Here is a 109,476-nt window from a genome sequence, read left to right on the forward strand (position 1 = left end):
GTCATTCATTCTAAAATCCGCCAAACGAAAAAATCGCACTTCACTTAAAACCGCGTAGCTAATACACAAATGATGATATCTGCAATCGGAAAATGGCATCGTAATCAGCTGATCTGTGCGAACCTAGCGACACCAAGCGGATTCCCCTGGAACCAACTGGAGCCGAGCAATTCAAACAGTCCGCGTATTTTTTTATCAGACCTCGTAATAACTTATTATTGAAAGAATCAGGTAGGATCGAGCATGTTATGAAGAGTTAAAAACTTGTTTGTTAGAATCTTTTAAAGAAGCCTATCTAATAATAGTAGAACTATACAAAGATACGATAAAAGTAAATTAGTTAGCACTTTGTACTTTCAGTACATGGTTGTATTGAAATTAACAAATGTAAAGACATTCCTCATGTCGGTCAAGAACCAATATAATGAAAATATATCAGACAAACTGTCTGTTCACTGTTTGAAGAATTCAGACTTTAGTTGTTGTTTTTTATAATTTTATTTATACAGCATACCTACAGTTTTGATAAAATCTTATTGCAAAAACATATACATAATTTCAATTATTCGTTTCAATAAATAATCTGAGCATGTGGATATAATATTTTTGAATCTCTTCCGAATAAAGTGTTTCAACAATATCCTTACCATAATTGATGTTTCGGACTACATGGAATCAGATATTACTGTTACATCATACACGTGTGTCATTATGCCTGTGATCTGCCTTTACAGGTTAAACATATAGATAAGTTATAATGGCAAATATTTTGCATAAAGAAAGCCAAATAATTCTACTTTTGAGCTTACAAACAGAAAGAGCGGTAGATAAGTTTATCTACAATGATTTATATGTAAACTAGATTACACACAGGGCCTAGCATGGCCAAGCGCGTAAGGCGTGCGACTCTTAATCCGAGGGTCGCGGGTTCGTGCCCGCGTCGCGTCAAACACGCTCGCCCTCCCAGCCTTGAGGGCGTTATAATGTGACGGTCAATCCCAGTATTCGTTGGTAAAAGAGTAGCCCAAGAGTTGGCGGTGGGTGGTGATGACTAGCTGCCTTCCCTCTAGTCTTACACTGCTAAATTAGAGACGGCTCGGTGCAGTGGGCCAACAACCTACTCACTTAAATACTTGTTGAAGAATCCGCAAGCGATTGCGGCCCTATGTTCCTAGATGGAATCTAATGGTGATAACTAACTAACTAGATTACACACATAAAATTTGAATACAATTTTGGTAATGTCGATTTTCAGCTTATCATTTACATCTATAGTGTCTATATTTTTTTGAAACAAGATGCTATTGTACGTTGATTGTGAATTAATGAAAACTTAATATTCTCATACACCGTAAATATATTTCCGATAGATACCACTTCTCATATGGTGGCTTTACCGTTCAGTTTCTGCCGCCACTAGTTCCACCTACCCAAGGTTTCAACAGGAATGTGACTACTTCTACTGTCGCAGCTGCTTCCAAGAAAAGAAATACCAGAAGTGTGAGTCGAGGTATCAGTGTAAGAAATTATTACGATATCTTACCTAAACTCACATTGACTTGGTTGAGGAAACAGTGATGAGCACCCTGAGGAAAGTGTCCAAATTCATCTCTATAGAGTGTAACATCTCAACTTAGAGGAAGACACATGTGGGAGAACCCTCATAACCAGATACAGTCTTCGCCTATCCTGACAGTATGTTTCACTAAACTGAGTGTTAAAAGAGGATGACATCCTTAATTGTAGATATGATGGTTGGTCCACCTTTCCTATGGTAATGAGTGATATCTTAGCCAACACAGTACATCTAGACTAGTCTATCTCATTTCCATACCAGACTTCCGGGAATCAACCTTTTGAAGAAGATATGAAGGAGGTTTCTTAACCAACTAATATTATTTGGTTGGTTCAGTACTTTTCTAAAACCAGTTCTACCACAAAATAACCAGCAGGAGATTGTACCCGCCAGTTATAACGTTCTGTTGTATACCACAAAGGAAAATTGATACATGGAAATGAAAAGTAAATAAGATATATGTACAGTTAGTCCAAACCCACGTCTGAAACCGGAGAGTGGTGACAGCGGGATGATAATTATATACTGAGTCTGATGAATGAGTGATATCTAGGGGGAAGTACTAAGAGGGAGGTATTTTAGTTTCGACTAAATAATTGTTATTTCAGTAATATATTTTAGTTATTTAGTTAGAAATAATGTATTATTTTTGTTTTGCTCTAAACACTGAAGATGGAATCTGTAAAATATTGAAAACTTTATATCTGTTCCCTTCTGTCCTATGAATCCATTTCTTCATCTTTAACGTAGTTATGCTATTAATTGTGAAACATCATTTTCCTTCGAGCACACTGACTGCGAATGCCCTGATTTGACCACATGTAAATGAACTGTTGTCTGTGTGCTATGCCTCTGAAAAATAGAACTTAAAAAGCCAACCTTGACATTTGCTTTCTTCAGAATGTAAGCTTTAACACGTTATTCCAAAGTTTCTCCACTTTGAAGAACCAAACCGAAATTTGTAAAATTGGTTAGCTTATCAGACTTGTCAAAAGAGACTATTGGTTTGTTTGAATTTAGCTCAAAACTACACGAGGACTATCTGCTCTAGCCGTCCGTAATATATAAGTGGAAGAATTGATTAAACGCACCTAGTGATCAGCACTCTTTCGCAAATGAATATTTGGATTGACTGCAACAATATACCTCCCAGTCACACGTCATAAAGGTTGAGCATGTTTGGTAGAATAGAGGTTAGATCAAGAACTTGGAACGAAATATCGACAGAACAGATGACTTACTGAAAAAGTTCAATGTGTACTCTACTAACCTTAGAATCGTTGTTAACAGTGTTGGTTACACCGAAGTACTAAACAAGGGGAACCAATGGAACAAAGACAAATTGCTCGACGTGAACATGTCCAAAATTTGAAGCTCAATTGACTGACTAACAGCATTCAATTCTAGTTTCATCCTGGTGATCAGATTGTTAACCTATATAATTATAACATAAATAATCAGTGTAAATTAGTCCTAGCTAAAATTGTTATTTTATCAAAAATGACTACTTGATCAAAATATTGCTTATTGTTGTAAACTCTACCACGTTATCAATGACCCTTAACTGATTTTCACCCAACGTGAGGAAACATTCCAAAGACACCTGAGAAATCTTAGAAATAAAAATGTCGTGAACATTATAGTAATGATGAGACGACACCGGGTTAACAATCATAGTATATTAACATGCTATTGTGGATTATATATTGAAGATATATATTTTTTGTAAATCGAACATAAAGAATTATTTAAGTCACATTTTCTAAATTTATTATTATAGAAAGAACACTGCGTGTATATTTGTATCTTTGTAACCGAAATAATATATACATTGTGTCACTAATTATTACATTGTACCATAGACAAAAATCTATAAGATTCCCACTTTGGTATTCTAAATTCAGACAATTACAAAAAAACAACATACTACAATACGTACAACAAACCTTTGTTTATTATAGAACAGAATTTTAAGTATTGTCCTTGTAACAAGAACACGACTTTCACTAGGACTAAACCTGAAGGTTTGATTACATCTTTATTGATGTAATTTATAAATATAATTTTAAGAATTGGAGTTTAAAACACTTATTTTTTCAATAAACTGTACCACATTTAATAGATAAAAAATTGCTGTTTATATCAGCACAATCCGAACGCTTTTCCCCTGCAGTACTTTCTGTAAATTTTTTTTTCTCAGAAAATGTTCATTTTTCTAAATTTTTCAATACGACGCTGTCTAAAACAATCCAGTGTTGGCTAACGCTAATTACTAAGCCTCTCGCAGGTTTTAGAGTAACGTAAATGTCACTTACTAATTGCCTAACTTTTGTTTCTCATTTCAAAAATATAAATTCAGATTTATAGAATGGCCTTATGTGAATATACAATTAAAATATTTATACCTACAAATTGTACTTGTCGAAGTATCCTTGGAATGCAAGGTGAGAAACCTTTTCATCCAAAATGTTGTTCTTTCTTCGTACCGTTTGGTTTTTATTTTAATATCTTGTCTCCTTACTAACTGTATGCAAATATTCACTATTATTGTGGTCCCGTTTTATTGTTGTCTTTCACAGTTTGAATTGGTTGGAGGTGTAACAATACTGGTGAATCAGTTTTGTAAAGAAACGACGTAAGCGAAACAGAATGAAAAAGACAGAAATATAAAACTGATAAGTAAGGAATAACAGAAGGAAAAGTTAGATGTTAAAAGGAGAGTTATAAAAAGGAAAATGTCTCCTTTAAACTTAGTTAAAAACTTGTACATAGAGTGTAAATAAAGGGTCTTTCTTCACGATCACGTGTATAACAGTTTGTTGGTGTAGATCTCATAGCAACAAGTTTGAGATGTGAAAAGTCATCTGAAGATTTATATATATATTTGTATTACATGAAATATAAAAATAGAAAGAACCAGAATGTGTTTTATGATTAGACTAAAGTACACAAATAGATGCTGCTAAGAAACAAACATTTAAAGTTGAAAGAATACATAATTTACTAGCAGTGATAAAATCAAACTGTACGATAGTGTAATACTCTATAGTAAGTGTGTTAAATGGGTTTTGTTTTTCTGTTTGATGTTCCACATTTGTATAGGAAGTGTTCTATTAAGAACCTCAACAATAACATACCGTTACGTCACATGTTGATATGTGTATGATAGTGTTATTAATTCCTAACGAGTTAGTGTAGAATATCCTGTTCGTTGTCAACATTATTCATACCTGTTCTACTGTTATCTAAATAGTTAATGTTCAACTTTACAATCATCCATAGCTTTTCATACTCAGCGCGAGAAAAGGCCACCATACACAGGAGACAGAGATAAATTGATGGAAAAACACCACTGTTCATGATATATATAAAATAAGTAGTACATAATGTTCTCTGTTCAATCATATTCAAATATTGTCTGCAGCTACTTTCAAAGCCGGCCTTCATTGGTTGTTGTGCAGATCCATTCTGTAATATCATACAAGAGTAAGACAAAACGATTGTCGTTAGTAAACCACTAAGAAAATTGTACAAAAAACGAGACATGAGTGATTACTATGTGAAGAAATGAAAATTAGTTAACAAACACAGTCATAGGATTTGGAATTAGGTGATAAAAAATAATAGGTAGATTGTTTACTGGAGAAACTCGTGAGAGTTTACATGTAAACAAACATGAAAGTCTGGACTGGTGTTAATTATTCTTTGTGATATGCACTGAATGAATGTTACAAAACTAAAGAGTCTAAAATATTTCTGGGTAAAACTGTTACTATACATTTAGTATTATGTTTTACTTAAAGTTTAAAATTTGATACATGGGTTGTGCACCCAACATCTGAAAGGTGCTCCCAAATCGGGGTAGGATAAAAAAAAGCAGTTAGAAAGATAGATTAAAAAAACAAAAAGCAAAGAGCAATACGGTGATAGGTAATTGCTTTTTTATAATTCATAAATTATGTTACAGTTCCAGATTAGTTTTAACACCATATCATACGCATGTGGTTTTTCCTAACAATATCCGAATTTACCTTTACTCATGGCTTGTACATATTTCACGAAGATGGTAAAGCCTGTTGTATTCAAAAAACCGAACGCCATCTAGTAGTACGAGTTAATAAAATATTGGATTGCTCATGAAAATACTCAGAAAAGTTGAGTAACTCATGGTTTTCATTTATAAAGCAAAATAGTGAAGAAATAGGACACGAACTTTAAAATATAAATATTCTTTGTAAGGCTAACACTGATCTGGAATTAGTACTTAAAGAAGCCATCTACATCAAACAACTTTAACTAACACCAAATATCATGTAGTCTTCATTAAAATAGCACATTTTAATATACTTACGGCATTTTTTATTGTCAATAATTTACTTTCTACGTATTTTAGTTTTGTTTAAATTATCGTTATTTCAGCAATATATTTTATTTAGTTAGTTATAAATTACGTTTTTTTTTACTTTGCTTTGAATATTGAAGATGAAATATGTAAAATATTGAAAATTTTATCTCTGTCCCCTTCTGTTATATGAATCCATTTCTTCATCTTTAACGTAGTTGCCTGTATGCTATGACTGAAAAATTAAAGTTAAAAAAGAAAATCTTGAAATTGCTTTCTTTCAGAATGCAAACTTCGATACATCATTCCAAAGTTTCTCCATTTTAATGAACGAATTTTTCAGTTTGGAGACTATTGGTTTGTTTGAATTTGGCTACACGAGAGCTATCTGCTATAGCCGTCGATAATTTAGCAGAGAAAGAAAAGAGGAAAGGCACCTAGTGATCACCACTCACCAACCACTGTTGGATTGATTGTAACAACATACCGCCCAGTCACGCGTCATAATGGGTGAGCATGTTTGGTAGAGCAAAAGTTGGATCAAGAATTTCGAACAAAACACCAATAGAACATAAATTTTACTGGAAAAGTTCAAAGTGTACTGTACTAACCTTAGAATCGTTGATACCAATGTTGATTACCCCAATGTACTAAACAAGTGGAACCAATGGAACGAAGACAAATTGCTCGACGTGAACATGTCCAAAATTTGAGGTTGAGTTGACTGATTAACAGCATTCAATCCTAGTTTCATCCTAGTGACCAGATTGTTAATCTATATAATTATAAGATAAATAATCAGTGTAAATTAGTCCTACCTAAAATTGTTATTTTAACTAAAATGACTACTTGATCAAAATATTGCTTATTCTTGAAAACTCTACCACATTATCAATTCCCCTTAATTGTGTGTCACTCAACGTGAGAAAGTGTTCCAGACACAGCTGAAAGAACTTAGAAATAGAAATGTCGTGAACATTTTAGTAATGATGATACGACACCAGGTGAACCACCACAGTATATTAAGTTGTTGTTAGTAATGATGATACGACACCAGGTGAACCATCACAGTATATTAAGTTCATGTTATTAATGATGATACGACACCAGGTTAACCATCACAGTATATTAAGTTGTTGTTAGTAATGATGATACGACACCAGGTGAACCATCACAGTATATTAAGTTGTTTTTAGTAATGATGATACGACACCAGGTGAACCATCACAGAAAATTAAGTTGTTGTTAGTAATGATGATACGACACCAGGTGAACCAACACAGTGTATTAAGTTGCTGTTGTGGGTTATATAATTACAATTATCAAACTTTACTAAAATCACGAACTAAAAGCAAAGTTAATTAATAATACAACAGCATAGTATAGGCTATGTATTAACAACTGTAGCATGATATATTGTGGAAAATATGTACTTTTGGTAAATCCAAAATATAGAATTACGTCATATTTTCTAATTTTACTATAATATGATGTTTATATTAATATCTATCTTCCGAAACAATAAATACATTATGTCATATCTATCAAATGGCACCACAAACAAAAATCTATTTAAAAATTCTCACTTTTGGTATTCTAGATTCAGACAATTATAAAAATAAATACGATACATATAACATTCCTTTGTTTATCATAGATAGAATGTTAAGTACTCTACTTGTGACAAGAACCCAGCTTTCACTGGGACTAAACCTAAAGATTTGATTGTGTCTTTATTGATGTAATTTATAGTTTTAAGAAATGGAGTTTAAAAGAAAAAAAACTTGTTTTTTTTTCAATAAACCGTAGCACGTTTAACAGACGGAAAATGACCGTTTTTATCAACACGGTCCGAACACTTTTCTTCTGCTGCACTTGCCGCAAAAAGAATATTTTTTTTTCTCAGAAAATGTTCACTTTTTCTAAATTTTCCAGCACGGCGTTATCTAAAACAGCCCAATATTTGCTAACCCTAATTTCTAAGACTCCCACAGGTTGTAAAGTAACATGATTGTCACTTACTAATTGTCTAACTTATGTTTCTCATTCAAGAATTTAATTCAGAGTTATGTAATGACATTATGTGAATATACATTTAAATTATTTATACAAAACTTTATACCTACAAATTGTACTGGCCGAAATACCCATGAAATGCAAGGTACGTTTAAATACAAAATTGTTCTTTATTTCGCACAGTTCGGTTTCTACTTTAATATGTTGTCACCTTAGTTACTATATGCAAATATTCAATAATATTATGGTTCCATTTTATTGTTGTCTTTCTCACTTTGTACTGGTTAGAAGCGTAGCAATACTTTTCAATCAATTGTTATGTGACGTACGCGAAAGAGAAGGAAAACGAAGACAGAAATGTAAAACAGATTAGTGTAGGACAGCAGTTGGAAAAGACAGAAGATGTTCAAAGTTTAGTTATAAAAAAGACAATTTCTCCTTTAAACGTATTTAACAAATTGTACCTGGAGTATGAATAAAGGGTCGTTATTCGCGATTACGTGTATAACTGTTTGTTGGTGTATATCTCAGAGCAAGAAGTTTTAGATCTGACAAGTCATTCATGTCGTCTGTAGATTTATATATGTGTGTATATATATATATACATGTGTGTGATTTATATATGTGTGTATATATATATATATATATGTGTGTGTGTGTGTATTATACAGACGTATTATGTGAAATATAAAAATAGAAAGAACCATAAAATGTTTTATGATTAGATTAAAGTACACAAATAGATGCTACAAAGAAACAAAAATATAAAGTTGAAAGGATACATAAGTTACTACAAGTGATAGAAACAAATTGTGAGATTTTATGATACTCTTGAGTTAGTGTATCAAAATGGTTTTAGTTTTCTATGTTTGATGTTCCATGTTTGCATAGGAAGTGTTCTGTTAAAAGCCACTCAACAATAACATACCGTGTCGTCACATTTTAAAATGTGAATGACAGTGTTATTAATTCCTAACAAGTTAGTGTAGAATATTCTGTTTGTTGTCAACATTATTCGTACCTGTTCTTTTCGTTATTTAAATAGTTAATGTTGAACTTTGACTTCGTCAATTTTTTCCAACTCAGCGGGAGAAAAGGATACCATAAAAAGGAGACAGAGATGAACGGACGGACAGACACCACTGTTCACGATGTAAATAAAGCAAGTAGTAAATAATGTTCTCTGTCCAATCACATTCAAATATTGTCTACAGCTGCTTTCCAAGCTGACCTTCACTGATTGGTGTTGATATCGAATTCTGTAATATCATAAAAGGGTATGACAAAAAGTTTGTAGAAAGTAAACCACTAAGAAAATTGTACGAAAAACGAGGCTTGAGTATTTACTATGCCAAGAAATTATAATTAGTTAACAAATACAATAATAGGATTTGGGATTAGGAGTTAAAAAACAATAGGTAAATTGTCTATTGTTAAAAACACGTCCATAGGCTCTGGGATTAAGGGTTAAAAACAATAGGTATATTGTATACTGAGGAATCTCGTCAGACTTTACATGTAAACAAACATGAAAGTCTCGATTGGTTTCTCACATCTTTGTGACTTACACTGAAAATTAGACGGAAGTATGTGTCATACGTCCCATAGCAACGTACTGAATGCACTGAAACTCATGCGCTGTATTGCCGATCCCTATGTAATACTACCATTCTATCTTGAGCATTGACGAAGATTAGACAACCACGTTTATTTCAAGTTACAACAGATCATCAGGGATTTTACTTGATAAACCAAAGGTTTCACAGGTATTCACCCATTAATTTCATTTATCTTTTATTGAAAAGTAAAATATAGCATGCATGTATAAGTGTATTGAGTATAGGTCAAAACTATGAAACATTTAGCCCGTGTTGCGTCCTCTGTGAGATTATTTTGCATTGTGTATCAGCCATCCAAACTGCCAATCACCAGAACAGGAGCATTGTTTTGAAGTAAAATTGACTATAAACACAACATGATGAAAGATAGTTAGCCTGATAATGACCATACTTTTCCTAAGAGTGTATTAACTTCACTGGGATAATTCGTTTCTTCTATGTAAACTATGTCTTTATGTTATATTTATTTTGATTTGTAGCTTTACTCTTAATGGTATACTAAATATTCAATCTAAGCTAATCTTGATTTTCTTTATCATTATGTATTACCTTGGGTGGAATTTAGGTGAGCTTCCTCTTTTACATATACACATATTTTCATAAACAGATTATTTCTAATTTGTAATAATGAATTATTAATCAGAGTATGAGTTTCCAATGAAAACTGTATTGAAAACGCAGTTCAAAATAGCACACCTTTCTGAAATGTACCTTGGTATTTACATTATTATAATTTATCATCTGTACTTCATATTGATGGCATTTTGGGAAGCCCCTCCACAGTTTACCTCAGCCCCCCCCCCAACGAAAATATCCTGGCGCTGCCACTGCATGTATGCTGTACAGATGCATGAGTAAAGTAGTCAATCAGACATGTATGTTGTTCAGACGTATCAGTAAAGTTGTAAACTGGACAAGTATGTTCGTTGTTCAGAGGTATCTGTGAAGTAGCCAACAAGGCACGTATGGTCTTCAGAGGTATCAGTAAAGTAGTGAACCAGGCATCTATGTTGTTCAGATGTATGAGTAAATTAGTCAGCCAGGTGTGTTTTTGGTACAGATGTGCCAGAAAAGTACTCAACTAAGTATGTATGCTGTTCAGACGTATCAGTAAAGTGGTAAACTGGGTATGTATGTTGAACAGAAATACCAGTAAAATAGTCAACCAGGCATATATGTTGTTCAGACGTATAGGTAAATTAGTGAACCAGGCATGTATGTTGTTGAGTGGTATCAGTGGAGTCGTCAACCAACAAGACATGTATGTTGTACAGATGCTTGAGTAAAGTAGTCAACCAAGCAAGTATGTTGTACAGACGTATCTGTAAAGCAGTCAATCAGGCATGTATGTTGTTCAGAGGTACTAATAAAGTTGTAAATCAGGCATGTATCTAATACAGAGGTATCAGTAAAGTTGTCAAACAGGCATGTATGTAGTACAGATGTACCAGTATACCTAGACGCATGGTTGAGTGTCCCAAGTGAAAATTAAGGTTTGCCCGCAAGGGCAGTTCAGGGTGTTAATTCGGCCCTTCTCCTAGCTACAGGTTAGCTAAAATTGGGGGGAAGACCTTCTCGTTGTTTATGACGCTTCCATATACGGCACTGCAGATAGTAGTTTGCCCTTGTTTTGACAGTAAAATAACCATGTTTTATTACATCAATGGTTGAATAACTTTCCCTACCTGTTTCTCCTGTATCCGTTTATACTCTCGTCCCTAAGACACGTGTCCGGCAACGGCCACTTGCAAATTCTCTCTTTCTTAACCTGCAGATGACCTATGAAGGTCGAAACGTTTTTTCTCTACTTCTCAATAAAAGTGTTAGTACCCAAACCAATTATTCTGATATACATTTTTATTTAAAGTGGGCTTCTTGTCATCAATATTTTTTTTTTATTTTGCTTTAAATACTGAAGATGGAATCTGTAAAATATTGAAAACTTTATCTCTGTTCCCTTCTGTTGTATAAATCTATTTCTTCATCCTCAATATAGTTATACCATTAATCGTCAATTTGTGTTCTTTCAGAATGCATTCTTCCACACTTGATTTCAAAGTTTCTCCACTTTAAAGAACCAAACCGAAATGTTCAAAAGTCGTTAGATTATCAGATTTGTCTAAAAAGACTATTGGTTTGTTTTAAATTTGGCTTAAAGCTATACGAGGACTATCTACGCTAGTCGTCCGTAATTTAGCAGTGAAAGAATAGAGGCACCTAGTCATCACCATCCACTAACCACTCTTTCACAAACGAATAGTGAGACTGACCCTAACAATATTCTCCCTCCCCCCACATATATCATAAAGGATGAGCATGTTTGGTGGAATAAAAGTTGGATCAAGAATTTCGAACAAAACGCCAATAGAACATAAAATTTACTGAAAAAGTTCAAAGTGTACTGTACTAACCTTAGAATCGTTGATACCAGTGTTGATTACACCAATGTACTAAACAAGTGGAACCAATGGAACGAAGATAATTTGTTCGGCGTGAAAATGTCCAAAATTTGAGGCTGAATTGACTGATTAACAGCATTTATTCCAAGTTTCATCCTGGCGACCAGATTGTTAACCTATGTAATTATAGGATAAATAATCAGTGTAAATCAGTGCTAGCTGAAGGTCTTCAGTTCTCTTTTCCACTACGTAAACTCTATGTACCTAATTTAGTTTACACTTTCAAATCACAATACAGACACCTAAAGGACCTTCTTATGAAAGATAAAATAACTCTTTATCGACTCAGTAACTTTTTCATGACGAAAATAAAGAAATCTTCCTTTTCTACTTCTTATGATTTTATCTCTTATGTTCGTCCTTACCGTTTAAGCCCTGGATATTTTAAAATAATTATCATTAAATAAAAATATTTATGTTATATCGTCCGACAATTACATTGCTATTCTTAACTAAAATAATTACTTGATCAAATTTGTGGTTATTCTTTACAACTCTACCACATTTAAAATCCTTATCAATGCCTATTAATTCATTATGGTCGAACGTGAGGAAACATTCTAAAGATACCTGAGACATTTGACTGATGACGAGACGACACCGGGTAAACCATCACAGTATATTAATTTGTTATTGTGGGTTATATATATATAATTATCCTAAATTTACTAAAATCACTAACTAAAGGCACAGTTAATTAATAATACAGCAGCATGGTATAGGCTCTCTATTAACCATTGCAGCATTATATTATATCGAAAAAATATATTTTAGTAAATCCAATATAAAGAATTAATTACGTTATATTTTCTAATCTTACTATTATCTAAAAAACATGGCATGCATATTTGTATCTTTGTGACCGAAATAATAAATACATTGTGTCACTATCTATTAAATGGCACCACACAAAAAAATCTATAAAAAATTCCCACTTCGGTATTCTAAATTCAGACAATTATGAAAATAACTACGATACGTACGACAAGCCGTTGTTTATGAAAAAACAGAATTTTAAAGTACTGTCCTCGTAACAAGAACCCGACTTTCACTAGGACTAAATATGAAGGTTTGATTATATCTTTATTGATGTAATATATAAATATAGTTTTAAGGAAAGGAGTTAAAAAACTGTTAATTTTTAAATAAACGATAACACACTTAATAGACCAAAAAAATGTTTGCTTAGCACAATGAGAACAGTTTTCCACTGCATTAATTACTGTAAAAAATAGAATTTTTGTCTTAGAAAATAACCCATTTTTCTAAATTTTTCAGTACGACGTTATCTAAAACAGCCCAGTATTTGCTAACCCTAATTGCTAAGCTTCTCACAGGTTGCAGAGTAAAGTGAATGTTACTAGTTGTCTGACTTTTGATTCTTATTTCAAGAATTTAATTGAGATTTATAGAATCAACTTATGTGAACATGCAATTAAAATATTTATACAAAACTTCACGCCAAGAAATTGCACTGGTCGAAATACTTGTGGAATGTAAGGTGGGTACTTGTTTGCTAAATATTTGTTCTTTCTTCTCAAAGTTCGGCTTTCATTTTAATGTCTCGTCTCCATAGTTACTGTAAGCTAATATTCGGTAATATTGTGGTTCTATTTTATTGTTGTCTTTCTTCACAGTTTGTATTGGTTGCAAGTGTAACGATACTCTTGAATCAATTGTTGTAACAAAATGACGGAAGCAAAAGATGAGGAAAATGACAGAAAAATAAAACTGATAAGTGAGGGGGTAGCAGTGAAAAATCTCAAAGTTGAGTGATGAAAACGAAATTTTATCCTTTAAATCTAATAAAGAAATTGTGCCTAGATTATAAATAAAGGATTTTTTTTCTCGCGATCACGCGTATGACGATTTGTCGGTGTAGATCTCAGAGCAACAAGTCTTAAATGCGACAAGTTTTTTTGTCGTCTGTAGATTTATTCTGTACATACGACTTTAACCTATTATATATATTTATTTATGCCCGGCATGGCCAAGCGCGTTAAGGCGTGCGACTCGCAATCCGAGGGTCGCGGGTTCGTGCTCGCGTCGCGCCAAACATGCTCGCCCTCCCAGTCGAGGGGGCGTTATAATGTTACGGTCAATCCCAATATTCGTTGGTAAAAGAGTAGCCCAAGAGTTGGCGGTGGGTGGTGATGACTAGCTGCCTTCCCTCTAGTCTTACACTACTAAATTAGGGATGGCTCGGTGCAATGGGCTAACAACCTACTCCCTTAAAAACCTGTTGAAGAATCCGCATGTGATTGCGGCCCTATGTTCCTTGATGGAATCGAGTGGTGATTGAATGAATATATTTATTTATATACACTATATGTATGTATTATATGAAATATAAAAATAGAGAGAACCACAAATGTTTTAAGATTAGATTAAAGTAAGCAAATAGATGCTACGAAGAAACAAATAGTGAAAGTTGAAAGGTATACACAGTGATAAAAACAAACTGTAAGATTGTGTGATACTCGTTGTTTTTTAAATTATACTTCATGGAGCCCTTGAAATCAATGTATTTCTCATTTACTTTCTATGTTTTAAGAAATATAACTAAAATGTAAATATTAATGAATAAATAGTAATATGCATGTGTATATTATACAGTAACTTACGGTAGCCGAAGTATTAGGTTGAGGAATAATTCGTGAGCGTTTTTAAATACTTTCATACAATACTTCAATGCATGAAGTATAATGCATGAACACATTACACCCAAAACATTTATTATGATACTTTATTTCATGTAATACCTAGGTATATAGTATGCATTGTTTTAAACGAAATTACAAGAAATTAAATGCGAAAAGCAGATGTCGAAAATGCTCGATTTTGTCCACTTGACATTCCATTTAATGAGCTGAAAATGAAAGCAAAAATTAAAGACATATGAAAATCAAACACACCATCTATTAGAGCAAAAAATTATCTACCAAATGACAAATATTTTGCGAAAGCGTTTCATTTATGAATATATTTTGTTAACTTGAAAAAACGCTCACGAATTATTCCTCAACCAACAGTAGTTTTGTAGGCAAATACGTAGTTAGGCCTACTGTATTTGTGTTATTGTCTAAACTAAGGTAAATTTAACACCACATTTTACCACATTCAAAACTTGACAACTTTAAAACAAGAGGACAGAAAATTTTATGAGCAAGTGCACAAATAACACGTTCATACATATATGCTACGAAATTCGACAGACATAAAATCGATGAGCAGTAGCACTGAAACATCTGCAACCTCAAATCCTACAGTGTTTACTGAACCGGCGGAACTTTGAACAATATAATAAATATTTTCACACATTTTAATTACAATTTTATTACCCTTAGAAATTTCGTTTATAAGTGTTGTAGGAAACATAAGCCGTTTAGTCCAATATTCGACTTTTCACTGGGACTGAACCTGAAAATGTGATTATATCTTTAATGGTGTAATTAATATAGTTTCAAGGAATGAAGTGTTTTTCAAAATTATTTTTTCAACAAATAATACCATATTTAACAGATAAAAAATACAGTGTATATCAGTACAATCCGAACATTTTTCGCCTGTAGTACTTGCTGTAAAATAGAATCTTTTTTCTCATAAAATATTCACTTTCACTATAGTTTTCAGTATGACGCTATCTAAACCAGCCAAATGTTTGCTAACCCTAATTACTTAGCCTCACACAGGTTATTTTGTAACGTAAATGTTACTTATTAGTTGTCTAACTTTTGTTTTTTACTTCAAAAATTTAATTCAGAATTATTCAAAGAACTTATGAGAATATACAATTAAAATATTTATACAAAACGTTACACCTACAAATTGGCCGAAGTACCCATGGAATACAAGGTGAGAAACTTTTGATTATAAAATGTAGTTCTTTCTTCACACAGTTCGATTATTATTTTAAGATTTCGTCCAACTAGTTACTGTATGCAAATATTCAATAATATTATGCTTCCATTTTATTGTTGTTTCTCTCAGTTTGTATTGGTTAGAAATCAAGCAATACTTGTCAATCATTTGTTATGAAGATATGACGTAAGCGAAAGAAAACGAAACTAAAGACATATATAAAGCAGATAAGTGAGGGATAGCAGTGGGAAAAGACAGATGTTCAAAGTTGAGTTATAAAATGACAATTTCTACTTTAAAGGTAGTTAAATTGTACCTAGGTTATATATAAAGGGTTGTTCCTCGCGATCACGTGTATAACGGCTTGTTAGTGTAGATTTCAAAACAAGTTTTACATGTGACAAGTTTTATTTGTCGTCATTAACCTTATATATATATATTGTATGTTTCAGGGGCGTAGGTTTTTTACACCCGATGGGAGTGATGATTTTTGTAACCGTTTATGTGGACTATTCAATTTGCAAATTGGTAATCTCTGATTACATAAACCTGAAAGCTGTAAACATGCAGTCACAGAGTAATCTTGTTTCCACGATACTTCAAGGTTGTATAAGTGAGGTGTTGTGAACAGTTTTTAAAATGTTAATAGAATAAAGACAAATGTGTCACAAATTAACTGCCACATGAATTTATTCCTGCACACTGTACAGTATAAAAGATGACCATTATACTTGACAAGGTTAGTAATAACTTTCACTGCATGACTTACGTTTTCCAATATTAATAAAATTAGTAATTACCCTTAATAAGTTTATATCTACTGAAAAACTGTTCATGTTGTTTGATAAGAATAATTAAAATGTCTTTGTGAACTCCTGAAAATTACACATCAATACAATGTAGCACATAATTATTCATACTTTTCATTGAAGTAAGATTCATTGAGTCCTCTAGTCTACATGTTCCCAAACGTAGACCTCCTTTGTGATGATCTGTTTATGAATTCTTTCATAACCTCTTCTATATTTATCTTGTCGACCTCATCTTTGAGAACGTGACAAACTGCCACATGGTTGAGGCGGCACTGAGACATAGTTGACCTTAACCACGTCTTCAACCGTCTTAATGCAGAAAAGCTGCGTTCACATTCGCAGCTGGATACTGGACATACAAGCAAATTTTCATGAGATGAAACACTTCACTAAACATCTGCTGGCTTGTTTCATGCATTTTACAGTAAGCATCCTTCGCACCTTTCAGAGATACTGCTTCTGTTGTTCCTTTGAACATGGGCAACTGAAACTCGAGCCGTTGTGCAGAGATTTCTGGATAAAAGTTTATAACCGAGTTGTCAATCTTGCCAGATGTGATCATGTCCTCAAGTGCCAGATATTGCCTCAAGTCATTGTTGTCTGCATTGAATCTAGTGGTCTTTTGTTCTATGACTGTGTAAACAAATACAAAATATTTGCTTCTGTAGTAATCTCTAGCTGTTGCAGACTGGTGTGCTGAGCCATCACCCGTGATCCTTCTGGGGGGTCTGAGAATGCGTGGTAGTTCAATAGGCACCAAATCTAGGGAAGTTACCTTTTTCCCAGCTTCATCACATATCTTGTTGTAATTTTCCTCTGTTCGCAATACCCGCAGTTGCTCAACTTTCACTGCAGATGTTTCAATCATGCCAGATACTGTCACTGATTTTGCTTGAAATGCATGGTTTAGTTCCTCTAATGCATCTAATGGACGCTGAGCCATCAACAATCCTAAAACTGTCTTTCCTTTGTCAAATCTGTCCAGCAGACCTCATGCTTTCACTGCTACATCTGATTTTTCATTTGCTAATTCAGACAAAAAATCAACAATGTCACTGTAGTGATCATTAATACATGTGATTGCAGATAGGCGCCATTGTAACTGTCTGACGATACAATATTTTCAATATTGCATACAAGATTGTCTTGTATTTGCCTGACACCAAGTTCATGTACCCACTGGATAGAATCTCAAACACGCTCACGAGCTTCAACTGCATGTTGCATTATTAAATTAGCCTTGTGTGCTCCGCAGTGAAAAAACAAAGCAGACAGTTGCTTCTCTTTTATTTTTGCCTGACATCCACTGTACGCACCACTCATGTTAGCGGCTCCATCATAAATTTGTGCTCTTTATCCTGACAGTGGTAAATTGAGCCTAGTCAGTACATCAAGTATAGTCAAGGATATTGTGTCACCAGTTGTATTGGAAACACTGTACAAACCAAGAAATGTCTCATGGACGTCAAGGTTCTCATCTACGTATCGTACACATATTGCTTCCTGTTCGGCACCTGTAACATCTTGAGTGCCATCAACCATTAATACAAAGATTTCACTTTGCTGCACTTCATGTGTTATGTTCCTCAGTATTTGATGGCTGAACATCTCCATTATTTCATTCTGAGCCTGGGGTGATGTGAATGTTGTTTTCTTTGACAATTAGGCCGTCAACTCAGGATCTTCCTCTTCCAGGAGCTTCATTAACTGCAGGAAGTTCCCTTCTGTATCAATATGTTCACGTAATGCTAAACCTTGACGTAGTAAGAAACGTAAACTTCTGAATATTTTGGCTAGACTTCTTTTGCATTCTTCCTGCTGCTTCTTTTTTTCCATCATGTAGCTGGACAGTCACTGGAGTTACATCAAGTGAACCTTCTGGAGATACAGCGAATCTGTGCTGAGAGGAGGTTTGATGTTCGTTGAATTTCTGTTTTTCCTTTTTCCAGTTGCAAAAACCGGTGGATATGAAGGTATACTCCACTGGCCTCTCCAATTTCCCTGTAAGTAGGCCTTTATTTTCCGCCTTGGCACAATGAAAGCATATGACTTTTTGAGTCTGTTTGTCGAAGTGCAGCCATGGGAACTCAAACCAGTTGCCCTGGAAGTTGATATTTTGAGATTTTGCTTTCTGTCGTGGTATTAGTTGTGCGTCTGGATGATATGGCTTTCCACGTTGTATCTCTGGAGTGTCAGATTTTTCATTACTGCACAAACTTGTTTCACAACTATCTTGTTGTTCATGGTGTGCAATAGTTGCACAAGCATTTTCAGACTCGTCCTCTGATGAACATGGTATTTCCTCTTTATGGCAAGTTTCTATTCCTTTTTTTGAGGTTGTTGGATTATCTGCATCTGCATTGTCTCTTGTAGTACTAGTAACTGGCTTGCAGAACTGTCTAATATCGGAAAGTTTCAGACGCTTGTTTGTCGTAATTGGAATGTGTTTCCCAGATGACTGAACAGGCTAAAATACAGTCTTTATTGAAAAACTCTAACGTACAACGAACGAAGATAGAACAGAATGGAAGTAGGGCTGAACTGTACAATGTATTTAAGTCAAACGCACAAACCTCACAGTGACTACTGAGCCGACTGATCGCCTGGACATCGCTGGGACAATAATGTGTGCTAGTCACAACACAAGTTATTGCAATTTTCTCGAAAAGTACTTAAACAATCACAAATATATTATATTCCTGCTAAAACTCATCAAAAAACAAACACGTTGTGATATAATGTCTGTAAGAACGTCTATTAAATTAAAACACCTAAACAAAAACTAGCAATACAATTCGAGTAGAGGCTTTAGGCCGTTGAAATCGCTCCTTTTGTGTTCTAATTATACAAGAAAATACAATATTTTTACTATCTACGAAAAGATAATATGTTGTTCTTTTACTATAATGCACCAGCACTTTATTAGAGGGCAGTGATAATTTGAAATTTCATGGATTAATGAGGGCCACAAACATAGGTCTAATGAGCCCTGTTGTAAAATCGAGGCTCAGACTAAAGGGAGCAGAGGGAGGTGATGTCGGGCGCGTCTGGATCCAAGCGGCCCGAACCTGTCGTTAACTGTATACTGAACGCACACTACTGTCAGCGGCTTCGGCAGCTAAGGAGAGTAAGGCGTTTGACAATAAAACCGGCTAGACACGCATAAGAACAAATGGCGTAGAAAACCACACAATATATACATAAGATTTATGCAGCTACAAGCTACAAATGGCCTGCCTGATCTAGATCACAGAAGTTTACGCTTGGGAGTAATATTTTCGAATTTTATGCTCTGTTCAATCTGCTGTGATGAAAATTTTACTTAATCTTAAGCTACGTACAAGACGCAGGTAGATTCCGTGATAGTGCTTGCAAGCCTTGCATGTATACTTAGGCCTACTGACTGATACTTACGAACTATCGCTTAGATCGAAAAGCTTAGAAGCACGCCTATATTAAAGATGTACATTTCGGCTGCTGAAAAAGCCTTTCATCTCGGCCTAATTATGTAATTCGATTGGTAAGAACATGAGAAAAAACGTGGAGGATGGCCATTGTACCACCAAGAAGTGAAATAATCATAGCATGTGTTATAAATCACTTAATGAAATTATATATTCCGGCACGTATCGAGGAACTGATGGTTGGAAGAGCTCTCGTCAACTCGAAGAATAATGGTATCAGACATGATTTTATCCAGGGAAGAACATACATCAGCTTGTGATGAAATGGAAAGTCACTATTATTTTATTGTTCATAAGACTGGACTACATCAAGGTGACATGATATGGCTGTACAATTTTCACTACAAGAAAGAATTAACTGCAAAGTTCAGTAAATGATCGTAAACGCCGTATGTTGTAATGGAAAGAACCAATGATATAGCTTACAGCATCCCAAAAGGTAGTCAATTCAAGCCAAAGGCCATTCACTGTGATCATCTTTGAAAGTAAGACAGTGAAAGAGCAATATACTGGGTAGTTCTAGAGAATAATATATTAAGAGAAATTCAACCTGCTTAAGAGTCTAGTTTCTGTCGAAATCACTTCTAGAGTATCATCAAGGATATAACCACCAATGTGTTCACTCAGTTACCTACCTGGGAAAAACCACTCACCAATAGGGTAACTAGTGTGAACAAGGGACAAAAAGCCATCCCATTCGTACACCATAAAGAAGTCCCAGAAGAGTAAAACAACAAAAAGGACTTGATGAATAGACAGTTTAATTTAGTATTTTATTTTTGCATTGACCTTGTTAAAAGAAATTTTCAATCCAGGAAGGAAGCAGTGTTATAAGCTACATTTTAAATGTTAGCTAGACAGTGCATGACTCTAAAGCTGTTCTATAATACATAAAATATTCTAGATGACGTCACAAAAATCTGATAGCTTAGATGAAGATCTAGAAGTGAGATATTATATATAAATACGAGTGGGTAAGCCAATTAGTAAACTAGTAGTGAATCAGACTGTTTTTTGTTTTGTTTTTTTCTGTGGTAGAGTGACAGTGAAATACTTTATTTCAATGATATATTTGGATAAACGTATATTTGATTACGTGATTAATTATCAAAAAAAAATTTGGACCAGTAAGCTTATTTTTACGTTACTCATAGCACAATTAGTATTTCCGTTTGAACGTTATTTTTTAACCATGCCTATAAGTTATAACATTGTACGAATGAAGGCAACTTGTAGAATCATTGAGGCAAAAATAAACTAACTTGTTATTGTTACATGGATATGACCTAGAGTTATTTTCACCAAATAATTTGAAACATCACATCCAATGAAAGAACAACATTACAATTACATCCTTAATTATATCTTTTACAATTTTATTTTTAGGAAACATAAAAGCAGGGTATAAAGAAAAGATCAATGTGTTTGACTTGCTAATGGTTTTATATTATGAAAACTGCCAATCCTACTTGTTTCTCTTACTTATTTTTAACTACCGACCAAAAAGAAGGCACTCAATCAGTAGCATCCTACCATCTGCCATCCATACTAAGAGGTTGATAAATAACATGCTCGCTGCTTAAAGTGTGGAAAATCTTTTGAAATATAATATGGTTTCTAACCTAGCTCACCAACTCCGAAATCTAGAGGGATGTTTGTAAACAGTGATTCTATATCATACCTATCACAATTAATATCATCTTGGCTGCTTTAAGCTATTCACATATTCAAAAGTAACCTTAATAGAATATTCATTCAGTACAAACTCTTTCAAAAACAGGGTCATAAATGTTGCTAAGAGTTGATTATAGTTACCTACACTAGAAAAATTGGTCGATCGAAAAGGGTTCAGAGGAGACCTATTATGAGAATTCTTGGGATGATCTTAGGATTGCCTTACAGGGATAGCGCCTAGTATGGTCTGATTGTTAGGGCATTTGAAACGCAATTTATGGTCACGGGATCGAAACTCATGCTTGCCCTTTCAGCTGTGGAGCCGTTACAATGTCAATCCCACTATTAACTGGTAAAAAGTCATCCAATGGTAAGTGGTTGAAGGTGTTAACTACCTGACTTCCCTTTAGTCTACTACTTCCAAATTAAGGACAGCTATCCTTCAAATAGCTTTGTCTGAAAATCAAATAAACAAACTTAATATTTCTCTTGAGAAATGAAAGGCAAGAAGTGTTTGTTTGTAAGAACAAAGCTACACAAAGGGCTATCTGTACTCTGCCCACCGCAGGTATCGAAACCTGGTTTTCAGCAATATAAGATTGCAGACATATCGCTGTGCTACGAGAAGGGATCTTATCGAATATTGCAATATTAGATGGTGAAGGATAAAGACCTTTTATTTATTTGTGCGATAATATTGTACGTTTTTTGCAGTTTAATTTCAATTTTTACTTCTTGTAAGTATAGATACTCAAGGTCGGCTTCGGATGACTAAATGACCTATTTTTTATGGTATGTTATATATATATAGTTATACTAAATAATGAATATTTTAAGCGTTAGCTTATTTATTGTGTTACGGATTAAATCCGTAAAGATGAGGAAAGTCAGTGTTTGGTGTATTTCAAAACAACAACTGATCACCGTGTGTCCGTTCTTAATTTTATATTGTATTAAACAACTGAATTGAGGAAATTTTTCGTAATTTATGTCATCACTGAGTTGAACAGTAATAATAATAATAATATAATAATAATGGTGCCAGTAAATTCCTTAAGGAACATAAAGCCGCAATCTCTTGCGGTTTCTGTAACAGGCTGGTTTTTAAGTGAGTAGGTTGTTAGTCTACTGCACAACCCCCAAATAGGAGGACCTTTTTTCAGCCCACCGGGGAATCGAACCCCTGATTTTAGCGTTGTAAAACCGCTGGAGTAGCGGGGGGCGAGTTGAATAGTCCTTTGTTGAAAATATTAAAGTTGAACATTGTAGGTGTAATAGATGAGGTGTAATTGTGTGACGTTATTTTAATCCACTGTTTTTACAATGGCTCAATGTTAATAGGGCTATTTGCTCTTTAGATCAAAGTATACTTATTTAATAAGCTTTTAACAATTATTATTGTTTAGTTAAATTATACAAATTGTGAATAAATTTTGGAGTTTAAATTCTATATTTTTATCTAAATTTTATTAATTTTTGCCAAACGTTTGAGTTTTTAAGCACGTCTTTTTTATCATTTTCTCATTGATCAGTTTACAAACATTTCTAGAACTTAAAGTTAAAAGTAAATATGAATTTTAGGTTAATTTATGCTGAAATTAAAATTTAAGTTTATAGTAAAGTTTGACTAGCTTTATAAATAAGCTTAACCATTAACTAGTTAAAGTTATAAAAATATTAGGAACTTAGTGCAACTATAAATGCCTTAAGGCCTACCAGATGTTGTTTCTTGTATGTATAATAATTTAATTTTAATTTAAACTGTTGTAAAGAAAATCTCTCATTTTGAGAAAAATCAAAATAAGATTAAAGATGTATTTCTAATTATTTTTAACCGAGTATTTCATATTATGAAACTTATATTTATATTATTAAGATTTTTTTTCAAAAAATGCAATATAAAACAGTGATTCTTTCTCTGTTCGTCACTGCACATTGGATATATTTAGGCTTATGTTAGCTTTATTTTCATGCCAAAACGGTAAAGTGAATATTTTAAAGTTTTGTATTTTAAATTGAAGTGCTTAATTGAAAGGGTTTACAAATAACTTTTGATGGCCATAGATTTATTCCAAAATATCTGAAAACATAAACTGTTTTTTAGCAGTATATCTGGCAGTTTATTTCCTTGCCAACACCAAATGTTCGTTAGGGGGTTAAACCTACTACTGCTATGAAACAAATTTCAAAGTGACTCACCATGATGAGATTGATTTACACCTTATGAACAACAAACAAACTATGCAAAGTTACTATTAAAAGAGCCAGCACTATTTATATAGAAGCAAAAATTTTCAGGTGTATTTTTTTTTGTCAAACCTTGTAGTAAGTTACATGTATATTAAGAAAAAAAGAAATTATTTGCTTATCTTCTTCATATGTACATAAAAGTTTACACAAAATGTGATCATAATATCAAAGTTTTTATGCATTGGTCTACATATTCCATGTAAATATAAATAACTGGTGTATTTAAAAGACAACAAGTATGAATTTTATGCCACTGGTACAAGGAAAAATACAGTGAGTACTTAGCTAGTAAAGTTTACGTATGATGTATGGATATGTACCCACATCTGACCCAAATGATTTCTTTTAAAATTTATTTCTTCACAGAATGTGGATGTATACATGGTGTGAATTCAGTTATGTGTTGAAAAATTGTGTATTATAATAATATTAAGTTATTATGAGTTAATTTTCTGAATGCAATCCAATATAAAATTCTACTACTGGCATACTTATGGAAGAAGAAATAATTTAGACTAAAGTGCTTAATTTATCTTTGTATATCAGGTTATGCTGGTTTAACCAAGTAATTCAGTTAATTGCTAGCATAATATTTTCTAGCTATTGGCCCGTTTTAATTGGAAATTATAATTAAAAAGTTGCATTATTTTTAATGTTGTTCAGAAGTTCAGTTCGTTATAGATTTTCTAATGTATAATGCTGAACATATTATTTAAATGTTTGTATAAGAATAGAAAAATGAATAATATTCAAATGCATAATCTGTATTCAAATATTGATTTATGGAACTTTTCTGATGTCAATAAAACAATTTGCTGTAGCACTTTGTTCTCATCACATCTCATGCTCTCTTTCAAAATTTTGAGAGAATCCTCATTTTCACATGCTGTGTAAGTTGGAATAGTGGTAATAACAATTAGACAAAATTTAGTTTTTTTATCTTCATTTATAACTGGAAAACAGTTTTGAGGTTAACAGATTTTTTTTGCAATTACACATATTTAAAGAAAACTTGTTTCTTGTGTGAAATTTAAATTGGTTTAAAAAACAAAGTGATTGACTTCTAATTAGGAAAAGGGTATTATAGGTAAATAGTCCAAAAATGCCTTCACTTTAATGTTAACTGTGATTTTGATTAATTAATTATATTGATTAATAGAGTTAATCACCAAACTCCAGTTATAATTAACAGTCATATGATTGATTGCTTGAATATTTAGGTTTTTTAATAGGCTGTAATTCTTTAACACAATACTCCTAGTAAATACTAAAATAAAAGTATACAATGTAGACATGATTTTCTGAGTAGGTGCATAGTGTGATGTGAAACAGTTTTACTAATGCAATATAAAAGTATTGGTTGTCAACATTTTTTTGAAATAAAAAAAACAGATAAATATTTCACTGTAATTTTATTGAGATGTTAATACAGTTATATCACAACAAAATTAACCTAAGCACATTATTCTTTAGAAAATTAAAATGTGTATATTTGAATGTGTTAGTATAGTTAATATAACATTGGTAAATGAAAAAAAGAGGTAGGCCCTACTTTCATTGATCTTTATGCAGTTTTGAATGTTTTATCTGTAACTTCTATGGATTAATTTACTCAGTAAAATAGATGTAGCAATAAATAATAATGTTTCAAGTATGTTTAAGAGTATATGTCAAAATTTTCAAAGCCATTAAAAAGCATAAATATTAATGCTGTATTTGTATACTATAGTCCTCAGTACATTTTGGAATAATTTGCAAATGCCAAGAAAGATCATTTTAGATTGTTAAAATTCCATTAAAGTATAGTCTTATAGAGAGCTCCAATAAGAAAATAACTAGTAGAGTGATTATTATAAAAGGTAACATATAACTAGATGTTTTTTGAATCTAAACTTTAGGTTATTAAGCAAAGTAGAAGTAAAAAAAGAAAACTTATTTTGTACCAAACATGTCATGTTTTATCAGGTACAAGTACTTATTTTTGTACTAAATAATTCTTTTTGTAATTATTAATTATAGTAGCAGTTATTTATAATAATTGAACATTCTGAGTATCGAGCTTTAAGTTTGATGCTTTAAGGCATGGTCTTTTAATACAGTTTTAAGATTAAAATAATAAAATGTAACTATAAAAAATCTTGCAGTTTAGCATTATTTTCCCTTGACTTGTGTATTAATTCAATATTAAAAGCCAGCTTTAGCATCTAATAGCATGTAACCATTTCTATATACCAAGTACACATAAAACAGAATTTTAAGGAAAATAAATTGATTCAAAATTAATAAATATTGCTAATATATATATATGTATGTGTATATTATAAGCAAACATTTCCTACATATACAGAGTACACTGAACTATTCATTACATGCTAAATTCCAGGAGGTACACTTAAGCTATACCGTGCTTCTTCTTTAGTATATGTATGTGTATATTATAAGCAAACATTTCCTACATATACAGAGTACACTGAACTATTCATTACATGCTAAATTCCAGGAGGTACACTTAAGCTATAAGTATATGTATGTGTATATTATAAGCAAACATTTCCTACATATACAGAGTACACTGAACTATTCATTACATGCTAAATTCTTCTTCTTCTTTAGTAATGTATGGGCATTTCCTACATATACATAGTACACTGAACTATTCATTACATGCTAAATTCCAGGAGGTACACTTAAGCTATACCGTGCTTCTTCTTTAGTAATTTGGGCATGCTGTTCTATTGTGAAGTTTGGAGTTTCAGGTTTGTCTGCCCAGTGTAGGCTGATTTCTTGGTCTGAGGGACAAGTCTTGATGAAGATATCATTGTTGTAAGCATTTTTCAAGTAACGCCATATTCCCCTTAAATCCAAAGAAATCTCGAACTGCTTTAAACACATGGAAGCTATACGTATGTGATGTAGTTTTGGCAGAACTTCACAGTCCAGATGAGAAATTTTATTGCCACAAAGAAAACTAGTTTCATTAGAAAGAAGAAACTCGTTAAGTTTTTTTAACTCTGACATAAGATGACTACTATTTTTGGATACTTCTTTTATGAAAAAGCAGAATTTTTGAAAAATATCCTTGCATGACTTTTCTGCTTCAGTATTATTGTAGTTCAGTTCATTCTCAGGAAATATATTATCAAGATACTGTAAGATGTCATCGACACTGTCAATAGAATTTTCTGCATGCACAATAGCTGGTACTCGACGTAGGCCAAACTTTTTGAATTCTTCAGGTGGCTTAGCAAGATTTACTGTAGCTACCTTGAACTTCAGTTTTTGAACTCTTGCTTTTACCATGAGAATCATAAAAATGTGTTGGCAGAAGGGACAAGCACCGTAACATTTACCATCTGCACCTGCTTTGACAAATAGAAGCACTTCTGGTAAGTGAGACATTCCTTTTTAACTGTGTTACAGGATTTACTACAGCTGTTAGAATGTTTCTTGCAGGCCAAGTAGTGAATCTCTTGAGTATTAGGAACAAGTTTTAGAGTTTACAGATTCATTAAGTGAATTACTTCTTTCACAAAGAAAAGTTTTCAATTTCTTCTTTAACACTTGTTTCTCCACACATACACACAAGTTCTTTTGTTAATTAAAAGGTCAGCTGTGTTGTCACTTTCTTTGTTAACCTGTACTCTGTCAGCACTGAATTTCTAAAAACTCTTGTCTTCAGTTTAATACTTGCAGTATGTAACAGCACCAGTAAAGACCTGTTTCAGCATTCAAACAATATGTAATGAAGATACACATGCACTTAAGACCGATTCTTATGCTGACACCACACCTCTGAAGCAGCTAGGTGGCATAAGTAGAGCCTAAAATAAAGCATCATGCAGTGCACAGAGTAAGAACAGTTTAGCCTAGATTTGGCCATGACATACAGTAATTTCTAAAGAGTTGAGTGGGATCCAGTGTAGAAAGCTATTTATAACTCCTCTTGATATATACATATATAAGGGAGAGGCTGTAGTCACAGAAGGATGGCCTCCATCTGTCTCTTCTATTATGCTAATGTCTCTTAACTTTACATATAATATGAGAAACAAATATGTTGTATAGGTTTTTAAAATTTATTTTCATTTGCAGTATACGTTATAATTATCTTTTGATCATTTATGATGTTTAGTGTACTTGTCCATGACTCATGTGACATGTGATACACTGTGTTAAGATGTTTGATATGTACAGTGTATATGTAACGTAATGAGCTGTCTTTATGTATAAATTAAGAGTCAACCAGTAATTGTTTTATAACTAAAAGACACAATTTAATGAATTTATATTTTAGTCTGAGTGAAGGGGGATTGCTCCACTTTTACTGAAATTTGCTTATTAATTAATGAAATTAAAAGATTACTGAAGATGAGTTCAAAGTATTTCACTGCAATAATTTTATTTATAATCTTGATGTTGCATAAAAAAAAATTGTCAGATTGGTTAATTCCAATCACTTGTTTGAAAATTTAGATATGCTAAAATGTGTAAAAGCTTTGCATTAAATATTGCTGAATACCAAAATACATGAAATAAGAAAACTGACTAATTATAAAACTAGGCCTAATTCATGAACAGAAGATTCCATATAAGTTCAGCATAGAAGTCACTGAATGAATACAGAATGTGTATTGCTAACAACTAATTTGATTCCTCGATAAGATTTAAGTATTATAGATTAACCACTCTTCAGGTTAGTTTATGGCTGACATAAGCTCATCAGTGCATATTTATAGTTATTTAAGCATAGTCACCATATTTTTACTAACACCATGGTTTTGACAGCTATACTATGTATGCATATTTTTAGAGTGCTGTGAAAATAAGAGATTAAATTTGTCTGTAATGAAAATTCACATGTATTATATAGTTAGATGTCATTTCACGGGCTAGCACAGAGAACTTGGCTTCCCCCAGAAATGACATCTAACCATATAATACATGTGAATTTTCATTACAGGCACAAATTTAATCTAAGTGACAATACTTGTTTGGTAAAATAATTACATCTCATCATAGATTTTCAGGTTATATTGTAATTATATTGAGACATGAATCCCTTTTGTATCAACTACTAAATACAAAGGTCAAAGCATTGGGATAATTTATTTTGAGCCAATTAACTACATTTTGCTAAAATGTTACCAGACACTGATAAAATGAAACATCAAAGAGCATTTTTTCTTTTATCGCTATTACAAATCATTCAATTTTTAGAACTGTAGAACTGTTTTTCTTATCAGTTTGATTCAAGATTGAACATTGTAAAACTTACACAATAACATGTGAAGAAAACTTTGTCAGAAATGAGAAGACAAAACCTGAGAGTAAAATAAAAAAAAAATCACTGTCAATAAAAACATAAGTTATAAAAGGTTGTATATTTAGTGTTTTGTATTTTGTTTTTGCATTTGAAAATGGCTGAAGAAAGATTTGATAAGTTTCAAAAACTACTGAAAATTATACTAAATGTACATACATATGTATACATTTAATTTAAGCAGGTGTTAAAACACAGAATATGTGTGAAAACTTGTACATGTTATATATCCATGTTTATAGCAGTCTATTTCTGTTTGTTTTTTGTTGTTGTTTTTTTGGCTTACAACTGAAAGTATATTGCTTAGCAAAACAATATTTCCCATCCTTTAAGCAGCAATATAGTAAACTTTTATAAAAGATTTTAGAGAGTGAGAATAAATGTGAGAAGTCAAAATACATTAGTATGCTATTCACATTCATGATTACATCTGATTGGTGTATGCACATGTTATACATGCACTTTTCAAAAGTTAATGAATGGTTGTAAGTTATTCAAGATATTTTGTGTTTCAGCAGCTTGTGGTATATTTTAATATGTGATTAAATTAGTTTTGTTTTTGTCTGTGGTAAAGCTTTTAAGAGGAACAATTCACAGTTCATTTAGTAATTGTAACTTGATCACTTATAGCTTTACCTCCAGCACTTAACTACTGGCACTGTTAGCCAGTGTCATCTATTCTGTGTCTACAGTAGTTCAATGGATGGAAAGACATGAATGTAGGAGAGGAACTAAGAAGTTTACTGAGCATATTCCAAAGTAATAAACATATTTTCAGTTCAAATGTAAATATGTAAAACTATGAAAGTATATTTGAACATTAAGAAATCTTATTATTGGATTGTATTAAATGATGGATGGGGAGAAAAAAAGCATTTTTCAGCTTATATTACAGAAAAACGTTTTTTTAAAGTCTGTCAAAATGTCTAAAATTATCTTTTTGATTATAATATACAGTTAAGTTCATGCTTGAGATTGTAAATGTACATGTGTAACCATCAAACATTTTTAGTTACTAGAAGATAAAGACTGATTCTGAAACATTTACTTTTTATGATAATTAAATTTGTAGATGTTTTGTCCATACTCTTATCTATGTATTACATCTATTTCTCATTCATGACATTTTGTCCTGAATAAAACATGTCTTTGTCCATTTCATTGCAAATGCCTAGAAATAATATTATCTTATATCAAATTTTTTTTGTTTTATATAAAGGTCAAACATTTATTATTTTTCGTGTTGCCTATATTTGTCCAAAACTTCCTGTAGTACATGTTTTTTACAGATTAATTCTTCCATTGCTGTTGTCTCTTCTAATAATATTCCTGTTTACCAGCATACTGTATAGGATTTCTTTTTCTTGGATTCTTCAATAGTTTAAACTAAAATGTTGCATTCAAACAAAGAAATAATTTCTATTAATGTTTAAAGCCTTCTAAGAAATGCAGGTAAATTTTGAAAGGACTGAGATTATAGAAGTTTCAGTAATCATGGAGCACCAGTACATATATAATGATGAAAATAATGGAATAGAATTATGTTCAGTCAGAGGAAAGCTATCAAGAATATTACCTTCCCTCATGTATAAATGTTTATTCATGAATTGGTATTTTTACTTAAACCATGCAATATGTTCACTTTCATTTACCATAAAGGAATATTGATGGACCATGCATTCCCAATGGGAAAGCCAACTAAAAAGATGAAATTGCTCCAGCAAAGTTAAATTCTTTGGGAAATCTTGCACAATAATTCAATCCATGACACAACTTTCTACAGCAAAGTGGTGCTCATACACACTACAAGTCATGGTAACACATGGTGTTTTTGTACACTTCAGCTTGTTTTTAATTTGTTGAGTTCATGTCTTCAACAGTTTCACATTTAGGTAAGGTTGCTATTCTTTTCTGCTTGTAAATTTCTGAGGGTTTCAAGTACCTGATATGCAGATTTTGTCTATACTTAAGAAGTTGTATGCATGTTGACTCTTATGGGATATACTTCTGTGAAGTTCAAGGGTTCTTCCTGTAATGAAGAGTTAGTTATTTCAATTTTCTATTACTGCCAGTAACTTTAAATACATCCCTATGAAACATGATTGCATTTTTATAAATTATTCTTTGGAAATATATTGTTTTTTTACTATAAAATTACCCCCTTGATAAGTGTTTTCCCATTTGAATCCACTGGTACTTATCACTCATCCAGTCAGTCAACCTTTTTCTGTGATGACTTTCTATAATTGTAAAAATAAAATTCTCATTTTGCAGGTAGTGTTGGAATTTATTGGGTTTGATTTTTGTAATATACTATTGTTTGAAGTTGATACAGGTAAACATTACCAATTTCACTGAATGTGTGATTATATAGTGTCACAAAATTCTTTATTGATAAAATGTGTTCCCTCATATTGCATTTCCATTTAAACTTACATTAACCAAAATAACCAAATATCTTGCTTTTAGTTATTCAGGAGACTAGTAAAGGTTGTTAAACAGTAAATTTAGTTTCAGTAATTTTGAAACACGTTTTTTTCCTACCCTACTAAGATGATCTGGTTGCTTCATCATCTAGGTCTACCTTCACACTTTTGCCTTACTTGTACTGAACATTTTCTCAATCTACAAATATTTATTATTTATATTTTCTATGGTGGTATGGTCGTCAATATGTTGTTTCAAATGAACCCATCGTGCAGCATATATATAACTGAATAACAAACTTATATTGTTCATCATTGCACATGTGCAAGGTTTATCAGTTTACATTAAACAAAGAAGATGAAAAAGTATATAGATATTAATAAGTCATATCTTCAAGCAGTACTGGTTATCAGTTTTAATAAAAGTTATTGTATGTAATATCTTAAACTGATTTGCATTGTATAAAATCAGAATTTACAGAACACATTAAATGTGGTGCACTCACATCCTTCTGTAACTAATGAATGAACCTTTCATTTTGAAGTGTGTAAAAATTTTATAGAATTACGATAATTAAATTACTTTACAGTTTCTTTTCTAGCATAAATAGTGCACTTAAGTATTCAGAAAGGGTTAAGTTTTCATCATTAAAGTTATAGTTTTAGAGAGAGAGGTGATTATTAGTATTATGAATACAAAAATATATATAGTACACTGTTATAAGTCTGATACTGTAGTCTTACTTGAAGTGTCATACACCATGGAATATGTTAATGGGTTGGTAAGTTCTAAAATAGTTTTGATCAGTAATGTAACATTTCCACTTTGTTCTTATAACTTGTGTTGTGATACATACTGAGTGTGTGTGTAACATACATATTCTCTGTCTGTTACATTAGTCTGTGCTTCAATATTTTGTTTGTCCTATGATGTGTAACAGTAATAATGTCTGGTGTGGATTTCATCAAAAGTGTAACATTCTTACCTCACTCCTATGATATTATCATACACACTCAACATGTGTAACATACTATTCTGGGTCTGTTTCAGTATTTTATATTGTAATATCAAAAATACAGACCAGGTGAATGGAAGTGACTTCTTATGTGGTTTTCCTCAGTTATGTAACACTCAACATACTCTTGGTATTTACATTGTTTTTATATAAACTTGTCTAGCACAATGTTTTGGTCTTACCACACATGTATGAACAACACAGTTCTGTACCAGATCAGTTCTATTGAAAATGGTTATTGACTTGATCAGAATTTACTAATAGTGCATTTTGAGCAGGTTGGTGTTGGAAATATGGCATTCTTACTCAGATACAATAACTTATTTCACTCTCTGTTGCCCCCTGCTAGTACAATGGTAAGACTAAGAATTTACAATGCTAAAAATCAGGGGGTTCGATTCCTCTCAGTGGGCTCAGCAGATAGCATGATGTGGCTTTGCTATAAGAAAAACACACACACTTTCTGTTCTAATACAGTGTGTAAATAAACTGTTTTATTCCAGATTTTATACCATCCCAAACTATTAGTGAGGTATCAGCCATAAAACTTCAAAATAATATTTGTGGTAAAAATGTGAACCTCTCATATTTTTAAAACAAGAAAGGAAATACACACATAAAGATATTTAAATTGTGAGCATTTTGGTTTCTATTTATCTGTAGAAGTTAACAAAAATTGTTTCAGTTACTTGAAACATTAGGTGAAGAAATGTGAAACTTCTGGTATTTAGAAAGTGAAGATGAAGGTAAGACTTGATTAGTACTGGAAGTGTTACAATACAAACACACACACATAGAATGACATTAAAATTGTGCATTTTCTTATTAAAGGTATGTAGAAGGTAACAAAATATTGTGCTTCAAGCATGTTTCTGACTCGGAATGTTTAATATGTGGGATCTTTGAATAGGCAATAGATACATAAAAATAATTTATACTTTTGAGAATCAATTGACTAATTAGTGTTCATTTGTCATTAATTGCATTTGAAACTCCATAAATATGTTTTTACTGTTAATAGAGTGGGACCATTATTTAAAAACCCCAAGAATGAAGTTTTGTAATATTTGAAATAGGAAAAAAAGTGACTTCCATTAGTTTTTATAGAAGTAATTATTTTAGAGATTATTTGAAAATACATAGATTGAAAATGATTGAAGATGCAGGGATTAAGTCTTTAACTCTTACACTTACCATATCATGGATGCACAGTTTGATAAACCTGAGTGTAGTTTATGTATTTCATTTCATGTGTGTGTTTTATTTTTACTTATATGATTATGCTTTGAAAAATTGCCATTGTATTTGGATAAATGAACTATCTGCCAATAAATTTGCACAACATTTATTTTACCATAGACTCATTGTTTTACACAACTCAGTATCTTCACAGTTTTCTACCTAAGCGAAGGAGCTAATCAAATCTGTATATTATATAATGTAAGCATTTTGTAAAAATGTATACAAAGGCTCACAATGTTTATTAATATTTTGTTCATGCCAAATTTGCAAGTCAGCATTAGAAAACTAGTCCTGAATAAACATTGGTTACAATGAACACCTTTTATTAATTTGTTTTTAATTACTACTTGCTAACCATAAATATCTTTGTAAAAACACAATAACAAGACTTGTTTGTTGAACCCTTGGGATATCAATAAACAAACACACCAAAAGATTCATTTGTTGTTAAAACACCCTGTACTATATTTAAACTTTCTGGATTAAAACTTATTATTTTCAGTATGCCTATGGTATAATTTAATTCCCCTAGAGCACATTATTCTAAAGATATAATTATTGTAATAAAACAATCACTGCCTCTAAATCGTGTTAATTATACACCACCCACGTTCACGTATGTTTCAGATGTATGTGATAATTAAAACTACATCATTAAAGAAACGTAAAAAGAAAAATTAATGTAGAACTTGTCTCTGCCCTTTTATAAGCTATTTGTAAAAGCATTACATATTTACACACAGAAACACGTACATATATTTTAAAGAAATGTACTTCTTCCAAGTCCTGGGCAAAATCTATTAAGTAATTACGCCTATGATAAGTTTTCCGTTGATCTGAGAGAGCATTTAAAAGTCTTAAGAATATTTACCTTTGTTATTAACAAATTTATTTCACAAAACTATGATAACATCATTACAAACTGTTGTTCAGAACAGATTGTTATACTTTGTATGTAAAACTGAATTATTATAAAGTAATTTTATTACAGGAAAGATTATTAACCAAAAAGATTTTATCATCAGCGTGACAATTGGTTTTCTTCACCGTAGCAGGTGAAACGTTACAAATGATACTTGATTACTGAAGGTGGTAAATAACGTTAAAAATATACAATTTCTATTTTCCACTTTAGGTAATTTATGCTATTCTTGATGGCTTAACAGAATGTTTCAGCAATTTTAGTGAGTGGACGTACAAAAAACGTCAAACATATTTATTTGCTTTACTGTTAAAGTTTTTATTAACCCATCTTGCGAAAAATAAGTTTTTCACTGCTGTCATACACTAATAAAACGTATGCGATAGGTTTTAGAGTACAATTATTTGTTTTTTCCTGCGTATGTTGCAAAAACATTTTTAACGAATTTCCGCATTGGTTTTCCTTAACTGTTGTAGCCAAGGATTTGGAGGTTTGTCATCTTCATTGTTGTAATTTTCCTCAGAAAAAGAAACTGCTGTCTCTTTTTCCATACTGCGATGAAGTTTTTCTGAAATCGTTTCCATAGTGTTTTTTGTAACAGAAGGAGTACTTGACACCAGGTTCGATGAAGGAAGACTAAAAGCAAGGTTAAACAGAGATTTACAGACTTATTCTTGTATTATCTAATAGTTATGAAATATTAAATATAAATACACACTTTTTTTCTAAAGTGTACAAGTCTGATACCGTTTTCGTGATGTGAAAGTGTCTCGCATCCTTTCTTTAGAGGCCCGGCATGGCCACATGGTTAAGGTACTCGACTTGTAATCCGAAGGTCGCGGGTTCGAATTCCCCTAACACTAAACATGCTCGCTCTTTCAGCCGTGAAGGCGTTATAAAGGTTCGGTCAATCCCAATATTTGTTAGTAAAATAGTAGCCCAAGAGTTGCCAGCGGGTGGTGATGACTAGCTGCCTTCCTTCTAATCTTACACTGCTAAATTAGTGACGGCTAGCCCTCATGTAGCTTTGCGCGAAGTTCAAGACAAACCTTTCTTTATAATTAATAACATATCTGTCACATTAGACTTAAATTTATTCAACAGATAGAACACGGATAAAAAAAAAAATAAACCAATATCAACTGTATTGCGCTCTTATCTGCATTAATAATAATAATACCCTTACTAATATTATTATTCAAGTCAATTCTTAGTAATATTAATTTGGATCTAATGACCAAAAACGAGAAGCATTTAGAACAGCTATACAGTTTATATTTCAATTTTCTTTCATATTAAGTTGTTTTTAGTCAAACAATAGATTAAATGTAAGTGAAAGATAAAAATGAAGAAAATTTTAAATATTTATCAAAAGATTAATAACTATATAAGAAAACTAAGGGTTATCTTAGATACATACAAAGGAGTATTTGTAAAACGATTCTCAACTTGATCAAAACGTGCTGTAATTATTTTTATACTTTATTCATTTGTGTGAATATTATCTTGCCGAATATATACTGCCCCCCAGTGGCTCAGCAGTATGTCTGCGGACTTACAATGCTACAAACCGGGTTTTGATACCCGTGGTGGGCAGAGCACAGATAGCCCATTGTGTAGCTTTGTGCTTAATTCAAAACAACAACAACCAAATATATACTATTGTATTTTTAATAAAAATGGGCTAAACACCTACGTTTGAGTGATTTCTGCAGGTGATTTCAATTGAATTCCATTTTTGAGCAGTAGATGGCGCTTCCAAGCTGGAATAGCACTGATTTTCCTCTGCTCCACCTCCTTCTAAATAACAGAATAAATCCATATTTTTCGTTGGCAGTTAATCACACTGAAACATATTTTTCTTATTATCTTTAATTACTTAATATGTGTGATTGCAATTACTTGATGCAATTAGATTTTTGATACAAGCAGTAACGTCCTTTTTTGTTGTTAGGAAAAGTAGAATATAATCCTCACTTGAAATTCTTTTAGGCAAGATTAAAGTATATGAATATCAACATCCCCCGCTAGTACAGCGGTAAGTCTATGGATTTACAACGCTAAAATCAGGTGTTCGATTCCCGATGTGGTTTGGCTATAAGAAAACATACACACGTTAACTATATTTTTGTACTCTAGCAATACCAAGCGTAGGACCCACCTATGCCCGATTCAGTTTAATTACTCATCAAAATCTCTTCCAGCCTACTATCAAATTGAAATACTTTTAGGTGAAATTAAAGTAAATGAACCTAAGAGACCTCGGATGTGATCAAGTATATCAATCGAAAGGGATTAACCCCCATGAGTCCAAAACTGTAATGAGATCTCATATCGGCCGAGAGTTGATGGAGCTACGAGCTAAACGCTTTTCAAGATAAAAAAAAGAAACTCGGAGCCATTATATGTGGCGCGGCTGAAAGTCAGGCCCAAACGTTATAATACATATATTTAATTCCAGTTGAAGAACATTTTAGCATCGTCAAAAAATTTTGTAACACCACACAGGTGTTTTAAAATTATTACACGACTATATTTTCCACTTTGAAACTATGTCTTCTGGAACCATCAGCGAATTTAGTTATGGCATACATATTAGTTAACCACTCAATCAAAAAACATGTTAGGTAGATTATATTCTACATCAAGCAATCTCATGGTAATCCAACGTAGTATCTATGTTGTATGTACAAGAAAGCTGTACGATAAATAGGGGTCTAAGAAGTTATCACTGTACTCTTGATAATTGTTTATTACCAGTGTTTGCTCTTCTGCTTCTTTCTTGGCATTTTCAGCAGCTTTCTTTGCCAACATTTGCCGCTTCCATGGTGGAATAGGGCATCCGTTAGCGTCGACCTCGGGGATTTTGGCGAGAAAATGTTCAGTTGTGTATTGCTTTGCAATATCCAATGCTTTCTTCTGTATCTAAATAAAAAAAAGTTAAAATCTTAATTTTAACCAAAAAAAATTCATATCAAACGGTGCAGGATAATGTCATGAGTGTTACATATACTGTAATTACTAAAAGACATATTTTCCAAACACGTTGAAACAAAAGAAACCATAATTGTTTACATGTAGCTTTTCAAACTCAAGAGAATTCGAAAAATTATCTTCATTTTTTTCCTCACTACAATCTGTTCATCTTGGTATTAGTAAAAATAAAACGATGTAAATATTTCTATTGAATTTTTTCATGTGTAAAAACAAAACAGCAGCAGATTATTATGAAAGCATCAAAGTCTGGTGTGTCTTCTTTGTGCATAATAAGACTATGACGTCAAACTTAATATAAGATTTTGACCAAGATGCATTTTGCCTTCTCGAGAGTTCTTTGGCATGTAGAATCGTGACCAAGAATGGGTATCGTGAGACGACTTTACAAAATGTAAGATGTTTCAAGTTTGAACAGCAAAACGAGTCATAGCATACATTAAAAAAAGGAAAATGTGAACGATAATATATAAATATACTAGAAAGATATAAATACATTTAGTAATATTATTATCATTACAGTAAATGTTAATGCGCGGTTTGGAAGTAAAACAGATATTGTTATGTGCTAAAATAATTAGGCAGAACGTGGCGAATAGACTTGAATCGAGTCAAAATAGGTAGTTATTTTAAATACAATTTACTTTTACTGAGAAAAGGGTATTAACTATTGACGATATATTATACTACTGAATTCACTATTCAGGTGTATAAAACCAAAATATGTACTTCAGTGTTAGCAAAAAGCAAATAGACTGACGTTTTGAAGATATTACACAAACAGTGTAATCACGTACATTGTTAGCTTGTGACTATTTATATAACAGTGCTTACACAACTAAGTCTGATTAAATAGACAGAATATTGTTTCAAAAATTGCTTTGTTTGTTTGGAAATTTCGCACAAAGCTACTCGAGGGCTATCTGTGCTAGCCGTCCCTAATTTAGCAGTGTAAGACTAGAGGGAAGGCAGCTAGTCATCACCACCCACCGCCAACTCTTGGGCTACTCTTTACCAACGAATAGTGGGATTGACCGTCACATTATACACCCCCACGGCTGGGAGGGCGAGCATGTTTAGCGCGACGCGGGCGCGAACCCGCGACCCTCGGATTACGAGTCGCACGCCTTACGCGCTAAGCCATGCCGGGCCTCAAAAATTGCTAATATTATAGTTACTAACTGGAATACTTGGTATCTGTATGAGTCAGATTTACTCAGTTTTGGACACAATCTCAAAGTATGCAGTCTGAGATCACCGAGATAGTTTATGATCTGGTATGAAGTATATTCAGACTGGGAGCTAACTTTTCAGTGAAGGCAACTGTCAACTGTAGCCACAAAAAGGGTGCATTTTAACTGTGCTTGTTTCAAATAAAGCTTGTTTATTGTTACTGCTTGTTGGTATTTAGTCTCACAAATTTTAATTAATTGGAAAATTAGAATTATCTCGCAATAGACATCTTAACGAATTTCCCGTTATCAGACTGGCCTGTCTTATCTCAGGGCCTGGCATGGCCTAGCGCGTTAAGGCGTGCGCTTCGTAATCCGAGGGTCGCGGGTTCGCGCCCGAGTCGCGCCAAACATGCTCGCCCTCCCAGCCGTGGGGGCGTTATAATGTTACAGTCAATCCCACTATACATTGGTAAAAGAGTAGCCCAAGAGTTGGCGGTGGGTGGTGATGACTAGCTGCGTTCCCTCTAGTCTTACACTGCTAAATTAGGGACGGCTAGCACAGATAGCCCTCGAGTAGCTTTGTGTGAAATTCCAAAAAACAAACAAACAAACCTGTCTTATCTCGCCAAGACTTTCGGGACTGGTGAAATAAACAGAGCAAATGTCTGTGGAAGCATGATTTTTAGAGTTCCCGATATTTTCTATAAACGTGTTCAAACAGGCAAATGTGACATGGCATTAAATACATCCTGCGGTGTTTGTGCCGACCAATGTTTAACTTTATAAGATTCCTGGTTTTCGGTCATACCACGCCCGAGAACAGTCGGGAGTGGGAAATGGCACGGTGAAATTTATTGGCTTGGAATCCTTCTATTGTACAATTTGTCCTTCTACCCTAACATGGCTACCGCCAGCACTGTTCTACTATATTGATGTTTTTATAATATTTCTGATTTGAGCAGTGATAGGCAAGAGTTCGTATGTAGTTAATAAACAGTTGTTTTTCTTTCCGAAAAGTCTTGCCATCTGTTGCAGAGGGAAAAGAAGATATGGTGGAGACTTATGACAGATAATGGTTTGTTTTGAATTTCGCGCAAAGTTGCACGGGGGCTGTCTGTGGTAGTCGTCCCTAATTTAGCAGTGTAAGATTAGAGGGAAGGCAGCTAGTCATTACCACCCACCGCTAACTCTTTTACCAATGAAGAGTGGGATTGACTGTACATTATAACGCCCCCACTGCCGAAAAGGCGAGCACGTTTGGTGCGACGGGGATTCGAACCCGCGACCCTTAGATTACGAGTCGAGTGTCTTAACCACCTGACGATGCCGGACCTAATAGGCACCCTCGTTATACACCAATATAAAACATAATGCTTCAACAAACAGGTACCAACATGAATCTTTTCGAGAAAGTTTTGACTTTCGAAGAGGTGCAAAACAAGTACCACTTTGAATCTTCTGTAGTAACTTTTGATTTTCGATAAAACGTAAAACAGGTACCGATTTGAATCTTTTATAGTAAATTTTGACTTTCGATTAAACGTAAAACAGGTGCCAATTTGAATTTTTTACAGTAACTTTGACTTTCGATCAATTTAAAACAGTTGGGAGTTGTCTTATATCAAAGCCACATGGGATTATCTGCTGCGTCCACCGAGAGAAATCGAACCACTGATTTTAATGTTGTGAATCCGTAGACTTACCGCTGTACTAGCGGGGGACCGTAAAACAGTTATAAGTTTGAATCTTTTATGGTAAATTTTGACTTTCGATTAAACGTGAAACAGGTACTAATTTGAATCCTTTGTAAGTCAGTTTTGACTTTCTATTAAATGTAACAGGTACCAGCCTGAATCTTTTGTATTGTAAAACAGGTTGTCACATAATACACCAACTAAATGTAAGAGCTGCTAGTTCGCATAAACTAAACTGCACCATAAAGTTAAAATATATTACACATTAGAACTAATAAAAAGGCAGCCCGGCATGGCCAGGCGGGTTAAGGCGTCCGATTAGTCATCTGAGATTCGCGGGTTCGAATCCCTGTCGCATCAAACTTGCTCGCCGTTTCAGCCGTGGGGGCGTCATTATTTGACGGTCAATTCCACTTTTCGTTGGTAAAAGAGTAGCCCAAGAAATGGCGGTGAGTGGTGATGACTTGCTGCCTTCCCTCTAATCTTACACTGCTAAAGTAAGAACAGCTAGCGCAGATAGCTGTTGAGTAGTTTTGCGCGAAATTAAAAAACAAAGAATAAAAGGGCACCAACCCTTGTTGTATATTTTTGAAATGTTTTAACGATGGTCTTCAACGTCATTCTCAGTAAATGTGGTTTCCTGACGATTTCAGTAAATATCATGTACAGGATATCCAACAGGCCTTGATGACATATTTATTAATATTTCAATGTTTTGGTGCCTTTTAGATTCTGTGAACTTGTGATACAATTGTTGTTTAACATTATTTACCTACCAGATTTCTCTTGTGTTTAATAGTGTTTTAACCACTTCATCACCTATTTCCTTTGTCAGTACCATAGAGGTAATGTCAGTCGGTACTATAGAGGTCATGTCAGTTTTTTTTTACTTTCCTATGAGCCCGTCTAGGTTAACGGTGGCTCGGCATAGCCAGGTGATTAGGGCGCTCGACTCGTAATCTGATGGTCGTGGGTTAGAATCCCCGTCATACAAAACATGGTCGCTCTTTCAGTCTTGGAAGCGTAATAATATAACGGATAATCCCACTATTCGTTGAAAAACGAGTAACCCAAGGGATGGCGGTTGGTGGTGATAACTAATTGCCTTCCCTTTTGTTTTACACTAGTAAATTACGGATGGCTAGCGCAGATAACCCTTGAGTAGCTTTGTGCGAAATTGCAAAATAAACAAACTTTAACTGTGGGTTTATTGGTACGAGTATAGCAGGGAAGTACATGAAGGATTTATATTCATGGGATAATATATGAATCATTGCTGTGAAAAGCAGTTTTGTAGTATTCAGACCATTGCTATTTCTAGAGGATCGGGGGGCATGATTCTATGAGACTGAATCCTGAGTCATTTTAACTACATATACTGCATACACACAACGTAATGTACTAATTATTGTTGTTTGTTGTTAAGCACAAAGCTACACGAAGGGGTGTCTGTGCACCAGGGATATCGAAACCCGGTTTCTAGCGGTATAAATCCGCAGGCATACCGCTGCGCCACTTGTGGTTTTACCGAAGTAAAAGAAGCAAGTTTTAATACATAAGTTGTAGATCTACATGCCATGAAAAAGTGGTCAGACCAAGGCCTGACTGGTCTTACTGCTTCCTACGGCTGTGTGGATGATCGTAATTACATTTTATAGACATGTAAATTTCTTTTAATAGATGTTCCATTTGTAAACTTTGAATTCGTGTTATAGAAAACAATTACAGTGGAACCCCTCTAAAGCAGCCACCTTCGGGACTGAGACAAACTGGCCTGATTAGAGGGGTTCCACTATACGTAATTAGGGATTATGTAAACAAAAAAAGGGACTGTGATTGAATGACTACTTTCCAGGGGTGACCGAATCTGAGGGGTGGCCCCTTAGAGGGGTTTCACTGTAAACATAATTACAAATATATACGGCCCGGAATGGCCAGTTGATTTAAGGCACTCGACTCGTAATCCGAGGGTCGCGGGTTCGAATCCCTGTCACACCAAACATGCTCACCCTTTCAGCTGTGGGGGCGTCATAATGTGACGGTCAATTCCATTATTCGTTGGTAAAAGAGTAGCCTAAGAGTCGGCGGTGGGTGGTGATGATTAGTTGCCTTCCCTCCAGTCTTACACTGCTAAATTAGGGACAACTAGCGCAGATAGCCTTTGTGTAGTTTTGTGCGAAGTTCAAAAACAAAGAAACAAATATAGAAAAGCATGACGTGTAAGTTTAAATAGATAGATACACATGTACCTCTTCTTGTTCCTGCTTTACACGTTCTTCCTTCATTTTCTTAACCCCATGAATGTCTTTCGATTTCTTAAGTTCAGCTATCAGGTCGTTCTTTTTGTCTGTAATAGACTCGTTTTTTTGTAGAAGGATAGTTCGTCCTTAAAAAAATAAAATATAAGACATATCGTAAATACTTAATTATAATAAACCACACGATACACACGAGAGGCAAAACATGAATAGCTACCATATAACATGAACCATACTACATACATGAGAAGCGACAGAACATAAATATTTACCACATAACATGAACCACACTATTTATACGAGAGGCGACAAAACATAAATATTTACTACATAACATAAACCACACTATATACACGAGAGGCGACAGAACATGAATATCTACCGCATAATATGAACCACACTATATACACAAGAGGCAAGAAAACATACACATTTACCACATAACATGAACCACACTATACACACGAAAGGCTACAGAACATGGATATTTACCATATAACATAAACCACGCGATATACACGAGAGGCGACAAGATACGGTTATACTTACTGCATAATATACACTCCACACTGTGCATGAGAAAAGGCTAAACACTGTTCTCTGCTTTATTTTGGTAAAAGTGGTAATACCCATACCAGCCATTCTGAGATTATTTAAACTAGATTACTTTCACATAACATACACCACACTGTTTGAAACATGTGTTACTGATGGACTTTTTAACTGACTTTTTATTTTGTTAATGAATTTCTACTTAGTCCAGTCAGGTGGTTTGTACATCACTAAACTGAGTACTTGTATAATAATTTATCTCACAAAAATTCCCATAGAAGTAACACAGAGAGAGACATATGACAGCGAACACTCCAGAAGAAGCGACATTTGCAAAAAAAAGTAAAATAGCGTTCTATAGAATATTGAAACATGTGTACAGCACAAAAGAAGCATAAAAGACACACATCCACGAAAGTGAAACTCCTGTTTTATGTAACAACAACATATCGAGAAATTATTTTCGATCTGTTGTTGTTGTACCTTTTGTCTACTAAGAGTCGTTTGGTTCTCTTTCAGGTTAAGCACAAATCTATATTAAGCGATCTGTGCTCTGCCCATTACGAGCATCACAACCAGGTTTCTAACGCTGTAAGACTGAAGACATACCGTTGTTCCACTAGCGGATGTCTATTAGGTCATTTGGGATTATCTTCAGTTGCGTTCCCAGAGGCTCAGCGGACTTACAACGGTTTAAACGGGTTTCAGTACCAGTGGTGGTAAGAGTACATGTATTGTGTTGTTTTGCTGTTAATTACGAACAAAGATTTATCTTAAGCTTCAAATGATTAATGGGGAGAAGATATAAACTATCTGTATTTTGCCCACCGCAGGTATAAAAACTCGATTTTAGAGGTATAAGCCATCATAAGTCTTGTTGTTGAGCCACTGAAAGGGTACAGTGATTGAGTGGACAACACATGTTTTGTTGTTTGATATTATAATTGATAAAAAAATATAAACATTTGAGACGACGACAATAAAATGTTTAGGCTTATCATCGTACGAAAACAAAATACTTTTAACTCGTATTTCCAGCAATATTAGTACAGGAAAAGAAGAAAACGGCTTGTCAGTGCGTACGTGCGGTTCTTCTGGGAAATGCCCTTGATGTCAACGTGAATGTAACGGTTTAGACCCGATGTCAAAAAGTAGGTGGGAAACAGTCACAGAGCAAATAAGAGGCATGAAGAAAGAAAAAAAAAAAGGAAGGACTGATTACACTATTCCACTGGAGATAGTAGGAAAAAATCTAGCGATATTTCTGAGGATCCCTTGTATTTCGTGACACCGAAGAAATGGCACAGGTCATCCAAGAACTCAAGTGTGAAAGCAAAGTGTTGTTGTAGTAGTCCAACAGGGCGCAAGAACGATATCTATTCATTTCAATAGTTCTTTGGTATCGAATTCGATTTCAAACTTTCCAAATGAAGAAGCTCGACTGAAGTTATCAAGTTTCAGTGCTCTTGACAAGAACAATTGATTACTTGTGTTCTGCATGACTGTATTAAGAATTCTATACACCATGTTACTTCCAGGAGATACAGGTGGTCTTATGGACGTGGTTGGAAACATCTGTAAGAAATCTGATGATACAAAACTATTGTCATCTGCCAACGATGTGCAACAAATTCTACCACAGAAAAGTTACAATTACACTGATATGTTAGTTAATTACATTCAAAGAAGTGAAAGAGAGACTGAAGATTGGAGAATAAGTCTTTAAGATGAAGTAAGGACTTTCAAGGTAGGGTTTATAGTTCTCTTTAATATATTTTTGTTAGAGTGGAGGTTTGGAGTTAATTAGCTAAAATGTTATGGTGATTTTATTTCTACTTTAAAATGTAAGGGTAACGTCCTTCCCACAACTGGCCATAGACAGTGAAAGGCACTAGAAATTGAGATGTTGTGGATGTAGGCGCACTCAGCTTCGTACCCTTACTTGGTTTTTATGCATTTATTTGATTTTCATACTCGTATTTGATTTTCCACAATGGCTGACTAGATTCACAGTAGAGTTTGAATTTTGTCCGATAGAGGAGATATCCCTAATGCATTTGGATGCTATGGCCACATAAATTATCCGCTATAACAATACGTTGATAATTTGAATAGAGAATGGTAGTGTGATATTTAATTCACTATTATTTTATAATGCTGATTCAATTGCTTATTAACAATTCATGTAATCAATAGTTTTAAAGATATATATATACATACACATATATGCTATTATGATATTTCTGAGTACAATTTTTTAAAAGAGGTAAGAATTCATTGTTCTTCTCCTATAATGTGCTTTTTTACAAATTAAAGTTAAGCCTTATATTGTACATTTGTGAGGAAATGAACACATTTTCATGTAGCTGTAAATGTTCTGTACCAATACACTTTTAACTCTTTCCTGTGCTCTTTCTATAAACTACTCCTGTTAAAGAAGCTTACCTGTATTTGTTGGTTTATCAGTTTTTTTTAAATTAACCGACTGTAGTGCTTCTTTTGTCACACTGAAATTCGGCCGAGGAAGCGGGACTGCAAGAGGTCCTTCAGGTGGCGGAGGAATTTGTGGTACAACTTCATTGCCATTTGTATTGAATTCATCACATGTAGCGTCTACATTAGCGTTGTTCTTTGTGACGTCACGAAGCTCTTCTAATTCAGACTGTGCGAGACTACTTTTTAAAACGGTTTCAGTAACCACAGACAATAAGCTGCTGCCTTCTAACTCATTTTTGAAATCATTTTTATCGGAATTTGCGAGAACCTTTTTAGGTATTTTCCCCATTTTCGGAATGGGAAAAGAGGGGGCAGTTTTGTTAGCTAATTTCTTTAGATATTCCGAAGGCTTGATATTAGTGTCTGAATTCGGGAGTGATTCAAACTGGGGTGGGATGAACCCTGCTTGTATTTTCTGAGATGATATTTTAGACGATTTTTGTTTTAAAGTATCTTTTTCGTCCAATACACTGTCCTGGGTATTGTTCATAGCTTCACTGTTGTCTTCGTCATTAATAGTTTCTTTACCAGGAGGTAACAGTTCGTATGATACGTTAATTTCATTCCCGGAAGTAACATCTGATTCTAGTTTACTAGAAATACTTGCAGAATTGTTTTGACTGTCAAGACTGTCTTTGTTTAAAGGTAATGGAATGGATGGAGGCAGTGGTGGAGGAAACACTAGAGGTGAAGATAAGGAAACTGGTACCGAAAGTGTCCTTCCTGCTAGTTCTTTATAATTTCTTCTTTCAGGCGATCCTTTTAAACTTTCTTCAATATCTATAGGTAAACTTTTCTTTTCTTCTAAGACAGGTTTTACTTTGGTTTCTACTTGAGAATTATTTATTTGTATATTTTCTTCCTCAGGTTTGGGCGAATCAGTGGCATTCGTTGAAGCTGCAAAGGAAACGTTGGCATTTGAAGAACCTTCAAGAACCTCAGTATTATTTTCCTCGTTCGAATGCTGTGGTACAATTAGAGATCCATTATCATTAACCTTCATTTTTCCAGAATTTCTATCAAAACATTTTTCTGGATCATTGTCTTTTTTCGGTTCCGTAGGATCACCGGAAAAAACAGCTTCGTCATCATCTTCTGGGCCGTCGTCTTCAACTTCTTGGTAAATTCCTTCATCTGTACTTGTGCTACAAATTTCAGACGAAGTCAATGATTGCTCTCGTGAAACAAATGGGTTCTCGGAAGAACCTTCAAGTGGCTCTTGTCTTCTATTAGAATGCGCATGTGCTACAGGGTCATCGTAATCTGGAACCGGATCACTAACGTCAGACGTATTCACGACATCATCCGAAGTTGGTTGGTGGATTTCTACAGTCACTGTTTCAACAAAAACAAAATGTGTAAGTATGTATAGAGATGTAAAACTATAGGCAAATTTTTAAACTTATGCAAATCAAGCATTTTTAAAATTAAGTATTTAGTCTTAATTGTACAAATCATTGAAATATAGAAAAATAGTCTGTTAAATTATAAGACGTTTGACAACTTCACGTATGATTAGTTTCACTATCAGTGATTAAAATTTAATTTACGATATACATTTATTAAAATTAACTATACACTAGATACGAAATAATAATCAATACACGAGTCAAAGACTTTATTTCTATTTTGTATGAAATCAACTCAAAATTGTGTCTAATATTAATGGTATGAAATTTAAAATGTTATGTGGAAATGTCGCTTTATCTCAAGGCTTATTACCTGTTTTACATAGTAAACGTAATCTATACATTTTATTTATGATTATATCAACAATTCTTCCAACAAATTATTTTCTATTTTAGTTCAACGAAATTTATGAATTATTTTAAACCAACATGTTCAGGTTCTGTACCAGATCAAAAGTGTTTGCATTACTATAGGTTTTTAACAGTAGAAACTTGGACTCCTTTAACTGTCGATTTATGTCAAACAATGTATGTTCCAAACACAGCATAACTAATATTTAAAGCAAGGATAATGATTATAAATCATGTTGATTATGACCTTAGATGCTGAGAAAAGCATCATACCGACTCTAGTAGTAACACTACACAACGATTTGGGATTTGAAACTGAAGTATCCGTACTTGATGGTTGTTTATCACCAGATTGCGCTTCGAACAGTTTTTTGACCCGATCATCAGAAGTCATGTTGGATTCATGTAGATAGAAAGGCTGTTGTTTAGTTTCATTTAGGCTTCCTGGGAATAGTTCTTTATAGCTATCCATGCGAGAGCTTCGAGAACTTTCATCGCTGGCTGTTCTCTGGTGTCTTCTCTTATTGTTCAAAGTAATGTCTGCCGTTTGTCTTTGATGTGAGCATTGGTTTCGGCGGTGGTAATGTCCATGGTGACGATGAGGCTTGTAGCAATCTTTTGCATGTGGACAACAAGCATTACAACTTCTTGAATGACTCAGAGGATGGTGGTGATCAAAGCTTTGTGGAACACTTTCTTGGACAGATTGGCTACTTCCAGTAACGTCTGATTGATAATCGTCAGACCAAGAGGTGGTTTCTTCTGATGTTGTAGATCGACATGAGCAACTGTCAGAGCTCTGTTAAGAAGACATAACGAAAAATTACCAATTAACAAGCATAGCAGCATGAATGTTTATTGGTATAAGAGTTTTTCAAATAAATAAGATCAGTATAAACAAAAATAGTCTCAAACACAGATTTTTTTCAATAAACTGTTAATTTTTGGAGATTACTCTGTAAGAAAGTAATTGCGAACTTAAAATCATGTAACATAAGTCTAGTTTAACTTTTAACATGTCTGTTTTTTGCTTAAGCGTAAAGATGGTGCACAATGATGTACCCACTCATGATTCGTTATCCAAATTTTAGCTTGTGAGCCCTCATCGCTGAGCTAAGTGTGTATGTGCGTGAAGTATTACATTTTAGAAAGTGTAATGATTTGTGTTCAGTAACTTGTAAATGTAAAATTAACAGCGAAGAAAATATGTGTCTAAAATATCTTCTCGCTAAAGTATATAACAAAATCCTCTTCTAATTGAACCCTCAAGTTACACATTACTTTTCCAGATATGCTTCATATTCTATAACTGATATTTGATTCCATATCAATGTTTAAAACACTGTTTTATTTACCTTCTCTCTCAATGTGTGTATATAAATGTATACTTAAGGATACTTACCTTTCTTACGTGTGCAGTAGAAGGACGTTTGTAATGTAACTGGACTTGACAGGATGAGCAGGAACGCTGGACAGGTACTGGTAGTAGTCCAGCAGAAGTCAGTGTTACTGTCATATCCACCTGGCGACGAGGGTCTGAAGCATGTGCCGCTAAAAGAGCAAGACACTGAAAAACAAAATGAATAGGTTGGCACGTAACTAAAATTTTATATCAACCTGTATTTTAATATTAGTTAATCTATTGAAAGTTGGTATCATAAATTATGTAATTAATTGACGAATAAGGATTATAGACCGGCAAGTATAACTGCACAGTTATAAAGTGAAATGTTAATTTCCTGTATGAAACAGTATTCATACTATCTCTTAAAACCTGTAACTAGTTAAACCGTTTGTTTACAAAGCTCTTATTGCCTGATATATATATCATTCCTGATAATGACTGCGGAAAGCTACAAAAACATGAATAATCAATTTTAATGTTTTATTGTGTAGTACATTGTTTTTACTTTTTATTTACTGTTTGTTATTCATAAGCTGATTTAATATAATTTTTAGATATTATATCATTTTATAGGTTTTTTGTTAAGCATATAGATACATACCTCTAAGTGTTCATTTTCTGCTGCATCATTCAGAGGACTTTTCCCGAATTTATCTAATAATATTCGACCACCATGTCTTAGAATCCATCGCAAAGTATCAATGTGTCCTCTACTGGCAGCAAAGTGAATTGGAGTAGCCCCATCCTTGTCTTGTAAGTTGGGATCCACACCTTGTTCTTCAACCTATGGGTAAAGGATAGTAAGCTCAGAGGAATAAAGTTTGGGCTCACAATAACATTGTATAGCTACCCATTTTAAATATACAGGATGTCTAAAGAGTGTGAACCCACAGGGAGAATAGACAGTATATTCTTAAAGTTAAACAGCCACATTTATAATGTCAGTTGTACGTATTTCAGGAGAGAAAATACTCTGATGACACAGTATACCAAAAATTGATATGCGTATGGTTGTTAGTGGTATGCAGTTTGACTAATATATAAATTATATATAAGTTGTATTTTTTCCTATAGGTCTAGACTTCTAGAACACCCTGTAAATGCTCAGTAGAACCACTGAAAAAATCAACTTACCATCCATTTCAGACACTTTAATGCTCCCATCTGGGCAGAGGCATGGATTGGTGCCATACCATCGACTGCTCGCAGCGAGAGGGAGCCACCAGCGGAGACTACTAAGTACTTAAGTACATCCAGGTGTCCTTCCTGAGCTGCTAAGTACACGGGCGTTACGTTATTCTCCATCTGAGCATTAGCACTGAAAAAAAGGCGATATTTTTATTACGTAAAGATATAAAAAAGTGCCTTTTCCGTTTTTTATCATTACGTTGAATATGACTTTATTTTTGGGTGATATAACGTTTTTTGAATAATGTGTTCCCTTTTGGAGAAAGTTAACTTAGGAGTAAAAACACAAAACTACAACACGAGTATCGCCTATATCATGAAAGTTTTTGTTAAACAGTATATTTTTCTAATAAATTTGAAAAATATGAATTATGAGGCCAGATCGTCAGAGTTCAATTGATTAATTATGTTTTATTACTTTTATGATCAATTCAAGTTATGCACATGTTAGTCAAAACAAATTATGAATTACTTTTGAATTTTCGCGCAGAACTACACGAAGGCCATCTGCGCTAGCCGTCCCTAATTTAGCAGTGTGAGATTATAAGGAAGGCAGTTAGTTATCACCACACACCGTTAACTCTTGAGCAACTCTTTTATCAACGAATAGTGGGATTAATCATAACTTTATAACGTCCACGTCGCTGAAAGGCCGAGCATGGTTGGTGTGATAGGGATTCGAAACAGCTGGTTACAAGCTGAGCGCCTCTGACCACCTGGCCATGCGAGGCCTAGTTAACAAACTCTGAAATATGAAACGTTAAAGCAACTTAACCCTTCATTCTTAAAGGAAATACTCACTTTGTATTCTTTCTAAATTGTTATTAAATTGAGTATTTTTGAGCTAAGTGATTGTTTAACGCTTTACTTAAATCTACCAACAAGTTTTGATTTGCAAATTCAGATTTATTATCTAAAAATACTTTAAGATTTGTCAAATTCATTATTCCAGACATTTTTAGCTAAAAATTGGTAAGCAATACTGAAGATAATATTTACAGTTTAAACAACCAGTACCATGTAATACCCAGCCCAACTGTTACCGCAATGTTTATTGTTAGGAACTGTATTGTATAGTGTTATCATTAAATTTTCTTCTATTTGTGATATAAAAATTTAGAACAGCTTTAGACTGTGTAAGTTTGATTATATTTAGTTCAGCTAACTGCATTAGTACACTCATGAGTTAACCGTAAATTAATGGTGTTTTTTTTTTTTTGAGAAAACAACAAAAACAATAGCGCCAGGTAAGAGATAATTAAATGTTTAACATGTGCTAGTTTTGTTAAGTGTAAAGCTGTACAATGGGCTCTCTGTAACGTATGCCCATCACAGGGCATAAAAGCTTCGAATTTCAGCTAAACCACCGGGAGACAAACTTTTAGTGTGACTTATTCAGTTAGTTTGTTAATGAATAGTTTGTTTGTTTGTTGTTAGAAACAAAAACACACAATAGACTTTTTATGCTATACCCATCACGGGTATCAAAACCTGATTTTTAGCATCATAAGTCTAGAGACTTGCCGCTAAGCCAGTGGGAAGCTACAAGAAACAATATAAGAAAATGACGATTCTATTATAATAACTTCCAGGCGAATCCAAACATCATAAAGCCGAGGAAAACAGCAAAAACGTAATTGCTTTTTCAACCGTTAGTCGTAACTAAATAATTTCAGTTGCCTTTCTAGTTCTATTTCAGACCAACTCAATATTCAGATGCATAAAAATATTATAAAGTCTAGAGCAACAATAGAAATCCAATTGTTTTTTAGCTGTTAGTCGCTGCTAAATAATTTCAGTTGTCTTCCTGATTCGGGTTTAGACCGAATAGTTAGTATTATTAGTTGTTATAAGATGAAGCAATTAAGTCTTCCCTTTAAAAGTGAACGACCTGAAGACAAGGATCAGTGACGTTACGCACTAGATCACATAATAACATATCGATACTTTTTCAAGGTAAAACATTACTTGTTGACACATAATAATATGAATTTTGAGTTTTAATTCATGATGATGTGTTTAGTGAAGCAAAACACGAATGAAGGGCGAAAAGATAATTTGGTGCTCACTGGCAATGATTGTCAGCGAGAGATAGATTATCATTGTCAATGGTAGATGATGTCTGTAGGATGGGTCGTTACTTTATCATTTGGGTCAGTATCTCTAAAATGGTGCACACAAACAGATCTGCAAATAAATAGACTCGGGCTTTAAAATAAGCATTTTCAACCGCTCATAAATAACAACAGACACCTGTAAGTTATTTCCTTGTATGCAACAGTTCGCAGTGTAGTACATTCGGTAATTTTATGACCATTTTGGATAGTTATTTTCTATCAATGTCGTGATGTTTCAGATTATTTTTCTAAATTATTCATTTATTACCATGTTAAAGGCTAAAAGTTTTATGTTAATATTTAATATTTATTTTCATAACTATGTTCTCAAACATGGTTGATAGACATCGAATGGCTGAGTGCATTACTTGTGCTTATGGAACTTTTTCTTTCATTTGTCAATAGAAACACCTTGAATTTTCTTAAATATTGAACGATCGAAATATAAACAAGCCTGTTAAGTGATTTGTGATGATAACTATTTTGGGTGTGTATACATACAAAACTGAAAATTTACTCTTTAGCCTTTTGTAATGTAGCTCGATCTAGATAGAATACTAAATTTCTTTGGAACACTTATTATTGATGTTCTAGAAGAAATGAAGTCAACTCATTATTATGTTGGGTTTGCTTTCTTTTTTGTTGCAGCTAATTGTACGCTGTTTGAGTTGCTTTTGTCCTGAAACAAACAAATAACAACAAATGTCCAGCATTCCACTTAACGACAGATTATGTTTGATATCAGTAACAAAGAATCTCTTGGATTACAAGTCATTATAACACAAAACAGACAACTGTATTTTAAAGGGGAGCGTATGATGCTGGAATAATCTTTAGGACTAAGTAGTTTATAAACTAATTCAATTAATATTTATTTTTTCTTAAGTCTGGTTTCATAGATGTAGCGCATTAGGTCAGTTACTCTGTGTCTGGTCAATGACTCACTTAATCCAACTTTACAGCTCACCAGGCTGTCAGATATCTGGCGATATCTTTGTTTAGAAGCCGTCATCTTCTGTGTTTTGGAGTGAAGACGGCTTTCCCTTTATTTAAAGCTCTTCTTTACACCTTCAGTATGATACGTAAGATACTAGAGAGCACCAACCCTTCCATTTCGATTTGTGTGTTTCGCAAAAGCTGAGTTTAAGTTAACGAGAAAAAATATTACCTGTACAATTGATTGAAAGAAATATTTCCAAAAATGTGGGCCCCAGCTGGTACAGCGGTAAGCTTACGGATTTACAACGCTAAAATCAAGGGTTCGATTCCTCTTGATGAACTCAGCAGATAGCCTGATGTGTTTATTTGTTTTGTTTTGTTTTATTTCGCACAAAGCTACTCGAGGGCTATCTGTGCTAGCCGTCCCTAATTTAGCAGCGTAAGACTAAAGGAAGGCAGCTAGTCATCACCACCCACCACCAACTCTTGAGCTACTCGTTTTCGAACGAATAGTGGAATTGACCGTCACATTATAACGCCCCCACGGCTGAAAGGGCGACCATGCTTGGTGCGACCGGGATTCGAACCCGCGACCCTCAGATTACGAGTCGAACACCTTAACCCACCTGGCCCGCCTGATGTGACTTTGCTATGAGAAAACGCACATGCAAAAATGTGAAAATTATTTTCTAGTATTGAATGTGTGACTTCATTCTATTGAATCTGAAAAAGAAATAGTTACTACTCTTGTGAAATAAATAATTATAGAATATACTCGACAACAACACATTACCTTTCATATTTGTATAGATACTATTCCTTAAATCTGCGGTTTTACTCATATTTTAATTTCTTTTTAACCATTAAAACCCAACAACAGATAAACAATTAAATACTGAAGAAAATTTACAACCAAAAAAGACTGCAATATATATAATACATTATGTAGGTGACAGTTGCTGTCTGTTCAGACCTCGTTGTTCAGAGAGATAAACGTTAAATTCGCGCGCAAAACTATTCGAAAACTATTTGCGCTAGCTGTTCCTAATTTTGAAATGATAAACTGGACGGAAGACAGATAGTCAACACCAACCACCACCGTCTATAGGGTTACTCTTTACCAACGAACAATGGGATTGACCATTAAATTGTAACACCTCAACGGCTAAATGGGCAAACATGTTTTGCGAAGAATTTCGATCTGACAACCCACAGGTCACGAGCCTAGCGCACTTAACCACCAGGACACACGCCAGGCCCTAGGAGCAATCGGACTGAATCATGCCTGTTATATATATTTCTAACATAAAAACTTCGGTGAATAAGACATCATTTTTTGAACACAGAGGAAATAAACAAGTTACAGCCAGCTACTATAGTGTGACAAAGTTCTGTTTTATACAGGATTTCCTGAATTCCAGAACACTAAATAATACACCAAATTCCTGTAGCTGAAATTACATTCCATTACTGTGTGCAATAAATATGGTAGAGAAGGAAGATTAACTTATTTTGAAATATGTTCCACCTTTGTGCAGACGCGGCATCAGTTCGCAACTGAGCCAATAATGCTTCACATATCTAGTCATGATTTAGTTATAATTTATAAACTATACTTACTTTTTCCATTAAGCAAAGCCTAGCTAATAAATAAAAACACTTGTCTATTTTTGCCACTAAATACAAATACATACAGAAAGGAGAATTCTAAGACTGATTTGTTTTGAATTTCGTGCAAAGCTACACGAGGGCTATCTGCGCTAGCCGTCCATAATTTTGCAGTGTAAGACTAGAGAGAAAGCAGCTAGTCATCACTACCCACCGCCAACTCATGGACTACTCTTTTACCTACGAATAGTGGGATTAACCATAACATTATAACGCCTCCAAGGCTGAAAGGGCGAGAATGTTTGGTGTGACGGGGATTCGAACCCGCAACCATCAGGTTACAAGTCGAGTGCCTTAACCACCTGGCTATGCCGGGCCTTCTGAGATTGATTCATCAATATAAAATGTACAGCGAAAGAAAAAAAAAAGAGAGACAATAACATCAATTTGATACTAATTTTCTAATGCGTGTAAATAAATAAGTTATTTTAAATATGAAAATACTTATATTAGGGCAATATTTAAAAGGCGCCGTTTTATTCATTGTAGAAAAAATAGAAGCAGCCAACACAACTAGTTTAATTCAAATTGTATGTCAAGTGCGCATGGTGATTGAAACATCATTTTTCACCACAAGGTCGTTGGAGTTAATATGTATTATAAACTGCATAACTTATGACGCAATGTTTAGAACATTCGACAACATTCAGCCAGAGGACCAGTGTATTGCTAGATTCAGAACAGAGATCATACGGTATTGTGCCTTGTTGTCCGCAAAACATTTTTGTTTTGAAGTGGATATGTTTTTCATCTTAAACTGCGTGATATAGGACACTAATTAAACAGGTAAAGCTATTTAAACCAGGTGACCTAGAGCACTATTAAACACGTAGTTATTTAAGTCACGGGACATACAGCACTAATTAAATGTAAAATTAATTAATTAGTAATTAGTGTTGAAGGTTTACATTTTAAAAACAAAACCAAAAAATACTGTTATGGAGATTCAGCGAAAATTGGAAAATTTATTGAGTTTTTCTACTCATTCCCAGCCAAGGCACTGGTTTTGTTTACAAATATACTAAAACAAACCATATCGAACACCCTGGATAACATCCTGTATCTGCTATTAATACTTCGTAAGGTTACTCGTTCTTCATAAAGTCGATGTTCTAAGTCTCGTGCTGCCCTTGAAACTATTTACTCTATAGATGCTCGTGCTCATTCTGACGGCCATGATTACGCTTTGTTGCTCGACATCACTGCTCAACTACCTGTACGCTATTTTTCAGGAGGGGATCTCACCCGGACTTGAGATCCCAGAAACTCATTGTGTTAATCTTCCTATTTGAATATTCTTGTCATGCATGGCTAACACGTATAAAAGAAACGTGCCCGTTAAAAATGTTATAAATTATGAACAAATTATTTTGATTGTTATTTTTATTTTTAATCAACACCAGATATAAGTGCATGAAAATATTAATGTGTTGAAATCCGTGATTCATGCTCATGGAACAAACAAAACGTGTTGGAATCCTTAAAACAGATAGAAATTTAGATATTGGATCTGCTTTCGTTGTTATTTTTATTAGCAGTTGGAACGCTTAAAAACTTTCCAGCAAATTATTTCGAAATGTAGTAAAACCTTTTCGAATGTACAAGTTACTAAACGTGGCTACTAGACCAAACCGGAAATTACACTTTAGTTTATACAGATATTATGAAAATTGAGTTTTAGATTCAGCTGCGCCGACAAGTGCAAAATTATCTTATGGATAAAATTTAATGACTCTAGATATAATCCTGATGAGAACAGTTGGTTAGCTAAATTAAGGCCAAATGATGGTAACACGTTTACGGAAACTATTTAGCTGAAAATTATATTAAATACACTTACTTATCACTGTGCTAAAAACGTCGTTTTTTGTGATTGTTACTCACAAGAAGATGTTTGAATGTCTTACTGAAAAATTCAGTTCATTAAGTATTTGTATGAACTCTTATGTGAGAAATTTAAGGATAACAGTTGAACACTTTATACCTTACATAATAACTTCTAGGGTAAAAAATTGAATAATCTATATTTTATGTGGTAGCTTTTAGGGTAAAAGTTGAATAATCTATATTTTATGTGATAATTTTCAGGGTAAAAGTTGAATAATCTATACTTTATGCAGTAACTTAGAGGGTAAAAGTTGAATTATCTATATCTTAATTAATATATTCTAGGGTAAAAGTTTAATAATATATACATTATGTGATATCTTCTAGGGTAAAAGTTGAATAACCTTATGTGATAATTTCTAATGTAAAAGATGAATAATCCATACTTTATGTGATAACTTCTAGGGTAAACGTTTATTGATCAGTATCGTTTTAATAAAACATTAATTCCTATTAAGAAATCAGTAATTACGATTTCAGTACACATAAACAGTAAATACACCCTAATGTCTTGTGTTATATAAATATAAAATTGTGTTTGTTGAATACATTTTGTAGGTCATATTATAATATAACATCGTTTTGTGCATAAAATTAAAATGGACTCGAATCACTAAAATAGGCGTTAAGTTCATGTGTTGGCTAAAAATTAAGATAATTCCTGTATTTGTATTATTCTATTATAGTCTGTGAAACTGTGGCAATCATTAGAACAAAGAAAACACAACAGTGGGATCTCATAGCTTTGGGTTATGTAACAATTATATTTTGAAGCACGACAACAAATTATGTACAAAACAGTACGTGGTCTGCCTCTCTGTTACAAAGTTTGTTTTAGTTTTTCATCAATTGATAATTTAAAATTTCGTTTCAGTTTAAAGATGCTTGTTACAGATATAAATATTACACGTTCCATACAAGTGGGCTGTAATTATATTATGCCTCCGTACTATCATATATGACATACTTAAATGAATGCGCGTGTGTTGGGATAAGCTCCTCGGGAAAATCGCTATAAAACTAGTTCTGGTTCTGCAATTATTTATCCTACTAAGCTCTTGTAAATAATACTATGGTACTTAAGAAGTAGCTTAATATACATATAACAGAGCTCTTGACTTTTAAATACCACAATCTATAACGTTTCATAATAGGTATCTTTGTGTAAGTTTACAGATAATAATTTTAACATAATGGGACGCAGCTTAATAAAAGAAAATGTGATATGTTTCTGCTTTCTTTTTCTTTAGAAACAGCATTCAGAAGAAATGGTGAAATGCAAATATACTTATATTTGTTTCTCCTGTGGCATGTATTATTTAGAAACATTATTTCTCCTGTTCTCGTAAAATGCATAAATGGTATTCATAATGATATGACAATACATGTTTAGTACTCACTGATGATACGTCTGTTATTGATAAGTTATCTGTGCTGTGATCACTTCAGGGATTGAGCTATAAATTATGACGTTATAAGCCCTCAGTCTTCTTACTTCTGAGCCACTGAGGTACTTGGCTTGCTTATTATGTTTATTTGTAATATTTCTGGAATTATCCCTATAAACTATGTATTTTTTAATTATTCCTCTAGGAAAAATTAATTTAAAAAAAATTAATATATTTCATTTAGACTTGAAGTTGTTGTAATTTTGCCTGTAATTACTAAATAAATACGTATTAATTACCAACAGATTTAAAATCAAAACATTCAGCTTTTATTAGTTTTATTACTTAATAACGTGTAGTGTAAAATAATACTCATCACAGACGCTTTGCAGTTTCTTGGATTTCTTTTTTTTTCTGTGGAGAATAATACAAATAACACGCTCGAAACACAGAAACGAAATATAGGCCTCGTCGGCACTGGATATGTTAGGTATAGTATGGTTTACCTATTATGACATATTGTTATTTGCTTTCATTCAAACGTTATTAAAATTTCATCTAAACCGCATAGTGTCAGTAAACATGAAAGAATCTAGAGGGCGCGAATATACAAGTACGAGTGTGTGTGATTCTTATAGCAAAGCCACATCCGGCTATCTGCTGTTTCCACGAAAGGGAATCGAGCCCCTGATTTTAGCGTTGCAAATCCGTAAATTTACGGCAATCCCAGAGGATCTAATTAACTGATCTGATTTTACAACAACTGACGTCATAACTGTTCTGAGGTCAGAGGGCTGAAGCACCAACTTCATAACTGGTCTAATACGACAAGAGCTTATACAAATGACTAGACCAGACGGACTATATCTATCCGCAGCTTCCACTCTTACATTTACGTAAAACACAGACCTACTGAGGTTAAACGGGTCGAGATTGCATTGTTATAGTCACATGTGTTCAGGGTACTTATACGAGAGAACCTACCTAAGTTCAGTACAAGTTTCCAGCAATAGCTTCACACAGTCTAGACATCCCTTAGCTGCTGCGTAGTGCAGAGCTAGAGCGCCAGTACTGGTCTTCTCTAATGCCGGCATCCTGGCTTCCCGCAGTAGCCACTTGATAACACTTCGACGACCGTACCTGAATAAGAAGAACTCATAAGTTGATTCCAGATTTCAACAAAGTCAAACAAAATTACCACGAATCTAAAAATACATAAAATAACCGGTTAGCCATGTTTAGAATGTTAAACAAGCTTCTGTAATGAAAATAAAGGATAGTAACTAATTAGTTAACCATGTGTGAAATGTTGGACAAGCAGTTGTCATGAAGATAAGGGACAGCACCTTTACTGGTTAATCACGTGTGGAATTACGAACAAGTCGCTATGATGAATATATTCATGACTTATCTATGTTCTGTATCAAACACAGTATCAAAATATGATTTAGCATTCACCAATAAGATTTTCAGTAAGTTTTGAATGATTATTTGGTTTCTGCTGTTTTTTAAGCACTTTTCATTGACCCAGAATGTTGTCGCAGACTACAAAACTCCAAGCATGTAAAGATATATCATGCAAGAAAACCCAGAGATTATAACTGTTTTTTTTCACGCTCAGACACTGGATGTTTGACTTTTCCTTCAGTCTGTACAGAACTGACGATTATTTACTCTTCATACATTGACCATAAAATAGGTAATAGAAGTATATCCAAAAATATTCCAGAAAACATGAAGACCTAGAGTTCGACATTGATTATCATGGATTGTCCTGCTTCGATAACAAATTCTATATCTAAGTATAGCTTATACCAGTCCGTACAATATTATATCAAACCCATATTATAACCATAAATAGTCAGTCTAAGTTTATACCAAACCCATATTATAACCATAAATAGTCAGTTTAAGTTTATACCAAACCTATATTATAACGATAAATAGTCAGTCTAAGTTTATACCAAACCCATAACATAAATAAACAATCATCCAAGATTATATCTAACCCATAACATAACTAAACAGTTCGTCGAAGATTAACCAAACCCATACTATAATACTAAACAGTCCTTCTAAACATACAACAAACTAACCCGGCTAAGATTATATATCAAACCCATTTTATAATTCTAAACAGTCCGTCTAAGGTTATACAAAACCCACAATATAACCAAACTTTTCGTAGAAGATTATACGAAACCCATAATGTAATATTAAGAAGTCCATCCAATATTATACAAAACTGATATAACTCTAAACAGTGCTCCAAGATTACATTAAACCTATAGCTTTAAACTGCCCGTTTAAAATCGTACTAAACCCAAAACATAATTCTAAACAGTCTGTCTAAAAACCTATAATACAACTCTAAACCAATTAAACCCATAATTTCATAAATCTAAAAATACAAAAAAAAACACCCAACAAAACACAAAAATACAGCTTATCTTCGAATTCAAACAATGATGGAAAACATAAAAAATTCTTTAATTTCTGACATAGTGTGGGTTTCATAGTTTCCTTACTAAAGGTTAGAAGTGTCCCATCGAAGTAACAATCCAATCATGTTGACCCTGAAAGTTGTACGCGTATATACTGAAGAACTTCCATTTTGTTTCCGTAGTGAAAACGTAACCGTTGTCTCTATTTGCGCTGAACTGAATACTCAGAAATAAACGAAAAGTTCCAGGTGAAAGTATTTAAAACAATAAATTAATGTATGTGAATAATGAATTATGAAAAGCTTACAAATCTCTATAGATGGTGAATTACTGATATTATTGCATTTAAGTGTCAACAGATTTTCAGTAAATCTACAAAAGGATTATTAACCAAGTCTACATTTGACCTGGATGTTTTCCCTTTTAAAAATCGATGTATTATATAGAATGAGAGCATACGTTTCGTGGGAGGAAACGGAAGTACTTTGCTACAAAAGGTAGAAGGATATTTACCATATGATTCATTTTGTTCATATAGCAGGAAATTACCTAATATAATACAATACTTTTCCTCTTTTATTGTTAAAATATTGCATAAAATGTTAAAACTGCCTCAAAGAGGGTACGCTGACGTAATACACCGTTGAAAAATGTTCCCTAGAAAAAGGCACAAAGTGATAAGAACAAAAATAAGCGAAACGTTTAAAACATGTAATTTCAAATTACACTGAGACTAGAAGCTGCAGAAGCCCAAACGCCCACTTATTGAAAACACTGGTCAATTTAGATTTTCTTGCTTAAGCTAATAGCGTAAGACATAAGGTAAATTACAGCTCTAGATAACGAGGTCCCCCGCTAGTACAGCGGTATGTCTCCGGATTTACAACGCTAAAATCAGGGGTTCGATTCCCCTCGGTGGGCTGAGCAGATAGTCCCCTGTGGCTTTGCTAAAAGAAAAACACTCTAGATAATGAGACAAAAACATTTATGGTAAAAAGGAAAAAATAGTTTATAATTTCCCCCGATGAAACAATACGATATGATATAAGTTCTTCAAATGCATAAGACATAAAAAAAACATTACTGAGCGATGTTTGCTTACTATTTATGTTACAACTGTGAAATTACAAAATTTTATTGTTTGTAAACTTTCCATAATCTAAATAAAAATATTTTAAAGGAGTTTATTCACTAACAACGTACTTGGGCATCGAGCTAGCGTAACTGACATTGAAATACACAAAATAACATTGGAATTACATTGGGCGACCAATCAAAACATTTTTAGCTGTAAAAAAACAACATGAGATAAAGACATCTGGTTAACTACTTGTTAAATTTCTCAACACGTGAACTGAAACGAATTAATTTCTTCCGTGTTTTCTACTGAAGTAACGTTAAGCTTATCAGGAAATTGTTTTAAAACGGGTAATTTTTACAAATTTAATAAGACGCTCAACACAGATAGGCCAAAAATACAGAAAGCTTCTGATATCTGAACTTTATCCATAAAATTCAGTATAAAAGTATTTACATATTATTTTCAGAAACGTCAGAACCACATTTAATAAAATATAACACTATTTAAATTAGATATGTCCGTTTCAATAAACTACAGTATTTAAAATTAATAAATGACCTATTGACATTTCAACTATAAAATTAAAATTTAATAAAAGAAGAACAGTCGTTTACGCCGCAAATGTAATATTTAAATAGCACTACTGTGTCAAGAATAACAAATGCCCTATATTTTAATACATAAACAACAGTCCCAGTGATGTTTAGTATTTTACACATATTTTAAATTCAGATGAGACCATTCACACAAATACCCTTCTATGTTTTCGAAATACCTAAAAATTATATCAGGTTTGAAATGTCAAGTAATTAGGTGGCCTCGTGACTCTCGCTTCTCATTGTCGAATTTTTGGTCTTATAGACCAGGGAATATCATGCTCGCTTGGACCTCTTCCTCCTTCACGATTCTTTGATCATCAAAATGTTCAAGTTTCGCGGCGGATAGAGTGCAGACAGTTGGCTTACTGTGTTGTTTTACACTAAAACAAATTCCAAAAACTAGGCAAGTGTTGTGCCTCCTAAAAAACCTGTAGAGTATAGTTCCTATAAAAGCTGGGCAGTCGGAGAACTTTAAAACATTTCGACAAATTACCATGTTAACTGTATGTATTTTCATAAGCCATTCTATTTTTCGTATCATTTTATTAACTATTTTAACACACATATAATAAAAGTAGCAGTACTTAAGTATATGTTGTTGTTGTTTTTTGTTCATAAATTTTGCATAATTTGAAATGTGTATAATCTTATTATATTGTAGCCCAAGAGTTGGCGGTGGGTGGTGATGACTAGCTGCCTTCCCTCTAGTCTTACACTGCTAAATTAGGGACGACTAGCACAGATAGCCCTCGAGTAGCTTTGTGCGAAATTCCCAAACAAACAAACAAACAAACAAACTTATTATATTTCTCTTTTTTTTTCTTCATAGAGTCTTCGTACGTCTGTTGAGATCCAAATTATTATAAATATCTTTATTGGTAAACCATTTATTAATAATACGTTTCTTTCATTGTGGATTGAAAAATTTAGACAAGGTGTCTAGATTTACTGAAAACGTGGTTCAAAACTTTCAAGCAGAGTATTTGTAATATACAGATACTACACACCTTACTACCCTATGTCATAATGTATACTTCGTATTTACCAGATTTATGATTTTTACATATTCTGATTATGGAGCTCTCTAAATCCAGTTGAATTTACGTCATGAATGTCAGATCCCCCTTCCATCGTGATATAGATTTGGAATCTAATAATCCTGGATGCTCGGTATTAATAAATGTGCCTTTGCCTTCACTCACAGTTAGAATATATTATTGTGGGGATACCTTGGGATTCCCAATTTGTCCCTGAAGAAGAATGGTCCACCTTTTAAAAGCCCTCAGGTTATAGGGTTTTAATTCATTATTGTGGTGATATACATGTATATACGAATATGATTACCTTTAACCTAGATGAAGGTAATTGTCGACAGTGTATGGCTGTCAACAGAAAGTTTGCTTTTGGTTTCTCTTGAATTTCGCGCAAAGCTACTCGAGGGCTATCTGCGCTAGCCATCCCTAATTTAGCAGTGTTAGACTAGAGGGAAGGCAGCTAGTTATCACCACCCACCGCCAACTCTTGGGCTACTCTTTTGACAACGAATAGTGGGATTGACCGTCACATTATAAAGCCACCACGCCTGAAAGGGCGAGCATGTTTGGTGCGCACGGAGATTACGAGTCGAGTACCTCAACTACCTGGCCACGCCGTGCCGTGAACAGAACGAAGGCCATGAACTAAGTAAGCAGCAGTGATGTTAAAGCATATTTTTCGACTGTATATCCTGTAGCAAAGAAATAAGCGTGAGGGAAAAACGAGAAAACCCCACTTCTGTTGGCAGGACAACGTGAAATGTACCCAACAAATATTTTAGTCGGAACCGAAAAGTGAGATCTAAAATAATTACAAGTTGTTAAACAATCAACTGATTAGTTAGACTTTAACCACAAAAACGTAATACAGATTAAAAATCTAACTTAGAACCGTTAACATTTGGATTAGATACTATATGCTAGTATTAAGCTGAATGAGGTGGTACATTTTTGCTATGGGAAAATATTATGTGGAGTTGTCACAATTTCTTGTAGAATAGGAAGGTGAAGTGTATACGTAATTCGTGGATTTGAAGTGTTTGTCATTTATGGAAATGTTGTTAGACGTGTTATAGGTGGTTTAATGAGAACGTTATAGGTCAATAGAAAAACGAAAGTTTTATACCCGTGAACTCATATACGACGGAAATTTCCTAGCTAAGGAGCTTATCTATTGTTTTATATACAGTTACAGCACGTCTTTCTTGACCTTGTATAAAGGTTATGGCCTGGTGCTTGGGACATTTAACTCGTAATCTTGGAGTCGCGGGATCGAATCCTCTAATTCTAATTTAACAGTAAGACTGGAAGGAAGACAGCGAGCCAAACCCACTTACCGCCAAACTCTTAGACTAATCTTTTACCGACGAATAGTGAGATTGACCGTAACATCATAACGTCCCACGGCTGAAAGGGCGAGTAAGTTTGGTGTGAACACTTCAAAATTAAAGGTATTTCAGATAGCTTTCGAACAGCTTTGAACAAAATTCAACAAACAAATAATCTGTATAAGGGGCTATCCTTTCGACTCTTACAAGTAACAGTGATTCTTTCGCATTTCGATGTTCACTTTCCGACTGGTCAGTTCCAGAGAGAATGAGTTTTTATGATTCCAGGTTTTGTTACTTTTAGAAGAGATTCGTTATGGCCTTTCCGAAGAAGAGACTCAGCTGTTATCTTAAAAGAGCTGAAACTTAATAGTAAAGTTTCGTCCGTGTGTTAATCTTTTATCCGTCACGTTTAGCTATCCTGCAAGTCAACTTCCCTTAATCTTCAAAAGCAGTTCATTTTACTTACTAACTTTACTTTCCAACGGAATGACTCTTCCAGCTAGACGATTATACACTTTTCGGTTTTCTTCACTAAATAAAATGTTCATGTTATTTAAATTTCCAAGTCGTGTCTTTACTCTTTCAATCCACTTGCAACATATTGTTATATTTTTCTTCCCAAATACTAAATCCATACATCCTTCACTTGTGAAGAAATCGGGTAGTTGTATGTAGGATTATCATACTGTTTATAACTGTACGTTTTAATTATCCTTTTATTTGTCCAAGACCGGAACACGGAACATGTTTTGCTAAAATGAAATGAATTTCTGAGGGAATTTCCCTCTGTAATTATCCACACACAATGAAAGTATATGCGTTGGATCAGTGTAGGAAGAACATTCATCGCTCTCTGTTCACACCTGTCTGTCTGTTCACGTGGTGACTGGAGAACGTAAGACTTGACGAAAACGTCAATAAAAAAGTTAAATAACTAACAAGTGAATTTGACACAGCGCCATATGTGGGAGTAGTAAGAACTAACTTAAAATTAAATGTCATTGGTATCATTTTTAAAATCATATACGTAACTGACGAATAACAGCAAAAACAATGATGTTTGATATAATCTATTTAAAATTATTAAAACAAATTAATAGAATAAAACGTTACTGCGTATCATGATAGAACGTTCTTTCTAAATTCAAGTGCAATGTAAGTATGTTGAATTGAAGGTAAGTTTATTTAAAGGTGGTTTTACAGCATAGTATATATTATATAATTCTACAGAACAGTGTTTAGTAACACATCAAGAAGACATTCAGTCTTTGAGGTAACATGCTAAATTTTCAAAATTTCTTCCTCCCCTTCCTAGATTCAAAGGTTCTATCTTTTTTATGTCTAACTTCACAGTTCAACAAACATTACACTCCTTACATTTTGTACTATTAAACTATAAACCTTAACCTAGTTTCAATATAATTACCTGAAATTAGACCGAAACTAACTATTCACGTGAAGTATAAGAATGAAACAGCTTTGTGTGATAGTATCGAAATCAGTGCTCACTACCTTGTCAATAAGAGAAGCATATACTTCCGGTATAAAATGTAAAAATGATAACTTAGAAAGCGAACTAAGCTCTGAATTAAGAGAACAAAGCCCCTCGGTGGAAAAATGGTAAGTCTGAAGGTCTAAAGTGTTAAAAAGCGGGTTTTGATTGGATTGGTATGTTTTGAATTTCATGCAAAGCTACACAAGGGCTATCTGCGCTAGCCGTCCCTAATCTAGTAGTGTAAGACTAGAGGGAAGGCAACTAGTCATCACCACCCACCGCCAACTCTTGGGCTACTCTTTTACCAACGAATAGTGTGATTGACCGTCACCTTATAATGCCCACACGGCTGAAAGGGCGAGCATGTTTGATGTGACGGAGATTTGAACCCCCGACCCTCGGATTACGAGTCGAGTGCCCTAACCATCTGGCCATGCCGGGTCCCGGGTTTCGATGCCCATGGTTTGCACAGCAAACTTTGTGCTAAAGAACAAACAATGATAATAAGTTTATCGGTTTAAATTATCTCGTTTAACCTCAGTGTACTGAGTATAATAAATATAAGTTAATGCAAAGGCATGCTATGTATTGGCATGGGGAGCCAGTGTCCTAATCCACTTGGCTTTAGAGATTTGAAATCAGGCAGTGAACAGAATTACATACTTCCAAAGATTCACCAACAACTTGGTGCTAAAACAAAACCCAAGTGCTCTATATAACTGCTGTGCTGGATAGCCTAAAACTGGGTTTCTCTAAAACACAGAAATATTGGTATAAAAACAGGATCTACACCAAACAATTTTTATTTCATTTCTATCACTTAAATAAAAAGTAATTAACGCATTTCGTTTTTTCTTTGACAAAAAACAAACAAATATGTAACAATTTATTACTCTGTTTAACTTCGTAACTCCACCAAACAGTAAATGAAAATCAGAAGTCAGAAGAATTTCGTCAATTTACGACTTTGTCGAGAAAAATTACACACAAACCTGAATTATGTATGGCTGTGTCTTTGAGGTCAAGCATTGTTATCTCTAATTTACCATTGTTATGTAACAGAAAACAACAAACAGCAGTACAAAACCGATAAAATAATTACGTGATGAGGGTTCTTTCTTAACAAAATGATTTTTTATGAACCCAAAATTAATGTTTTTACGGGTATAAGGATGTAATATTGGTTGTAACTGTCAAAACTTTCAACTTTCTACGACATTATGTTATTAAAAAACGAACAAAAAATAACTGAAAACCATTTCGAATATGGTGGTAATATTAGAGTTAACTGTATTGTTTTATATTATTTTTTTGTAAACTCTTACGCCAACTTAGAAGATACACAAATAATTTTGTTCTAATTAGATGACGTTTTCACGAAAGAATTATATCACAATATTACGTAGACATGAAACTACTTACACGTCAGTTACACGTAATAGATGTTGCGCCATCTAGTCCACTGGTACTTTTATTAGTTTTTAAACACAGTAGCGTTTTCTCCGGTATTAAAAGAGTGGTAGTCCTGGTATTCATACTACATATAGTTGTTATGCAGCTTAAATAAACACAACTCTCACCCTTTGTGTTGCTACTGGTTGCCACAGGTGATCATGGTAAGGAAGAGACAGCAATGGCACCCACAAACCAAACAACAATCTCAATACGGAATCGAAGTGTAAAGGTCTCATGTTGCAAAATGTTCGCTCACTCATGCGGAACTGTACATCCTTATTAACTTTTAAAAAAAAACCAATAAAAAAGTAATTAGCCTGCTTACCTTATATATGGTCAAATCCGAAAATGACCACTTGCTCTATCCTTAATTGTAAATACTTCATTGTAAAATGTTTTATTATTTTATATGAGTCAGAAATGTAATGTGTGCATTCACCAGAATGATAAAAATGATTTGATTAGTGCATGAAAATAATTGAAACAAGTATTATTTCTCCTTGAAAGAGTTCATCACAAAACAAACGTTTTCACAGAAATGAATAAAAACGTGTTTCGTAGAATATATAAGAACCTAGAAACTATTGGATGAACAGTATCAGAAGTACGTACTCTCGGTGCATTGCGCTCTTGAGCAACCTTAAAGTCACGCGTTTGAAAAATAACACTCTCTTGAATATCGAAGTGCTAATTAATAAGCACTTAAGTATTCTGTATAAACAAAATTTCGCAAAGCTACATGCGTGTTATCTGCGCTAGCTGTCCCTAATTTAACAGTAATACGTTCGAGGGAAGGCAGCCATGTAGTTAATACCATCCATTGGCAAATTCTTGGGCTACTCTTTTAGTAACGATTAGCGAGATCAGTCATCACATTATAACGCTACCACGGCTGAAAGGACGAGCATGTTTGATAGGAGAGGTTCAAACCCACGATCCTCGGATTGCAAGTCGAGTGCCTTAACCACCAGGCCATGCCAAGCTCTGTATAAACAGTATCCAAACGTATTCAAGGTAATGAATAACTAAACATTAAATTTACAACTACACTCTCTCTACCTGAAAAACTAGGTTGAAGAATAGTTACTTCCATCATGGACGTTATGCCATATTGTTATAGGATTTTCGACTAAAGATATGCACTATTTGGAAAAAACCCGCAGAGGTTTTTTTTAAAAAGCCCATACAGTACTTGGTTATGCTGCAGATACTCTTTACTTCATTCATTTAAGTAGGCACATTTGTCTATCAAGACATATCAAGTTACTGTTTCACATAAAACAGTTGTTATATTGTAACTTGATGAAATGAAACCGCATTTCGTCCAGGTGTGTAAGAAATATACCAAATGTTTATATTGATACACACTTGGTAACACGTTCAAGAGAAGTAAACAGCTTACCTTTCACTTAACACTATGTAATTAAATAGCTGACCTTTCAGTTAACATTACGCGATTAGACAGCTTACCTTTCAGTTAACAATATGTGATTAAATAGTTTACCATACAGTTAACACTATGTTATTAAACAGCTTACCCTTCAGTTAATACTATATGATTAAACAGCTTACCATTCACTTAATACTGTGTTATTAAACAGCTTACCCTTCAGTTAAGACCATGTTATTAAACAGCTTACCATTCACTTAATACTGTGTTATTAAACAACTCACTCTTCAGTTAATACTATGTTATTAAACAGCTCACCCTTCAGTTAATTCTATGTTATTAAACAGCTCACCCTTCACTTAATACTATGTTATTAAACAGCTCACCCTTCACTTAATACTATGTTATTAAACAGCTCACCCTTCAGTTAATACTATGTTATTGAACAGCTCACCCTTCACTTAATACTATGTTATTAAACAGCTCATCCTTCAGTGAATCATATGTTATTAAACAGCTCACCCTTCAGTTAATACTGTCTTTTGTTCTTCTTTCTCGTTTACCAAACGTATAAATTCCTATGAACTACAGATGTGCTGAGCGTTTAGATTCAAAGGTATATACAGAGAGCTATTACAGAAGTCCATAGCGATGGGTCAGTCGTGAAATGTTTAATACATTGTTTTGCTCTTGTAATGCAAACTGTTACTGGCGATGTGTAACGTCAGTCCTCGAGCAGTCCAAAAACTATGACTATTGTAATAGTGTTACTACAAAAACAGTATAAGTTACATTACAATATATATCTCGCACATATACGTATAAGTTTAACGCATGTCAGTCTCTTTCTCAGAGTTTCAGAGATGTTCACTTAACACGAATAACGCTTTCGTATGCTCTCTACCTTCACTGACCGCTACAAGAACACTGAACCCAAAACTGTCGATGCACAAAACCGCGCGCTATGCTACGTGAACGTGTTGTGCCTTACTGACAAAGGTACACGTAGGTGGTACGATTCGGTCTGTATTGTTTGTGACGTATAAGGCCGTCCAATACAAAGGTACGGTGCACCCTTTAGAGGAAGAAGTCTGTTCTACACATGGGCGGGTCAATCAGAGAGGCAATCAAGCGTGTGTAAACCACGTGCTTGTTCTATGCACGGCTCTATTACTTATTAGTAATGCTCACGTAGTTCATCTGCCAAGCAGAAGCCGTTGTTCTAAATCAGTGATTCCTAACCTTTTTTATGCTCCGCACCCGTAAAAAAAATTAATATGTTCTCGCACCCCTCACAGTAATTATTTATTTAAGAATAAAGGTGAAGGTGGCCAAAACAAATGTTATCTCGCACCCCTGGTTGGGAACCACTGTTCTAAATTACAGTCTCATCTGAAGTAATTCTTGATAACGAAAAACCCACTTGAAATAAAAATGTATCTCAGAACTGCTGATATAGGTATTAACACTTTTATTGATAAGGAAAGAACAACATTTCGGTCTTTCTAGGTTAACCTGAAGATGACCTAAGAAGGTCGAAACGTTATTCTCTCCTTATCAATAAAAGTGTTCATACCCGTATCAGCCGTTCTAAGATGCATAATCTCAACTGGTTGACTTGCCCTTTGCCACAGCTGGAGTAGGTAGCTTCAAGTAGTTTGGTAGTTTGGTTCTAGCGTCGTTAATTAATTGTTTTAGTCACGTAAAAAAGAGATTTTATATTTGACTAACCTTCTTTGACTAAAACATAACATTTGTCACCATTAATAGATTTAACTAACATTTTAAATACCCTATGTGCTTTGTACTTGGTAGAATGTTCTGATCTATTTTAAAACCTCGCATGAACCTACGCAAAGAGTACCAGAAAGCATTTCTGTTCTGATTTAATAGTGGGATTAGACTGCCATACTCTATTTATATCGCACCCAAGGTTCCAAAAGTGGTTTGGTTTGTTTTGAATGTCGCGCAAAGCTACACAAAGGCTATCTGCGCTAGCCGTTCCTAATTTAGTAGTGTAAGACTAGAGGGAAGGCAGCTAGTCATCACCACCCACCGTCAACTCTTGGGCTACTCTTTTACCAACGAATAGTGGGATTGACGGTCACATTATAACGCCCCCACGGCTGAAAGGGCGAGCATGTTTGGTGCGACGGGAATTCGAACCCGCGACCCACAGATTACGAGTCGAACGCCTTAACCCACCTGGCCATGCCGGGCCCTTTCAAAAGTGCAGAGCTTATATTTATAGCAACAAATCGCGAATACTGAACTTTGAGATTTACAGTCCAGGCATATTAACCCACTAGGCTACGTCTGGTGCATAATACTTCGAAAATAAAGTTATTTAAATTTATCGTTTTTATTAAAAATAACTTATATTAAACAACCACTGCCCCTGGGCGTTGGAGCGGTATTAATAGAAAATATATAAAATCTAACGAGCTATAAAACAACTGAATGACGACACCTAGTGGGAAACTTTGATTTGGTATTTCATCTTTGTTTTTTTAATCATATACAAAGCAAAATAAGTAAGACTTCATTATATTTCTCTCCTTTTTTAACATTCTGTCGCTAAAATACAAATTTCTATCACTACTACTTGTGTTTGTATTTAACAGAGTATTTCGAAACCAAATTCATTGTTGCTACGTAAATCTTAACGCAAAAAAGAGAATTAAGGTGGGGTCGGAGAGGCGTTAAATTAAAGGTCTTATTATGTGTCTATTTCACGGACTATCAAATATTTAAATAACAAGACGTTGAAAAACAAAACACGTGTTTTATTTTGTTTGTCTTGTTTACTCACTATCTGTGAATCGTATACTGTTAATATATGAACAGAGTACAAAACCGGAAATACGAATATAATGCAGTGAGAGTTGAAAGGACTAGAACTTCATGTCTTCGTGATTCTTTTGATTTCTTATGTTGCGCAATGTCACCTTGTACACATAAATAATTACCTGGATAATTCTTTCAATAACAAAAAATAAATATAAACTATATTATTGGCCCAAGAAAACTAACTGTACGCAAGAGCTATAAATTAATTTAAAAAATAACATGTTGACATATCTAAACAAGTATACACAAACAACTTAAACAACCTATTTTCTGACACTTTGTTATTAGGCATGAGTATTAGGTCTATTATATTTTTAACAGTACATTTTTTTCAGTTTCTCAGAGTTTTATCAAGAAAAAGAAGAAAGTTTAATAGTATTTAAACTACACTGTGTCCGTCACAGTTATTGCTTTTGTTTGTTTGTTTTGGAATTTCGCACAAAGCTACTCGAGGGCTATCTGTGCTAGCCGTCCCTAATTTGGCAGTGTAAGACTAGAGGGAAGGCAGCTAGTCATCACCACCCACCGCCAACTCTTGGGCTACTCTTTTACCAACGAAAAGTGGGAATGACGGTAACATTATAACGCCCCCACGGCTGGGAGGGCGAGCATGTTTAGCGCGACGCAGGCGACACAGTTATTGCAGACGACGAGTTTCACTTAATCCAGAGTGCATGAGACTAGCTGGAACACTATTTGTTACAACAATAACCGTTACGCTTTGAAAGCATTTTCTAAGGTGGCAAAACATAATTGTAATTAGTTACAACTTTTCATAAGAATTTAATGTAAGGCCTGACACTGATGACAAAGTATAGTTTATTATATCGTGATATGCTAGCTGAGAAAATGCATTCACACTGTAATAATTTATTTTATGGTTGCTTTAACAGGAAAGCCTATAGATAGGAGAATCAACATTACTAACTTAGTTTAACAACATTAAACTAATTTAGCAAGACGTTAAGTAATTCTTACATTTAATGGGCGAAATTCAAATAACTATCAGTAACTTTTGTTTTCTATTATCCACTATTCAGAATGATTTGTTTTTGAATTTCGCGCAAAACAACTCGAGGGCTATCTGCGCTTGCCGCCCCTAATTTAGCAGTGTATGACTAGAGTGATGGCAGCTAGTCATCACTACCCACCGCCAAACTCTTGGGCTACTCTTTTACCGACGAATAGTGGGATTAATCATCACATTATAACGTCCCCACAGTTGAAAGGCTGAGCATGTTTGGTGCGACGGTGATTCAAACCCGCGACCCTCAGATTGCGAGTCTAGGACCTACTAACGATAATACGTTTGAGAATGTTAGCTCTAGGGGTAGCGTTTGTTTATTTTTGAATTTCGCGCGAAGCTACACGAGGACTATCTGCGCTAGTTGTCCTTAATTTAACGATGTAAGAATAGAGGGTAGGCAACTAGTCATCACCACCCACCGCCAACTCTTGGGCTACTGTTTTACCAAAAATAGTAGGAACCATAATATTATAACGCTTCCACGGCTGAAAGGGCGAGCATGTTTGGTGCGATGGGGATTCGAACTCGCAACCCTCAGATTACGAGTCGAGTGCCTTAACCACCTGGCCATGCAGGGCCGAAGGTTAGAGACTTTGTTTCTTTCTAGTCCTAGTGGTTAGCGCGCCCACACAATGTGTGAATACCAGGATTTTGTATATTGAAGCCGTGAGTGAGCTCTAAGAGTGACAACCAAATCTTACTTTCTGATCAGACAAGAAGTCCAATTCTAAAGTGGAATTTGACTAAATGCTTTTCATTTGACTATAAAACAAGATTAGAGACGGCTATACGAATATAGCTCTATATATGCAAAAACGGCTCGTTTGGGTTGAGAAAATATTTTACGTAGAAGAGCGAACAACGTTTTGACCTTCTTCGGTCATCGTCAGGTTCACAAAGAAAGAAAGAGGTAACTGACCGGAAGCTGACCACATGTTTAGAAGGGGTTGTGTAACTGAGTGTCGGAATGTAGAGGGCGGTGTTAGATGTTTGAATATATAATTTTATTTTATTGTATTTAATATAGATATAAAGGCGTTCCTTTATATTGGTTTATTTTGGGTTTAAGTTGTTGTATAAGTAAGGCTTCTTTAATTTTGCGATTGTTTATGTTTGTTTCTTTATTTAGTATTTGAGTGTTTTTTATGGTTATGTTGTGTTTATTTGACTTGCAGTGTTCAAAAACGTGTGAAGGTACTTTTATGTTCTTTGAATCTGGTTTCCATTTTCTACTTGTTTCTCAATATAGAAGTCGTGGCAGTTATCACATTGTATTTTATAAATAATGTTGGTGTGGTGTTTGTCAGTGTAGTTTTTACATAGTATAGACCTCAGTTTTGTGCCTGGTTTTTGAATAAATTTGGTATTAACTGGAATGTCATATTTTGTTACTAGTTTTTGCCAAATGTTGGTTATTTGTCTGCTGATGTCAGGAATATGTGGTATACAGCAGTATATGGTTTCGTGATTTATTGATTCGTGAGATATATTTACTTTTGTTGGTTGATTTTGCTTTCTGTCTAGGTGTGTGCGTATAATGTTTTCTACGGTTTGTGGAGGAAACTTATTGATGTTGATGAAGTATTGTTTTATTTTGTCTAATTCATCGTTAATTTTATCTGGTGAGCATAGTTTTATGGCTGTGTTTATTTGGTTTTTTAGTATATTGAGTTTTTGTTTTGTTTCATGTGCTGAGTCCCAAGGAATGTATAGTCCAGTATGGGTGATTTTTCGGTGGATTTCTGTTTTGAATTGTGTGTCGGTTCTTGTAATTTTGAGGTTAATAAATGATATTTGATTGCTTTTTTTCTGTTCACATGTGAAGTTAATGTTGGGATGTATAGAGTTAATGTGATTGAAAAAATTAAGTGTGTGTTCTGTAGATCTGAATCCCGCAACCGTGTCATCTACATATCTGGACCAGTATAGTGGTGGATGTAATGCTGTGTTAATTGCTTGTGTTTCAACTTGTGTCATAAAAATATTGGCTAGAACTGGTGATACTGAGTTGCCCATGCTTAGGCCATTTGTTTTCTCGACATCACTGAATATAGCTCTTATGCGGCAAAACAAAACATTTAGAAACAAACAAGCTTTGCCAACAAATGTTATGAAGCACTTCTTTACAAGTTCTTATTAATTCAAGTCTTTATGATATGGTTAAGAATTAAGATCGAAGTGAATAATTAAGAAGTTGTCATTTTAGTTGAATCTTGCTATTACTGATGTGGTCCTCATCCACCACTTTTTATAAATTATTTGTGCTTCAAACTGTTTGTAAGTTCATGGCCTTGTTTGTTAGAAAAAAAAGTGTTACATTGAAAACTAATCATCATCAAACATTAATGAATTGTCACAACCACTGGAGTATATGGAGTCATAAACAGAATTAGATAAATTACACAAAAACAAAAGATTTCCCTTTACCACGGGTGGGTGAGCTTACCAGGAAAGAAGACATTTTCCGTAAGTTCTTTATCTAACATGAATTTTATTTTTGAATCCCACCTAAAGCCCGACATGGCCCGGTGGGTTAAGACGTTCTACTCGTAATCGGGGATCGCGGGTTCGAATCCCCGTCGCACCAAAACATGCTCGCATTTCAGCCATGGGGCGTTATAATGTGACGGTCAATCTCATTATTCGTTGGTTAAAGAGTAGCCCTAGAATTAGCGGTGGGGGGTGATGACTAGCTGCCTTCCCTCTAGTCTTACACGGCTAACGCAGATAGCCCTCGAGTAGCTTTGCGCGAAATTCAAAAACAAACAAACAATTATTGAATCCCACCTGCTTTTGAACGTTATATTTCCGTCTGAGTCACTTGAGTTCAAGTGAAAAATACACAGCATATAGTACATTTTGAGAACAAATCAGAAATAAGCTCAAACATTTCATAAATTCAGTGATGTGGCTTTACAAAATCACTATCATGAACACGCTTTAAAAAGTACAAAAACTCACATCAAAAGGTGGCACGTGTATATACTGTGTTATTCCTGCGTAGAACTATTTATACGCTAAGAGAAAAGGATCTTTTCAACTGATCAATTTCATCGTATATGAATTATGACTTTCATAATTATGTGTTTTATGTTCATTTAATCATCGTGTTTCACAGACTCTCAAGGAACAAACACTCTCCGATGTCTCCTTGTTGGTGGTTTGAGTTCGAGTGATTTTTGAGTTGAATAGCCATATTCGTTATTAATTTCAGGTTTTGGTTTAAAAGTCTGTGTTTTACGTTTGTACATATCTCGATCATCATAAAATATGTTTATATATAACCTCTATTCGTTCTTAAATTATATATATGTATATACATATTACTAACAAAGAAAATATTATATTTAAATATGTATTACATGTTAAAACTTTAATTAAAATACAACGATTCTTATTGCTGATAGATTTGGTCTAGAATGAATGCGAAACTTAACAGAAAATCTCCAAAACTAGTTAACACAAGTTGGCCATTATTAACAATATTACTCTGCTTATTTTGGTGAAATAATATTAAAGTGTTACTTACATGTCATCAAAAGTTAATCATACTAATCTTGTTTTGTTTGTTTTTTGGAATTTCGCACAAAGCTACTCGAGGGCTATATGTGCTAGCCGTCCCTAATTTAGTAGTGTAAGACTAGAGGGAAGACAGCTAGTCATCACCACCCACCGCCAACTCTTGAGCTACTCTTTTACCAACGGATAGTAGGATTGACCGTAACATTATAACGCCCCCACGGCTGAAAGGGCGAGCATGTTTGACGCAACCGGAATGCGAACCCGCGACCCTCAGATTACGAGTCGCACGCCTTAACACGCTTGGCCATGCCGGGCCCACTAATCTTGGATTAATATTTTGATAATGTAATTTGCACTCAACTGAATATATCGTTCAGGATACAGAAAGTTGAGTACGTTATTTAAAACAATTTTTAATAAGTAAATCAGCTAGTCACGTTACAGCCGCATGCGATATTAAGTCGCGGTGGGACAGCACGTATCAGCACCACATTTTAACATTGTTTGGCGTTCGTAGAAGTGATCACTTTTGGGAAGGTTATATAACGACCCTTTCTAGCGTAAGATAAGCATACATTCAGATGTGTTGAGATCATGAAATGAGAATTTCTGGAATGGGATATCCCTTGTAATAAATGGAAAACAAAGGTGGTGGATCAACTTGAAAACCTTTGATAATCGAGGAAAAGAGTTAAGAATAAGTTTTACTCCAGCCATTGAAAACAAAGTTCAGTGTCTTGTAACAGGTGAGAATCTATGAACACGAATGTCTGTGGCATTACCTGCTCCCGTGTCCCAGGCAACACTACTTAATATAATTATGTAGTATTTTCGTTTGGAAAACCAAAAAGTAGCTGCTTCCATGACCAATCCGTTCAACCATCGCATACTCACGCTGTTGGCAAATAAACTGGGTATTCGTGCTATTCCAAACGAAAACATACCGGTCAAATCGTCTGTCAACTTTGCAATTGGACTATTGGAAAGGATCTCCGCGTGTATTAGAAGGGTTTTGGAAGGAAGTAGGTGAATTGGTGTGTTTTGAAACATGATAGCCTTTCGATTGAGCTTTTTTACAATGGTAAATATACTGCAATACCATTGTCAAGATATACGGTAGTCAGATGAAAAATGACACGATATGAGGCAGCAAATTTGTTTTGATATAACACACTTAACCTCTGAATATCAAATAAGAATAGAGCAAGCAAAATAATTCTTTATGAATAAATAACTTTTTGTCATTCTCATGTTAACTACAATTTTTTTTATTCTTTCCTTTCCCGAAAAACTTTGGTATCAAAGTCCTAATAATGCGACAAATTTTCTTTATTTTCGTCAGATGAGACAAACAGGGACGATATATCTAAAACTAGAACACCTTATTAACTGAAGTATGACATTTACTGGAACGGTTAATGATCCTCATTGGCAGTACATAATATAACAGGATTTTTTTGTCTTAATTAAAGTTTGTAAGGCTTTGAAAACTGTGATTACATTTCAACAATACGCCAAAACAGCATCAATAAACAAAACGGTATGGAGCAATGATACGAATTTTAAACAATAGTTACAATAATACTTTGAGGAAAAAAGTGTTAAAAACTAGTAAAACACATGTTTATAACAAAAACATTATTATTAATTGCAACGTTTCGGTCAAAAGCACTTCGTCAGGCAGTTTATAATGTAGTGTTGAATAGATCAGTCTCTAGATAGACTATTGTATTGCTGAATGTTGTTTAAAATGTAATTGCATTCCGTCTAAGCCTTTTTTTTTTTTTTGTAACACGATTGAAGAAAGCCTTCTGAACGAAACGTTGCAAATAAATATAAAGTTTTGTCACATGCGTATGTTTTACCAATTTTTAATATTTTTCTCACAATTTTTTCCACATCTTGCGATCTCTCTACTCTGTTTTATTTCTTTAAAACGTATACATATATAAATAAATTATTAAAATGTAAAGTTTAGTCTAGGAAATTTGTTTGTTTGAAGTTAAGCACAAAGCTACACAATAGGCTATCTGCGTTCTGCCTACTACGGGTATTGAAACCCAAATTTTAGCGTTGTAAGTCTGCAGACATACCGCTGTTCCACTGGGAGGGGTAGTAACATACAAAATAAACTGAAATTAAAAATATTTCTTGACATACCATAGCACTACCATACCTTTATGAACAATGTGCAATTTACAAGAAATAAGAAGTGCACAGGACTATTCTTTTAAACGACAGAAGTTTTCCATTTGAATAAAAATATATACATATTGTTTATTTAACAATTAATAATTAAAACAAATATTCACGGCAAATCGGTGTCTGGTATTCATTATGCTAGTAAGTTTTTATTTCATAATGCAGTGTTGAATAAATCACTCTCTTGATAGACTATTTTCTTTTTCTTATATCCTAAATTAGATATACATTATATTATCGAATGTAGTTTAAAATGTAGTTAACTGGTTCTCGACTATATCTTACAAAAATAAGGAGCGAAATGTTTATATTGTAAGAATACTTTAATAGTTTTGTTACTATTTTGTATTCTCTTAACCTACCTGGTTTCGATACCCATTGTGGCTACAGCAGAGAAAACACATTGTGTAGCTTTGTGTTTAACAACAAACAAAACACGTAACCTATCTGATTTCGATACTCGTGGTAGGCACACCAGAGAAATGTTTAACAACAAACAAAACACTTAACCTACCTTGCAGATATGTGCAATACGGTAGCGCCATCTTTGTCTCTGTCCCACAGAAAACAGTTAGTATGCTTTAGCAGCCACACGAGGGCGTGTAATTTCCCCATGGCTGCTGCATCGTGTGCTGGTGAAGCGCCGATAAAGGACCGAGTGTTAGCCTTCATTCCACACTTCTTGACTAAAAATTCCAAGACTTTAACGTGTCCTCCACGAGCTGCATAATGAACACACGATGCACCAAAGTCATCTTGAATGTGAGATGCCAGTTCATTGTTTCTGTGAAGCATCTGAAGTCCTTCTAAGTCCCCCTCTCTAGCCGCTACCAGAGCGTGGTGTAAAATACTCATCTCTGGCATACTTGAAAACGTCTTACTTCTTCTTAGCCAAAAATCTGTGAAACAAAATTCAGAAGATGAGATAATTTCAACATGATTGAAAATAATAATATTATTTATAACACTCCACTAGAATGTGAAGAAAATAGCAATACATGACTAACAGTAAAAAACATAACATAATGATTCATACTTCATAGTTCTAAATAGTCATTCCACTTTACAACATACTGTAAACAGGTTAAACACCATCATTTTCTTAGAACTGGACTGGGTGTGGCTTGGTAGTTACTGTGCTCAGATTTTGAATCCGATGATTCTAATTCGCGGCTCGTTACCGCAAAAACACGCCCCACATTTTGTGGCCGTTAATGTAATATATGAGCAGGGGCGTAGATTTTTTACACCCTATGGGGGGGATGATTTTTGCAACCACTTATGTGGACTGTTCAATTTGCAAATTGGTAATATCTGGTTACGTAAACCTGAACGTTGTAAACATGCAGTCACAGAGTAATCTTGTTGCCACGATACTTGCTTGTATACTTAGGCCTACTGACTGATACTTACGAACAATCCCTTAGATCGAAAAGCTTAGAAGTACGCCTATATTAAAGATGTACATTTCGGCTACTGAAAAAGCCTACATCTAGGCCTAATTATGTAATTCGATTGGTAAGAACACGAGAATCACAAGAACAAACACACAATTTGTAGGCCTGTGATGCAATAAAACAATTCAACAGACCAATCTGTAGGGGGGATGATTGTATGCACCATACCCTCCACCTAAAATGACGGGGGGGATGTATACCCTCCATTCTCCCCAGGATCTACGCCCCTGTATATGAGTGACGGTCAAATCTCACTCTTCGGTCAGACGAGAGTAGACGTTTGTTAATTAAATGTTTTCCCTTTGTTGTATCAATTTAAAATTAAGGAACAGCCTTTCACGTAGCTTTTTTGCGAAAGTTTTGACACAAAAAATGTATTCTATACAATTCCTTTTACTTCTGGCGAACGAGAAATTGTAACATACATGCGGTTACGTAATTAAACATGTTTATATATATATATCAATAATAAAAATCCGTTTAAGTTTTAAATGTTACATGCATGTAGCTTTAATTACGAGGAATGTTTACAAAGAATAAAAGGAATGTCAGACGATTAATAATTGTTCACAATCAAAAACATAATATTTTTTCAAGGTAATTTAGCTTGTTTATAGTTAAGCACAAAACTGCACATGAGATAAATGCGTTGTGTCTACCACGAGTATCAAAAGCTGGTTTTAAATATTGTAAGTCCGAAGACCTATCTTGCCATGGGGTGGGGCTCTCAGATAGATGGAAGTCAAAGCAATACTACAAAATGACAATAGCGATTTTCAACGAAAGGTAATTATCAAGGTATCATTAGATCTGTCTATAAGTTAATTGTAATTTAAATACTTGTCGTAGCATTTCAACAGATATACACTTTTGACATTTTGTCTACGTTTTGTTTTTGTTTTTTTATTTCGCACAAAGCTACACGAAGGCTATCTACGCTAGCTGTCCCTAATTTAGCAGTGTAAGACTAGAGGGAAGGCAGCCAGACATCACCACGAACTGCCAACTCTTATCTACTCTTTTACCAATAAATACTGGTATTGACCGTCACATTATAACGCCCCCATGGTTGAAAGGGCAACCATATTTGATGTGACGAGGATTTGAGCCCACGACCCTCGGATTACGAGTCTAGTGCCTCGATCACCTGGCCATGCCGGGCCTTGTTATTTATAATAACCATACTGTCATATTTCTCCTCATATACTAATGGAGGCGACTGAAAATTGCGTTGCAAGTGATCGCATCAGGTAGTGTAAAACATCAAAAACACTTACAATTTGTTCCCCAGTGGCACAGCAGTATGTCTGCAGACTCACCCCAATAAAAACCAGGTTTCGATACCCGTGGTGGGCAGAACACAGATAGCTCATTGTGTAGCTTTGTGCGTATTTCTAAACAAACAAGCACTAACAACAAAAATATCACTCAGAAAAAAGTAAGTTTGCATTCAGAACTGATTTGAGCATGAAGGGTCACAAAGCCAAGTAAAAACTAGGCCTATTATTCAGCTAATTCGTGCTATAACCACTGGCTCTACCAGCTCACAGAAATTGTTCCAGTTTTTTTGTTTTTTTTTCCAAGGATCGTGATTAATTTTATCACTGAACACGCCTGTTCTGATCGTGGCCATGTTCTTGTTTTGTTTTTTTTTCTGAACAATTACAGAACCCTAGATCTATTGCAACTTCACTTGAATTAAACAAATATATAAACATACGTCCTTTATAAAATAACTCTTTCGACAATGCCCAACAGCGATTATTTTGTTTAAAAAAAAGTTGGAAACTTTTTTAATGTTGTCTTCTTTTAAAGGAAAATAAAATAACCATTTCAATAATTAATTTAACACCTATTTATGAATATACGGGCATGTAGTATTTGGTGTGTAATTTTATTCTATGGGTTTTAGGGTTCTGAAACATATACAGTTATATGTAATAACTGTACTGAAGGGGATAAATCTTATTTTCTAACTGCATATTTATATCTATATTTGTGAATATGAAGGTAAATCAGGCACAATATCAAACACTGAAAAAAATCTGTCTCGTACACAGCAGAGTGAAAGTGAAGAAACAAGAACAACTCCGTCACCTTTAAGAAATAGTAACTGGAACTAAATCAGCCGATAGTAACGATACTTATGTCGGCCATGTTAGATAAGAAGCCTCTGAAGAAATTTATGAATGACAAATAAGTGAATTTAAGAGTCAGCACCTTTACAGGTTACTTGACAAAATGAAGACCAAGACAACTCAAGAATAGGCTTTCGTTTACTACCCTGGTGGTACCTAACAGATACGTAATTCACAGACATTGTGGTTTGATCATAACACCGTCAGTATGTGTGAGTGTCAATGCTCGAACTAAAAAAAATTCTTCATTGCCAACTGAACTTGTATTCTAAGTTTTAGACTGTATTATAAAGCTCCGGAAGGCAAAATTAATAGTAGTTTTATTTATTTATCATTTTTGTGTAAGACCCTAGTGCTGAACTTGTATTTTAACTTTTAAATTGTATTATAAAGCTCCGGAAGGCAAAATTAATAGTTGTTTTATTTATTTATCATTTCGTGTAAGACCCTAGTGGATCAATTGGCAATACGTTTATGGGCTTACAACGCTCAAATGCGGGGTTCGAGTCCTCTGGGTTGAAAGAATGCACTTAGACCGTTATGTATATTTGCACTAAGATAACAACAACGAACCTTTCTTTATCAAATTGGTATGTACAATTTAGTGTAATGATACCATCCAGCTATTTTGGAATCCCAAGTGCTGAAACATTATGGTGAAAAACATAATTATTCATAAATGTCTCTCAATTGACTTCTTGTGCATGTACATGAAAATCTTTGCAAGGTCAGACCAACCATTCAATTTTCTCCGAACGGTGTAAAATACTGGTAGTATTAATATTGTGTTACTTTATTCTATGAAATATCTCTTTCTGCCTGCAGTTCCGCAGTGGCACAACGGAACATCTGCGGATTTACAACGCTAGAAATTGGGTTTCGATACTCGTTGTGGGTTTGGTTTGTTTTGAACTTTGCGCAAAGCTACACGAAGGATATCTGCGCTAGCCGTCCCTAATTTAGCAGTGTAAGTCTAGACAGAAGGCAGCTTGTCATCACCATCAACCGCCAACTCTTGGGCTACTTTTTTAGCAACGAATAGTGGGATTGACCCTTACGTTATAACGCCCCTATGGCTGAAAGGGCGGCATGTTTTGTGTGACGCGGATTCGAACCCGCGACCCTCAGATTACAAATCGAGTACCTTAACCACCTGTTCATGCCAGGCCAGGTAAAGAGGTAAATTAACGTTTTAATTTGTGTTCGTTTCTTGTTTTAATTTAGTAAGAGCTACACTTTACCATGTTGACAGGTAAACAACAACTTTGACAGGCTCAACAAAATTTCTACTAAAGTATATTTAATCCGATGAAATGAAATGCGTGCATATTTAGGACAGATAAAAATTGAATACTATAATAACAGATAGATATACATGTTCCAGACGACATCTATGTTATAACAAGTTTAAAACATGCGCAGTGACTTTCATTTGTTTTCTTGTTACTAAAATGGAATGAAATAAACATGAGTCACTTCGAAATAGGCCTGTTGATGCTTGTACGTTCCGTTAGTTCTAATGTTATGCATTCAAATGCACAGTACCTTGAAATCATAAATATATTTAATTCAAGATGTACTTACTTAAAAACAAACAGATTGGAAGTGTTGACAAAATTTCAGCATTGATAATTTATTTAATACATGTTTTTACTTGTTTTTTTCTATTCAAAAAGATAGTCGAACGAGAAACATTTTCTAAAAGTAAATAGTGTCTATAGTTGATACAGTTGCACACACTTAAAAATAAAAAGCGTGGGTAAAAGCACGTGTTGGTCTAAAAACCTTCAAGTTTTATTACGTTTCGCTTGTTCTAGTTGAAGCCAAAATTCAAGGTTTTGGCAAAAGACAGTGCCATAATGGTAACTATCCAGCAAAAATTCAGGTTGTTCAGTTGTACATATGTAGTGAAACCTTCCATTTTAACAAACTATATCTTATTACCCTCGTTCCCATCTCTAGTTCCTCACGAGCTGAACACATATATCACAGTTTATTTCTGAAATCCTTGCTTTAACCGGCAGTACGTAGAGGCCATTTTTAAAATTCACACCACTTTTCTTTTCCTTACCTGTTTCACTGTCGTATTTTTCCATTTTGCAATACGCATGTAAACTAACCGTTGCGTGATATTTTTTTACGGTGTGTAAAAGCGAGCTGATGAATGAGAAAAGCGGTTTTTAACTTTCGTACTTATATGTATTTCACACACATACTTTTTAATCATAAGTAATAACACTCTTCTGTTATTAATTTCCCTTCAAATTTATTTTCGAAAATTAAGAAAGTAATTACTTGCTCTCGCACATTATACAATACTGAGTTTGTGTTTTAGTCAGGTTCAATTTCAATTACATTGAAAATTTAACTAATTAAATAAAACATTATCTATTCCTATGTTGCTTTCTATCTTTTGAAATATTTTTTTTAACAAACCTTTAATAAAAATATATTTATTAAACTACTTCTTCGTTACTGTTCTCCGGGAAGATTATGGATTTATATCACTAAAATCCGAGATTCGATTCCAAGAGGTAGATGTATGACAGATATGCTCATTTTGCAGCTTCGAACTAACACAAATGAACAATATTTATCGTTATTGTTGTTCGAATATTAAAAGGATTTTGTTCGCATAATTCACAGTTTCTAAATATTTGAAAGTTACATGTAACATTATTTATGAACTGGTTTTGTATTCATACCAGAAATACAACTTGGTTCTGATGATACAGAGATCTATAACAAACACTTGCCTGAACTGACACCTTTTCAGTGTGTTCACACATGACAAAATATGTTTCACCAATCTTTACCCTCGGGACTCAAGAAGACTCGCCAATTCTTGAATAGTGAATGTAGGGTTAAAATTAAAATTATAATAGGCCTAATACTAGTATTTTATCACCAGTTTTTAACATAATTCCGTATTTAACTATTTAACGAGTGCAGTTAACAATGATTGCTCCTGCATTTAAAGAGAATATGCACCTTTTCAGTGTGTTCACACATGACAAAATATGTTTCACCAATCTTTACCCTCGGGACTCAAGAAGACTCGCCAATTCTTGAATAGTGAATGTAGGGTTAAAATTAAAATTATAATAGGCCTAATACTAGTATTTTATCACCAGTTTTTAACATAATTCCGTATTTAACTATTTAACGAGTGCAGTTAACAATGATTGCTCCTGCATTTAAAGAGAATATGCGATAATCTTTACTTGTGTGTGGGTGTGCGGGGGAATTGAAAGTCACATAACGTTGTCAGGTACTTGATGATATGGTTTCTATATATTTATATTAAATAATTTGTTATGTGCAATATGTAAAACGTGCTTTTCTGGATTAACGGGTAAAGTTTAACAACGTACGTTTTGGGTGTGAAGAAGTTAGATATAATAAAAAAATTACAACTTCAGTTTAGGGACGTGTGGCGAATGGAGATACCTAACTTAATAATTTATATTAAATAAAAAAAGGAAACACACAACATATTGAAGTAACTGAAACCACTGTTGTCTTTATCAACAGGCCCGGCATGGTCAGGTGGGTTAAGGCGTTCGACTCGTAATCTGAGGATGTGTTCGAATTCACGTCGCACCAAACATGCTTGTCGTTTCAGCGTTGGGGCGTTATAATGTGACGGTCAATTCCACTACTTGTTGATGAAAGAGTAGCCCAAAAGTTGGTGGTGATGACTAGCTGCCTTTCTCTAGTCTTTTATACTGCTAAATTAGGGACGGCTAGTGTAAGTATCCCTCGTGTAGCTTTGCGCAAAATTCAAAACAAACAAAATTTCAAAGCTTTGTTGCAACAGCAAGAATTAGATATGAATGGCACACTACTCCAGATTGCCCCATCGGCAAAATTTTTAGGTCTGACCTATGATTCAAAACTAACTTGGATCAATCACGTGAACGAAATTAAAAATAAAGTCTGGCGAAGAACTAACTATGCTAGAAGTCTAACTGGTAAAAACAGTGGAGCATCTACAGATAACATACTAAAAATCTATAAAACATATATTACACCTGTAATAGATTATGCAGCTCCAGCATGGATAACTGTAAGCAATAAAATAATTAAAACCAAACTACAAACAATCCAAAATACACTCCTCACAACTGCATACAGAGTTCCAAGAACTACATCATCTCAGTTCATTCATAAATACTCGAACATACCAACCATTATTAAACAATAAAAAAAAAATGCCACCAACAAACTTGACATTCTGCTGATAGAATAAAATAATCTCTGTATACGAGCCACAATACATGGACATTGCCCTGAAAAGATTCAAAATAATATTCAGTTCACAGTTATAAATACCAATCCGTCAATAACATAAGTACGGGAAGGAGGAAGAGGTCACAGAGAACCTGACCCTCCAGGGTTTGAACTTTTCTTACCCAAACACCGACAGACATATTTGTTGCGATCTCTAGAGATTCTAAAATGAAAGACTAACAACACTTATACCTCAAGCATCAACAAAAATCTCTAAAAGTTCAGGAAGAAAATTCCTCGCTTACGTCTTTTACGGAACCTTTTATAATTAATATTTTGTATAAAGCAATAAGAACAGACCTAATTATTAACTTCTTTGATGATTACAGAAAGTTTCAACTTTCACAAATCTGAACGAGATGTAGTTAATCGACATTAATAAAAACCAAATATTTCATGTATGGTAGAAGTTTTTCGACATAACGGCGTAGTCTGCTAATATATATCTCTGATTTATAATGACATCGCTAGTTCGAATTTCGCTTGCTTTCAATTTTCGCTTTTTCAGAAAATTTCCTACTGAAGCTTATAAAGCTCATAACACGGTTGTTTTTAAACGTGCAAATTTTAAGTGGTTTTTCATAGAGAAATTTAACTACAACGTCTTATGAACTTTATAAGTCAACTGGCATTAGAGAAGTCTTGGCAAATTCCATTCTCAATAGTCAAAAAGCGAAGACTGAGACCCACGGCATTTGAGATGCGATGTGTTAATTGGTTATGTCCGATTCGCAGAAGCGCAAGTTTGAATCATGATTGACTAAAGTCTTCGCTTCATAAAAAATTCAAATCTTGATTACATTTCAATTTATATGTATAGTTTTTAAGAAATGATTCTGCTTCCTTACTGCTGCCCCAGTGAGTTCAAAAAAATTAGACAATACTTTCACTAGAAACTAGGTCAACCAGTAATAGCACTCGAAAAACTTGCATTGACTAATTTTAAACGAGTCAACCAACACAAGGTCTCTCACTTTTTCTGTGACGGTCAGTATATCCTAGCATGAATTCTATATATCAAAACTCATATCCTTTGGTTTGTCCTTGGAAATTCTCAGTTGTGAGTGTAACGAAAACTGACAGTTAAAAATAAAATAATTTCCTTGAGACCCCAGACCTGATGATCTTCTTGTCTCTTCGACCCCCAGTGGCACAGCGGCAGCTTTCGGAATTAAAACGCTAGAAACCGGGTTTCGATAGCCGGAAGGCAGAGAACAGAAAGTCAATTGTGTATCTTTGGATTTAAATACAAAACAAACAAAACTATATTCGAATGAATGTTAAAAAGTAGAAAGTTATATTTAATATTTTGGGCGAATATTACTTTATTTCAGGAGATACTCCCATGAATAGAAATATGTATGCATATGTGTTATTATTTGTATTTTTATTAAAATGTATAAATGTTCAGAGTGACAGACATGCAAACAGTTAATTAACTAATTAACTAAAAACTGGCAGACTTAGTGACGATAAGCCTAAAACAATGCTTTAAGTCACTATCTGGTTCACTCTTTGTTTGTTTGTTTATTTTTTGAATTTCGCACAAAGCTACTCGAGGGCTATTTGTGCTAGCCGTCCCTAATTTAGTAGTGTAAGACTAGAGGGAAGGCAGCTAGTAATCACCACCCACCGCCAACTCTTGGGCTACTCTTTTACCAACGAATAGTGGAATTGATCGTCACATTATAACGCCCCCACGGCTGAAAGGACGAGCATGTTTGGCGCGACGGGGATGCGAACCCGCGACCCTCAGATTACGAGTTGCACACCTTAACACGCTTGGCCATGCCGGGCCATATCTGGTTTACTAGCGCAAAAATTGTTTGTTTGTTTTGAATTTCGCGCAAAGCTACACGAGGGCTATTAGCGCTAGCCGTCCCTAAGTTTGCAATGTAAGACTACAGGGAAGACGGCTAGTCATCACCACAAACCACCAACTGTTGGACTACTCTTTTACCAACGAAAAGTGAAATTGACCGTCATATTTTAACGCCCCCACAGCTGAAAGGGTGATTATATTTTGGTGTGACGGGGATTCAAACCCGCGACCCTCAAATTACTAGTCAAAGAACCTATTTAGTCAGATAAGAGTGTTCAGGAGATAGGGGTGGTTGCTGTTGACCAGTTATCTTCTGGTCTGTCAGATTAAAATAATTAGGAACGACTTGCCCAAATAGCCCTATCTTTGCCCACATGCCAGAAAACGAACAAGCAATCAACAGAATACATCTTCTTTATTCCAGAGTATCACGCAAAACGACAGGGGTGCTATATAAATAATAGCTGTCTCTTATTTAGAATTAATAATATAGGGTAGACAGTTAGTTAATAGCACCCACCGCCAATTTATGAACTACTCTGTCTAATCGAATAATGGAATCTGTTCGCCACTTTTGTAGTGCATCCATGGCTTCAAAGTGAAACATGAACCCTTAGTTTCATAGTCCAGCACGGTTACTCTAAGCCATATCTGGCCCCAAAAGTTGTTTTGTTTTTTTTCTCTGTGTGTGTGTGTGAGTGATAGTTGAAAGTCCTGGAACAGCTTATTTCCCCTTAAACATTGTTAGCTGCTATTGTTGAAATATGGATAAACGTTGAATCTAGTTCAAAGTGAAGGAACTGTGACAAAGTTGTGTTAAGTATTCAATGTTTATCTAGTGGGTCTCAGAATTATTAAAAGGAGACGCCTTAGCTTTCGATGTAGCTTTATATTTATTAAACCTATATCAACGAATCTGGAAGCTCAACAATAATGAGACAGTTTGGAAAAGAAAATGGAAAAAAACAAAAAAAACGCTCAAGTGCTTCACTTCAAGAAGGCAATTGGATGTCCATAAAGAAACATGAAAACACTTTTATAAAACCATTATCTGTTAAATAAATAATAAATAAAAAATTAAACTACATTTCTAAATTTGCCTTGCATCATTTACACAAGTGATATTCGTTGGTGGTTTTGTAAGTAAAAGCGATTTTCTTGATTTTAAATGGTCCAGACGCTGTAAAACATAATTCTGACACCTCCAGACAATGTAAAATAAATTTAACGATGTTTTAAATTCCATAAGCTGGTAACTACATATCGTTTCATTCAAATTACGTGTTTCAGCGGTAGGTAGTTATATAGACAAATAGATACATAGCACACTCGGGCTTATCTGAGATGTTTGCATAAGAATGTTAAATTAACATCTATTCACTTATCTATTCATCTATTCAATTATTTCTGAGTTTAATTTAATGCATTTTTAATTTATATTTTGACGGAAGCTCACTAATAACAAGTATGACGGATAACTGGTAAAAAACGTTACATTAAGGTGCAATTATTTATATTAATTGGAATTAATAGGGTATTTAACAGGAGTTGATTTTTCAATTTAAGTTTCGAAATAAGTCAGTTTCTGGTTCCAGTTAGTAGGAAAATATTTCATCCCTCATAATTAATCTGTATATTTTTAGACCTAATTCTGTATAAGATCGTAAACCTCAGCTCTGTAACAGACCATACGTGTCAAAAGACAAAAATATACAATATTTGTTTGATTTGAATTTTCTTGCAAAGCTACACGAGAATATCTGCACCTGTCCTTAATCTAGCAGGGTAAGACTAGAGGAAGGCAGCTAGTCATCAACACCCATACCCGACTCTTGGGCTACTCTTTTACCAACGAATAGTGGGATTGACTGTAAATTATAACACTTCCACGGCTGAAAGAACAAGCACATTTAGTGTAAAGAGGATTCGAGCCCATGACCCTCGGATTACGAGTCGAGTGCCTTAACCACCTGGCCATGCCAGGCCGCCCACCTTCAGACTAATGGGTGATATTAGAATCAAAACTATTTGACTGATTTCTCGTTCCTTAACCTTTAAATTACTGATGGAGTTTGAAAGGCTTTTAAAAATAATATTTATATATGATATATATATTTATACATGATATTGCTTGTAAACTTATGATTTTTTTAGTTACAGTGTTTTTAATAATAAATAAATTCCCTTACAAATAAATGTTAACCAAAATATCATAAATATTTAAATTAATCCCTCTAGTTAAAAACGGACACCCCTATTTATTTTACATAAAAAATAAGTTTCTTTGCCCTGAGTGTTACAACAGATAAAAACATATATTTACTCAATACCAGGTAGTCCATTCCTCGTAGGTTAACAGTATGTTTGAGGACGTAATGCTGAAATTCAGAGTTCGATTACCTGTAAAGTAACACTTTCCGATAAAAAAAAACAACTTAATATCATTTAATAAGTAGAAACCATTGGTAGCGATAATTTAAAAAAGTCGGTAATTACAAGTAGAATAGTGGTCATTAAACAATCAACTTAATACATGTATGTAACATTGCCATAGCAACAAGTATTTGCTATGACTCAGGTTTTTCATAATTCGTGGCAAATTGCCAAAATTCAATGGCACAGTCGAACGTGCAACTTCTCTACAACTATCATAGATGACGAAATTTCAAAAGGCCGCCAGCATTCACCCGTATAATATAAAAGAAAAAATCGTCTTTAGTAGGTATAAATATGTTATATTATTATAATTTATTCACGCTTGCATCGCATGAAATACCATCTCAAGCTGTTGATATGCAATTGTATTCAACACGATGATAATAGTGCAATACTAACCGAAAATAAAGAATTCATAAAAAGCAAATACAGTATTAAAGACTTTTATTTGTTATTGTATCTCTGTATAAAGTTAAGTGACTGTTTCAAATGCGCATCATATGTGATTTATAACGTACTAATACATATATTGCTACAAATTCTTCCTACATTTTTATATAAAAATATGTGTTTTTTTTAATTAAGCACAAAGCTACACAATGGGCTATCTGCGTTCTGTTCACCACAGGTATCGAAACACGGTTTTTAGCAATGTAATTCCGCAGACATGTCGCTGTGCCACTGGGGAACAAAAACCGGAAGAAAATTGGAAACCATATTCATCGAGCAAAAAAAAATCCCTCATGTTTATCACCATTGCGACTTAAAAAAATAACAACACAGTATATCTACACAAAACACGGTAATTTTAAACAACCAAACCTGAAGAAACACAAAACAGTTCTACTTTGAACCAACACTCTAGATTATCAACATATCTTTACTAAACTGTCGGGCCTGGCATGGCCTAGCGCGTTAAGGCGTGCGCTTCGTAATCTGAGGATCGCGGGTTCGCGCCCGAGTCGGGGCCAAACATGCTCGCCCTCCCAGCCGTGGGGGCGTTATAATGTGACGGTCAATCCCACTTTTCGTTGGTAAAAGAGTAGCCCAAGAGTTGGCGGTGGGTGGTGATGACTAGCTGCCTTCCCTCTAGTCTAACACTGCTAAATTAGGGACGGCTAGCACAGATAGCCCTCGAGTAGCTTTGTGCGAAATTCCAAAACAAACAAACAATACTGAACTGTAAAGCAGTCTCTGTTCATGTGACCTCTTTGTTCTATACTGTAAACATTCCTGTGTCTGTGTGAGCTACTTATAGCCGATGGTGATATAATCTTGTCGAAACGTTGTACATTAAAACAAAGTTTTCTTCATTACTCATTCGAGCCGTTTCCAAACTTTTATATACGGCCATGTTCTTACTGCTTTACTATGTTCTACTTAAGAATGATTACCTGTCTTTAAAATTCCATGAATTATTCGTGTTTATTTAAATAATTATTATATGTGAGTCACAGACAGTCCACAAGTCATTCGAACAATGATAGAGTATCAGACAAAATGAATATATTATTTATGCTAATACCATTAAAAGATAGGAAAAGAAAAATAATTAATCATATTAATTTTAGATTAAGGTTATGGATCAACGTCGTTATGGGCCAAATACTTTTGGACAATTCCAACCATCTACAAATTATATTATCATTACCTTCTATAATGGTACGTAACCACCAACGTGTCTGTTTTGTTTAGGTTCGTTCTGTCTTTTAGTATTGTTTGATTAGGATGATGTACTGTTTTTGCCTGGTCAATTTCATTGATCATACGAGGAACCTATCAGTTACGGTAAATCGTAAACTAATGATGGATGACTCAGTGATAGCTGTAATAATTTTAGAAACATGAACATTTAACGCATTTTCAACTCAACGTGTATTACAAAGAAACATTGGCGTTGTTCAAGTATGTCACCCTAAAATGATTGGAAATAGGTGTGGCGCAAACTCTAAAATTATGGTCTTCAATAATTGTGTATCCTGTCATTACACGCGCACAGATTCAACCAAACGAGCGAATCAGTCAAAATAAAGTATTTCCGCGGCAAACCAAGAAATACGAATGTAAAACGTATTACCAGAAATATTGAGTAAACAGGTAAGTCAGTGATATTTCATTCATCTATTGGCTCCGCGGTTTCGCCTATCTTGTTTTTTACTGAAATGGCAAGGTTTCACTGATTTTCATAAGTAGTTTGTTTATTTTTTGAATTTCGCACAAAGCTACACGAGGGCTATCTCTGTTAGCCGTCCCTAATTTAGCAGTGTAAGACTAGAGGGAAGGCAGCTAGTCATCACCACACACCGCCAACTCTTGGGCTACTCTTTTACCAACGAATAGTGGGATTGACCGTAAAATTATGACGCCCCCACGGCTGAAAGGGCGAGCATGTTTGGTGTGATGGGAATTCGAACCCGCGACCCTCAGATACGCCTTAACCCACCTGGCCATGGCGGGCCCATTCATAAGTTGATTATTCAATCATTAAACTTATATTTATCTACAAACGTTATAATTTTAATACTGTCACCATTTTTCAAAATTACAAATGATTATGAACAATCGAATGTTGAGTAAACATAAAATAAAAGTCACGTGTGACATTCACTTAAAAATACCTTAAACTTATACATTTACACCAAAACTTTTTATTCTGAGCTTTCCTTATCTTATGCTTGAAAGACTGTTTATGTTCTATCTTACAATACACATCTACGTTGCAGTAGCTGGAACATTCGAAGAGCTATCTTTCTGAGAGAAAACAAAATCAGTTCCTATAATTCTTCTTTACGATTCACTTATAAATTAAATATACTATTACATCATCTCTATATTGAGAAAACATTATATCCATCTATCGCATAATTTAAATGCACATTTCTTTAAATATTCATACACATTATAATAATATGTTAGCTCCAGATGTCGTAGGGGCGCACGCAGATTTAGCTGGGAAGGTGGCTGCTCAAAAATCATTTGTTTATGATACTTATATTACGTCCATTTTATATATTATGAGTATTTAGTACTGAAAACGCTAATTTGTAAAAATAAATCAATTAATAACAACAATAACATTACTATAAATTTGTAGGTTGATGTAAGTTACATCCACTTATAATTTCTTTATTATTAATAATTACAATATAAATAGTGAAAAATTAAAGGGTAAATTATTTGGTATAGGATATCCTACACGTATTTAAGTTTTGAGTAATATAAACTGCATTTTATTTGTAATGCAAACCATATACCACATACATTTTATACGTAGATGTAACTACGAGGAACGCTTATGGTTCGTTAAAAATAATGATTAACAACTATTGTAGCTTAATAAAAATGACCTTTCTTGTTTGTTTGTTTGAGAAGTGGAAATCGTATTTCCCGCGGGGGGTTAGGTGGTCTTTTGAACCTCTCGATTCCTCAGCCTGTGCCCTTGTATCGATTGTCAACTATCCAAGTTTTGAGGGTCTCTCGGCTTGTATTATGTTAAAAGCTAAATCTTACAGACCGTATATTGGTGCTAATACTTTTAATGGTGGTGGTGCTATGTCAAATGATAAACACGATAAATTGTACAATGGTGCTAATGGCTTTATGCGTCATGATAAAAGCAAAACTTGGTATGCTGTATGTTGATGCTAATGGCTTTATGCGTCATGATAAAAGCAAAACTTGGTATGCTGTATGTTGATGCTAATGGCTTTACAAAGATACCACATTATAAATTAAACCCGATAGAGTTTTCTTATAAAAACTGAGTATCACATACAGTTGTGGTCTGCATGTTTACAGCTAGCCAGTACTTAATACGTCTTTAGAACCCCTGATTACTGGCGTTTTAATGTTAAACTTCTCTAACAATCTAAGCATGCTAATGATGTTTGGAACATTTAAATTTTTTGCCAATTAAACAAATTTTTATTCAAATCTCAGAACATGGTGCAATTTCCTAAATTCTAAAGGTTCGTGTTAAAATTCATGCTCGACTATTCAGAGTTAAATAAATGTGAAACGTTTGAAAAGTAAACTCACATCTCACTAGAACGTAGCCACTGATATGAATTAAGGATATTTTGGGGACAATTTTTAAACAGCAAAAGCCATGTTAAGCTTACCCATGGAAAAAGAAAGACTATACACATTGTATAGAATGATCATTATTATATCAATACATAGAAATGCAGTACAAAATTTATGGTACAAATATTCCAATAATTTAATATCAAAAACATTGTAAGACAATGCAATAAATTTAACGTTTATATTTATTTGCAAAATTATTTGTTTCCATTTATGATTGTATTTTCACAATGTTTTTTTCTACAGGATGGCCCGTAAGTCCCTACCCATCCATATGTTGTGTCTAAACAACGTTATAATACTAATGATGAGTTGAAGGCAGCTGTTACTGCGGCATTTGGAACAATAACCCCTTCTATGTTGAGGAAAATGTCTTACAGAACACGGCGTCACATAATATTATGCAGCGAGAATGAGATAATATGAATACCCATGCATAAGATATATGGATGGGTAGGGACTTACTGGGCCACCCTGTACACAACTTTCTAGTTAGGGTTATAAAATTGTTACTAAGATCTAGTATTGACTATAGGTTTTAAAGGTTAATTTGTACTTACTGAAATTTTCAATGACGGATGCTAATTGAAAAGAGAACAGATTCCTTTCTTCTTCTTCTTTTCAAGGTGTACTGTTGATCCGGGAAAGTTTAAACGTGTTTAACTTTTTTCTTCCGATCCGAAGATTTACACAGTTCAAATCTCTTTGTCAGATCTTTACATTGGCACACAATGCAAATACACGCAGGAAGAAATTACATTGAATAAATACAAAAGAAAAATCTGAAAATTCTGGTGTCGTTTTCTGTTTTAGGAAGACACTTTTTGTTTATATGTATAACCAGTCTGAATTTTTTGTAAGAATTTGACTCTCCTCTCAAAAGAAAATCCTTCTTTGCTTCTCTTTGTAGACAACTAGTGAAGGTGTTAAGAAAAAAACCATTTGTTATGGGAAACTGTCTGTTTGTTTTATCCTGTAGGCAACGAATGAAAATGCTTGGAAGAACCACATTGTTGCAAGAAAACCTATTGATAATTATTAAGAATATGGATGTTAATAAGATCTCGTACAATTGTTACTTTTAGTTTGAGTGAATGACCTAATACTAACGTAATACCATGAGTGTTTCCCCATCTCTTCCTTGTTTTTATCTCCAGATTAAAAATATTTCGTCCACTCTTCAGATATTGCTCTTAGCAAAACGTGCAGTGTTACAGCTTAGAATCAAATAATTGTTCTAACTGTGGGTATCTTGAGTGTAACTAGGATTTTTAGTGTGTATTAGGTTTAGCTGCCGGCAAGGACTCGCAAACAACTCTATACTGTAACCTTTTAAATTCACACAAGTCAGGCAGGTGCTAGTTATGAAAGCGCTCATGCACAACAACGGCTTCGTTTCCAACCAAATATATTCCCTACTGGTATTTCAGAAACTTTTCACACCAAACTATGTGAGTCTGAGCAAACATGTAATTACAAAAGACTCACAACGGTTTCTGATCGCTGCTTTTTCCCAACAATATAACGACTATTCCGTTCAGTGAATGGAGGAATAACGTAAACAACCATATACTGAAAAGACCGAGTCCAGGCTTGGGGCAGAACAAGTACCACGTTCATAACACCGTTACAATATTACGGAAACATCTCATCACCATCCAGATCATATCTGTGTCACAGTAGTACTTGATGAAAAACTAGGTATAATACCCATATAAAATAATTCATTCTTTTCTCATCATTCATTTTAGATTCAGCGAACATGAAACTACTTTAATTTTAATTAAAACACGAAAAATATTTTGTTTTTCTTTGAAATATTTCAACGCATGTTGGTTAAAATAAAAAAGAAGCAACTGTTTAATTACAGCATTCAGGATGATAGTGCTTGAAGTGAGTTTCTACATAATGATTTTAACAAAGCACTTCTTTCTCAGCCTTGTTGTGAGACTCCTGACTCATCTTTATGATTTCGAGCTTTCTTCCAGAGGAATCTAACTAAATCGTTCAAAAGGAATTCGTATCTAAGTGATGGATAATTAATTCTTACGTTTTTGTTTGAAACTTGAACCTACTCATATATTTATCATACAGAGACGTATAATAGAGAACTGTGTAGAAGTTGCTGAAACTTAACTATAATTAAATGTATCGGCCCGGCATGGTCAGGTAGGCTAAGGCGTTCGACTCGTAATCTGAGGGTCGTGGATTCGAATCCCCGTCACAACAAACATGCTCAACCTTTCAGCCGTGAGGGTGTTATAATGTACGATAGATCCCACTATTCGTTGGTTAAAGAGTAGCCCAAGAGTTGGCGGTGGGTGATGATGACTAGCTGCCTTCCCTCTAGTCTTACACTGCTAAATTAGGGACGGCTAGCGCAGATAGTCCTTGAGTAGCTTTGCGCGAAATTCAAAACAAACAAACAATTAAATATATTGTAAAAAAGCCAGTTTGAGAGTAATACCTGGTTTCTGTTTTGACCTTCCCCGAACTGTTAATTTAATTCAGTAGTTTTCCAAGTTATTTTCTTAGCCGTCTCCTTTCAATAATTAATCTATCTTTCTACGGACCACAGATTGACAACCGTTAATCTAATACAGTCAATTTTGTCTGATTTGTAGTTTATTAATAACATTTTATTTGTCCATAAATCACCAACTACCCAATATAAGTTTGAATGTCCTGCAGCACCAATCAGTTTTCTTCCTTATAACCCGTTTGTTTTTGTCTGGAACACACTTTCCACCTCCATATGAGATCGTAACATTTTAATTTATATCGTATCGCTATTTTAGTTCAAGATGAAATGCTTTGTATTACATAAAAAAAATCATTCATTGTTATGCCAGTTTATATGCTAAATATGTTTTGCAAGTTATATATATATTAGTATACATATTACAAGTGGTTAAAACATCTGTACATTATACAGAACGTAGCATTCTGATATAATTTTATAGCTACGTGTCTCTTCACAATTTCAACTAACTGGTACTAGATGAAAGACTGGTGCCCTAACTAAACGTACATAATTATGTTTTTTTATGATTAGGATGAGTGTTAGTTCCCAAAGGTTGTAATAAAGAAATTACTTTTTTACGAAAACATATTAGTTCACTGTATTTTTGTGTTCGAAAAAAAAGGTGTATGTTTGAAAACATTATTTATTTTTCAAGCGGTTATATTTCCTATAAAAATATTTCTGTGCTATTTTAACACTAAATAACACTCAGAAAGTATCCCTATGGGCCAGCCGTACTTTTACAGGCTTACAACGACTCTCCACTGTGGCTACAGCAGATAGCCCAATGTTGTTTTGCTCTAAAACAAACACAGAAATACCAAGAACAGCAAATACCGGTAAAAACATTACATTTCATCAGTAACCATACAATTGTTGTTGTTTTTAAGTTACTTAATTCAAGAATGAATTTAGTGTTATCTTTTCCTAATGGTTTTATTATTACATTTCCGATAAGTTAGTTAAAAGCAAACGTGAATACAGCAAGGTTAGAAACTAAATAACTGAGTAAGAGTCGTTATAATGTGGTATTTAATGTAACCTGATAGACGTAGTGTGCTATTATATTCACAACAATACTGAAACTAAACATAACTACGTTTGAAGCATACACCATTTATAAGAATTTATTATTCTAGTCTACTTCACCAATAAAACCATACAGTGGTTATTTGTATTTTTAAAGTTATTCAAAATATTTTGTAAGGAACACATTATACATTCTACAGAATTACACGTTTGTCTTTGTTTGTTGGATTTTGCTAGCTGTCCCAAAGTTTGAAATGATGCAATTTGAAGGACGGTTGCTAGAGGCCACCAAACCTTAGTGTGATTTGACAGTCACGCTTATAACGTTCCTATGTCTCAAACGGATAAGTCTGAAGCAGGAAAATTCCTTCAATACATTACATGGCTATGCTCTGCATCATTTTTATCAAATTCCACACTTACTGAAAAACACGTAACAATGTGTGATCTAGATAATATCATTTCGTGTCTGTTAATTCATAATGTAGTTTATATCTAATTATTGCCTGTATAAATTACTTTTATACAAAAATAACTTTAACTCAAGAGCTACAAAAATCTGTAAAATCATTTTTTTAAACTTTGTATCATGGATGTGTAGCTATTATTTTCTAAGACTTTTGAACAATTTAATATAATATTTATAACTGTTTCTGCTCAGCCAACTAGTGGAGCGTGATTGAAATTAAGATACTTCTAAGAAGTAAACACATTTTGAGTTATCAATGTTTTCCTGGTAACGTTCTACGGAGCAACATCAGAATTGTAGACAATCAGTCTTTTCTTTTCTTTCCTTCACTTCTTGTGATGTTATTCGAGTGACCCATTTGGCAACATGTTTAAAAATTTGCTTTCTTAATCGAACGAAAATCCTAATAAGATACGTAAAAGCGTTATCCATTGGTCCCCGAGAGTCAATTTTGCATTCGTCACACAGTTTTGAGGAACATAGAATAGTTTTCTATTGGATCATAAAAAAATAAAATGTCAATACTTACTTCATCTACAAGCTGTGCTCGTGCTTTTTTTTTTCCACATTATTACATCAAATTCAGTAAAATCATACACAGCTTGGGGTAAAAGTTACAATAGGGTTGTTGTATTTGCTATTTATGAACAGTAATAAAGAAAACATTACGAAGATAATTGAAACAAATTTAATTATTATATGTTTGAGCGTAATGGTTAAAAATTGAATATGTTCTAAAGGAATTTTTTTTTTCGGGCAAAGCTACACGAGGGCTATCTGCACTAGCCGTCCGTAATTTAGCAGTGGAATACTAGAAAGAAGGCAGCTAGTCATCATCACCCATTGCCAACTCTTGGGTTACTTTATTACCGATGAATAGTGGGATTGAGTGTAACATTATGACGCCCCCACGGCTAAAAGGGCGCGCATGTTTGATGCGGCTGGGATTCAAACCGGCGACCCTCAAATTACGAGTAAAACGCTTTAACTCACTGGGCCATGCCGGTAGCTGTATATTAATTTTTCCCTACGTATCTTATATTTTCAAATCAGTATAAAAGTGAAATCTTCGCGTGGTCCTGATCGATGGAATTCAAACTTACTTTAAATATTTTACCTGTTCAGTTCCAGTCAAGGACTGGCATGTCCTAGTGGTTAGAGCGGTCGACATGTAATTCGAGGGTTGCCGAATATGCAATTTCCCGAGTGACACAGAGATATGCCTGCGGACTTATACTACTAAAACCCGGGTTTCGATATCCGTAGTGGGAAGAACACAGATAACCTTTGTGTAGCTATGTGCTTAATTTCAAACAAACAAAATCTACACTAGCCGTCCACAATTTAGCAGTGTTAGACTGAAGGGAAGGCAGCTAGTCATCTCAGCCCACCGCTAACTCTAAGGCTACTCTATTACAAACGAATAGGGGGACTGACCGTCACTTTACAACGCTCCTACGGCTGAAAGCATGTTTGATGTGACGGGGATTCAAACCCGCAACCCTCAGATTACGTTTCGAGCATCTTAACTACATGGCTGTGATGAAAGTATCGAATGTAATTGTGAAACTGAAAAATATACCTGTTGATATACAAACAAACCTACCCTTTCTGAAATTAAATCTTAACATGGATGCAAACCTCTCAATCACATAATAAGAAGGTCGTTAACTCAGTCGTATTCTGTTTCATACAGTGTATTTTCAGTAATTTTTCAACTTTTATCATTTTCACCAAATTTCTCACTCTAAGACAGTTTAATTGATATTTTAGCTGCAAGATAGCGGCTCATAGAATGGCTCTAAATTTTTCAAGTTACAAACGTTTAGCCCACAGTTCCGTCATACCTTGACCGATTTGAGATCTAATTACACTTTTGGACTCACGAATCCTTTCGAATGATTTGTTTGATCTGCCTAAAAGAATTTCAGTTTGAGGATAGGGCGGTAGAGATCGAATCAGGTATACGCTTGCCCCATGCATGGTATTGCTGGAGCCTCAAATTATAGCTAACAAAAAGGGAGAGAAAGGTCTCGCAATTAATTTACTATTTTCGTGTCTAAAAGAATTTCAAATACCGAGGGTATTGAGGATTCATTCTTGTTTGATTAACCATCTCTTTCCAAAATATCTATCGGCCTCCCTCTCCAAATAGCAATGTTTAAACTGACACCGTAACTGCTACTTTTTACAAATTATGAAGCATATTTTTAATAGAAAATTTGCATGCCCACTTTAACCTTTCGTTCACTGTTCGATATGAACCTCAGAAATACAAACGATATTGATTTCACTTATTATGACGTAGCTGCTCCGCTATGAAAGATTTTTCCTTTTTCCGTATCAATGAAACAGAAATACAATGTAAAAACATATTTGTCCAGTTTTGTTGTATTTACACACAATTTTTCATTTCCGTGTAGACATACTCGCTTGACACACAGAGGAGACAGAGTTCAGGAGTTTCCGTAAGGGAGAGGGACAGATCCAAACCCACATATCTCTCCTCTGAGGATCCTAAGGGTACATTCCACATTTAAGGACAATCGGTCAAGCGGTTCGCAAATTACAAGCAGACAAACATACATATAGAATTAAGTCAAATAACGGTATATGTTTAATAAAATATGATAAATACGCTATATATATTCTATACTTCAACTGATCCATAAAAAGTATTTTAGAACAATGAGAATTCATATGCAAAGTTGACTTTTAAGTAAGTAAAATATGTTTTTATGTATCTTTTAATGCTATCTTGTAGTGTAAACTTATATTGTCTAAATATTATATTACATACAAAATATAATATTGCATATAAAAGATATCTAAACTACTTATACCTATAAACATAAAGACAGAATTACACAGTGCATTGGGACATGCAACTCTTGACTTACTTGACTATTTACGGCTATAAACATAAAGACAGAATAACATAGAACAGATATGACCCTATTTCTCTCTCTGACTCGTTTCCTAACACAATTCAAGTCCCATAGGAGCATGGCAGTAAGTCTGAAGGATCATAATGCTAAAATAGAGTTTCGATACTCCTGGTGGTCACAACATAGGTAGCTTTGTGTTTGAGTTCAAACGACGACAAAACCTAGCACAGTTCAAATGAATGTTTCAATAGATATTTATACGCACTCCCTGGTTATTTTATTTTATGTTTCTTAAAATAATAAATATATTTATGTCGTAATTCCCCAGGTGAAAATGTTTTTGTATATACAATTCACTTACCTACATAGAGATTTGGACCGACATCTCATTTGCCAACATTTTTCACAAACTACTTTAACATGTAGTTTAAACTATTATAACGGCTTAAACGATATTGCTACTCACAAGATCCACAAATATACGGATGTTTTATAATTTAACGCCTTTGGTAAACGCTCATTAATTAAATCACATTTTTTGTCTTTTCTTGAAAACCGTATCCTTAATAGAATGAAGGGAAACGGTGCCTTGTTCAACTAAGTATTCTTACAAGCTTAACCGTGCTGTAATTAAAGGGAACTGAAAACGTGAGAATTTATGAAACGTAAGTCAGCTACTGTAACTACATCATGTAAAACATAAAATGTTCTCTTCTTCTTTCTTTTTTAACTGTAAGCCATGGTTTCGGATGGTGCAACTTACGTAAACGTGTTGTGTTATGATTATCGGAGCATCAAAGTGCACTGAGACATGCATCTCTTGAATTACTTGCTTTACAAATGTGCAGTTCAAGGCTCATATACGACATTGATTTTACGTAAATAAACCATATAAAGATCACGCTTCAATGCCAACTTCGGCCTTAATAGTGATATTTTGTCTTTATTTTGGCAGCATATAAATTAAATTTGTACGGACTGATAATTGAAGCATATCTTTCTCATTGTTTTTATTTTAAACATTTATTGAGAAAGCAGGTGAGTTATAATAATAAATGTTGTTTGTTTTTTTCAAAATATTTTTTTTTATAATTGATTATTTGAGACTTTCAAAACCTGATTCCACATAATGTTTATTCCAAATCTTGACCAGTGAGATTTTTTATTATTATTATTGTCATAGTCCTTGTGTAATGTCAGGGTGAATGCAACGGGAAATTTAAGTACAATACTTTATAAATCTAACCTTGAAATGTGTAAAATAAAAACACTAGTCACATTTAAATAAAGATGAGAATCTTACCAACCAGTTAGTGTATATTATAATTTCATTCATGTTTTATGTCGTTGTTTTTTTATATGGGAATATTGAATGCAGTATCTCAAACAAGCTGTTTAGTGTCATTAGGCGAAATGTTTAAATAACAAATAATACTTAATTAAAGACCATTTAGTTAGATTAACAGAAGAAATTGTTGATAGTTCTAATAAACGAGAATGCGCTGTCGCTTGCTTTCTCGATTTTGAGAAGGCATTCGACACTGAATGGCATTAACGGTATCCGGTTCCAAATGCAAGAAATGGGACTACCGCGGGGAAGTATTCGCTGGCTGTTAGACTTTCTGGAAAACAAAATATGTGGAGTCAATGTTGAAAGGATCTTCTCAGAGTGTTTTACTCCAGAAGTTGGTGTCTCTCAAGGAGGGGTGGTTAGCCCTATCCTATTCATCATTTACGTGAATAATATGCCTCTAAAAGATCCAAATAATGGACACTCCTCACAAGTTGCCGACGGTGTAGCAGTCTGGAAAATTGCACCAACACCAGCAATTGCAGCCACAAACGTACAACCACGTGAATAAGTGAATATTGTCAACAATATAGAATCAAAATAAACACAACTAGTAGTATTCACAAAGTTAACTAAACATAAAAAAGCACAACCTCAGATTTATATTTAATTTTTATATTTATATTTTTATATTTAATTTTTAGGACTAACATTTGACTCCAAGCTAACATGGGTAAATAACATAAACAATATTAAAACAAAAATTTGGCGAAGAACAAACTGTGGTAGGAGTCTAACTGGTAAAAATAGTGGAGCAGATAACATTATAAAAATATATAAAACATACATTAGACCCGTCATTGACTAAGCAACCCTTGCATGGATAAAACGTAAGTAAAAAACTACTACAAACAAAACTACATATAATACAAAATACACTACTGACAATAGCTTACAGAGTACCCAGAACTACATCTTCAGAATCCATGCATAAATACGAACACATAGAAATAATAGCAGATACACTCCTACATAGTACAATAAATTATTTTAACAAAAATTGGATAAAAGATGAACTAGTAAGCGAACTAGACAGATACTGTACACATGATGAGGATAGTCCTAAACACCCTTCCTTAGTAAATACATATTTTCAAAATAAAAGAAAGAGGCCACCTATCAACTAGACTGCACATTAATTTAGGGGTTAGCTAATAAACATTGAAAGTTTTTTATGTAAATGTTTTTCAGGTAATACCTATCTAATGAAAGTGCAAATAATTATGGAACTATAACGAGAAATGATTTATTTGCACCAAGTGTTATGTGTAGATAGTGAATGGACATTGTCCTGATAGGGGCCTGAATAAGTGCAGGTTACTCTGGCCCTCATATATGGTAATATATGAATACACTTGACAGATGCTGAAACAAATACAAAGGAAGAAGAGGTTGGCGAAACCGGACTTCCCGGGTATATAAACACAAATACCCAAATAACCATAAGAGAGGGAGAGAAGCCAGGAGTTAGTGTGCGGTTCGTTGTATGTATTGTATAATTTTAAGATTTTGACGCACAATTCTAAACTGCTTAATTAGCAGCTTAATAAAAGTAATTCCTGTTTTCAATTTTGTTTTTAAATTGAAATTCTTGTTGACTAAGACTAACCAACTATTGTGAAGACTCTCTATAACAACTGTAGATGGATCCTTATGACGGAACACGTTATCAGTGAGATCCGTTATAAGGATGTTCTGTCAAACTGCAGCATAAAGTACACCTGACACATTCATTTACACCTCATTCAACCCTCAAGTTGCTAAGCGGCGGTAATTTAGAATAACCAAATTTTATTTGCTAATTAGTTTAATCGGTTAAGATGGTGGAGTTTCATTGGTCAGTCACTAAATTATCGTAACTGAGTGGATAAATAAAAATCTCGATTAATTAAATAACACTCCCAATTCCCACTATTTAATTAACTTTTACCCAAATATATAATTTTGGGGCCTTTAAGAGATTCGCTTTACACTGAGACCCACGTTGCAACGAGGCTTCATTGTATTTTTACAGAGCATCTATTCCTACCATATTGGCTTATCAAAACATTGCTTATCAGATTTCTTGGAAGCAATCAGAGAAACGGCTACAAATTGCAATCGGAACTAAACGTCGAGCAGACGTGTTAGCAAATGCCAGCTTTAATTGAAATCGAGCTGCCTAACACATGTTTCGTATTTAAAAACTAGCCGGCTGTGGCAATTCTGAAAATTCCATAATACGGACTCTAGTTGAAACACAACAATTTGTTAAATGTACAACTATAAATATTCTCAGCATCGAGTCTTTTTAGTCAAATATTGATAACATTCAATTTATTGACTTGTCAATTATTGATTTGTTTACTTTGAAAATTAGCTAAGGTTCAAACAACGAAAAATTTTAACGACATCTTCTCAATGACATTTTATTTTGTAGTCTTTTAAATCCTTGTTTACTTTGGTTTGGTTTGTTTAAAATTTCGTGCAAAACTACACGAGGGCTATCTGCGCTAGCCGTCTCTAATTTAGCAGCGTAAGACTAGAGGGAAAGCAGCTAATCATCACCATTTACCGCCAATTCTTGGGCTGCTCTTTTGCCCACAAATGGTGGGATTGGCCGTCAAATTATAACACCCCCACGGCTGAAAGGGCGAGCATGTTTGGTGTGACAGTGATTCGAACCAGCGACCCTGAGAATACGAGTCAAGTGCCTTAACCACCTGACCTTAAAGAGCATTATTAAGTCGTTTTGACAAATGTTAAATAACGGTCAACAGAATGTGACAAAATGCCTTAGTTCAGTGGTTTCCAAACGTTTCAGGTTCGCGTACCATTTTTTATGCAACCCCAATGTCTGCGGACTCGTACCGCTAGAAACCGGGTTTCGATACCCGTGGTGGGCAGAGCACAGATAGCCCAGTGTGTAGCTTTGTGCTAATTCCCAAAACAACCAATCACCCACTTTTTGTTTAATTTTTAACAATTACAAACTCTGGCCGAATTAAAAAAAGATAAAATCTAGAAACAAAAATTCGTATTTTTAACACTTGCCCATTAAAGCGAAGGATGCGATTGTTTTTTCTGGTACGATTGAAGAATACATGGTACCATTTTAGTCAGAGAATACTGGTGAGTCTATGTAAGTGGAAGGTGAGTCTGTAAGTGAGAAAAGTAGTTTGTATATGTACGTGGAAAGCTCAGATAGAGCTTATTACAAATTTATGATCTTTTTTTGTATTAATTATGTCGTGTATCACCGGTATTAGTTCCACGTATCACCAGTGGTACGCGTACCACAATTTGATAATCCCTGTCTAGTTGTTTATTGTTCGTAATCCAAAATATGGAAAACATTATATCATTATTAGAACAATGGTATCTTTAATCTATCAATTGAGACATGATGTGATATTATTTTGTTGCTTTTATATATACAGTAATTTAACAAAAACATTGTAAGCATTCGAATCGTTGTCTAACTTTTAAATCATAGTTTGTGATATTTTGTTACTTTTAGACATACAATAAGTTATAAAAACCATTGTAAACATTTGAATTGTTGTTTAACTTTTAAAACACGGTTTGTGATATTTTGTTACTTTTAGATTGATTTTTGTATCAAATATTAGCTCCTGCACACAGTAACATGCAAATATAAATATAGCTGTTTTAATAAAGTACCGGCACGGCATGGCCAGGTGGGTTAAGGCGTTCAACTCGTAATCCGACGGTCGCGGGTTCGAATCACCGTCGCACCAAACATGCTCGCCCTTTCAGCCGTGGGGGCGTTATAATGTGACGGTCAATCACACTATTCGTTGGTAAAAGAGTAGCCCAAGAGTTGGCGGTGGGTGGTGATGACACTTACACTGCTAAATGAGCGTTGGCTAGCGCAGATAGCCCTCGAGTAGCTTTGCGCGAACTTCAAAAACGTACAAACAAACAATTAATAAAGTACCAAAAATGAAAACATGGTGAAATTCTATTCATCCGAGAATCTAGTTAGCATTATAATTTAGATGGAATATGCTTACAGTAAACACTTATCCTAGGTTTATAGTATAAAAAAGTAACTTGATTATATATCTAAGCATAACTTAAGAAAACTTACCGTTTACTCTGCTGGAAGACCTAAGTGTACGACACACAGACACAGACGATTTATCTTTCAGTTCTTGCACGGCTTTGGCAAGTGCCGTTAACTTGGTTACACGTCACGGCATGACCTGTTCTTATAGTTTTATTTACAAATCATGAACTACGAAAAACTTCATCTTGTTAACTTTTGTCATACTTTTGTTGTTTTCCTGGACCTAAAAATGAAACTGTCTTCTGTTGACGATCACACACGATTTTCGTCTACACACTGTACTTTCTTCAGTATTAACACGATATTAACCAGCAAGTCCACAGGACAAAATATTGACAAATCAAAATAAATGCATGAAGAACGACTTCAATCAGTCAGTTTTCAAATCATAAATATGAAAAAAAAAAACTGGGATTTGGTGTATGAAAATTTGATGCTATTATTATTTACTTACGTGTAGGTAGCTGATAAATACTTATCCGAACTTTCCGCTAATTAAACTTGTAACAGGTGTAACATTTGTGAAACGACCCTAAAAGACGTCTGACCATTCTGAATTAGAATAATGTTATTCAAAATGCATAGCCTCGTTCTCAGAAAGTTTGAGCAGCGATAACACCACTGGGTGTGAAAGCTGGAAGAAATGGGACAGAAAGGACGTCTGTTGGAGGTAGAAATCTGGATTGTTCCACTTCAGTTGTAAATCAGCGAACTGTATACGCTGAAGTTAAATACACGTACAGACGCAGATCGACTAATAAGACAAACGATTTTTTTCTGCTACGTTCATTGAATACGAGGTTATGATCACTGCTTATACACGAAGATCGTTAGAAACAAACTGAAAATTAGCTGAGTCACTAAGAAACATTAAGTAATAAAGTAGTTGAACTGCTGTAAATATATATATATTTAAAATGATTGAGCATTTTTATATTTAAATACAATAAACCTGGTAATTTAAAAAATAAATTTATTTATATTACGGCAGTTTTGTACGTAGAAGTAAGATTAGTCAGCTCATAAACATGGAAAAACATTTTATTGTTGTTTTGAAGTAAGCACAAAGCCACTCAATGGGCTATCTGTTGTGCTCTCTAGACCACGAGTATCGAAACCCGAGTTTTAGCGTTGTAAGCTCGCAGACATACCGCTGAGTTACTGGGGGGCTGAAAAAAAGCATTTTAATACAACGTTTTGAATGAAAAAAAAAAGACAAGAAACGGCAAGACTCAAAACCACTTTTCTAATGACCGTAAAATGTAGCTTTTTTCTATTCTGTTGTATGACGCCCAGCATGGCCTAACGCGTAAGGCGTGCGACTCGTAATTCGAGGGTCGCGGGTTCGCGCCCGCGTCGCGCAAAACATGCTCGCCCTCCCAGCCGTGGGGGTGTATAATGTGACGGTCAATCCCACTATTCGTTGGTAAAAGAGTAGCCCAAGAGGTGGCGGTGGGTGGTGATGACTAGCTGCCTTCCCTCTAGTCTTACACTACTAAATTAGGGACGGCTAGGACAGATAGCCCTCGAGTAGCTTTGTGCGAAATTCCCAAACAAACAAACAAAACTGTTGTATTATGCAACTTTTAAACATGAATAAGTGAAACAAACCTTTGAGAGATTTGATTGCTTCACATAAACGAAATTTCTTGGAAACTTTTAAAGATATCTCTAATAAATTCAGAGAGGTGCTGTAAAAACTGGAGGAAAAGAGAATTAAGGTCATAGAAATAATCATTAGCCTTGTTTTTGTTTTTTGTCTTGTTTTTGAATTTCGCGCAAAGGTACTCGAGAGCTGTCTGCCCTGGCCGTCCCTAATTTAGCAGTGTACGACAAGAGGGTAGGCAGCTAGTCATCGCCACCAACTGCCAACTCTTGGGCTACTCTTTTACCAACGAATAGTAGGATTCACCGTAACATTATAACTCCCCCACGGCTGAAGGGGCGAGCATATTTGGTGT

General features: G+C 34.2%; 2 protein-coding genes and 1 long non-coding RNA gene across 8 annotated transcripts; 1 reads left to right on the forward strand and 2 right to left on the reverse strand.

Moving 5' to 3' along the window:
- Positions 1-23,505: 23,505 nt before the first annotated feature.
- On the reverse strand, positions 23,506-28,069 carry LOC143252617 (chloride intracellular channel exl-1-like). The gene has a single exon (XM_076505023.1). The coding sequence runs from the start codon at positions 27,470-27,472 to the stop codon at positions 26,741-26,743; it is 732 nt and encodes a 243-aa protein (XP_076361138.1). The 5' UTR covers positions 27,473-28,069; the 3' UTR covers positions 23,506-26,740.
- Positions 28,070-33,340: 5,271 nt separating this feature from the next.
- Positions 33,341-108,229, reverse strand: LOC143252597 (uncharacterized). 6 transcript variants are annotated; one of them, XM_076504978.1, is made up of 13 exons: positions 107,537-108,229; positions 95,743-96,207; positions 79,465-79,849; positions 59,505-59,660; positions 50,468-50,651; positions 49,935-50,117; positions 49,331-49,495; positions 48,202-48,727; positions 46,118-47,503; positions 43,112-43,248; positions 37,757-37,924; positions 36,696-36,799; positions 33,341-35,635 (listed from the first exon to the last, which is right to left on the reverse strand). In XM_076504978.1, the coding sequence occupies exons 3-13, from the start codon at positions 79,812-79,814 to the stop codon at positions 35,437-35,439; spliced, it is 3,558 nt and encodes a 1,185-aa protein (XP_076361093.1). In that variant the 5' UTR covers positions 79,815-79,849; positions 95,743-96,207; positions 107,537-108,229; the 3' UTR covers positions 33,341-35,436. The 6 variants fall into 6 exon arrangements, with proteins under 6 accessions (XP_076361093.1, XP_076361090.1, XP_076361101.1 ...); XM_076504975.1 differs by lacking the exon at positions 95,743-96,207 and having other exon boundaries at positions 107,537-108,228; XM_076504986.1 differs by lacking the exon at positions 95,743-96,207 and having other exon boundaries at positions 48,259-48,727; positions 107,537-108,227.
- Positions 47,410-50,539, forward strand: LOC143252624 (uncharacterized). The gene is made up of 3 exons (XR_013029083.1): positions 47,410-47,526; positions 49,348-49,515; positions 50,408-50,539. It is a non-coding gene; the product is annotated as an uncharacterized LOC143252624 (long non-coding RNA).
- Positions 108,230-109,476: the final 1,247 nt, after the last annotated feature.

This window comes from Tachypleus tridentatus, chromosome 1, assembly GCF_004210375.1.
Source record: "Tachypleus tridentatus isolate NWPU-2018 chromosome 1, ASM421037v1, whole genome shotgun sequence".
NCBI classification, from domain to species: Eukaryota; Metazoa; Arthropoda; class Merostomata; order Xiphosura; family Limulidae; genus Tachypleus; species Tachypleus tridentatus.

Coding starts and splice junctions, on each gene's coding strand:
- LOC143252617 (XM_076505023.1), bottom strand. CDS start 27,472: ATGTCTCACTTACCAGAAGTGCTTCTATTTGTCAAAGCAGGTGCAGAT.
- LOC143252597 (XM_076504978.1), bottom strand. CDS start 79,814: ATGCCAGAGATGAGTATTTTACACCACGCTCTGGTAGCGGCTAGAGAG. Junction 50,652..59,504: donor GAAACTTGTACTGAACTTAG/GTAGGTTCTCTC, acceptor CCTTTTTTTCAG/TGCTAATGCTCAGATGGAGA. Junction 37,925..43,111: donor TAAAGCAGGAACAAGAAGAG/GTACATGTGTAT, acceptor TTTTTTATTTAG/ATACAGAAGAAAGCATTGGA.